Source organism: Oncorhynchus nerka, linkage group LG2 (assembly GCF_034236695.1).
Source record: "Oncorhynchus nerka isolate Pitt River linkage group LG2, Oner_Uvic_2.0, whole genome shotgun sequence".
In the NCBI taxonomy this organism is placed as follows: Eukaryota; Metazoa; Chordata; class Actinopteri; order Salmoniformes; family Salmonidae; genus Oncorhynchus; species Oncorhynchus nerka.
In genome coordinates, this window is record NC_088397.1 from 78,083,169 (window position 1) to 78,203,068 (window position 119,900).

General features: G+C 43.6%; 8 protein-coding genes and 3 long non-coding RNA genes across 15 annotated transcripts in view; 4 read left to right on the forward strand and 7 right to left on the reverse strand.

Moving 5' to 3' along the window:
- The window catches only part of LOC115142935 (msx2-interacting protein-like), a 21,024-nt gene extending 4,783 nt beyond the window's left edge, over positions 1 to 16,241 (forward strand). Inside the window, 15 exon segments of the mRNA XM_029682829.2 lie at positions 82 to 449; positions 452 to 569; positions 839 to 1,002; positions 1,296 to 1,496; positions 1,658 to 1,809; positions 1,926 to 2,051; positions 2,194 to 2,307; positions 2,411 to 2,524; positions 2,608 to 2,708; positions 2,831 to 5,228; positions 5,230 to 10,422; positions 10,547 to 10,630; positions 10,860 to 11,054; positions 13,040 to 13,198; positions 14,956 to 16,241. Of these exon segments, the coding sequence (XP_029538689.2) occupies positions 82 to 449; positions 452 to 569; positions 839 to 1,002; positions 1,296 to 1,496; positions 1,658 to 1,809; positions 1,926 to 2,051; positions 2,194 to 2,307; positions 2,411 to 2,524; positions 2,608 to 2,708; positions 2,831 to 5,228; positions 5,230 to 10,422; positions 10,547 to 10,630; positions 10,860 to 11,054; positions 13,040 to 13,198; positions 14,956 to 15,087 (9,619 nt within the window). The 3' untranslated portion in view covers positions 15,088 to 16,241.
- Positions 16,242 to 16,766: 525 nt separating this feature from the next.
- LOC115142952 (cAMP-dependent protein kinase type II-alpha regulatory subunit-like) lies at positions 16,767 to 29,338 on the reverse strand. Its single transcript, XM_029682851.2, has 10 exons — positions 28,676 to 29,338; positions 28,231 to 28,272; positions 27,946 to 28,085; positions 24,500 to 24,606; positions 24,209 to 24,362; positions 24,029 to 24,130; positions 22,184 to 22,258; positions 22,031 to 22,096; positions 21,726 to 21,864; positions 16,767 to 17,355 (listed from the first exon to the last, which is right to left on the reverse strand). Exons 1-10 carry the CDS (start codon positions 28,914 to 28,916, stop codon positions 17,231 to 17,233), a joined length of 1,191 nt encoding a protein of 396 aa, XP_029538711.1. The 5' UTR covers positions 28,917 to 29,338; the 3' UTR covers positions 16,767 to 17,230.
- Positions 29,339 to 35,915: 6,577 nt separating this feature from the next.
- On the reverse strand, positions 35,916 to 46,419 carry LOC115142955 (NCK-interacting protein with SH3 domain-like). Of its 2 annotated transcripts, none has more exons than XM_029682872.2 (13): positions 46,032 to 46,419; positions 44,761 to 44,873; positions 44,144 to 44,321; positions 43,926 to 44,001; positions 43,229 to 43,776; positions 42,804 to 42,974; positions 42,438 to 42,524; positions 42,091 to 42,229; positions 41,309 to 41,389; positions 41,042 to 41,170; positions 38,535 to 38,624; positions 38,198 to 38,370; positions 35,916 to 38,012 (listed from the first exon to the last, which is right to left on the reverse strand). In XM_029682872.2, exons 1-13 carry the CDS (start codon positions 46,200 to 46,202, stop codon positions 37,794 to 37,796), a joined length of 2,175 nt encoding a protein of 724 aa, XP_029538732.2. In that variant the 5' UTR covers positions 46,203 to 46,419; the 3' UTR covers positions 35,916 to 37,793. The 2 variants fall into 2 exon arrangements, with proteins under 2 accessions (XP_029538732.2, XP_029538725.2); XM_029682865.2 differs by having other exon boundaries at positions 43,229 to 43,779.
- Positions 46,420 to 50,315: 3,896 nt separating this feature from the next.
- On the forward strand, positions 50,316 to 52,491 carry LOC135561419 (uncharacterized). 2 transcript variants are annotated; one of them, XR_010459421.1, is made up of 2 exons: positions 50,316 to 50,646; positions 51,914 to 52,491. It is a non-coding gene; the product is annotated as an uncharacterized LOC135561419 (long non-coding RNA). The 2 variants fall into 2 exon arrangements; XR_010459420.1 differs by having other exon boundaries at positions 50,642 to 50,729.
- Positions 52,492 to 55,939: 3,448 nt separating this feature from the next.
- LOC115146200 (uncharacterized) lies at positions 55,940 to 60,570 on the reverse strand. The gene is made up of 4 exons (XR_003866105.2): positions 60,219 to 60,570; positions 59,938 to 60,069; positions 57,682 to 57,812; positions 55,940 to 57,558 (listed from the first exon to the last, which is right to left on the reverse strand). It is a non-coding gene; the product is annotated as an uncharacterized LOC115146200 (long non-coding RNA).
- A 2,517-nt stretch (positions 60,571 to 63,087) lies between these two features.
- Positions 63,088 to 72,138, reverse strand: LOC115142965 (transforming protein RhoA-like). 2 transcript variants are annotated; one of them, XM_029682895.2, is made up of 6 exons: positions 71,955 to 72,138; positions 66,138 to 66,222; positions 65,641 to 65,798; positions 65,110 to 65,230; positions 63,970 to 64,100; positions 63,088 to 63,874 (listed from the first exon to the last, which is right to left on the reverse strand). In XM_029682895.2, exons 3-6 carry the CDS (start codon positions 65,794 to 65,796, stop codon positions 63,701 to 63,703), a joined length of 582 nt encoding a protein of 193 aa, XP_029538755.1. In that variant the 5' UTR covers positions 65,797 to 65,798; positions 66,138 to 66,222; positions 71,955 to 72,138; the 3' UTR covers positions 63,088 to 63,700. The 2 variants fall into 2 exon arrangements, with proteins under 2 accessions (XP_029538755.1, XP_029538745.1); XM_029682885.2 differs by lacking the exon at positions 66,138 to 66,222 and having other exon boundaries at positions 71,955 to 72,136.
- Positions 72,139 to 76,371: 4,233 nt separating this feature from the next.
- Positions 76,372 to 79,480, reverse strand: LOC115142988 (cytokine-inducible SH2-containing protein-like). The gene is made up of 3 exons (XM_029682925.2): positions 78,887 to 79,480; positions 77,182 to 77,354; positions 76,372 to 76,915 (listed from the first exon to the last, which is right to left on the reverse strand). The coding sequence occupies exons 1-3, from the start codon at positions 78,904 to 78,906 to the stop codon at positions 76,407 to 76,409; spliced, it is 702 nt and encodes a 233-aa protein (XP_029538785.1). The 5' UTR covers positions 78,907 to 79,480; the 3' UTR covers positions 76,372 to 76,406.
- Positions 79,481 to 79,668: 188 nt separating this feature from the next.
- On the reverse strand, positions 79,669 to 87,623 carry LOC115142976 (twinfilin-2-like). 2 transcript variants are annotated; one of them, XM_065003073.1, is made up of 11 exons: positions 87,144 to 87,622; positions 85,810 to 85,887; positions 85,442 to 85,620; positions 84,862 to 84,957; positions 83,951 to 84,055; positions 83,753 to 83,767; positions 83,517 to 83,561; positions 81,342 to 81,467; positions 81,034 to 81,184; positions 80,735 to 80,856; positions 79,669 to 80,427 (listed from the first exon to the last, which is right to left on the reverse strand). In XM_065003073.1, exons 1-11 carry the CDS (start codon positions 87,166 to 87,168, stop codon positions 80,260 to 80,262), a joined length of 1,110 nt encoding a protein of 369 aa, XP_064859145.1. In that variant the 5' UTR covers positions 87,169 to 87,622; the 3' UTR covers positions 79,669 to 80,259. The 2 variants fall into 2 exon arrangements, with proteins under 2 accessions (XP_064859145.1, XP_064859146.1); XM_065003074.1 differs by lacking the exon at positions 83,753 to 83,767 and having other exon boundaries at positions 87,144 to 87,623.
- Positions 87,624 to 96,278: 8,655 nt separating this feature from the next.
- Positions 96,279 to 98,836, forward strand: LOC115143002 (pseudouridylate synthase RPUSD4, mitochondrial-like). The gene is made up of 6 exons (XM_029682952.2): positions 96,279 to 96,842; positions 96,998 to 97,202; positions 97,488 to 97,581; positions 97,794 to 97,944; positions 98,263 to 98,360; positions 98,489 to 98,836. Exons 1-6 carry the CDS (start codon positions 96,380 to 96,382, stop codon positions 98,681 to 98,683), a joined length of 1,206 nt encoding a protein of 401 aa, XP_029538812.1. The 5' UTR covers positions 96,279 to 96,379; the 3' UTR covers positions 98,684 to 98,836.
- A 367-nt stretch (positions 98,837 to 99,203) lies between these two features.
- LOC115142995 (transcriptional regulator QRICH1-like) lies at positions 99,204 to 113,319 on the reverse strand. The gene is made up of 12 exons (XM_029682937.2): positions 113,231 to 113,319; positions 111,632 to 111,910; positions 111,290 to 111,370; positions 110,960 to 111,064; positions 109,883 to 110,845; positions 109,359 to 109,518; positions 108,992 to 109,146; positions 105,859 to 105,973; positions 105,475 to 105,583; positions 100,795 to 100,955; positions 100,501 to 100,591; positions 99,204 to 100,229 (listed from the first exon to the last, which is right to left on the reverse strand). The coding sequence occupies exons 2-12, from the start codon at positions 111,881 to 111,883 to the stop codon at positions 100,040 to 100,042; spliced, it is 2,382 nt and encodes a 793-aa protein (XP_029538797.1). The 5' UTR covers positions 111,884 to 111,910; positions 113,231 to 113,319; the 3' UTR covers positions 99,204 to 100,039.
- A 240-nt stretch (positions 113,320 to 113,559) lies between these two features.
- LOC115143006 (uncharacterized) lies at positions 113,560 to 115,297 on the forward strand. The gene is made up of 2 exons (XR_003865590.2): positions 113,560 to 113,649; positions 113,807 to 115,297. It is a non-coding gene; the product is annotated as an uncharacterized LOC115143006 (long non-coding RNA).
- Positions 115,298 to 119,900: the final 4,603 nt, after the last annotated feature.

Genomic DNA, 119,900 nt, shown 5'->3' on the forward strand with positions numbered 1-119,900 from the left:
GTCACACTAACACTCGCCCTCTCTATATCTACTCTGTCTCTCTCCCCTATCCATCCATCCTTTGCCTGTGTCTTCCACCAGCTCAGAGACCCGGGAGCGTGCATATGATCACAGCCCCTATGGACACCATGAGCGCACTGGCACTTTTGATAGACAGCGCCATTACAACGCAGACTATTACCGTGATCGCACCATGTTTGCAGCTGGAGTTAGCCCTGGGCCAGGAAGTAGCAGTGCAATGGGTGGGAGCTTTGAAACCCCAGAGCCTCATTTTGAGTCCAGGATCCGAGGAGATCCCTTCACCTTGTCTAGTGCTGCACGCCGCGACCCCTATCGAGATGACAGGGGACGTCGTGTTGACAGGACTTACCATCACCGCCGCAGTCGATCATCTCATTCCTCACAGTCTCGACACCCCTCCCCGCAAAGGACCACGGGACAAACACCCAAAGCCCCCATTCCCCCAAAAGAGCCCCCCTCTCCCCAGAAAGAGGTCCGTGCTCTAGGTCCCGCAGTAGGTCCTCTAGCTCTGATTCTGTCAGCAGCACCAGCAGCACTGGCAGTGGCAGGTAGGATGTGCTTTTGTGATGGTGTGGATGTTATTGTTTGTATGGATGGAGCACACATCAGTCAATTAGCCTATGTTGTAGAGAATGTAGCAAGATAAGGGAACATATTCCACTTACCCAGTTGTAAAATATCCTGCTTGACTCTAGGATTATGGAGAGAATATCACTGACTTGAGATGCATACAAATGTACCCTTTTATTTAGTCAAGTTAGCTGAAGACCCTCTGAACATTACCCCCTCTCTTTCCTCACATTTGTCCGTTTGGCAGCAGCGATTCAAACAGCAGTTCAAGTGAAGGGTCTCGTGCACGCTCTGTTCAGTCCTCTGCTACACATGCACCTCCCTCTCAGCCCTGTTCCATGGTGATGGAAGGTGATGAGCCACGCAGAAGCTTTGGCATCAGGGTGCAGAACCTACCAGTGCGTTCCACAGGTGAGTACCAAGTACCGATACCTAGCAGCATACTCATAAACATGCAGTCTGTCTGGACTTTGCTGTGCACCTTGACATTCTGGTTACACTTTGCTGGGCACCATGACATTATGAAGGGGGTCACCAATAAATATCGTAATCCTCTGCCATTTCGTGTCTACATGTTCAGCTGTAGAGGTAGCTAATCAAAGCATCCCCATTCTCCACCTTGACCTAACATTTTATCTTGTCCCTCACGATGCAGCTGCATGACCCATATCAAGCATCAATTAACTGTCCATTTCCCCTGCCAGACACAAGTTTGAAAGATGGACTGTTCCATGAGTTCAAGAAACATGGGAAAGTGACATCTGTGCAGATCCACGGGGCCTCAGAGGACCGATATGGTCTGGTGTTCTTCAGGCAGCAGGAAGACCAAGAGAAAGCCCTCAATGTCTCCAAAGGAAAGCTTTTTTTCGGCATGATGATCGAGGTTTCTGTCTGGAACGGCCCTGGTATGAAACTTTTTAGTGTCGTAATGTAACATCTGTAATTCTTTCATTATTTGAGCTTGGGCCTTAAATCCTAATGGAGTTGTAATGAGCGGTCATTCACATACTGTTGAGTGTACTTCTATTGTCTTGTTTAGTGATTGTAATAGAAGTCTTTCCCTCAGAAACTGAGAGCGAGAATGAATTCAGGCCATTAGATGGACGGATTGATGAATTCCACCCCAAGGCCACAAGGACCCTGTTTATCGGCAACTTGGAGAAGACCACCAGTTACCAACAGCTCCTTGATATCTTCCAGCGCTTTGGAGAGATTGTGGTATGTATGTTACTGCACACTGATGGGTTGTGCAAGTTAAATATATCTTCTAAAAAATGCCAGAGAATTGCCTGTTTTCTTTTAAATATTTATTAATTTTGTCATCCCTCATACAGGATATTGACATTAAAAAAGTCAATGGTATTCCTCAATATGCCTTTGTGCAGTATTCTGATATTGCCAGTGTCTGCAAAGCTATAAAGAAGATGGATGGAGAGTATTTAGGGAGCAACCGGCTCAAGGTATTATTCATAAATCTATATTGCCCTTACCTCTAATTATCCATGTGGGTACAAAAGGAATTGAGTTCAGTGATACAGAACTACCCTCCGCAATTATTATTGTCAATGTTTTTACATCCTGTGTTTTCGGTCTCCTTTGCAGCTGGGTTTTGGAAAGAGTATGCCCACAACATGTGTTTGGCTGGACGGTTTGGCTTCCAACATCACAGAGCAATATCTCACACGCCACTTCTGCCGCTATGGACATGTAGTCAAGGTCTACCCTTTTTTCCCTCCCCAATGTTCTTGGAATCCCTGACATTTTTGATACTATATTAGAGAAGTTGTTCTCAACAAGATTTCTGCTTTTCCTCTTTTAGGTGGTGTTTGACAGGTTGAAGGGGATGGCTCTCATCTTGTATAACAACACAGATTTTGCACAGGCAGCTGTCAGGGAGACCAAAGGCTGGAAGATTGGAGGCAACAAAATAAAAGTATGAATATGTTTCATTAATCAATCAGTGACTGACATTTTAACAGTAAACCAGATGAAGGGAGCTAATTTGTTTATTTGCAGGTGGATTTTGCCAGCCAAGAGAGTCAGATGGCTTTTTATCGCTCTATGCAGGCCTCGGGGCAAGACATTAGAGACTTCTATGAAATTCCAACTGAAAGAAGGTAAGGTTCACATTTGTAATGTGAGATGGAGGGAATACTTTGAATTACTTGTTTTCTGGTGTACTTATTGGTTCTCACTTATAAAATTCTCCCCTCCTATTCCACAACCCCCTGCTTTACAGGGAGGAACGACCAAGACCTCCATACCATGAGTTCTCAGCAGAAAGAGCTTACTTTGAGAATGTACGCACCCCTGGCACCATTTACCCCGAAGACCCTCACAGAGACTACCCCGCCCGCAGCCGTGAGCGGTATTCGGAGTTGGAGCATTACCAGGGAGAACACTTTGACCCACGCTATCATGAGGACCCTCGGGAGTTCAGGGATTATCGAGATCCTTTTGAGCAGGACATTCGGAAATACACATACATCCAGAGGGAGCGAGAAAGGGAGCGGGAGCGCTTTGAGGCAGACCGAGTCAGGTGGAGCCCGTCTCATCCACGGCGCCCGATCACCCCTTCTGCCTCCCCTTCACCATCTGAGCGTGCTCCCAGAGACCCAGAGAGACAGGTCTACAGCCAGTCCTCTGAGCGAAGTGGTAGTTGCAGCTCACTCTCACCACCACGCTTTGACAAGGCTGACAAGGCTCCTCCATTGGAACATGGAGCCAGCTTTAAGAGTGAGAGGTTGGAAAAAGACGCCCACTTGGTTGAACCTGAGCGTGGAGCTGGGGCTGAGAAAAGCAAGCGGGGAAGACGAAAGGAGAAAGGTGACAAAGAAAAAGGGGAGAAGAGTAAATCAAGGAAAGGAAAGGTGCAATCTCCCGGCATCCCACCATCTGAGATCAAGCTAGATCCCAGCCTGGATGGAGGCTCTGGAAGGGGAAAGGTGTCGGACCAAGACAGCCTTGAGAGACAGATATATAAAGGTGACAATGACCCTCCTCCTTCAGATCCGACAGCGACAACCTCTCGCCATGAGCCTGTGAAAAGTGAGCGACTTGAGTCAGGGAAAGGTGAGATCGCAGACAAGGATGTTAAAACACGATCCAAGAAACACCAAAAGTCTGACACTGGAAATGATGGGAAAGATCCATCACTGGATTCTGATCGTCTGGCTGCGAGAAAGAGGCGCTTTGGAGATGCCAGTGGGAGGACCATTCGGCAGAAGAGGAGAAGGCTGGAGGATGGGAGTCAACCCCCAGACTTTGGAGCAAGCACTGCCTTTTCAAAAGAGACGGATGGCGACAATAAGGCTCAACAAAAAGACTCCCAGCGGAGGGATTCAAGATCCAAAACGGAGAGGCTGGTGTTTCCTGGTAGTCAGGATCCTGTAATGAGAGGACAGGAAGTGCTGCCCGAGGGGAGCATGGACCCTATAGACTCAAAACGCCACAGCATGTCTAGAAGGTTCTCCCACGATGGGAACATGGATCAGGATAATGCAAGAGATCAAGATCCACCAAGCCCTTTCAAATATGGTGCACAGGACAATGACAAGGGTGTCAAGGAAGAGCCTCTGGATATTGACCTCTCCCAGAGTTACCGCAAACAGATGGAGCAGAGGAGACTTCACCAACAGCTCCAAGAGCCAGACAAACAAGAAAAACCAGGAAGTCCACAAGACTTAGAAAGGGAGGATCTTGAACACCGCAGTCTGGTACATGAAGTGGGCAAGCCACCTCAAGACGTCACAGATAATTTCCCATCTCATAAACTCAAGAAACTAGAGCAATTTGATGCAGATATTAGTGCCAAAAGGGGGGACCGTGTCTACAGGAGCTTCCGGCAAAAGAGTGAAGATCCTGAGTGGAACAACACTGCATCTCCAGGCTTGCAACACTTCTCTCGTCGTGCTGAAGATCCTGAGTGGAACAACACTGCATCTCCAGGCTTGCAACACTTTTCTCATCATGCTGAAGAGGACTTTGCAGTATCTTCACATCTCAGGGAGGTTAAAACTGAGGATAAAAGCCACCCAGAACTGGAGCTGGCAGTCAAAAGGACACATACAATGCAAATGTCCAAGTCAAACACTCCTTTACAAATTAGTGAGGAAGAGCGGGAAAAACGTTGGGAAAGCAGAGTCAAGCAAGATTTTTTACCCGACTTAAACTTCTCAAGAGGCATTGCAAAAAATCCACACCATCGCAAGCGTTTGGAGTACGGAATTGTGCATGATTTGGAGCCTGGGGAAGTACGATCCGATTCTGAGGAGGATAGAGAGAACAAACCACACTCTCCTATGCCCTCTACTTCGGTACCTTTGTCTGACAGGCAGAGAGTGGACAGATTTTCAGACCCTAAGCTTGCCACCTTGGAAAGGATGAAGTTCTACTCCTTTGCACTTGACCAAACCATCACACCAGATACCAAGGCCCTGCTAGAGCGAGCAAAGTCTCTGTCCTCCTCTAGGGAGGACAACTGGTCTTTCTTGGACTATGATTCACACTTTGCTGGTTTACGCAGTAGGAAAGATACTGAAAAGGTTGAGTCAGCACCTCGACCTACACCCTCTTGGTACATGAAGAAGAAGAAAATTCGCAGTAGTGGGTCTGAAGACAAACTAGATGACCGGAAGGAAAGAGCCCAAGCCAGAGGAACATGAACGCAGGGAACTGTTTGCCTCACGTTTCCTTCACAGCTCGATATTTGAGCAGGACTCAAGACGTCTTCAGCACCTTGAGCGAAAGCATGAGGACCCTGAGCAGAGTCAGGGTCAGCAAACTGGTCAGCAAGGCCCGGCAGACGGGCAGCCTGACACAGAACCAGTTGTCCTCTTCCATAGCCGCTTTTTGGAGTTCACACGGCTTCAACAGCAGAAAGACCAACCGCTACCGGATGTGAAAAAGGCAGATTCCATAGATGACAATAGGGTGGAGAAGTCACCTGAGGCAGAACGGCAACCTCTGCAGTTACCTAAAACCTCAGAACTTGTCATGGATCCAGAGATTAAACCTATTAGCCCAGCTGAGGACATGATTTCCCAGCCCCCACTTATGCCCAAGGAGATGTCTCGACCCAAGCAGATGTCTCCACCCCTTCCACCCAAGCAGATGTCTCCACCCAAGCATATATCTCCACTCCTTCCACCCAAAGAGATGTCTCCACCAGTGGAAACACGTGTCATGTTTACTCCATGCCTAGAGCCAGCTGCTCTAGAACCTTTGACTAAAGAAGAAAACATAAAAAATGAACAGCTCCCTCCCCTCCCGCAAATGTCTCCCCGTTCGATGTCTCCCCCTGCTTCTGTTAATTTAGTAACCCCCGAGCCCATTCGTTTGGTGAGAAAAGTTAAAAGATTCCCTAGTGAAGAGAAATCTAAAGATATAGCTCAGGATATTAAAACATTGACCCCTGAGCAGTCTTCCAACAGTGATTGCCATATTCATAAAACGTTATTGAGTCGTTCTGAGCTTGAGCTGGCACCTCCTGAATTACCACCTGAATTGAAAAGTTCCACACCACCTAACCTTGTTGATGAGATGTCAAAAGAGGATACCAACACTGAAGATACAGACACTCATACAGAGGTGGAAAAGAAACTTGATCTTAATCAGATACAGGTGCTTGTTGATAATGAAACCAGGGATGAGTCAATTTCACCACAGAAGTCCAAGAACAAAAAGAGTAAGTCTCCTACTCAAGTCCCACTGACTCCTTTGGTTTCAGCAAATAGTTCAGAGAAACCGCTTACACGCAAGAGTGAACGCACAAAGCGTGCGTCATCCCCTAGAGCGGAGTCTTTGAAGGGAAGCTTGGATTCCAAATCCACAGGCAAGTCTCCCATACATGGTGCAGACCCCGAGCATGGCACAGAGCAAAGTATATATGTTGGAAGAGCAAGACGTAGAAATGTGAAATCTGTATATGCCACCCCAGTTGAGGAAGATGCCACTAAGGGGGCTGGAAAGGATGTAACTGAGTCACCACGTTCTGCACGAAAGCGAGGTGGAGACAAAGACAAAGAAGCAGCCCCTCAGCAACCATTAGAACAGGATTCACTTGCACCTATCACCTCAAGGCGGGGACGTCCTCCTAAGAATCGCCAAAAAGGAGAGGACATGTTAACAGCTAAAGGGGATAGATCAAAAATGGAGACCAAGGATACGGACTCCAATGAATCAGAGAATAGTGAAAGAATCTCAAAAGTGTCAAAAGGCAGACATTCTCCTCATGGTCATAAAGTATTGGCAAGTCAGTTACCCATGCCCACAGTGACTGGATCCAGTAGGAAGGGGGGGAAAACTGAGCCCCCTGAAGATGTTGCTCAACCGATAGATTTTACAGAGGAGGACCATTTGGCCATGCCAGATTCCACTGTCTCATGTAAAGAAGATTATGTGGTGCCAGTTGTGACAAAAAAAGAGGAGAATGTCAAGCAACAACTAGGAACGGAGAAATCAAGAGATCAAGACGGGCAGAAAATTGACCCTATTGACGAGAAAGCCAGTGGAACTAAATTAGGTGAGAAAGAGACTGAACCTCCAGTCATGGAAGAACAGCCTGTTTTGGAGAAGAGTGGGAGAGGAAAAGCCCCACGCTTGACACGGATTCCAAAATCTCCTGTCCTCAAGAACCTCAAGATCAGACTAAATGTCACTGAGGTGAAAGATTTACTTCAAATGGGGGATGAAGAACCTGGAAATCAGGATGATTCTTCTAAAAAGACTAAACCAGGCGAACCTACTAATGACCCATTATTATTAGAGTCTAGTCCAGGACAAGATGTGAGTTCTAGCAACGAGGATAAAGATGGGGTGACATCAGAGAATAAGCCTCCAATAGATCCTAAAACTTTGCTACAACAGGAACAGGAGCTGGAGCAAGCTGTGGAGAACATTGCTAAACTGACAGACCCAACCCTCCCAGCTGAGCCACCCACTCCACCTGCCCAACCACCTGCAGAATTAAAAATTGAGACTGAGGAAGACAAACCAGCCAATCCTGCTAGTGAGTATGAACTTGCTGCTGCAATTGATTCCATTATGGGTGAGGATATAGCCGTCCCTCTGCCTCAAGAGCCGGTAAATAGTGCTGTTGTGGATTCAGATCTAGAGATTCCAACCTTCATCCAGCCGACCAAGGGAGCTGAACCTGTGACTAACATATCTCCTGTTCAGGGGGAGTCCTTTTTCCCAACCACACCCAGGAAAGGTGCTAAGGGCAGAGCTAAAACACCGAAGCGGTCTAAGAGCCAAAAGTCTAACAAAAAGGATGCTGTAAAAGAAAGTTCATTAGAACTGGAGAACACCTCTGTTATCACATCAGACAGCACACCCTCCAACGAACAGCCTGTTCCAGAAAGTATTCCCTCATCTACAGTTGCTGGTGTCATTACAGCCACCTCTTGGAAGCCTGAAACGGCGCATTTGGCTCCCAAGACTACAGACATGCCTAAAGAATCAAAGTTGCCTCCAGCCCCTGCAGAGCAACCTCCACCTAAACATCTGAAACCTGTCTGCCCCACAACCAAAAGTCCCACTCTCACCAAGCCTCATACACAACCACCACCACCGGAGTGCATCTCACCCTCACTTTCTCCACCCCCAACCCGGCCAAACATCAGAACCACACAGCCAAGCAGGATCGCAGTTTCCCCACCAGATTGGCTCAACCAGTCCAAGGATGCAATTGTCCCTTCCTGTCCTAGAGCATCAGCAGCTCCCGTAGAGAACCCAGGACTTCCCCTTGACTCTGAGCACATGGAGACTGATCACAACATCAGTGACTTGCGTAGGATTCTCATGAAGCACAAAAATGTTTCACTCCCAGTCCCATGCAGTAGTACTGTTCTTTCCAATCTGGGCACCTCATCCCTTAGGGATCCTCCACATCCTTCTGATGGTAATACTCCAATGGTTGTTGTACCTAGTAAGGCCCCTCTAAATGACAACAGGTTGCCATCTCATCCAGCTCAGCCTGTAGTCCGGCCCCCAGCCACACTACCATCCCCTGAGTCGAAGTCTGTGATTTCTGTTATCGCCTCCACTGCCACTTCTGTTATCAGTCGTGTTTGCAATCCACCCGACATGGAGAAAGTTAATATGTCGGTTGACAGAAATCCCTGTGTGGACATGCCACTTTCCAAGCAGGCATACAGGCCGCCCAGCATGGAGGACAGGGACAGTGGTTTGTACCATGGACCATCAGTTGGTGAGGAGGGTGGAAGTGCTGGGAGGTACTTGGTTGAGAGCTCCGGTCTGGGTACGGGCTCTATCCCAGGTCTAAGGGTGAATACCTCAGAGGGAGTGGTGGTGCTGAGTCACTCAGGGCAGATCAAGGAGGGACCACAGAGGATCAGTGCCAAAATCAGCCAGATCCCACCAGCTACTGCAGTTGACATGGAATCTCAGCAGCTTGTGTCCATGCCCCAAATAAAACAGGAGATGTATACCCACTCCCAGTCAAACACTCCAAAGTGTCCTCAAATACAGACAGACCATGGGCATCCTAAGACGCAACAACCTGTGTCTGCTATTAAACAAGAAAACACTGGTATGGAAAAGTTAGAATCTCCCTACCCATCAGGGCCTCAAGGAGTTGTGAAGAGGCTCCAGCAGACGGTTAGTAGTCCACAAGTGATGGGTTACCATCATCCAGAGTTCACAATGTTATTGAAGCATCCAAAAAAAGTGGATGGGGCTGATGCTATGACTGCTGATGGGGGTAAACCATCTTGGAACTCTGCCATAAGTCCTGCAATGAGCCCCCACTTGCCCTCTCCGGCTGGCAACCACGTAGGCTTTGTTTCCGGCTCGGCCACTGACAGAACTCCATCACATCTCAGTGGGGTCAAACAGGAGCCCCGTTCTCCTCGCAAGTCAGGCCACCCACACTCTCCGTTCACTAAAGTGTCCTCTCCCATTGGCGGCTCCTCTCCGAAAGGCCTCCCTGGGATGCTGCCCTCTGGCCTTCCCGCCATGCAGCAGTATGTCACCAGTGTCCACCACCCTGAGCAGTCTGTTATCATGCAACCTCACAGTGCTCACAGTGGCATTGGCAGGATGTCACCCCATCGTGTCTCCCAAGCAATCCCCATGGGGCACCTTGTCCAAGGAGAGGTCAGGGTGAACACACCACCCCTCTCTGTGATGAGTTTCGGGATGCATGGAGACCCTCTTGCCTCTCCCTGGTCTGGTCCTCTCCAGCAACGTCCCACCTCGCCCCAGGCGGTAGGCAGAGACATAGTCCTCAAGGTTAACCCTGGGAATGTAAGGGGCCACGAGGGAGAGCAAGAGGATGCCAGACGCTTCCATCAGGCCACAGGGAGACCATCTGCCACCCAGCTGAAACCAGAGACTATGCAGGTGGATCCCCGCGGAGCTCTACGTAGCGGGCTACAGCTGGACCCGTACATGTCACCCAGGGACATGCGTGTGCTCATGCACCACCCGCAGGGAGAGCGCTCTGCCTCAGAACCGCACCAGGGACACATCCAAGAGACTGTCCCACCCTCTTCGACATCTACCAATATCACCTCGTCCCTGTCCCCCAGGGCACATCTGCTGACTAAAGGTGTTTCTGAGAAGGATGGCACAAAGCCACAGGAGGTCAAGAGCCCACACTCTCCTCTGAAGGATGGGATGATAGGGATTCGGCCATCTATGGCCGCCATGGCGTCCCCACAAAGGGTGCAGTTGCTGCCATCGGGGACCGGAGCTTCCTTCTCAGAGTATCCAGGAATGTACAGCAACACCCGGGCCGTCCATTCCCAGATCCCAGAGACTTCTTTTGGGGTCAACCAGGCACCTATCAACATCACTTCTGCCTTAGTGAGTTAAACACTATTCAGTGTACTGTATCTCTGCACAATTTGATAATGATCATGGGGTAGTGTCTTGAATGATGTTTGGAAAAACAACTTGTTAATACTAAAATCACTCTTCTGGGCCTCAGGGTACAGACCCCAGCCAGTCACAAGCTGATGGCAAGGTGAAACAAGTTGGACACCAACCTGTCAACATGGTGCAGCTGCTCACGGTGAGTCACTTAAGGATTTATGGAAATGGGGAACAGACAGCGAATTAGAGACAGTAAAACCAGAACGACAACTGAACCGGATCAGAGAGGTATGGGCAAGAGCTTTGGGCAAAGTGGACAGGACAAAGTGTAGTGTAGGTAAACTTCACGATTTTATTGTTTTTACATTTTAAATATTTACAAAAATAAATAGCGTTTTGCATCACTGTTTTATTTTCTGTTTGAGCAGAAGTACCCGATAGTGTGGCAAGGGCTGCTAGCACTGAAGAATGACCAAGCTGCTGTCCAGTTGCATTTTGTCTGTGGCAACAAAGCATTGGCTCTACGATCGCTGCCCTTACCAGAGGGAGGAGCGCTGCTTCGGATCGTCCAGAGAATGAGACTTGAGGCATCACAACTGGATGGTGTGGCTAGAAGAATGACGGTAAGTTATTTTCCCTATCATGAGGATGAGTCCATCCTAAATTGTGTTAACTTGGCCCAGTAAGTGGATGCAAACAGCAAGTGAGTGGATGCTACTTGATGAGGAGCACTTATCACTAACCTAGTCACTAAACTAGTCACTCAGCAACTAAAGTAATGGTCCAATCATTAAGGACTGGCGAGATGGCGCCGATAGACATGGTCGCCCTGTTCATGGCTCATAAGCAACTTTAGTGTACATTTTTGTGTGTTATTTCTCACATTATTAGCTCAGAACGTCCTTTGCACTATTACATACAGCCGGAAATAACTTTTGGATATTAGAGCGGCACTAACATTCCTGAATTGGAGCATTTGTTCATACCACTTCCAAGTATATTACTCGCTAATGTTCAGTCCCTGGACAATAAAGTAACACTCGGATTTACGGAATCATGGCTCTCTCCGGATATACTGTCCCTGTCCATATAGCCAGCTGGGTTCTCAGTACATTGCACAGACAGGAATAAAGAACTCTCCTGGGAAAAATAAGGCAGAGATGTATGTTTCATGCTTAAACCCTCTTTGGGCTGAGATCCCGCTAACGGGACAACAGCCAGTGAAAGTGCAGGGCGCCAAATTCAAAACAACAGAAATCCCATAATTAAAATTCCTCAAACATACAAGTATTTTACACCATTTTAAAGATACTCTTCTTGTTAATCCCACCACATTGTCCGATTTCAAAAAGGCTTTAGGACGAAAGCAAACCAAACGATTATGTTAGGTCAGAGCCAAGTCACAGAAAAACAGCCATTTTTCCAGCCAAAGAGAGGAGTCACAAAAAGCAGAAATAGAGAGAAATTAATCACTAACCTTTGATCTTCATCAGATGACACTCATAGGACTTCATGTTACACAATTCATGTATGTTTTGTTCGATAAAGTTCATATTTATATAAAAAAATCTGTTTACATTGGTGCGTTATGTTCAGTAGTTCCAAAACATCCGGTGATTTTGCAGAGTTACAGAAATTTACAGAAATACTCATAAGAAACATTGATAGAAGATACAACTATTATGCACGGAAGTATAGATACACTTCTCCTTAATGCAACCGCTGTGTCAGATTTCAAAAAAGCTTTACCCGGAAAAAGCACACCATGCAATAATCTGAGTACAGTGCTCAGAGACCAACACAACCCAAACAGATATCAGCCATGTTGTGTAGTCAACAGAAGTCAGAAATAGCATTATAAATATTCACTTACCTTTGATCTTCATCAGAGTGCACTCCCAGGAATCCCAGTTCCACAATGTTTGTTTTGTTCGATAATGTCCATCATATATGTCCAAATACTTCCTTTTTGTTTGCGCGTTTAGCCCAGTAATCCAAATTCAAAGGCACTCAAGTCAAAAAGGAGTGCCTTTGGGACAAGTCTCAGGAATGTCCAGAGCCCGGACTTGACCCATCCAACCTGACATACAGTGACATTCTACATGATTCTGTGCTTCTAACTTTGTGGCAACAGTTTGGGGAAGGCTGTTTCCTGGTCAGTTTGACATTGCCCCTGTGCACAAAACGAGGTACATACAGAAATAGTTTGAGATCGATGTGAAAGAACTTGATTGGCATGCACAGAGACCTGACATCAACTCCATCAAACACCTTTTGGGGTGAATTGGAATGCTGACTGCAAGCCAGGCCTAATTGCCCAACACCAGTGCCTGACCTCACTAATGCTCTTGTCTGAATGGAAGCAAGTCCCCGCAGCAATGTTCCAACAGTGGAAAAGCCTTCCCTGAAGAGTGGAGGCTGTTATAGAAGCAAAGGGGGGACCAACTCCACATTAATGCCCATGATTTTGGAATGAGATGTTCGACGAGCAGGTGTCCACTTACTTTTGGTAGTGAATGCGACAAATTCAATTTTAAGGAAGAAATTCTCAAGTTCATGTACATCACATGTGTCTGTTTTAATGTGTTTTTTTTTCTGTTTCCTGCAGGGGGAGAGTGAGTTCTGTCTCCTGCTAGCTCTGCCTTGTGGACGGGACCAGGACGATGTCCTGAATCAGACCCAGGCCCTAAGGACCGCTTTCATAAACTACTTGCAGGCCAAGCTGGCTGCAGGCATCATCAATGTCCCCAACCCAGGCTCCAATCAGGTGAGTCTCGGCTTGTTTGTTACTGTAGATGTCTGTCTGTTTTTGCAAACATTCAGCCACTGCTGTTTTTTGATAACTTCACATTTACATACAGTGGGACAAAAAAGTATTTAGTCAGCCACCAATTGTGCAAGTTCTCCTACTTAAAAAGATGAGAGAGGCCTGTAATTTTCATCATAGGTACACTTCAACTGACAAAATGAGGAAAAAAATCTAGAAAATCACATTGTAGGATTTTTAATTTATTTATTTGCAAATTATGGTGGAAAATAAGTATTTGGTCACCTACAAACAAGCAAGATTTCTGGCTCTCACAGACCTGTAACTTCTTCTTTAAGAGGCTCCTCTGTCCTCCACTCGTTACCTGGATTAATGGCACCTGTTTGAACTTGTTATCAGTATAAAAGACACCTGTCCACAACCTCAAACAGTCACACTCCAAACTCCACTATGGCCAAGACCAAAGAGCTGTCAAAGGACACCAGAATTTTTTTTTTTAAACCTGCACCAGGCTGGGAAGACTGAATTTGCAATAGGTAAGCAGCTTGGTTTGAAGAAATCAACTGTGGGAGCAATTATTAGGAAATGGAAGACATACAAGACCACTGATAATCTCCTTCGATCTGGGGCTCCACGCAAGATCTCACCCCGTGGGGTCAAAATGATCACAAGAAGGTGAGCAAAAATCCCAGAACCACACAGGGGGATCTAGTGAATGACCTGCAGAGAGCTGGGACCAAAGTAACAAAGCCTACCATCAGTAACACACTACGCCGCCAGGGACTCAAATCCTGCAGTGCCAGACGTGTCCCCCTGCTTAAGCCAGTACATGTCCAGGCCCGTCTGAAGTTTGCTAGAGAGCATTTGGATGATCCAGAAGAAGATTGGGAGAATGTCAGATGAAACCAAAATATAACTTTTTGGTAAAAACTCAACTCGTCGTGTTTGGAGGACAAAGAATGCTCAGTTGCATCCAAAGAACACCATACCTACTGTGAAGCATGGGGGTGGAAACATCATGCTTTGGGGCTGTTTTTCTGCTAAGGGACCAGGACGACTGATCCGTGTAAAGGAAAGAATGAATGGGGCCATGTATCGTGAGATTTTGAGTGAAAACCTCCTTCCATCAGCATGGGCTTTGAAGATGAAACGTGGCTGGGTCTTTCAGCATGACAATGATCCCAAACACACCGCCCGGGCAACGAAGGAGTGGCTTCGTAAGAAGCATTTCAAGGTCCTGGAGTGGCCTAGCCAGTCTCCAGATCTCAACCCCATAGAAAATCTTTGGAGGGAGTTAAAAGTCTGTGTTGCCCAGCAACAGCCCCAAAACATCACTGCTCTAGAGGAGATCTGCATGGAGGAATGGGCCAAAATACCAGCAACAGTGTGTGAAAACATTGTGAAGACTTACAGAAAACGTTTGACCTCTGTCATTGCCAACAAAGGGTATATAACAAAGTATTGAGAAACTTTTGTTATTGACCAAATACTTATTTTCCACCATAATTTGCAAATAAATTCATTAGAAATCCTACAATGTGATTTTTTTTTCTCCTAATTTTGTCTGTCATAGTTGAAGTGTACCTATGATGAAAATTACAGGGCTCATCTTTTTAAGTGGGAGAACTTGCACAATTGGTGGCTGACTAAATACTTTTTTGCCCCACTGTACAAATTAAATGTTATGTTTTACATTTTGGAGCGGTCTTTAGATCGCATTGTCTTTCAACTGATCCATTTTTATCTCTCTTCTCCAGCCTGCCTATGTGTTGCAGATATTCCCACCATGCGAGTTTTCAGAGAGCCACTTATCCCGGCTAGCCCCTGACCTCCTCAACCGGATCTCCAATATCTCCCCTCACCTCATGATTGTCATCACCTCTGTGTAACAACCCACCCCCCTCCAGCGGGGAAAAGGAACCACATCTTCTTATTAGTGGATGTACACCAAGTTGAGCCTCAGGAAACAAGAGGAATGGCAGGATCTTTGCTCCTGGAGACACTGGGAACATTTGGGAATAACGTGCTTTCAAACTTTTTCCAGGTCACGTCTTTTCTTTTTTTTCACACCTGTCTGGTATTTTTGTCCTTCTCAAAAGAGCGAGCTCAGGGATGGACTACACCAGAACCCTATATCTCTGCTGTATTTGTATTTATTGGGGAGTTTTATTTTTACGTAGGGAGTTACTTTGAAGAAAAAATGTTGATGTTGATGAATAAGAAGAATGAGTGACTTCGTGGGTGGCCTTTTATTCTTCATAATTTTAATGATTTTTGTTCATTTTTTAAATTCTTCATAAGAAAGGATCATGGAAGCCATTAAACAATGGCAAAAATAGACATTTCAATGTGTGTTTTTAAGTACAGTGATTATGTACAAACAAATGTCATTGTTCAGCCTTTCCCATAGAGGAAGAAGGAACTTTCAAAAACTTTTAGGGCACGTCTCAAATGGCATCCTATTTCTTATATGGTGCACTACTTTGGGACCTGGTCAAAAGTAATGCACCATATGGGGATAGGGTGCCATTTGGGATGTACTGAGATCTTTTAGAGAGGACTGTATCAGCCTAACAAACACCTTTTGATTCCACCAGCTCTGCTGTTCCATTTCTCTACTTAAACAAGACAAGGCTGTTCCCTTCCATCTGTTTCCGCATTATACGACCAACAGTGGGATTTAAGAGTTTTTGGAATACTGGACTCTGTAAATATTTTAAATATTTAAAACTGACAGACTAGAACTTGGGACAACTTGACACCAAGAGACTTCCATCCAACCATGGAAATACAAGGATGAATTAATTGGGGGTGTAAGGAAGGACTGAGGGAAATCCCTTTGTGGTGTAAATACTTGTGACACAGCAGGTTGGAAAACTTGTGTGGAGTTTGCTGAGGGCACTTCACATTTTGTTACTCAAATAAAAAATTAATCCAGAAAACTAAAACAGTCATGAGGTCTTTTATCTGGATGTTTTTTTTCTTGTTTCTCTTTGAGATGCTGTCTGTTTGAAATAAATATTTGAACATTGTGTAAATATAATCTGAGTTTTCTACTAACATTTTTTTATGCTGGGGATGTATATTCTGTTGCAGTTCAGTAGAAGTCTACTTCTGCATTCCTAACAGCTGGGTTAGGTTTATGTAACATATTGATAGGATGCGGTAGTAGATTACGTGATTTTCCCCCCCCCTTCAGTCAGCCAGTTCGTTTTGCATGACCCGGGTGGGTGATTTCAGTTAAGGACCAATGGAATTGTCTAAAATGTGCAAACTCCGCCTATCCAAGGTGAACTCGCCCGTTTGCAAATGCATTCCATTATGGTAACATTCTATAGTTCTATAGGATTTCATCACTGATACTGTCTACCAAAGGGGTGACTGTGTATTGGAATTGTATAGCTAATCACAGAATAGTTACATAACAGTAACACGTTGGTCCAAGTCCTTACCCACCGACACTTGGCTTTCACACCACCTGAAGTTCAATAAACTCCAGTGCCACCCAGCACATCAGTAACACAGCACAGTTTAAACTGCAGAAATCATTGCATAATACCAACTTCCATTTACTTTATTGACAACATTTTGATCAGGGATTACATTTATGAAATCTCCCCATCTGCAGATGAAAAGTAATTCCATATCAAAGCACATATTAATATTTGATTGATGGACCTTTGACCTCAAGGCAATTTCAGTACAAAAACAGCATTGTTTGTGTGGGAGCTATTGGGCTAGAATTATCAATAAATTGGGCTAACATGCATGAACAATTGCCAAGCCAACACGGTAAACGATACAGATACTTCCACAACAATAGTCAAAAAAGGAAAATACTACATATAAACAAAATGATCAAAGTAATTTGAGACAGTTCACATTGTAATGTTGATATCAGTTATTAAATCAGGTCCAGTAGATTCTACAATTAAATGTCAACAAATATATTGTGTAAGTATGTAAAGCTAGTATGCGTTTAGGAAGCACTCTGTGGGATTGTGTTAGTGTACTGTTTCTTACAATTATACTTTAATGTTTCAAATCTACACTAGAACCAAACAGAGCTACCAGCTGGTTCTCGTATTGGGAAATGTTCCTCTTCATAATCTCCTTACAGGAACCCAGCAAACGCTCAAACGCCTGAATGTCTATTACTGGGGGGCGGGAGTGTAGGAGGAAAGAGAAAAAAGGAGGGAGTGCAAGTCAAGTCAAACAATAAAAAGCCGATGAAGCTAAACAGACCCAAACTGATCTGCTGGGCCTTTATTCATTCCAACCTGAGTTAAGCGTGCGTAAATGGAATGGAATTCCCTTTTTATGCACTTTTCTCTCTATGTGTATTCTGACCTTGAATTTCATGAGAATAGCATGCTATTCACCTGCAATTTGTTTTGGGTGGAGATTGAATAAATGAAGGTGTGGCGGAGGCATGTCGACAGATACACCGTATTCTGACCTTGATTTAATTACCTCATTATTCCATCACCTTTACACGAGAGGAACCTATTAAGGTCTCGCCAACCTACCTGTTTCATGTGGAAAAAGCATCTACTTAATTTTTTTCCAATAGAAATAACAGCATTCTCCATGCACTGTAATTTACAATTTGATAAGAGCTAGGTAAATGAGTAATCTGTTTGGATAACAGAATTGCAAATATAAATGACACTTGTTTTAGATAGCCTTTATTTTACCTTAAAATCGCTGGAGACAAATGTGAAACCAGTCATATTGGCAGCATACTGAAGCATATCATATCAACTTTCCCAGAGTCAAGTTTATGAAATGCTGTGCAATTATGTAGAAATTAAATTGTATGGCCTTTTAACTTCCAGAGATGGGCACTTTCGAATGTCTTAATTATAGGCTACCCACATTTTCTGTTTCCTATTTCTATCATGTTAAATATTAGCCACCGTTTTGCTCTACGACCCCATAAGTTTCACAGGACTCGTCTGAAGTTAACCCACACAAATTAATAGAAGTATGGAAATAGTTTTGTGCCATTAAAAATAAAGGGTTAAATATGTGCCAAGCAAACACAAATATTTCCTGAGCTTTCTTGTATATCCTAGATATTGGACAGACACTTCAAAACCTTATTCCTTAAGATTTGCTTTTTGACTAGCTAAATGATCCATGGTATGACTAACTTAAAACACCTCTTCAACCTATGGGGGCGCTATGTCATTATTGGATAAAAAAACGTGCCCGTTTTAAGCGCAATATTTTGTCACGAAAAGATGCTCGACTATGCATATAATTGGCAGCTTTGGAAAGAAAACACTCTTGACGTTTTCAAAACTGCAAAGATATTATCTGTGAGTGCCACAGAACTCATGCTACAGGCGAAACCAAGATGAAACCTCAAACAGGAAATGAGCAGAATTTTTGAGGCTCTGTTTCCCATCGTCTCCTTATATGGATGTGAATGTGCCATGAATGAGCCTAAGCTCTCTGCCGTTCGTCCAAGATGTGTGCAGCATTGTGACGTATTTGTAGGCATATCATTGGAAGATTGGCCATAAGAGACTACATTTGCCAGGGGTCCGCCCGGTGTCCTTTGTTGAAATTGCTGCGTAATCTCCAAGCTGCTCGCATTCATCCATGTGATTGAGACAGAGAGGAGACTTCCAGGAACGATATATCATGGAGAGATATGTGAAAAACACCTTGAGGATTGGTTCTAAACAACGTTTGCCATGTTTTAGTCGATATTATGGAGTTAATTTGGAAAAAAAGTTCGGCGTTTTGATAACTGAATTTTCATTTTTTTTTTGGTAGCCAAACGTGACGCACCAAACGGACCGATTTCTCCTGCACAAATAATCTTTCAGGAAAAACTGAACATTTGCTATCTAACTGAGAGTCTCCTCATTGAAAACATCCGAAGTTCTTCAAAGGTAAATGATTTATTTGAATGTTTTTCTGGTTTTTGTGAAAATGTTGCCTGCTGATGCTAACGCTAAATGCTACGCTAGCTACGCTAGCTATCAATACTGTTACACAAATGCTAGTTTTTCTATGGTTGAGAAGCATATTTTTGAAAATCTGAGATGACAGTGTTGTTAACAAAAGGCTAAGCTTGAGAGCTAGCATATTAATTTCATTTCATTTGCGATTTTCATGAATAGTTAACGTTGCGTTATGGTAATGAGCTTGAGGCTGTATTCACGATCCCGGATCCGGGATGGCTCGTATCAAGAGGTTTTAATTCCATATGTTAGCCCCCCCAACGGCTTACATGTTGATCACACCGCTCGCGTTGCAAAATAAATGTACACATACATGTTATTCAATCATTGTACCCACAATGCTTGCGAGCATCAATGAGTTGGTGGTGGTAATGCACCTTAAGGTTGGTTGCCAAACGCCATATAAAGTCCAAAGAAGAAGCCTGAAGGAGGAGAGATGACTAGAAACGAACTTGGTTTACCTTTTTATCTGATTAATTGTCAGAGTAGAGGAACTTGTACATTTCAGGTAAAATAACAACCCAATGTTTATATCCCAGGACAAATTGGCTAGCAACAGCAAGCAAGCTAGCTAAATTGCCATAAATGTTTAATGCTTTTCGACATGTCCCCAAATTAATATAGTTCGTTCAGAGTTCGTTTTGATATTTCAACCAGCATATCCTGATCGCTTCTGCTGTGGGTGGACAAAATTAACATGCGCGTGATGGTGCACGCGGAAGCACGCGTGTGAGCGGTCTGGTCAGCATGTTAGACATTTACACGGAACCCAAACCGGCTGCGAGCGTGTGCCATCGTGCATATATTTATTTTGTCCCCCCACACCAAACGCGATCACGACATGCAGGTTAAAATATCAAAACTAACTCTGAACCAATTACATTAATTTGGGGACAGGTCGAAAAGCATTAAACATGTATGGCAATTTAGCTAGCTAGCTTGCACATGCTAACTAATTTGTCTTATTTAGCTAGCTTGCTGTTGCTAGCTAATTTGTCCTGGGATATAAACATTGAGTTGTTATTTTACCTCAAATGCACAAGGTCCTCTACTCCGACAATTCATCCACACATAAAACTGTCAACCGAATCATTTCTAGTCATCTCTTCTCCTTCCAGGCTTTTTGATCTTTGAATTTATATGGTGAAGGCAGGACTTGCAGCACGATCTGCGTCAGAAATAGGAATGACTTCTATTTTAGCCCTTGGCAACGCAGACGCTCGTTGGCAATAATTGAATAACATGTGCTCCTAAATTTATTTTGCAATGCAGGCGACGTGTCAGGTCAGCATGTTACAGGCTGACCATACCGCTCGGGTGCGCAAGTGGTAGCAAAATCAATGTAGGAATATATGTTATTCAATTATTGCACCCACACTGCTCGCGCGCGCCAACGAGCGTCCGCGTTGCGACATCATCGGGGGACAAACAATTACAATTCTGAATAATGGCACAGCTATTTATAGCCTACTTCACTGTGGGAAAGGGTCCGCAATACATGTCATGTTGATATGATTTTCAGTTTGCATCCATATGACTGGTTTCACATTCGTCTCCAGGGATCATAAGGAAAAATCATCTAAAACAGTTGCAGAAATAAAGAAAGTAGATGCTTTTTCTACTTGGAACTGGCAGGTTTGCTCAACCGTATTCATGGTTTACTCACGTGTAAAGGGGGTGGAATTATGAGGAGATTAAGTCAAGGTCAGAATATGGCGTATCAGTAAACACACTTCCGTCACAACTTCATTTCTTAGATCACCCCGAACGAATAGCGGGTGAATAGCATGCTATTCTCATGCTTAAATTCAAGGTCAGAATACAGAGTACGCATAAAGAGAGAAGTACATTAAAAGGGAATTGCGTTCCATTTACGTGCACTTAACTCAGGTCAGAATTCCCCCCTGCTTGAATACACTCCCTGATCGATTCATTTCTGACTGCTTTAGAGACAGAGAGACAGTTATTGTAATGGTGAGAGGTTAGCATGTTTTGGGGGTATGATATTTGTGCGTCTGTAACTTTCTAACTCATCATTATTGACGATTCGCTCAGGATTATCCGCAATCATGGTAACATCCACATGAATGTAGCAGTGTTTAGAAACATATTCCATTGTTATTTACAATAAAAGTGACTCTAAAATGACACAATACATTAATTAAACCATTAATTTATATTAGGCACAAAATAATCTGAAACACAACCAAAACTTGCATCCAACAAGTTTGTAGAGTCACGAGCTTCATTGCATGCTAGGAAAATGGGACCAAATACCAAACTTTTGACTACTTTAATACACATATAAGTGAATTTGTCCCAGTACTTTTGGTGCCCTAAAAACTATGTACAAAAAGTTCTCTTATTTATAGACGGTTCTTCTGATATGGATGAAAATACCTTCAAATGAAATCTGACAGTGTGCACTTTAACCCCATAGTCATTGTATCATTTCAAATCCAAAATGCTGGAGTATAGAAACAAAACAACAATGTGTCACTGTACCAATACTTTTGAAGCTCACTGTTGGAGCTCACTGTACAACGTACCCAAGCACTTGGTGTCCCCTACAGCATAGACGGATGCTGCACGTGGTTTGTTGGTGACCAGAGCCAGCTCTCCGAAGTATTGGCCTCTAGAGCAGCGTGCAATCTCCACCTCTGCATTGTCCAGCTGTCCTGCTTTAGTCTAGGTAGGGAGACATACAGCTGAGTCTGTTGTACCACATTCCAATGATGCTAGACGCATACATTCAGTACAGTCAGTTCCTTGCAGCAGGTACCCACAGCAAAGTCTTTATTTATAGAGTAGGTCTAACACACACCCAAGTGAAGAGTAAAACATGTACACCTACTTTGCTTATTATCATGATCTTCACCTGGCCCGACTCCACGATGTAGAAACAATCTGCCGTCTCCCCCTAAAAGTGTAGAAAAGCAGTAGAAGAAGCAGTGGTTCAAAGTAAAGAATAATCTTAGATGAACTGTACAATAAAAAGCCATAATACCTGTGTTATGATGCACTCCTCATCTTTGAACGCTCTCATTCCCACGACATCAACAATCTTCATCCTCTCAGAGAGCTGAGGAAAAGACGAGGACAGAAGATGAAAGTGTGATAAAAGTATACATCGAACTTTACATGCATTCTGAGTGAGGATTGTTTACAATGTGAGCCTCTCATGTACCTTCTCTTATGTTGTACTTTGAATACACGGTACAATTTTGATTGTAAAGGACACAAAAACAATTCTGTGGTCAAATAAAACAGACATACAATGGGGCAAAAAAAGTATTTAGTCAGCCACCAATTGTGCAAGTTCTCCCACTTAAAAAGATGAGAGAGGCCTGTAATTTTCATCATAGGTAGTACACTTCAACTATGACAGACAAAATGAGAAAAGAAAATCCAGAAAATCACATTGTAGGATTTTTAATGAATTTATTTGCAAAATATGGTGGAAAATAAGTATTTGGTCAATAACAAAAGTTTATCTCAATACTTTGTTATATACCCTTTGTTGGCAACGAGGTCAAACGTTTTCTGTAAGTCTTCACAAGGTTTTCACACACAGTTGCTGATATTTTGGCCCATTCCTCCATGCATATCTCCTCTAGAGCAGTGATGTTTTGGGGCTGTTGCTGGGCAACACAGACTTTCAACACCCTCCAAAGATTTTCTATGGGGTTGAGATCTGGAGACTGGCTAGGCCACTCCAGGACCTTGAAATGCTTCTTACGAAGCCACTCCTTTGTTGCCCGGGCGGTGTGTTTGGGATCATTGTCATGCTGAAAGACCCAGCCACGTTTCATCTTCAATGCCCTTGCTGATGGAAGTTTTCACTCAAAATCTCACGATACATGGCCCCATTCATTCTTTTCTTTACACGGATCAGTCGTCCTGGTCCCTTTGCAGAAAAACAGCCCCAAAGCATGATGTTTCCATGCTTCACAGTTTGTATGGTGTTCTTTGGATGCAACTCAGCATTCTTTGTCCTCCAAACACGACAAGTTGAGTTTTTACCAAAAAGTTATATTTTGGTTTCATCTGACCATATGACATTCTCCCAATCTTCTTCTGGATCATCCAAATGCTCTCTAGCAAACTTCAGACGGGCCTGGACATGTACTGGCTTAAGCAGGGGGACACGTCTGGCACTGCAGGATTTGAGTCCCTGGCGGCGTAGTGTGTTACTGATGGTAGGCTTTGTTACTTTGGTCCCAGCTCTCTGCAGGTCATTCACTAGGTCCCCCCCGTGTTGTTCTGGGATTTTTGCTCACCGTTCTTGTGATAATTTTGACCCCATGGGGTGAGATCTTGCGTGGAGCCCCAGATCGAGGGAGATTATCAGTGGTCTTGTATGTCTTCCATTTCCTAATAATTGCTCCCACAGTTGATTTCTTCAAACCAAGCTGCTTACCTATTGCAGATTCAGTCTTCCCAGCCTGGTGAAGGTCTACAATTTTGTTTCTGGTGTCCTTTGACAGCTCTTTGGACTTGGCCATAGTGGCGTTTGGAGTGTGACTGTTTGAGGTTGTGGACAGGTGTCTTTTATACTGATAACAAGTTCAAACAGGTGCCATTAATCCAGGTAACGGGTGGAGGACAGAGGAGCCTCTTAAAGAAGAAGTTACAGGTCTGTGAGAGCCAGAAATCTTGCAATCTTTGCAAATAAATTCATAAAAAATCCTACAATGTGATTTTCTGGATTTTTTTCCCTCATTTTGTTTGTCATAGTTGAAGTGTACCTATGATGACAATTACAGGCCTCTCTCATCTTTTTAAGTGGGAGAACTTGCACAATTGGTGGCTGACTAAATACTTTTTTGCCCCACTGTAAGTATTCACACACCTCGAGAGACTTTAGAAGGGGTACACACTCAATGAAGGCTTCGTACATCTTTCTCTTCTTGGCATTGTTCTTCACTATGAGTCTATGGAATGTGGCCCGATCCTAAAACATTCACATAAAGGTTACAACTCATCTCTCATAGATACACATTAAACACACACACACACTACTGTGACTCACCAATCCCCACAGTGCCCCCTCCTGGGTGGCCATGATAGTGGCAGCGCGCGGGGTGTTGTACATGAGAGCCAGCTCCCCGAAACTGCCCTTATTGTCATACTTCCCCACACACTTTCCAACTCCATCAATCAGCACAACAATGTCGTACACACCCCTACAGCAGACAAAGAGAGGTACACAGGACACCAGAGGAATCAGAGAACATCATATTCACATGATTAGGCCTAATGCTCCTCAAACAGAAAAAAAAGATAGATTCACACACACACACACACACACACACACACACACCGCTCTATGACATAGAAGTTGTCTCCATCCTCCCCCTCGTTTATGATGTGCTCCTGTGGTTTGACCAACACCTCAAACATGCCATCCAGAACCTCTGAGAACTGCTCCTGAAGGAGAGAAACAACAGTCACACATTAGAAGAGGACCATGTGTGTGTGTGTTTGCATACTAAACTGGGACACCCAGCAAGTATCACACAAATGAATCCATACAATCTCTAATGTGTATTGTCTCTATTGAGAGGGGTTTGTTGAGTTCATAACTGAACAAAACATAAAAAGATACAAGAGTAAGTGCTATTACTTTTAACTTACAAGTTACTCTCACTGACTTAGAATGAATTACTCTCAGTGGCTTACAAGGACTTGTCATGCCTTCCGCCGAAGTCGGTTCCTCTCCTTGTTTGGGCGGCTCTCGGCGGTCGGCGTCGCTGGTCTTCTAGCCATCATCGATCCACTTTTCATTTTCCATTTGTTTTGTCTTGTCTTCTCACACACCTGGTCTCAATTTCCCTCATTACATGTTGTGTATTTAACCCTCTGTACCCCCCATGTCTTTGTGCGGAATTGTTTATTATAAGTGCATGTGCACGTTTTCTCTGGTGCGTGACAGGTTTTGTACCCATTTGTTTGTGGTTCTGGTTACCAGTGTTTTTTTTAAATAAAACTGCTCCGTTGATTACCCAGTTTTGCTCTTCTGCGCCTGACTTCCCTGCCACAAGCCACGCACTCCCTTACAGAATTCCGCACCGCTAATGGAGTCAGCAGGAACAGGTGCCCCTGGTATAGGGGTGGAGGAACACGTCCGGGAGCACGCGGCGATGCTCCACCATCTTGGCACCGCCATGGACCGCGTTGTCCAAACAATGGACCGCTGGGAGAGACAGATCCTGGTCCCTGTGGGATTCGTCTCGCCTTTCCCCGGGAATACGACGGGACTGCTGCAGGCTGCCAGGGGTTCCTGTTGCAGCTCGTCCTATACCTGGCAACCGTCCACCCGGCTCCTTCGGGCCGTTAGAGGGTGTCCGCCCTCGTCTCGTGCCTCTTTGGGAAAGCCCTGGAGTGGGCCAACGCTGTGTGGGGAGAGGGAGAAGCGGCGTTGTACCATTTCGAGGAGTTCACCCGCCACTTCCAGGCAGTCTTCGACCACCCGCCCGAGGGTAGAGCGGCGGGTGAGCGCCTCTTCCATCTGAGACAGGGGACGAGGAGCGCCCAAGAGTTCGCCCTGGAGTTTTGGACCCTGGCCGCCGGCGCAGGATGGAATGACAGGGCCCTAATCTAGCATTATTGTTGCAGTTTGCGCGAGGATGTCCGTCGGGAGTTGGCCTGGTGGACCTGTCCATCCGGCTGGATAACCTGCTGGCTACTCGCGGACGTCCAAATCGGGGTCGGTCGTTCGCCCATAGTTTAGGGATCCCCATTGTTCCCGTGGCTGTGCCCTTCCCCGTTCACGCCTTAGATAGTCGACCATTATGGTCAGGTTCGATTAGGGAGGCCACCGCTCCTCTAGGCATGGTGACACAGGGGGGTCACAAGGAGATAATTAGTCTCTTTCTCATTGACTCTCCTGCGTTTCCTGTGGTGCTAGGCCTACTCTGGTTAGCTTGTCACGACCCCACTGTTTCTTGGCAACAGAGGGCTCTCACGGGGTGGTCGCAAGAGTGCTCGGGGAGGTGTTTATATGGTTTTCCGTTTGTGCCACCACGGTGGAAAGTCCAGACCAGGTCTCCACCGTGCGCATTCCTCCCGAATATTCTGACTTGGCTCTCGCCTTCTCCAAAACTCAATTACCACCTCATCGTCCGGGGGATTGTGCGATAAATCTCCAGGTAGACGCCGCAGATAACGCACTTCCCAGTGTATCCCCTGTCACAGGCGGAGACGGTGGCTATGGAAACATATGTCACTGAATCCCTACTTCAGGGGTTCATTCGGTCTTCTACTTCACCCGCCTCCTCGAGTTTCTTTTTTATGAAGAAGAAGGAGGGAGGTCTGCGCCCGTGTATTGACTATTGTGGCCTGAACCAGATCACTGTGAGCTAACGCTCATAGCCACAGCGATTGAGTCAATGCACAGGGTGAGCTTCTTCACCAAACTAGATCTCAGGAGCGCTTACAACCTGGTGCGTATCCGGGAGGGAGACGAGTGGAAGACGGCTTTCAATAGCACCTCAGGGCACTATGAGTACCTCGTCATGCCGTACGGGTTGATGAATGCGCCATCAATCTTCCAAGCGTTTGTAGACGAGATTTTCAGGGACCTGCACGGGCAGGGTGTAGTGGTGTTTTTTGATGACATTCTGATATACTCCGCTACACGCGCCGAACATGTGTCCCTGGTGCGCAGGGTGCTTGGTCGCCTCGAGAGTAATGGGCAGGTGGAGAGAGTAAACCAGGATGTGGGCAGGTTTCTGCGGTCTTATTGCCAGGACCGGCCGGGGGAGTGGGCGGCGTTCGTGCCCTGGGCCGAGATGGCACAGAACTAGCTCCGCCACTCCTCCACTAACCTCTCTCCCTTCCAGTGTGTACTGGGGTACCAGCCGGTTCTGGCGCCTTGGCATCAGAGTCAGACCGAGGCTCCTGCGGTGGTCGACTGGTTCAGGCATGCGGAGGAGACATGGGAAGCTGCCCGTGTTCACACCGGGGCACCGGGTCTGGGTCTCGACCCAAAACCTGCCCTGCCGGAAGCTGGGCCCGCGGTTTGTGGGGCCATTTAAAGTCCTGAGGAGACTGAACGAGGTTTGTTATAGGTTACAGCTCACTCCTGATTACCGTATTAACCCCTCGTTCCATGTGTCTCTCATCAGGCCGGTGGTGGCTGGTCCACTCCAGGAGTCTGAGGTGCGGGAGGTTCCTCCGCCCCCTCTGGACATCGAGGGGGCCCCGGCGTACTCCGTTCGCTCCATACTGGATTCGAGGCCTCGGGCGAGGGGCGTTCAGTACCTCGTGGAGTGGGAGGGGTACGCTCCGGAGGAGAGGTGCTGGGTTCCGGTCGAGGACGTGTTGGACCCTTCAATGCTGCAGGAGTTCCATCTTCTCCGTCCGGATTGCCCTGCGCCTCACCCTCTGGGTCGTCCCCGAGGCTGGTGTCGGCACGCAGCTGGAGACGGTCAAGGTTGGTACCTCTCCTTGTTCGGACGGCGCTCGGCCTCTAGCCCATGGCTTTTGTCTTGTCTTCTCACACACCCGGTCTCAATTTCCCTCATTACATGTTGTGTATTTAACCCTCTGTACCCCCCATGTCTTTGTGCGGAATTGTTTATTGTAAGTGCATGTGCACGTTTTCTCTGGTGCGCGACGGGTTTTGTACCCATTTGTTTGTGGTTCTGGTTACCGGTGGTTTTATGAATAAAACTGATCCGTTGATTATCCAGTTTTGCTCTCCTGCGCCAGACTTCCCTGCCACCAGTTACGCACTCCCTTACAGGACTACATACAATACTCTACCTGGTCGAGAGTTTTGAACAGTAGAATGTCTCGGCAGGCGTCCTGGAGTCTGCGACGCTGCTCGTCTGATTTGGAGTGTACCACCCGCGGCTCAAAGTCCTCATCCTCATCGTCGTCTGGGTTATAGGCCTCTGCACAGACTGGGGGAGCAAAATGACTGTGACACACACTGGGGACAAACAAATACACTCAAAGGGAATGTTGTAACTAACACACAAGTGAGACTGAAATAATATTCTTCATACACAGCATATAATGGATGCAAAACCAAAGGATGACACTCACCAGATGCTCTGCGACTGTATTTATTAGGGTTGGAGGGGGGCACTATCGAGAGAGAGAAATGTTTCAGCACCAGATATTAAGTTGGTCCCACTGAACATCATTAGTTGTTCTTATGGATCCATTGACATACTTTAGCTTCCAGTGCATGACCATCCCCCTACTACCATACCAGATTCTTCCCTCTAATTTTCTCTCATCACTTATTGTCAGGGCACAGAAACCGATTTATCAAGAGGCAGAGATACCCACAAACAAACTTGTATTATTTTGTTTTAAATAGACTTAAAAGTGAGAGTTATAAAGAGTTTAAAAGGTTTGTATAATTTAGAGTAAAAGGGTTATAATAAAAATACAGAGGAGAAAATCTTTTAAAATAGATTTAATAATCAAATCATGAAGAATATTGCAAAAATAGTGGCCAAATAGAGATAAAAATGTCACTCACTATAGGCATCATCAGAGTCTTCATCTTCATTTGATTCAACTGAAATAATATCAAAAGCCACTCCTTCCCGCGTAGAATCGGCAAGCCTTTCTTTGACATGCCTGTCGTGTTTTTGGCTGTCTTGTAGACGCGTGAAATATTGGATTGCAAATTCAACCAAATCTGGCGGTCGGCGCCGTAGTACCTCCACAGTGTATCCTTGCAGCAAATCCATCAAGCCAGCAGGTATCTCGATGCTCATCACAGAACTATGATAGGCCGAGCCTATAAATTATCTTTAACACGTTTAAAAATACAATTTTGAATGAAACTATCTGCCTAATCCATAGCAATAGGCCTAAGAAAATCATAGAACTCTATGCCAATCAAGAGTTTCCAAGACCAGGGATTTGTAAAATTTAAGAATGCTAAATAGCCTAAGTATTAAAAATACAATAGCATTTGAATATAACCTTCAGTGTCTGTCCAATATAAAATGCATCCATCCCCCAATGTTGCCAAGACTTTGTGAGGATAAAGAGAGCCTGATCAATGATCAGCAGCCATGGCAAATCTCAAAGTAGGTTAAATGTCAAACAAATACATTTACTAAAAACTACCAATGACAGCTATCAAACAAATACATTTTTAACCAATCTACCGACCTCCTTGCATTGTAGCCTTTTGAAGAGGAGTTAAGGTCTGACATAATGCATGGCCTACTTTGATAAATGCACACAGCGCGGTTCTGCCCCCCCGGCGATACCCACCATCCTTTACCCCACCCCCGTCCACGTCAACTGGTTCATTGACAGGGCTACCGGTTTCCCCATTTAGACTAGAAGCAGTGTATCGGAAAGTATTGACCGGGTATACTAGGTTGTCAAAACCTTCAGATCAAATGTAGTTCATGCCAGTCTAACCTAGGTGAATTGTGTATCGGACGTTGACGCAAGGTGCTCTATCTGTGGTCTGAAGTAGGCTATTACAGTCATTCATTTCTGGGAAGGGGAGCGTTATCAACTATTTTCTAGTATACAGTATTTCTATGGACCTGTCCGACCGACATGCATATTTGATGTCACTTTCAAAAGACACAACAGCCTAATGTGAGCCACACAGCATGTATACATATGTACATATGCTAGACAATCTGGACCCTCTCTTTCTAAAATTATTTTTTGTTGCAACCCCTATTACCAGCCTCTCTTTCGTATCGTCTGAGATTCCCAAAGATTGGAAAGCTGCCGCGGTCATCCCCCTCTTCAAAGGGGGAGACACTCTAGACCCAAACTGCTACAGACCTATATCTATCCTACCCTGTCTTTCTAAGGTCTTCGAAAGCCAAGTGAACAAACAGACTACCGATCATTTCGAATCCCAGTTTCAGAACTGGTCATGGGTGCACCTCAGCCACTCAAGGTCCTAAACGATATCATAACCGCCATCGAAAAGAGACAGTACTGTGCAGCCATATTCATCGACCTGGCCAAGGCTTTAGACTCTGTCAATCACCACATTCTTATTGGCAGACTCAACAGCCTTGGTTTCTCAAATGACTGCCTCGCCTGGTTCACCATCTACTTGTCTGATAGAGTTCAGTGTGTCAAATCGGAGGGCCTGTTGTCTGGACCTCTGGCAGTCTCTATGGGGGTGCTACAGGATTCAAATCTCGGGCCGACTCTTCTCTGCATACATCAATGATGTCACTCTTGCTGCTGGTGAGTCTTTGATCCACCTCTATGCAGACGACACCATTCTGTAAACTTCCGAACCTTTTTGGACACTGTGTTAACTAACCTCCATACGAGCTTCACTGCCATACAACTCTCCTTCCGTGGGCTCCAACTGCTCTTAAATGCAAGTAAAACTAAATGCATGCTCTTCAACCAATCACTGCCCGCACCTGCCTGCCTATCCAGCATCACTACTCTCGACGGTTCTGGACAGACTTAGAATACGTGGACAACTATAAATACCTAGGTGTCTGGTTAGACTGTAAACTCTCCTTCCAGACTCACATTAAGCATCTCCAAAACAAAGTTAAATCTAGAATTGGCTTCCTATTTCGCAACAAAGCATCCTTCACTCATGCTGCCAAACATACGCTCGTAAAACTGACCATCCTACCGATCCTTGACTTCGGCGATATCATTTACAAAATAGCCTCCAATACCCTACTCAATAAATTGGATGCAGTCTATCACAGTGCCATCTGTTTTGTCACCAAAGCCCCATATACTACCCACCACTGCGACCTGTACGCTCTCGTTGGCTGGCCCTCGTTTCATACTCGTCACCAAACCCGCTGGCTCCAGGTCATCTACAAGACCCTGCTAGGTAAAGTCCCCCCTTATCTCAGCTCGCTGGTCACCATAGCAGCACCCACCTGTAGCACGTGCTCCAGCAGGTATATCTCTCTGGTCACCATAGCATCACCCACCTGTAGCACACGCTCCAGCAGGTATATCTCTCTGGTCACCATAGCAGCACCTACCTGTAGCACACGCTCCAGCAGGTATATCTCTCTGGTCACCATAGCAGCACCTACCTGTAGCACGCGCTCCAGCAGGTATATCTCTCTGGTCACCATAGCATCACCCACCTGTAGCACGCGCTCCAGCAGGTATATCTCTCTGGTCACCATAGCAGCACCTACCTGTAGCACGCGCTCCAGCAGGTTTATCTCTCTGGTCACCCCCAAAATGAATTCTTCCTTTGGCCGCCTCTCCTTCCAGTTCTCTGCTGCCAATGACTGGAACGAACTACGAAAATCTCTGAAACTGGAAACACTTATCTCCCTCACTAGCTTTAAGGACCAGCTCACAGATTACTGCACCTGTACACAACTACCTCTTCCCCTACTGTATTTATTTTGCTCCTTTGCACCCCATTATTTCTATCTCTACTTTGCACATTCTTCCACTGCAAATCTACCATTCCAGTGTTTTACTTGCTATATTGTATTTACTTCACCACCATGGCCTTTTTTTGCCTTTACCTCCCCTATCTCACCTTATTTGCTCACATTGTATATAGACTTATTTTTCTACTGTATTATTGACTGTATGTTTGTTTTACTCCATGTGTAACTCTGTGTCGAACTGCTTTGCTTTATCTTGGCCAGGTCGCAATTGTAAATGAGAACTTGTTCTCAACTTGCCTACCTGGTTAAATAATTTTATTATTTTACCTTTATTTAACTAGGCAAGTCAGTTAAGAACAAATTCTTATTTTCAATGACAGCCTAGTGGGTTAACTGCCTGTTCAGGGGCAGAACGACAGATTTGTACCTTGTCAGCTCGGGGATTTGAACTTGCAACCTTTCGGTTACTAGTCCAACACTCTAACCACTAGGCTACCCTGCCTGAAATAAAATAAAAAACTCGTGTCTGTTAAATTGTCTGTCTGTAATGGAGTGCCCCAGGGCACTGTACTCGGTCCCCTCTTATTCACTATTTTATTTTATTTATTTTATTTTTTTATTTCACCTTTATTTAACCAGGTAGGCTAGTTGAGAACAAGTTCTCATTTGCAACTGCGACCTGGCCAAGATAAAGCATAGCAGTGTGAACAGACAACACAGAGTTAACATGGAGTAAACAATTAACAAGTCAATAACACAGTAGAAAAAAAATGGGCAGTCTATATACAATGTGTGCAAAAGGCATGAGGAGGTAGGCGAATAATACAATTTTGCAGATTAACACTGGGGTGATAAAAGATCAGATGGTCATGTACAGGTAGAGATATTGGTGTGCAAAAGAGCAGAAAAGTAAATAAATAAATAAATAAAATAAAAAAACAGTATAAAAACAGTATGGGGATGAGGTAGGTGAAAATGGGTGGGCTATTTACCAATAGACTATGTACAGCTGCAGCGATCGGTTAGCTGCTCGGATAGCTGATGTTTGAAGTTGGTGAGGGAGATAAAAGTCTCCAACTTCAGCGATTTTGCAGTTCATTCCAGTCACAGGCAGCAGAGTACTGGAACGAAAGGCGGCCAAATGAGGTGTTGGCTTTAGGGATGATCAGTGAGATACACCTGCTGGAGCGTGTGCTACGGATGGGTGTTGCCATCGTGACCAGTGAACTGAGATAAGGCGGAGCTTTACCTAGCATGGACTTGTAGATGACCTGGAGCCAGTGGGTCTGGCGACGAATATGTAGCGAGGGCCAGCCGACTAGAGCATACAAGTCGCAGTGGTGGGTGGTATAAGGTGCTTTGGTGACAAAACGGATGGCACTATGATAGACTGCATCCAGTTTGCTGAGTAGAGTGTTGGAAGCCATTTTGTAGATGACATCGCCGAAATCGAGGATCGGTAGGATAGTCAGTTTTACTAGGGTAAGCTTGGCGGCGTGAGTGAAGGAGGCTTTGTTGCGGAATAGAAAGCCGACTCTTGATTTGATTTTCGATTGGAGATGTTTGATGTGAGTCTGGAAGGAGAGTTTGCAGTCTAGCCAGACACCTAGGTACTTATAGATGTCCACATATTCAAGGTCGGAACCATCCAGGGTGGTGATGCTAGTCGGGCATGCGGGTGCAGGCAGCGATCGGTTGAAAAGCATGCATTTGGTTTTACTTTATTTATATAAATAATTTAGATAAAAATGTGCAAAATGCGCAACTTCACTTTTATGCTGATGATACTGTTATTTTTTGTTGTGCCTCGTCTCTCACAAAAGCTTTCCAAAACTTGCAAACTGCTTTTTATACTGTTCAACGTACCTTGTGTCAATTGAAGCTTATCCTCAATAGTGACAAAACTAAATGTAATGGTGTTTTCTAAAGCAAGAAATAGATCTCTAAACCTTTCACCTATTACTACCTGTCAGGGCAATGAGATTGAGACTGTAACCTCATAAATATCTTGGAATTTTAATTGATGGCGGCCTCTCTTTTAAATTGCATATTCAAACAACTTACAAAAAAATGCAAGCTGAAGTTGGGATTTTATTTGAGGAATAAGGCCTGTTTTTCTTTTGAAGCCAAAAGGTGGCTAGTATCAGCTACATTTATGCCTTTACTAGACTATGGGGATATTTTATATATGAATGCTTCTGCTCAGTGTTTGAGATCAATTGACACCCTTTACCATGGTGCACTGAGATTTATTTTAAACTGCAAAGCCCTTTCTCACCACTGCACTTTATATACAAGGGTTGGCCGGCCTTCTCTAGTCACTCGTAGGCTCAGTCACTGGTATACCTTTATTTACAAAGCCATTTTGGCTTTACCTCCATTTTATTTGGGCATTTTTATTGTTCATAAATGTGGTGGGTACTCTCTTCATTCACAGGACTTTATCCTGCCAACTCTTCCAAATGTCCGAACTGAATTTTGTAAAAGGGCTTTTATGTACTTTGCGCCATCGGCTTGGAACACCTTACAAAATACTTTTAAACTGGAAGAACTTATCCCGATTGGTGTTTTTAAATCACTGATGAAGGATTTTGAGATTGATTCCCTGACCTGTCAATGTTTTTTTATGATTTTGTTATACTCTTGTGAATTCTATGGTTTTTACTAGATTACTTGTCGTTTTTCATGTTGTCTGTCTGTAATTGTGTAGACTTGGTGCTGCCTATCTTGGCAGGGACGCTCTTGAAAAAGAGATTTCAAATCTTAATGAGCCCTTCCTGGTTAAATAAAAATAAAGAAATAAAAATGTACAACATTAACAACGTCTACACTGTATATCTGATCAATTTGATGTTATTTTAATGGTCAACATGCCAATTGCATGCTCCCTGTCCCCAGCACAAGGTGAAGCTGTGTAATGATCATGCTGCATAATCAGATTGTTGACATTCCACACCTGTCAGGTGTATGGATTATCTTGGCAAAGGAGAAATGCCACCAATAGGGATTTAAACAAATTTGTGCACAAAATTTGAGAGAAATTTCTGGGATCTTTTATTCCAGGTCATGAAACATGGGACCAATGTTGCATTTATATGTTTTGTTCAGTATATGATATAACAGACGGTTACTTAAATCAAAAGCGACGCCCGCCCACCAAGTTGTGGGATATAACGCACGCTCTAGCAACCAGAAGGTTGCAGTTCAAATCTTCTCATGGACAACTTTAGCATTTTAGCTCATTAGCAACTTTTCCAGTACTAACAACTATTGTATCTACTTTGTAACAACTTATCATGTTAACTAACCCTTTGACCTAACTCCTAAACGTAACCCTAACCCATAGCCTAGCTAACGCTAGTCAGCTAATATCATGCATTTTGCAAATTCGTAACATATAGTAAATTTTGTACATTTGTAACTGGTAATTCTTAACATACCATACGAAATGGGTGATGCACACCCACAAATTAATACATAACATACGAAATGCTCTGACACCAGGTTGGCCAGCAGGTCAACAGCTCAGTGAAGCGCTCATTGTGTAAACTGACAGTCCCTGTCATGAGTTCTATGAAATTTAAAGAACAAGGACACGAACATCCAGTAACCAATTATACATATCTAAAGATACATTTGTATTGATTACTTTGCTAGGAATACTACATGCAGCAGAGACCACTGAAAGTTAGGTTCGCGAGGCAAGATATTAGCAGCTAACGTTAGCTACTTTGTTATTAACTTATCTAGCGAAGACCAAGCAGACACCACCAAAGCCCCCAGCGAAGAAGTTATTCCCTGGGTTTATCGCCTGCTATTTAGACATGGTTTATGTTCAAGAAAAGACAGTTAGCTAACAAGCGAATAAACACAAAATGTTGCGTCTTTACGACCAGCAGCTATTTGGGGGAAATAACGAGCTAGCTAACCGGTCCGTGTCACCACTATCGGTTCAAATGAGAGGTCGATATATTTTCTTGACATCCACCGTCGTGTTTTGTCCAGTACGGACATAATCAAATTTATTCATAAAGCCCTTCTTACATCAGCTGATGTCACAAAGTGCTGTACAGAAACCCAGCCTAAAACCCCAAACAGCAAGCAATGCAGGTGTAGAAGCATTTCACCCATACATGTGCCCGGACCGAGTAAAGGGTTACACGTTTGCTTTGGTCCCTCTTAAATTTAGTTATACCATAAACTCTCCATATTATTTGTAAACATACACTACAGGAAGAATTTTAATGCAATTCTTCGACATACTTCTACAAATACTATTTCAAATTAAAATACTGGGTATTGCGAAGGATGCCCCTCCATAAAACAAATATTATTTCAATTCAAAACAAGTACAGCACACATATACACACACACACAAAGAAAACTGGACCACCATTAATTGAGATGTTTGTTTATTAGTAGATTATAAACATTAAGAAAATACACTTTCTTACCATCGCCTCTCTCTGAACAACCATTTCAAATATATTTAATTGGGAAAATAGATAAATTGATTTTATTACTATAACACAGTGGGGGCTTTAAGGGACAAAATAAGTCCAAAGGACAATGATTAAACAACAGGAAACCATACACCTTCTCACACACTTACAAAAATATACATAGACATACATAGACACAGACACATGCATAGCTTTATGCATAAACACAGGATAATAAAAACACATATCACAGAGTACACTCTGGTATATCCCATGTTTAAATATGTAAACACTAAGTGTGCTAAAGGGTATCATGATGGTCACTAGAACATTTTGCCACAGAAACGCTTCCACTATTAGCTCTAACAGAGCTGAGTAAAAATAACCTATGATACAAGGGAGAACAAGCTTTGATAGAGTGGGAGACAGTGACTTAGAGAAGTCATTAAGAGAGTGAGACTTGCAATGTGAAAAAAAAACTGGATGTGTGTGTCCTGCAAAATGGGTGGAAACTAAGATGTCCTTTGTGTCTTGTACAGTGATTCTCAGGGGTACTATAGTAAGGGGTTGAATTATATAGTAGGGGGCAGAGTGGAGTGCCATCTTAAGGATGGGATTGATAACAGAGAGATTACGTGCCAAAATGTTCAAGGAAAAGCAATCAATCGCATTTGGTGACAAGTCACTTAGTTAACCCCAGACTGCAGTTAAAGTAATACTGAACAATCGAAACATATCAATCCCTTATTATTTCGTACTAATAAATAACTACCAGTGGAAACACCATTCCCTTTCACAGAGCCATAACCATATAGGAAGTTAGGCAAGGCTTAGTATGTTGAAGCAACGTGTTACAGCTTGTTGTTACGTGGTACAGCCTTATTATTACAGTGCTGTTACGTTCCATCTACAGCACAAGCAGCAGAGCAGAGTAGGAGCGGCCTTGTTGGGAAGAATTTAGGGCATGTCATAGGTTAGCCATGCCTAGAGAGGAGGTTACTATAGATGAAGTGTAGGGCAGAAAGCAAGGTACAAGTAGTGCTCAGTCAGACAATCACAGCCATAGATAAAGTGAGGTTCACCACATAGCAGCATTGCCATTGCAATAAATTGTGAGTTTTAAAAGTAACCTCAAAGCCTAGAATGTCTTGTTGAGAGAGGGCTTGTTTTCCAGACACAGATTAAGCATAGTCAATGGAGATTCTCAACTGAGCATGCTTTTTAGTTTAGAGAACTAGGCTTAATCTGTGTTCAGGAAACCGGCCCAGAATGTTTTGTTATCAGTGTATTAGCTCATTTGTCTTTTCATTTCATTGAACATACTGTGAGGCCATGCCATGTGATGAGGAACAAGAATGAGTGATAAAGAAGTAGTCTACAGCAGTGGTTCTCAATCTTGGTCCTGGGAACCAAAAGAGTGCATATTTTAGTTGCCTTAGTACTACACACCTGATTCAAATCATCAAACCTTGATGATGAGCTGATCATTTGAATCAGCTGTGTAGTACTAAGGCAAAATCTAAAAAGTGCACCCCTTTGGGTCCCCGGACCAAGATTGAGAACCACTGTTCTACAGAATACAGTACACTAGTACCAGGGTTACAAGGCCCTACATAAAACACTGTAGTCTGGCCCCTCAGTACAAGGGATTACATCATAAGGGCTTTAGCCTGGATGGATGGTTCAAGTCAATTGTAACAGTATGTTATCTCAGAAATTAAGTAGCGGTCTACAGTCCTTTCTTAATCCTAGGAAGTTCCTCAGTACCATCCCTCAGTATCAAGGAGCAGACTACTGGATGAGTGCACATCACCAGTCATATTCAGTCCACCTAGCTCTCGCTGATCTGAGGGAATTCCTTGTACATCTCCTGCACTATTAGCTTATCCATCTGTTTAGCTGTGGCCCCGCCCTCGTCCGCTCCTGAGTTATCCTCCTCTCTCAGAATCCTTTGCAGTGCGCCCTGCAGGTCGGAGAGGCGGTGCAGGTGCTCCAGGTAGTCTGTGGAGCGTATGATGGAGTGCATGAGGGAGAGGTACTCCATCCTCAACTGGGGGGAATAAGAGAGAGAGCGAGAATGTGAACCCATTAGCACGCACAATCATTATACAGTTCACATTCACTTTCCTTTTGAGGATGCATTTATCAGGCTAAACATAAGACTCAGCCATGCTTAAGTCCCAGGCTGGCTGGCCAATGGGAAGTGTGGTGTGTGCACGTGCATATCAGTCTCACCTTGTCCCCAGGTGAGAGGTCAGAGATGCATCGAACAGCGATGTCTATCATCACCATCATGTCCGTGCGGTAGAAGATGTCTGAAGAGTCTCGGCTGGCAAAGACATCCTGCAGGAACTTAAGTACTGAGTGTGGGGCAGGGGGAGCATGTTTAAAGACACACACAGGGTCATCTGGAGAGAGGAGAGAAATAACAAGTAAGAGGGTGTAGACAGAGAGAAAAGTGAAAAAAGAAGCATAGAAAGAAGAAACCGACAACAAACGGCAAAGAACTTGGAATGGATTCACACTGTATCGTATTGAATATCGTCGATGTAAACAAAGGTGTGTGTCTCACCTCCTCTGTTTAGTAGAAGCACTATTTTCTCAGAGAAGATCTTCACGTTCTTCTTGACTACAGTCTGCATTATCACGTTGCTGCTGGGCACTGAGACCAAGAAAGAACATACACACCTTGAAACAACAACATTAGCACAAATACCACACCTCACTGGTAAAACACACAAAGAGCAAGTAATTTAAAACACTCAAAGGGGACCCAAGCGTTCTTGGGTCCCCTTTGCCATAATACATAAAGGCAGTCAATAGGGAACATTCCCCTTCACCACTTTTTAACCTCATATTGATTCATTATAGGACACAGAAAACCACTGTTTTCACATTGAACTGATATGGAGCTACAGACTATGAATATGAAGTTAAAGAGTGGTGAAGTACCCCTTTAAAAGTGGTGAAGACAACTGTTAAAATAAAAGGGCTCCTGGCAGCCGAGCGGAAATGGAGGAAAACTCGCCTCCCTGCGGACCTGGCATCCTTTCACTCCCTCCTCTCTACATTTTCCTCCTCTGTCTCTGCTGCTAAAGCCACTTTCTACCACTCTAAATTCCAAGCATCTGCCTCTAACCCTAGGAAGCTCTTTGCCACCTTCTCCTCCCTCCTGAATCCTCCTCCCCCTCCCCCCTCCTCCCTCTCTGCAGATGACTTTGTCAACCATTTTGAAAAGAAGGTCGACGACATCCGATCCTCGTTTGCTAAGTCAAACGACACCGCTGGTTCTGCTCACACTGCCCTACCCTGTGCTCTGACCTCTTTCTCCCCTCTCTCTCCAGATGACATCTCGCGTCTTGTGACGGCCGGCCGCCCAACAACCTGCCCGCTTGACCCTATCCCCTCCTCTCTTCTCCAGACCATTTCCGGTGACCTTCTCCCTTACCTCACCTCGCTCATCAACTCATCCCTGACCGCTGGCTACGTCCCTCCCGTCTTCAAGAGAGCGAGAGTTGCACCCCTTCTGAAAAAACCTACACTCGATCCCTCCGATGTCAACAACTACAGACCAGTATCCCTTCTTTCTTTTCTCTCCAAAACTCTTGAACGTGCCGTCCTTGGCCAGCTCTCCCGCTATCTCTCTCAGAATGACCTTCTTGATCCAAATCAGTCAGGTTTCAAGACTAGTCATTCAACTGAGACTGCTCTTCTCTGTATCACGGAGGCACTCCGCACTGCTAAAGCTAACTCTCTCTCCTCTGCTCTCATCCTTCTAGACCTATCGGCTGCCTTCGATACTGTGAACCATCAGATCCTCCTCTCCACCCTCTCCGAGTTGGGCATCTCCGGCGCGGCCCATGCTTGGATTGCGTCCTACCTGACAGGTCGCTCCTACCAGGTGGCGTGGCGAGAATCTGTCTCCTCACCACGCGCTCTCACCACTGGTGTCCCCCAGGGCTCTGTTCTAGGCCCTCTCCTATTCTCGCTATACACCAAGTCACTTGGCTCTGTCATAACCTCACATGGTCTCTCCTATCATTGCTATGCAGACGACACACAATTAATCTTCTCCTTTCCCCCTCTGATGACCAGGTGGCGAATCGCATCTCTGCATGTCTGGCAGACATATCAGTGTGGATGACGGATCACCACCTCAAGCTGAACCTCGGCAAGACGGAGCTGCTCTTCCTCCCGGGAAGGACTGCCCGTTCCATGATCTCGCCATCACGGTTGACAACTCCATCGTGTCCTCCTCCCAGAGCGCTAAGAACCTTGGCGTGATCCTGGACAACACCCTGTCGTTCTCAACTAACATCAAGGCGGTGGCCCGTTCCTGTAGGTTCATGCTCTACAACATCCGCAGAGTACGACCCTGCCTCACACAGGAAGCGGCGCAGGTACTAATCCAGGCACTTGTCATCTCCCGTCTGGATTACTGCAACTCGCTGTTGGCTGGGCTCCCTGCCTGTGCCATTAAACCCCTACAACTCATCCAGAACGCCGCAGCCCGTCTGGTGTTCAACCTTCCCAAGTTCTCTCTCACGTCACCCCGCTCCTCCGCTCTCTCCACTGGCTTCCAGTTGAAGCTCGCATCCGCTACAAGACCATGGTGCTTGCCTACGGAGCTGTGAGGGGAACGGCACCTCAGTACCTCCAGGCTCTGATCAGGCCCTACACCCAAACAAGGGCACTGCGTTCATCCACCTCTGGCCTGCTCGCCTCCCTACCACTGAGGAAGTACAGTTCCCGCTCAGCCCAGTCAAAACTGTTCGCTGCTCTGGCCCCCCAATGGTGGAACAAACTCCCTCACGACGCCAGGACAGCGGAGTCAATCACCACCTTCCGGAGACACCTGAAACCCCACCTCTTTAAGGAATACCTAGGATAGGATAAAGTAATCCTTCTCACCCCCCCCTTAAAAGACTTAGATGCACTATTGTAAAGTGGCTGTTCCACTGGATGTCATAAGGTGAAAGCACCAATTTGTAAGTCGCTCTGGATAAGAGCGTCTGCTAAATGACTTAAATGTAAATGTAAAAAAGGTGTATGTTCTGTCTAAAGCCTGTGTCCTCTCACCTATGAGGTGCAGGTTAAAGGCCAGGATGAGATTGACACAGAGGTCAGAGAGCTGCTCTGTGGGGTCAGAGGGAAGACAGTCCTCAACCACATCTAGCAGGAACTGAACAAAACTAGCGTTTAAGTGCTCTGTGGAGGGAGAGATAGACAGCGAGAGAGAGACAGATACATTTTCAGCTTTGAGTTTGAACATATTGATCGATAATGTGATGGCAGTTTGTAAGTATTCTAAAGCAACATAGTGGTCCTATTTAATATTGTTCATACCATAGTGGTGATAGGGCACCTGCTCCCCCATAGAGAAGATCATAGTCAGGACCAAGGCTGTGTAGCACATCTTCTGATGTTCTGGGGAGAGATAAAACACAGACACACAAACATTCATGAAAGAGATAGAGGGGCACAGAGATGCTAAATAAAAGAGACTGAAACAGAAAGACATGAGGAAGGAGACAGAGGTCACAAAGAGAGAGAAAAGGAGAGAGATGCTCAAGGGAAGATATTTTGTGTGCAGATAGCCTGAGGTGGAAACTGAGCTGCACTTCCTAACCTCCTGCCAAATGTATAACCATATTAGAGACACATATTTCCCTCAGATTACACAGACCTCCAAAGAATTCAAAAACCAAATCCAATTTTCATAAACTTCCATATGTATTGGGTGAAATACCACAGTGTGCCATCACAGCAGAAAGATTTGTGACCTGTTGCCACAAGAAAAGGGCAACCAGTGAAGAACAAACACCATCGTAAATACAACCTATATTTATGCTTATTTATTTTCCCTTTTGTACTTTAACTATTTGCACATCATTACAACACTGTATATAGACATAATATGACATTTGAAATGTCTTTATTCTTTTGGAAGTTGTGCGTGTACTGTTGATTGTTCATTTTTTATCATTTATTTCACTTTTGTTTATTCTCTATTTAACTTGCTTTGGCAATGTAAACATGTTTCCCATGCCAATGAAGGCCCTTAAATTGAAATTGAATTGAGAGAGAAAGAGAGAGAGAAAAGGAAGTGATAGAGGAGGCCTTCTCACCCTGTGTGTCTGTCTGCAGGTCTCTGGCCAGCTCCATGGGCAGGATGGAGTTGAGGAGGGTGGAGATAAGGGCAGAGTCCAGGCTACACATCGCCCCAAACACCTTGAGCAACAGCAGGCGTAGAGACACTCGGTGTTCCTGCACAGTGACACATGAAGTAACACTTACTATGCAGCTATGCATTTACAACATGCCGGTGAAACATAAGTTGATTCATACCACAAACAACACGTTTAAAAAATAATGCAATGATAAAATATTGTTTACATTGTAGATCTCTTGGGTGGGAAACAGGCTGACAGGGTAACATAGGGTCTGGTAGTGAGTGACATGTAGAATATCTTACCATCTGGTAATAGGTCACTAGTGACAGCACTGGCTCTGAGTGGTTGGCCCTGCACATCTTCTTACACACCTCTGGATCTGCATCCGTCTGGGAACACAAACACCATCTTCCTTAGATTCAACAGTTACCAAAGGTCTCAGTGGTAATACTATCACATCTATCGAGGAATCACTTTGTCCAGGGTCGTATTCATTAGTGCACACCATAGCAAAACATTTTGCAACGGAAAACAAAGACAAGTGTTTCTTATTGGACACATTCAGGCAGTCCCTCCCAATTTCAGTCCGTTGTCTTCCGTTTGGCATCTACTGATTTCAACCCAGGTGTCAGTCCTGAGTCAACTTTCCCTGAGTGCACATATCTCACCAGTATCTTCAGCAGCTCCTCCAGGTAACATGCAATGAGAGAGTGGTCTTCGTGAAGGGCCCAGCTGCGCTGTTGAGAGTCGTCAAAGTGACGGGCAAGGTCGCCTAAGATGACCTCCAGGCGCTGTTCATCGTGACACACTTGTCCCTGTGGCAACGCCGAACTCTGATCCTACAGGGAGAAGTCTGGGTTGATATGTGCACATGGAATCGGTTCGACCTGACGGAGATCCACATCGGATCGAAACATTGTCACTGTTATAATCGGTATAAAGAGCATTTTAATTTGCAGACTTTCCTGTTATGTACAAGTATAATGTGCACGTATAACAGCTTAACTTTCTAAAGGTTGAGGTTATACCATGAAATACTGTGTATTGGAGCAAGTAAGTTGACATTCTGCAACTAGACGATTATGTAACTGACCTTGCTCTCTACCAATGAGAGGAGGACTTTCTCTAAGGCAGATGAGGCTTGAGGTAAGGTAGTTTGCAGGTGACCCACGACCACAACCACCGCTACCCGAGACAGATCGTAACTCAGGCCCGTGTTCCTCCTCACCAGCTCGATAAGCTCCGCCCCGGTTGTCCCGGGCACAGGCTCTGAGTGAGTGGGGCTGCCGGGGGGGCTTTCAGCGACAGAGGGCGGGGCAAGAGGCCAGTCGGTTTCTGATTGGTCCTCAGTGCTGGGCTGTGGTGGGTGAGTGGGCAGAGGTTGAGGTTGGGGTGCGGGGCCCTTCTTTGAGGGATCTGGCTGGGGAGAGGGGTCAGAGGGAGGTAGGTCGTCTGGAGGAGGGGGTGGGGGCTTCACACGGCTTGGCACTGGGGGCGGGGTGCTGGCAACGCTTGGAAGGCTGACATCTGAGGACACCACAGAGTGGGAGGAACCAGAGTCCAGGGAGGCAGAGCTGACAGAGGGGGAAAGGCCAGTCCCTGCAGCAGGGGCGGGGCCAGTAAGAGGAGGAATGGATGACTCTGCTGAGACAGAGAGAATGAGGAAGAATAAGGAGGAGCGAGAGAGAATAGAGTAGAAGTTACAGTAGATGACATGAGTAGTGTGTGTGTGTGTCTGTGTGGAAAGAAGATGAGTAGCTGTGTCTCCATGGTGACGATGAGACAGTCACCTGGGTTTCGGCTGGCTCTTAGTTTCTCAGGAGGAGGCGGAGTTATGGGTGCTGCACGACGGGGCTGAGGAGGCACCTGCAAGACATAACAGTAAATCAGAGTAAGTATCAGGATATCAGTTATATGTCTCAGCCTCCTCAAAAAAATGGACTATCATGAAATGGACTATCATGCATTCTTCTTTTGGTGTGAATGAATGCAAGTCTCTATCCAAGACCTGGTAAAGCCCCTGCACATTGTCGGTACTCTCTGACATTGTGCGGTTGATCCCATTGGGTGGTTGAGGGGTGTGGCTGAGGGACAGTTCGCTGGTAGAGGAGGACAGGCCCTGCATAGGACTGGATGTAGTTGGACTTCGCCTTGACAGGGTCTCCTTCCTGTGATGGATCAACTTCCTGTTCCAGACGCAAAGAGAGAGTCAATGCTCTGTCTGAAATGTAATGTATTCATACTAAAGTATTGTACTAGCCTATGTAATGAATAGGGGGTCATTTCAGATGCAGCCTATGAAGATAACTGATCAGAGAGAAACAATGCAGGTTTATTTGTATTTATTGTCACATACACCGGTTAGGTGCTGTGAAATATGTTGTTTTACAGGGTCAGCCATAGTATTACGGCACCCCTGGAGCAAATTAGGGTTACGTGACTTGCTCAAGGGCACATTGGCACATTTTTCACCTTGTCGGCTCTGGTATTCAAACCAGCAACCTTTCGCTCTAACCTATAGGCTACTTGCCACCCTATGATGATGAGGAATCAGCACCAATCAGGGAACTGTAGCGTGAGGATTCTACACATCAGTGTGTGTCTGTGTGTTAATGTTGCACTCACTGTAGCATGTCTCGCTGCTCCAGGTTGTATTTGCCCCCGTTCTTCATGGCCAAGTTATGGATCCCTTCGATGGCCCGGTCGATAGACTGTAAAACCTCATCCTGCTCTGGAGCCTGGGGCACAGAGAAAAGGAGAGCAGAGAGAGAGAAAGAGGAGCGAGAAGGGCAGAGAGAGAGAGAGAGAGTTAAATATTCAACATCAGCATTAATTATTACGAAACAAGTCAACAAAAAAAAACATTTGTCTAGGGCAAAATGGGACTCCAGTCAGAAAAAACTAGGACAGCACAGTTATCTAACCCAAAATCAAACCCTCTGAACAGTAACACGCCAACCAACGCAGTCCAGATACAGACAAAAACCTAGCCTGACCTCACCTACAAGGCCCAGGCAGGGACACAGTCAGACAGAAAATCCTGCTGTACAGTCAGAGATAGCCTGGAATCCACAATGACTGAATATCCAGAGCGTGGTTTCACTTCACCAAGTCAGCAAAACACACTCATGCAGTTCACACTGTGAACTCATCGACTAAAATAAGAGTGCATTGGAGCATCCAGCTGTGTAGCTGTATGAAATATGGGATGATGGCATTAATCTGAAAGGCCTGAGATGTCACAAACTATGCATAGCTCTTCTAAATGAACTCTCCCCATAGAAAACGTGAAACATTAGATTGCAGTTTTTATTGGTGTTATGTGATTAAAAGCAATGTATCCTATGTGCGTATTGTATTTTCTCTAATCTCATCATCAGTCACGAGATTTTAGACGTGACACAAATAACAGATGCGTCGCCACATTTTTCATGCATTTTGGCTTATGTCCCAACTACCCCTGCGGTACAGACCCAGCTGGCATTGCGAATTTGGCATGACTCTCTGAGCCGCTCTCATTAGACCATTTGGGTTCATTCTGAAAAAATATTTTAGTTTGCATGTAAACGTCCACATATAAGTGTCGTGATGAATATGGAAAATACTTTTAATATGCAGCTAAAAGCCTATAGAAACAAATGAGCAAAAGACAGGCAATGCAGCAGAGCATGTCTCCAGTTCACGTAGGACTGTCACGTGAAAGAAAGTCACAAAAGTAGCTGAAGTCAGGTCTATTGGAATGCAACGCACCAATTGAACCTCTCCCGATCGTTCAATTCTTAGACTGAGTGGTCCACTCTCTTTTATCATGCTAACAAGCTAGCATGGAATACTTGTCAAAATCCACGTTCCACTTTCACTAATCAAGAAAGTTAAGAAACCATGGTTAAACATACCTGAATCCTTTCGATGTAAGACGCGGGAACGTAGCCTGTCTCGCCCGAACTGCAGCGTGAGCCGAGCCACCAGTGTTTGTTGCTGCGTTCCAGGATCAGAAAGCTCTCGCCGGACCCGAAGTGGAGCGAGTTGGGCTCCGCAGATCGGAAGGCATACAGAGACCGATACATAGCTATTTCTTCTGCTTTAAATCCCTTGTAATTCTTCAAAAACACATATATACCTGTTTCAGCAGACACACAATTAGCTAATTATTACATGTACTCAGTCGAAGATCATTTGTAATGTATATTTACGACATGGGCGAATGATTTTCCTGCTTTCTATTTACAATGTACTACAACTTGCGACTCTCGCTTATCCCACAGTAGAGGGCGCACACGCACGCAGAACAACACACTGTCGGGCACGCCCCTTTGGTATTCAGGCAAAATAATCAATGACAGAGCTGACGGAGGAGGCTTGGTGTTGTCCAATCTTTATACTTGCATTTTTGTTTGCAATATGAATCCAATATATATAGACAACTGTTAATGCAAGCTTGCTTCACATGTGTATCAGATATGGGGCCATAATTATGTCCATATTGGAAACTATATTGCCAGATTAATGTAAATATATACTTTTTTAAATGTGTTTATTATGTATTGGGGGTTTGTGATATATGACCAATATACCACAGCTATGAGCCAATGTATGCTTGATCCGAAAATGGTCGGATGGTGTGATGCCCCCAGAGGCATGCAGAGGCCAGAGGTCCTTACCTTGAGCTCCATACCACATTGCTGTGCGCCATTAAATTGTGTAACAATGTTATTATTATTTTTTTCACCTTTATTTAACCAGGTAGGCTAGTTGAGAACAAGTTCTCATTTGCAACTGCGACCTGGCCAAGATAAAGCATAGCAATTTGACACGTACAACAACACAGAATTACACAGGGGAATAAACAAAACATACAGTCAATAATACAGTAGAAAAAAAAGCTCTTACACCTGGTGCTTAAAGCTAGTGAGGGAGATATGAGTCTCCAGCTTCAGTGATTTTTGCAGTTCGTTCCAGTCATTAGCAGCAGAGAACTGGAGGAAAGGCGACCAAAGGAGGAATTGGCTTTGGGGGTGACCAGTGAGATATACCTGCTGGACCGCGTGCTACGAGTGGGTGCTGCTATGGTGACCAGTGAGCTGAGACAAGGCGGGGCTTTAGCTAGCAGAGACTTGTAGATAACCTGTAGCCAGTGGGTTTGGTGACGAGTATGAAGCGAGGGCCAACCAACGAGAGCGTACAGGTCGCAGTGGTGGGTAGTGTATGAGGCTTTGGTGACAAAACGGATGGCACTGTGATAGACTGCATCCAATTTGTTGAGTAGAGTGTTGGAGGCTATTTTATAGATGACATCGCCAAAGTCGAGGATCGGTAGGATGGTCAGTTTTACAAGGGTATGTTTGGCAGCATGAGTGAAGGATGCTTTGTTGCGATATAGGAAGCCGATTCTAAATTTAATTTTGGACTGGAGATGCTTAATGTGAGTCTGGAAGGAGAGATTACAGTCTAACCAGACACCTAGGTATTTGTAGTTGTCCACGTATTCTAAGTCAGAGCCGTCCAGAGTAGTGATGCTGGACGGGCGGGCAGGTGCGGGCAGTGACCGATTGAATAGCATGCATTTAGTTTTACTTGCATTTAAGAGCAGTTGGAGGCCACGGAAGGAGAGTTGTATGGCATTGATGCTCGTCTGGAGGTTAGTTAACACAGTGTCCAAAGAGGGGCCAGAAGTATACAGAATGGTGTCGTCTGCGTAGAGGTGGATCAGAGAATCACCAGCAGCAAGAGCCCGAGAATTGAATCCTGTGGCACCCCCATAGAGACTGCCAGAGGTCCGGACAACAGGCCCTCCGATTTGACACACTGAACTCTATCAGAGAAGTAGTTGGTAAACCAGGCGAGGCAATCATTAGAGAAACCAAGGCTGTCGAGTCTGCCAATAAGAATGTGGTGATTGACAGAGTTGAAAGCCTTGGCCAGGTCGATGATTACAGCTGCACAATGTCTCTTATCGATGGCAGTTAAGATATTGTTTAGGACCTTGAGCGTGGCTGAGGTGCACCCATGACCAGCTCTGAAACCAGATTGCATAGCGGAGAAGGTACGGTGGGATTCAAAATGGTCGATAATCTGTTTGTTAACTTAGCTTTCGAAGACCTTAGAAAGACAGGGTGGGATAGATATAGGTCTGTAATAGTTTGGGTCTAGAGTGTCAACCCCTTTGAAGAGGGGGATGACCGCGGCAGCTTTCCAATCTTTGGGAATCTCAGACAATACGAAAGAGAGGTTGAACAGGCTAGTAATAGGGGTTGCAACAATTTCGGCAGATCATTTTAGAAAGAGAGGGTCCAGATTGTCTAGCCCAGCTGATTTGTAGGGGTCCAGATTTTGCCGCTCTTTCAAAACATCAGCTATCTGGATTTGGGTGAAGGAGAAATGGTGGGGGCTTTGGCGGGTTGCTGTTGAGGGTTCCTGGCAGTTGACCGGGGTAGGGGTAGCCAGGTGGAAAGCATGGCCAGCCGTAGAGAAATGCTTAATGAAATTCTCAATTACAGTGGATTTATCGGTGGTAACAGTGTTTCCTAGCCTCAGAGCAGTGGGCAGCTGGGAGGAGGTGCTCTTATTCTCCATGGACTTTACAGTGTCCCAGAACTTTTTGAGTTTGTACTACAGAATTTTTGTTTGAAAAAGCTAGCATTAGCTTTCCTAACTGCCTGTGGAGGGCTTCATACAGCTCCACATTGACATGATTGGTTGAAAGTAGGTATTTGTATTTATTATTTGTCCCCATTGCCTTGGCAGCAGCTACTCTTCATGGGGTCCAGCAAAATTAAGGCAGTTTTAACTATTTTAAAAACACTACAATACATTCACAGATTTCACAACACACTGTGTACCCTCAGGTCCCTACTCCACCACCACCACATCAATGTGTATGTGTGTATAGTGCGTATGTTATAGTGTGTATGCATGTGTCTGTGCCTATATTTGTGTTGCTTCACAGTCCATGCTGTGAGGTGAGGACAGGATGTCCTGTATAAACAGAAACAGCTCTGTGCTCCTCTGGGAAACGCAAGAAGTATGAATCCCCTGACTTCTCCAGAGGCCATATCACTGTAAATGCTGCATGGCTAATGCAGAAGCCGGGTTGACCATGTAGAGCATTTTAGGGCTGGATGCAGGCACTCCGCGTTGTGTGGTGCTTAAGAACTTCCTTTATTGTATATTAGCAATATGTAATACATGTATCACTAGCCACTTTAACTATGCCACGTTGTTTACATACTCATCTCATATGTATATACTGCACTCGATACCATCTACTGTATCTTGCCTATGCCGCTCTGTACCATCAGTCATTCATATATCTTTATGTACATATTCTTTATCCCCTTACACTTGTGTCTATAAGGTAGTAGTTTTGGAATTGTTAGCTAGATTACTTGTTGGTTATTACTGCATTGTTGGAACTAGAAGCACAAGCATTTCGCTACACTCGCACTAACATCTGCTAACCATGTGTATGTGACAAATAAAATTTGATTTGATTTATACCACACATCCTCCGGCCTAACTGTTTAATTTTACCACTTGTAAATTATCATCCCCCAAAATTCTGCCTTAACCACGTTTCCATCCACAGTTTGATGCCAGTAAAAGTTATACTGTTTTAGAAAATCAGGACAGCTTTGATAAAAACAGAAAGTTTCGGTACAATTGTATAAATGCCAAAAGATAATGAGTTCATCGGACATGGTGAGATATTTTTTTGTCGGTAAAATGTATTATGCGAGAAATGGCGGTGGATATGCCTTTATGCGCAAATATTGATATAATAACCATAATACCGAAGCAAATGTGGGAGTCACGCGATCCGGTGTGGTCCACCCACTATGACTCGGGAAATTTACGCAGTTTATGAGGCACCAGATTAAGTAAATTATGATGAGTTTCACAAGGTCTTGAAAGTGCACCCAATGAGCTTGATACTCCTTTCCAATATATCGAGGGTCTTCTTCTGGTGACATGATGATCGATGCTTTACTGCCGTTTGACAAATACAAATATTATTGTTTTTATCCATAATAAGGTCAACATATAGAGTCGAATATCCTACCCACAATGTATCTGCGAGCTGTTGGCTTGAGCGCAAATCAAGACCAGAGTCAGCGCATTTGCTTCCTCAAGTTGTTGTGACAAAACTATCCGTAGAGTTGAATATGCGATGGAAACACATTCAACTATAGATTGCATTAGGTACATGTACGTTTAGCAGAAAAATTACATTTTGTGTGCACTACCACGCACTGTTTTTTCTCTGCAATAAGTCAGTTTGGTGGAAACAAACCGCTGGAGGGAAAATGCCCATATTTTCTTTATGCGGATTTGAGAACATTTACATGAAAATCTGTCGCCAATTGGATGGAAACCTACTATCTTTTGATATAATTAATCACTGATTGCTACAATGTATTTACATAAGATCGTGTCCGTAATAAAATAACCGGAAGTACTCAAACGGAAGTATCACACTTTGTGCTACACAAAATGAGTTCCCATCGACATTAGGTAAGTAACTGTCAACAATATGTCTGTCGCGATGTATGCGAGACTGTATCTCCAGAGATTTTCACACCCTCTGCGTTCACAAGGTACAGCACTGACTATTCAGAAAATACACTAAAGTTTAGTGGTAACTAACGTTAGCTGCACAACTTGACATCTCTGCCCCCTGGAAGCAAGCTAGTTAGCAAAAATGCTAGTTTCAAACTGTCTTGCTACTTGAGACATTTCAGCCAGACAAGGCTATTGCCAATGCCAGATCTATTGTTATTACGTCTTGCTACATGAGACATTTCAGCCAGACAAGGCTATTGCCAATGCCAGATCTATTGTTATTACGTCTTGCTACATGAGACATTTCAGCCAGACAAGGCTATTGCCAATGCCAGATCTATTGTTATTACGTCTTGCTACATGTGAGATCTCCATTTAATATAATCTGTCCAAAATTCAAAGTCAATCCGAATATCAAAGTTTGCCACGTCTTTTTTAGACATCTTTATTATTATGAAAACTTGTTTTCAATTTGTTCTCAACTGGTCTACCTGGTTAAATAAAGGTTAAATAAAAAAATATATATATTTGAACCTTTATTTTGACAGAGAGTCATGCTGAGACCAACTTTTTACAGTTGAGCCCTGTATACAGGTCTGATGTCCCTATCCCACATCAGCCGATCATCCTAGCCGGAGTAGATTCCAACCCTATGCTTGCTTACAGCTGCACTGGGGACGGACTAGCCCAAGGTGTACTCTTAAGCAGTCTACCATGATTCCTTGAGGTCAAAGGACCTTATATGTTATTTTCAGAAGTAGACTTGCTCTGGCAGCCAAAACAGCCAATTCTCCATCTAAATATGAATCGATTCTGAATTGCGATATGGTTCTAGAAACATAAAGCCCTTTACTTTCATATCACATCAAAATCATTTCACAAATGCAAAATATACACTTATATTTTTTAATTTAAATAATTTAGCAGACGCTCTTATCCAGAGCGACTTACAGTAGTGAGTGGATACATTTCCATACTTTTTCAGTACTGGTCCCCATGTTGTGTTCGACCTTTGCTCTAATCCCCACCAGAAGTCAACCTTTATGACTGTTCTATTTTTAAAAAAAAATCTTTCTTCAGCTTTAGTTTACCTGCTTCCTGTAATACTGTTGAGTGCTGTGTGAGAGAGAGATGAGTAGTGATGAGTTGAATATGAGATTTAACAGTGTATTTATTATGTTGAATGTCCTTTTAGCTTTCCATATGTCGCCCCCTGCAGGTTGGCAGCTATAAAGACATCATTGTCGAGGGCATGGCCCTTCTTCACGTGCTGGAACCTCGAATTGGTGCGACACAGTACTAGTCAAAAGTTTGGACACACCTACTCATTCCAGGGTTTTTGTCTACCACAGCATTTATTTTTCACCAGGACAATGACCCAAAACACACCTCCAGGTTGTGTAAGGGCTATTTGATCAAGAAGGAGAGTGATGGAGTGCTGCATCAGATGACCTGACCTCCACAATCACCTGACCTCAACCCAATTGAGATGGTTTGGAATGAGTTGGACCTCAGAGTGAAGGAAAAGCAGCCAACAAGTGCTCAGCATGTGGGAACTCCTTCAACACTGTTGGAAAAGCATTCCAGGTGAAGCTGGTTGAGAGAATGCCAAGAGTATGCAAAGCTGTCATCAAGGCAAAGGGTGGCTACCTTGAAGAATCTCAAATATATTTTGATTTGTTTAACACATTTTTTGGTTACTACATGATTCCATATGTGTTATTTTATCGTTTTGTTGTCTTCACTATTATTCCACAATGTTGAAAATAGTACAAATAAAGAACAACCCTTGAATGAGTAGGTGTCCAAACTTTTGACTGGTACTGTAATTGAATTATACTTCAGTCAAGATGACACAAATTATGATAGACAAAAGACAAAAAATGTGATACTCAAATGTATAAATACACAACCTCATGCAAGATGCAAAGACAGAAGTACATTTCCCTGGCATATACCGACAAAATAAACACAGTGAATTATAGGTAATTTGTAATAAATAGTTGAAAGTTCATACTTCAAATGTTTTTGTGAATTCCACTTCAGAGTTATGGCTATAGTGTATGTCTGTATGGTCATGATTTGTCTCATGAATGATATGTGTCCACAGAGGTTCTGGTCCTGGATACAGGGGGTCAGAGTTGATTGATCCCAAACTCCTGGCCCTTCTCAGGAGCAAAGGCATCACTGTGGAGGTGCAGGACACAGTAGGGACACCTGACATCTGTCTACAGTATTAGGGATGTGTGGTTGTGCAATATATTTCAGTACATGAGCATTTATAGACAGGTTTACCCAAGCCTGGTTTGGAATATCCTCTTAAGAGATTTCTCTCACAGTAAGTTACTGTGTGCCACCACAGCTCTGGAAAGCTCTCCATCCATACACAGACATGGGCAGCCCCTGCCTATAGAATGTGTAGGGCAGCTATAATTTGCATTTTTCTTCTCTCTGACACTCATCCCTTCTCCTTCCTCAGCCAAACGCTTGTGTAACTTCCTGAGCAGTGAAAGGTGAGTGGTGGCGGCTGGTCTGATTCTTCCTCCAATCAGCACAGAGCTAGAGTAGCCTAGCAACAACAACATCCTGAGGTATTTTTGGAATAGAGGGATTTGATGGAAAACAGGATGTTTGTTCACCACTCTAGGATGCATGATCTGGATCAATCTGTCCTTATTCAGGTGCTGAATTGCTATATGTTTTTTTGCAATTGCACTCTCCTTGCTCGAAGGTTGTATCATGGTTTTATGTGAACAGGGTGAGACATTTCTAGAAGTTTGTGTGTGTGTGTGTATGTGTGTACGGGAAGATGAAAATGAAAAAGAGAAGTGGAATGTGTTGGCAATTATGTATTTCTGAGCATTGGAGGATATGATTTGGGGGGGTGTTTTATAGTGGTTTTTATCTGTATCATTGTAAATACATATGGCATGTTACCATTGAAGCAATAAACAATATCTACAACAAATAGTTTTTTTGTATTTATTTAATTGCATGTGTTGAAGATCATCACGTCATTGAGCACCGTTTGCTGATTATCAGGAGAAATGTACTAAATGGAACAGAAAGACATTGATTCATATCAATAATTCAGTGAGTGAGAGCATATGGGATATACCCAAGGTGATTGTCCTTCATTTGGATTAGTAAACCTCTTTAATGTCAGTCTATCTTCTACCCTTACCTCTCCGAACCACCCATTTCTCTATCTGTCTCATAATACAACGCAATTCCACTGGCTTCGTTCTTCTCAGAGATAATCTGCAGGATACGTGTATCAACTAATCATCAATTTAGTTTTGCTTCACCACAAACACATGGCCATTCATTCACACGCAATCACATACTCTCCTAATACACTGAACTCGGAAGAATATAAATCAAATTTTATTTGTCACAAACACATGTTAAGCAGACGTTATTGCGGGTGTCGCGGAATGCCTGTGTTTCTAGCTCCAACAGTGCAGTAATATCTAACCATTCACAACAATACACACAACCTAAAAGTTAAAGAATGGAATTAAGAAGAGCAATGTTGGAGTGGCTTAGACTAAAATACAGTATATACATATGAGATGAGTAAAGCAAAAACATGTCAACATTAAAGTGAATAGTGTTCCATTATTAAGTGGCCAATGATTTCAAGTCTATGTATATGGAGCAGCAGCCTGTAAGGTGCAGGGTTAAATATCCGGGTGGAAGCCGCCTAGTGAATGCTATTTAACAGTCTGATGGCCTTGAGATAGAAGCTGTTTTTCAGTCTCTCGGTCCCAGCTTTCATGCACTTGTACTGACCTCGCCTTCTGGATGATAGCAGAGTGAACAGGCTGTGGCTCGGGTGGTTGTTGTCCTTGATTATATTTTTGGCCTTCCTGTGACATTGGGTGATGTAGGTGTTGTTGAGGGCAGGTAGTTTGCCTCCAGTGATGAGTTGGGCAGACCGCACCACCCTCTGGAGAGCCCTGCAGTTGCGGGCGGTGCAGTTGCCGTACCAGGCAGTGATACAGCCCAACAGGATGCTCTCAATTGTGCATCTGTAAATGTTTGTGAGGGTTTTAGCTGCCAATCCAAATTTCTTCAGCCTCCTGAGGTTGAAGAGGTTCTGTTGCGCCTTCTTCACCACACTGTCTGTGTGGGTGGACCATTTCAGATCGTCAGTGATGTGTGCGCCGAGGAACTTGAAGCTTTCCACTGCGATCCTGTCGATGATCAGTCCACTATCAGCTCCTTTGTTTTGCCAACATTAAGTGAAAAGTTATTTTCCTGGCACCACACTCCCAGGGCCCTCACCTCCTCTCTGCAGGCTGTCCTGTCATTGTTGATAATCAGGCCTACTACTGTTGTGTCGTCTGCAAACTTGATGATTGAGTTAGAGGCATGCATGGCCATGCAGTCATGAGTGAACATGGAGTACAGGAGGGGGCTGAGCACTCACCCTTGTGGGGCCCCTGTGTTGAGGATCAGCGAAGTGGAAGTCCAGGACCCAGTTGCACAGGGCGGGGTTCAGACCCAGGGCCCCGAGCTTAATGATGAGCTTGGAGGGTACTATAGTGTTGAAGGCTGAGCTATAGTCAATGAACAACATTCTTACATAGGTATTCCTCTTGTCCAGATGGGATAGGGTAGTGTGCAGTGCGATGGCGATTGCATCCTCAGTGGATCTATTGGGGTGGTAAGCAAATTGAAGTGGGTCTAGGGTGACAGGTAAGGTAGAGGTGATATGATCCTTAACTAGCCTCTCAAAGCACTTCATGATGACAGAAGTGAGTGCTACTGGGCGATAGTTATTTAGTTCAGTTACCTTTGCTTTCTTGCGTACAGGAACAATGGTGGACATCTTAAAGCGAGTGGGAACATCAGCCTGGTATAGTGAGAGATTGAATATGTCCGTAAACACTCCAGCCAGCTGCTCTGCGGACGCTCTGAGGACGCAGCTAGGGATGCCGTCTGGTCCGGCAGCCTTGCGAGGGTTAACGCGCTTAAATGTCGGCCACGGTCAGCCAAGGAGAAGGAGAGCCCACAGTCCTTGGTAGCGGGCCGCATTGGTGGTACTGTGTTATCCTCATAGCGAGCGAAGAACGTGTTTAACTTGTCCGGAAGCAAGACGTCGGTGTCCACAAAGTGGCTGGTTTTCCCTTTGTAGTCCATGATTGTCTGTAGACCCTGCCACATTCATCTTGTGTCTGAGCTGTTGAATTACGACTCCACTTTGAATCTATACTCTATAATGATGCACAGGCCACAGTCAAATTAAGTGTGGTGTTTATTAGACAGGGTATTAAATCAACAGGAAATTATTTAGCGTGCCACTCTCCAGTCTCGATACCATCAAAGAGAGTAGAAGAGCATCTACCACATGATAAATGGAACATTTACAATGACATACAGTAGCTGTCAAGCAGGGAATTCTGGGAGATACACAAGGTATCTAAGGGCTGCTTAAAAAACACATGACAGGCAGGGTAGCCTAGTGTTTAGAGCTTTGGACTAGTAACCGGAAGGTTGCAAGTTCAAACCCCCAAGCTGACAAGGTACAAATTTGTCGTTCTGCACCTGAACAGGCAACCCACTGTTCCTAGGCTGTCATTGAAAATAAGAATTAGTTCTTAACTGACTTTCCTAGTTAAATAAAGGTAAAACATGTATATAAGGGCTGCTTAAAAAACACATGACAGGCAGGGTAGCCTAGTGGTTGGAGCTTTGGACTAGTAACCGGAAGGTTGCATGTTCAAACCCCCAAGGTACAAATCTGTCGTTCTGCACCTGAACAGGCAGTCAACCCACTGTTCCTAGGCCGTCATTGAAAATAAGAATTTGTTCTGAACTGACTTGCCTAGTTAAATAAAGGTAAAACATATATATTTTTTAACGCAATATAATATTTTTGTCATATTTGCCATTCAGCAGACGCTTTTGTCCAAGCATGTGCATACATTTTTGTATAGGAGACCCAAGTGGGAATCGAACCAACGTTCAAAATGGGAGGAACGCCCTTTTGTCCTCATCACGTCACCATCATCACAGTTTTTGCACAAGTCACCAAAGATGAATTCTCATCCTGTGTTGCAAATCCCTGATGTCCTCTCAAAGTGTGTCGTGGCGTCATAGGAGCGAGACACAAAGATCTGAACAAGGGAGATGGGATCAAAATAAACAACACCGGAGTCTCCACAATTTGTAATCCTGGTACAACTCAATGGCCTAGAATAATGAAACAATTTTGATATATTATAGTGAATTCGGTGGGTATCCTCGACCGGGGCTTGAACCCAGGTCCAGCGACTGTCAACCCGTTAGCAGTTACACCAAGAGATCCAAACCTCTCAACAAGGTTGATAGGTGTTGGCTTAAGGTCGATACACTACCTCCTTTCTTTCAGGAGAGTGTGTTCCCATGCTTCTCTATTCCAAGTCCTTAACGTGTATCGAATTAAGGGAGTATCCCCGACCAGGACCTGAAACCTGACTCGAACACAAAAAGATCTGAACCTCTTGGCTAGGTCACTAGGTGTGGGGTTAAGGACAATACAATATATTGAAGGTAGCCCCTTACCTGAATTTTCCTTCCATCATCAATAGGGACCATCATGTTGCTGACAGAAACAAATCTGTAAACTAAGGGCAGTAGCCGGATTCAAACGTATGCCAACACTGCAAACATTTGTGCCGGGGGCTGTGGCTAAGACTGCTAGACCACCTTAGGCCATGGTTGTGTAAAACTTACCTCTGATGAATGGGCTCCAGCAGTTCCATCCCAGGCTGCACTTACTTCTCTGGGTTACTGGTCTCTACAGTGGTGCTCACCATGGCGATATACATCCCCGATGACGCCATGTTGTGAGCGTAGTACACCATACATAGATGTCTGAAAAACAAATAGGGTCAAGTTATGATTAATCCGAAGTCTAACATATTGTATTCACATTTAACCTGTTTGATATTTGGGGTATTCCTTTGTCTAACTTCTAGTGTATTTCTTGTGCCATACCTGATTTCCTGTGGACTTTGCTTGAGGGATGATGATTTGGCAGGAGTTGGCATCATGGGTGTATTTGATTGGATGATTCAGTGAACAGATGACCTGTGTAACCTGGCCCACCTTCTTCACCCAGCACGTAGCTGGGGTGAGAGATCAAATGTATTTATATAGCCCTTCTTACATCAGCTGATATCTCAAAGTGCTATACAGAAACCCAGCCTAGATCAGCTGTTTACAGCGAAACAGCTTGATAGAGAGAAATATTAGGTTCTACTTCTACTAATTTACCCTACTGACATTCAGCCCACTTTCCTGTAATTCATGCACTACCATTTCTCACTTCATTCATCCATTAATGCATTAATTCCCTCTTCAACACTCTTTCTCTCTTATCCACTCTCTACCTCACCAACCATTCACTGCTCCTTCAGATTTCACTGCTACCCCTTTGCCCTTGTCCATCACAATCTCTTCCACCTTTCTGTTTAACATGTAGGTCCCTCCATGCACTTAACATGAGACATACAGGAATAGTGAGGTTACTTTGGGGACATACAGTGCCTTGCGAAAGTATTCGGCCCCCTTGAACTTTGCGACCTTTTGCCACATTTCAGGCTTCAAACATAAAGATATAAAACTGTATTATTTTGTGAAGAATCAACAACACGTGGGACACAATCATGAAGTGGAACGACATTTATTGGATATTTCAAACTTTTTCAACAAATCAAAAACTGAAAAATTCGGCGTGCAAAATTATTCAGCCCCTTTACTTTCAGTGCAGCAAACTCTCTCTAGAAGTTCAGTGAGGATCTCTGAATGATCCAACGTTGACCTAAATGACTAATGATGATAAATACAATCCACCTGTGTGTAATCAAGTCTCCGTATAAATGCACCTGCACTGTGATAGTCTCAGAGGTCCGTTAAAAGCGCAGAGAGCATCATGAAGAACAAGGAACACACCAGGCAGGTCTGAGATACTGTTGTGAAGAAGTTTAAAGCCGGATTTGGATACAAAAAGATTTCCCAAGCTTTAAACATCCCAAGGAGCACTGTGCAAGCGATAATATTGAAATGGAAGGAGTATCAGACCACTGCAAATCTACCAAGACCTGGCCGTCCCTCTAAACTTTCAGCTCATACAAGGAGAAGACTGATCAGAGATGCAGCCAAGAGGCCCATGATCACTCTGGATGAACTGCAGAGATCTACAGCTGAGGTGGGAGACTCTGTCCATAGGACAACAATCAGTCGTATATTGCACAAATCTGGCCTTTATGGAAGAGTGGCAAGAAGAAAGCCATTTCTTAAAGATATCCATAAAAAGTGTTGTTTAAAGTTTGCCACAAGCCACCTGGGAGACACACCAAACATGTGGAAGAAGGTGCTCTGGTCAGATGAAACCAAAATTGAACTTTTTGGCAACAATGCAAAACGTTATGTTTGGCGTAAAAGCAACACAGCCCCCCACCCTGAACACACCATCCCCACTGTCAAACATGGTGGTGGCAGCATCATGGTTTGGGCCTGCTTTTCTTCAGCAGGGACAGGGAAGATGGTTCAAATTGATGGGAAGATGGATGGAGCCAAATACAGGACCATTCTGGAAGAAAACCTGATGGAGTCTGCAAAAGACCTGAGACTGGGACGGAGATTTGTCTTCCAACAAGACAATGATCCAAAACATAAAGCAAAATCTACAATGGAATGGTTCAAAAATAAACATATCCAGGTGTTAGAATGGCCAAGTCAAAGTCCAGACCTGAATCCAATCGAGAATCTGTGGAAAGAACTGAAAACTGCTGTTCACAAATGCTCTCCATCCAACCTCACTGAGCTCGAGCTGTTTTGCAAGGAGGAATGGGAAAAAATGTCAGTCTCTCGATGTGCAAAACTGATAGAGACATACCCCAAGCGACTTACAGCTGTAATCGCAGCAAAAGGTGGCGCTACAAAGTATTAACTTAAGGGGGCTGAATAATTTTGCACCCCCAATTTTTCAGTTTTTGATTTGTTAAAAAAGTTTGAAATATCCAATAAATGTCGTTCCACTTCATGATTGTGTCCCACTTGTTGTTGATTCTTCACAAAAAAATACAGTTTTATATCTTTGTTTGAAGCCTGAAATGTGGCAAAAGGTCGCAAAGTTCAAGGGGGCCGAATACTTTCGCAAGGCACTGTATACAACACCATCATAAAAACACTTGATGTTAATGTATTAATGCATTATTGAGCGCCTGCATGTGTGTGTGTGTGTATTACCTGGCAAAGCCCTTGGGTAGTTACCCTAGCCCACACAATGGAAAGAGGTAGGGACTGCAGTTTTAGTGAGCCATAAACTCAGAATACAGCTTGAGCCGTCTTATGGTCTGGATGCACGGCTGGTCCAAGTAGCTGTGAAGGCAGGCACACGACCATGGAGATTCGAAAAGTTTGTATCTTGGCTTCAATTTATATTCTGTTGAGGCATATACTTTAGAGAATGTGTGTGTGTGTGTGTGCGTTCCTGTCTGTTTTTCTGTCTGTTTAACATTTGTACTGACTCGCCACTGCGGTACAGGGCCAAGACATGGCCAGGGAATTCCATGTCTGGTCCCAGGTCGAACCGGCGGAACAACACCTCTCATGCTGGTCCTGTTGGGGTCCATGTCCTGGTGGGTACGCAGGTCGCCCTCCTCAAAGTTCAGGATGAACAGGAGCAGCTTCCTGAACCTGTGCTTGTCAAACAGCCCCATCAGATCTGTAACACACACCATGTTACATCTACGGCATGAGACTTTGAATGACATTATGTATTTAAAATCAAGATAATCCATTTGAGTTTACTTTAACTGCTATGTGGGAATCCGTTGATGAATCTGAAACAGAATAACCCTGACTCACAGTTAAGTTTGTTCTGAGGTGTCTGTCCTATATCTGAGTGTTATAAGAAAGATCAGGAAACCTTTTTTGTGTTTTTGGTATTTAACCCCTTATTTTAGGCGCTAAACTGTCTCCATACTTCCATTCATTTTTTAAATTGGTACAGATTAGTTTTGTGATTCTTGTGCTCATAGAGCAAAACAACTGACATGTACATTACAGGCTCACCTTTCCATAGAGGGATCATATTAGTGTGTAGCCCAAACTGTTTGGATGCTACAGACAGAAGTTGGCAGATCGGCTGTACTGTCCCGTGATGCTTGTGGGGGTCCTAGAACAAAACGTGAGTCTTCATCTTTCCATAATAGTTTGTAGGCTGTTCGGATGCTACAGACGTTTTCATGAGAAGACCGATTTTAGGGGATGTCTCATTGTCTGACAAACACCACTCTAGCTGTGCCACCTTTCCCTGCAGATACGGAAGGGCGACATAGGAGGATGCAGTGGATTGAGACGTAGCCCACGCAAAAAAATACATCTCTATTATAAATTGCTGTATTTCGATGGGGATTTTGTATTATGATAATTAGAAGTGAAACACTAGGTCAGTGAATTTAGTGGAAACCTGCTCATTTGTAACAAGCATTCATTGTTACACTGCTGTAATTGTGGGGCTTGCAAAGCAAGAGCCCCATCTTAGATTTTCTTAAGCACTCTATTCCTCCTACACCATTTAAGTTAGATGGAATATCCATCTACTTCTCTGCTATTCATATCTGGTCGCGGAATCAAAATATTCACTAGGGATCTTACGCTACAGCTGTTTTAGTAACTGCATTACCACATCTTCTTCCAAGTTTTCACCACTAACGCAACAAGTTAGAGAAAAATGTTACAAGGTATGAAATCTGTTTGTCAAATCCGAAATCGGATAAGAAATCGTGTGTACCAATCTATAACTACGATCCGTTTTAGCAACCAATCACCTTCTCTCTCTCTGGCTGCTGTAAATCATGTCAGAAGCCAGCAGATAAATTATTTTCCATACAACAGCCATTTGGACCACTAACCCAACAAGTTAGAAAAAAATATTGCTAGGATATTCAGACACAGAGAGCAAACATTATGAGTGAAGAGAATAACCACAATTACAGACCCCAACAACACAAATATTGACCATTCAACAACTGAACCATAACTACAGACTAGATCCACACAACTACGGACCAAAACAACTGACCACAACCACACAACTGACCGCAAAAACAAAACTGCTTACCATATCTAGTGACCACAACCACTGATCACTCATCTACTGACCACAACCACACAACTGCTGACCATAAGCACACAACTACTGACCACAACCACACAAATTCTGACCACTCATCTGACCCCAACTACACATCTAGTGACCACAAGCACTCAACTTTTGACCACACAATTTCTAACCACAACCACACAACTAGTGACCACAACCAAACAGCTACTGACCACAACCACACTACTGCTAACCACATCTAGTGAGCACAAAAACACAACTACAGACCACAACCACATAACTACTGACCAAATCTACTGACTATCGATGGGAATGAAAAATGATTTCATTATTTTAATATAATCAAAGTACATTTTTAACTTTTGAAGAGCAAACCCCACAACTTTACTTGTAAAATTACCATGTAGTTATATATCACAATTACAAGCAGTTACATATTATTACAATGTAACTATGAGGTTGTCACAGTTAACTACAACACTGTAATAAGGACCCCTTACAATGAAGAGTTACAATCATGTCTTTTGTTAATTTATCCACAGTGGATTGGGTCCCTATTCTGACAGCCGGTCAGCTCTTCGTCCTGTGCGTCTTCCTGCTCACCATCACCTCTGGCTGGATCTTCTATCGCTCCCTGGTGACTGTGGGGCTGATTGTAATGGCTGTGATAGTAGATCAGCACACCTACTCAGAGATACTTCATAAATACAGCCCCAGTTCTCCAGTTCTTGCATGATAATCATGTGAGAGCAATTGTCTTGTCACCTCATTTTACCAAACACTCCTAGTAGACTGTGCCATAGCCTAATGACAAACCCCTCAGGAATGTAAATATAGTGAAAATGGGCATAATGTGAGGAGAGGTACGATCCAACGATGTAAAAAGTAAAGCACACAGTACGTTACAAAAAGCTAGATTTGCACGTTGAAACAGTAGTGTTTACCAAGTCCGGCAATCACACCAAAGACCTAGAATCTAAGACCTATTTGTCTTGAGTGCTGGGAACTCAGTATGGACAGATTATGGAAGCAGAACTCGTTTTTGTTCTTTGCAATAGCAAATGATCTTTTACAAATAATTTAAAACAAACATTTACCATATGTATTTTGCTTGTATCTGTATTAACATCTGCCATCATCCAGTTCCCATTAACTGTCTCAAGAATCTTAAAGTTAGTTATTACACACATATACAACATTTCCATACATGTTAAACTAAGTGTTCAAAAATTGTCCATGTGGGTTTTTATGAATAGATGCACATGGGGTTTTATATGAAGCACATTTATTTCAACAATTTTATGCCTGTGCATAAATCAAAAATTACAAAAGAATCATAAAGACTATGGGTCACAGTGTATAGGTACCCCTCCCTGATTGGCTGTGGAAATGATCCTCAGTTCAGTGGGCAGGGCTCAAGCACTTAATTGGCAGGTATGACACAACAATAGATCCCCTGGGGTGTATTCACTAGGAACCAAACAGATCAAAAACGGGGAGGGACCGACCTGAATTTGTCCATTAGAAATTAAGTTTCCATTGCAGAACGTTTTGGACTAATGACACACACCTCTGGCTGACTACATCAGTTACATGGCCGTACAGGTTCACAAGGGAAATGTTGATATGGCAGATTCACTCATGTACAAGTACAAAAAAGCATTTCCATAACCCCCATCATCAACATTGAATACTGACAAAACCATGACTATTTAACTTGTTTTGCTTTAAGACAGAAAATTAAAAGCATTACACCTTTAGTAAAAACTGGTGAGCACAGTCTTTTTTTTGGAGCGAAGGGGGGAATAGACCTAATTTCTTATCTTCCATCGTTCCCCTTGTACCCAGTGGGAGGCCGTGTCCCTCACGCCTTCCCTCCTTTTACAGTAGGAGGCATTTATGTCTCTGCTTCCCCCGCCGGGCCTGTAGCGCCGCCCTCGTGGCCATCTCAAACACTTCCCTCACCCCATCCTTGCTCTTTGCGGAGCACTCCATGTAGCCGAAGGCACTGATCCGGTTCGCCATGTCACGCCCCTCCTCTGGCTTCACAGGCTCCTGAGAGGGGTGGGGGGTCAGAATGTGGAGTCAGGAAAGCCACATATTGATCTTCTGAAAATTGTGTGTGTGTGAGAGAGAGAGACTGACTGTACCTGCTTCATCTTGGCTAGCTCTCTGCGGGTGTGCTCGTCGTTACGCAGGTCCTTTTTGTTGCCCACTAGGATAATGGGAACGTTAGGGCAGAAGTGTTTGACTTCTGGAGTCCACTTCTCCGGGATGTTTTCTAAACAAGGGGGAAGGGCAGGAGTCAGGGCCAGTAGGAGTTAGCGAGAGCAAACTTCTTCAGCATACTAATCAAGGCTGTCCAGTAGGGCTGGGCGATATATATCGTGTGACGATAGAGCATAATATGAAACGGTAGACGTTTTTCTATCGTTTATTTCATTGTGTCGCAAATCACACTGTGAACGTGGCACAGAGCACAGAGACACGGAGCTCGTACCTAAAAGAGGGGCAACTTAGGTCGCATGGACGTGGTTTGGGTATGAAAAGTCTGACAGACCAGAAAACCGTCCTCTGCAAAATATGGCGCAGGTCGGTCTCGACAACAGGCTCAAATAATCATGTGAAACAGTACGGAGAAAGTCTATGGATGAGACCCAAAACAGTACAGTCGAGTGCTCAAAACAAACCCCGACTCAGACGTTACAAGAGGCTTTTTCCCGCGGCACACCATATAGCAAAGAATCACGAAGATGGAAGGAGATAACAGCTGCCTTTCCAACTTACATCTGACCCAAGGTACCAAATGCAAATTGAGATGTGACACATCTTAATGCCAAAATAACATGCAAAACAGGCAAGCCCCCAAAAATATATATATATATATATTCTTTTAGGCCTATATTTATTTTGTTTGCAACTATAGTTTAATTGTTTTCTATTTACACATTCATTTTTTATTACATGCTTAATTTAAAATTTGCCCAGGTTCTAAATAAAATAATCAAATATGAGTAAGTACCTTTTTATTTGTTGAGTATAATAAAAAATTTAATAAGAAATAGGCCTCTCATATCCCGTTATTTTGGCCATATCACCCAGCCCTACTGTCCAGGTAAAAGTCCTCTGATTGTGGGTGTATTTGTGCTTTGCGATTCTGTCAAAGCTCTGTCACAAAAACAAGACCCGGTGTCACAAAAGGGAATGTGTATAAGTCTGCACAGTTGTATTGATGTCTGACAGAATTGGTATGTGTGGGTGTCTGTACGCGTAGCGACATAAATACTCACCCAAACTGTCGGGGCTATCAATGGAGAAGCACATGAGGATGACATCAGTATCTGGGTAAGAGAGGGGACGGAGCCTATCATAGTCCTCCTGGCCTGCTGTATCCCATAGTGCCAACTCAACCTGACAAAGGATTTCAAGAGACATCAACCAACTGTGTCCAACTTCCCAGATAAATACTGTGTATCTGACCTATTATGAAACAATGAAGAGGCATGATGCAGAATGGCCAATCCACATTTAATCATAGGAAAAGTCAGCAATACCACAGAATTACACACAGCTGGGCAACTTACTGCTCAGAAAAATCAGCCATTGAATAAAAATGTGATATCTGCCAACATTGTCTGCCACTATTGGCGCTTACCAACTTGGGCAAGCCTCGAGTGAGGTTGCAAATTGGGAGGAGCCAGTGTTGACTGTTGGCAGATTTGAATTCTGTTCATTCTCATTGATCGTCCTGCTTTGTATGATAAATGTAATTTACAGCAAGAGAAATACAGGTTGAAAAAAAGAAAGGGAGAAGACATTACCTGTTTGCTGTCGACCTCAATGTCAGCGACATAGTTCTCGAAGACAGTGGGCACGTAGACCTCTGGGAACTGGTCTTTACTGAATACGATGAGCAGACAGGTCTTCCCGCACGCTCCGTCTCCCACTATGACCAGTTTCTTTCGGATTGCTGCCATGACTGAACAAACGAGAGAGAATGTTGAGACAGACATAAATACATTACAGATCAAAGAGTTGGAGCATGGATGGTACTGGCAACAGATGTTTTCAAGTCCTGCATGGGCCTCATATTACATAGTTAATAGTTACAGTATGTTAGCTGTAGCCCATTCATAGGCACCAACACCCTTAGAGTGCATATAGATGAAGGTATCTTCTTCCTGGGGGACTTGTTAAGAGCCTGGACACTTGCTCAAAATGTTAACACGCATCGCTTGCGGTACGGTTTTGGAAACATAATGAACGTATCTTTTATATCAGGACGAAAAATAAATAAAAAGGTTAAATTATTACACACCTTCATAGGGTTAGTGTTCCCACGTGATCATATCTCCATGTTACATAACTTGTTTCCTGAAAACAGACAGAAGAGACCAGACCACCTGTGCTCCTGTGTGTAAGCATGAGGAAGTGTAGTCCTTCAACTGGAAGCACACACAGTGTATGGATCTGTTCCAATCTGCTAACATTATAGTAAGTGCATCTTTTTTTACTTGAAATATTCCCCCCTCGCTGACATGAAAGATAAGGGCCAAATGCAGGGCTCTGAAGTGTGCCCAATTTGGTCTCATATGCGACTAAATATGTTGCTGTGCAACCAAGAGTTTTATTTTGGGAGCACTGTGCAACTATGAAAAAAATCTCCCAGATAGTTCTAATAATGATAAGGCTTCCCTGTGCCGTTGTTTCTGAGTTCCCTAGAGAAACAAGCGAGTGCAGATCCATTGTTGCACCACTACTAAAGCGGAAACGGTTTGCTTCTAGCTCTACCAGGTCAAAAGATTGACCCATATTACTGGCGCACCATTTTCATCTTCCGAAAGCTGATCGCCAGAACCGCATTTTACATTCAGAAACCATGTCGTGGACCATTCTAAAACCACTCGAGTTTCGACGTCGTTAACCATTTGTTGAGACTTTGTTCAGTCATGTTACCTCGTTGTCTAGCTAGCTAAGAACCTGGTAACTTTATCAGTTTATCCAAACATTTGGGGGCATATAAACAAAGGAAATGGGATAGCTTCTTCAGGAGATCAATGGTAAAAGCAATGAATGAATGACAGATCTCTTTCATTTAATCATCCCAAACCTGACGTTTATAAAGAGACAGTGTACATTTTTCAATGTAATGCATAGGGGGCTCCCGAGTGGCGCAGCAGTCTAAAGCACTGCATCTCAGTGCTTGAGGCATCACTACAGTCCCTGGTTCGAATCCAGGCTGTATCAAAACCGTCCGTGATTGAGAGTCCGATAGGGTGGCGCACAATTGGCCCAGCGTCATGTCCGGGTTTGGCTGGTGTAGGCAGTCATTGTAAATAACAATTTGTTCTTAATCGACTTGCCTAGTTAAACAATCAATTTTAAAAATAGGACAAGAGCTTTTACACAATATAGAAACCTAATATTCCACAACTGACTTACTTACAGTATATTAGTTTCTAGGGCACAACATGTGCTTCAAAAGTAGCAAGAATTCCTTTAGCCTGCATCTCAATCAAAAAAAGTATTTTCTGGTGCGCCTAAATTTTATGTGGTACTTTTTTAAAATTGGGAAAATGTTTTCAGAACTGTTTTCCAAGCGATGGTTATTGACTAGAGGTCGACCGATTCAGCATGGCCGATTAATTAGGGACGATTTCATGTTTTCAACAATCGGTAATCTGCATTTTTGGACACCGAATTTGGCCGATTACATGTCAATCCACGAGGAGACTGCGTTGCAGGCTGACCACCTGTTATGAGAGTGCAGCATCAAAAGGGCCTTGTGGCTGCAAGGAGCCACGGTAAGTTGCTAGCTAGCATTAAAAATTTAGCTTATGAAAAAAAAACAATCAATCTTAACATAATCACTAGTTAACCTAGTAATATCATCAACCATAACTAGCTTGTCCTGCGTTGCATATAATCAAAGCGGTGCCTGTTAATTTACCATCTAATCACAGCCTGCTTCAACTTCGCCAAACAGGTGATGATTTAACAAAAGCACATTTGCGAAAATAGCACAATCATGGCACCAATGTACCTAACCATGAACATCAATGTCTTTCTTAAAATCAATACACAAGTATATTTTTTTAAACCTGCATATTTTGTTAAAATAAATTAATGTTAGCAGGCAATATTAACTAGGGAAATTGTGTCACTTCTCTTGCATTCTGTGCAAGCAGAGTCAGGGAATATGCAGCAGTTTGGGCCGCCTGGCTCGTTAAGAACTGTGTGAAGACCATTTCTTCCTAACAATGACCGTAATTAATTTGCCAGAATTTTACCCAATTATGGCATAACATTGAAGGTTGTGCAATGTAACAGCACTATTTAGACTTAGGGATGCCACCCGTTCGATAAAATATGGAACTGTTCCGTATTTCACTGAAAGAATAAACGTTTTGTTTTCGAAATGATAGTTTCCGGATTTGACCATATTACTGACCTAAGGCTCGTACTTCTGTGTGTTTATTATATTATAATTAAGTCTATGATTTGATATTTGATAGAACAGATTGACTGAGCGGTGGTAGGTAGCAGCAGGCTCGTAGACATTCATTCAAACAGCACTTTCCTGCGTTTGCCAGCAGCTCTTTGCAATGCTTGATGCACTGTTTATGACAAGCCTATCAACTCCCGAGATTAGGCAGGCAATACTATAGTGCCTATAAGAACATCCAATAGTCAAAGGTATATGAAATACAAATAGTAGCGAGAGAAATTAGTCAAATAATAACTACAACCTAAAACTTCTTAACTGGGAATATTGAAGACTCGTGTTAAAAGGAACCACCACCTTTCATATGTTCTCATGTTCTGAGCAAGGAACTTAAGCTTTTTTAACATGGTACATATTGCACTTTTACTTTCTTCTCCAACAGTGTTTTTGCATTATTTATGTTTCATTATTTATTTGAGACTAAATTGATTTAGTTATTATATTAAGTTAAAATAAGTGTTCATTGTTCATTCAGTATTGTTGTAATTGTCATTATTACAAATATATATATAAACAACTGCCGATTAATCGGTATCTGCTTTTTTTGGGGTCTTCCAATAATCTGTATCGGTGTTGAAAAATCATAAATCGGTCTACCTCCATTATTGACATTGCTAACAGTGTTGAAATTATAGCTAACCGCTGAAAACCCAATGGAGAGAAGGGTTTGAGAGCTATGTTAGTGGGTAGCCCAATGTTGGATGAATGTTACTCCTTTGTCCAAGGACCTTACATGTTTTGTTAAAAGGGAGAATTGACTCCAGTAGCCAAAACAGCCAAATCCTCCATACTGAAACAATTCTCAATTGCAGCACAGTTCTAGAAACATAAACCCCTCTACTTTCATATCATATCAAAATAATTTCACAAATGCAAAAAAAAAAAAAAAGTTGCAGCAGACAGTATTTTTCAGTGAGAACAAGTTTGTCTTTGTTTACACACAAGTGTTCGGGGACGCATATAGCTAATTAGCACAGGTAGTCCACTGTCTTCCATCTGTTTTCCATAAAACAAGCGCTATAACATGGAGATATGGCCATGTGGGAACCCTAACACTATAAAAAGGTGTGGATCAATTTATTTTCGCCAATATGAAAGGATCTTATACTTCCAAAACCATCCCGCAAGCGGTGTGTTGATGTTCAGTCTGAACAGTATTGCTCTTAACAAAACTCCCCCTACAGATGACACCTTCTTCCAATGACTCTTAGCTACACTATATATATACACAAAAGTATGTGTACACCCATTAAAATGAGTGGATTTGGCCATTTCAGCCACACCCGTTGCTGACAGGTGTATAAAATCAAGCATGCAATATCCATAGACAAACATTGGCAGTAGAATGGCCTTACTGAAGAACTGCAACTTTCAACGTGGCACTGTCATAGGATGCCACCTTTCCAACAAGTCAGTTCTAAAAATGTCTGCCCTGCTAGAGCTGCCCTTGTAAGTGCTGTTATTGTGAAGTGGAAACTTCTAGGAGCAACAACGGCTTAGACGCAAAGTGGTAGGCCACACAAGCTCACAGAACAGGACCGCCGAGTGCAGAATCACATAAAAATCGTCTGTCCTCTGTTGTAACACTCACTACCGACTTCCAAACGGCCTCTGGAAGCAACGTCAGCACAAGACCTGTTTGTCGGGAACTTCATGAAATGGGTTTCCATGGCCGAGCAGCCACACACAACTAAGATCACCATGCGCAATGCCAAGCGTCGGCTGGAGTGGTGTAAAGCTCGCCGCCATTGGACTCCGGAGCAGTGGGAATGTGTTCTCTGGAGTGACGAATCAAGCTTCAACATCTGGCAGTCCAACGGACGAATCTGGGTTTGGCGAATGCCAGGAGAGCACTACCTGCCCCAATGCATAGGAGGAATAATGGTCTGGGGCTGTTTTTCCTGGTTTGGGCTAGGCCCCTTAGATCCAGTGAAGGGAAATCTAAACACCACAGCATACATTCTAGACAATTCTGTGCTTCCACATGTGGTAACAGTTTGGGGAAGTCCCTTTCCTGTTTCAGCATTAATGCCCCTGTGCACAAAGTGAGGTAAATATAGAAATGGTTTGTCGAGATCAGTGTGGAAGACCTTGACTGGCCTGCACAGAGCACTGACCTCAACCCCATCCAACACCTTTGGGATAAACTGGAACACTGACTGCGAGCCAGACCTAATCGCCCCAACATCAGTGCCCAACCCCACTGATGATCTTGTGACTGAATGGAAGCAAGTCTCTCCAGCAATGTTCCAACAACTAGTGGAAAGCCTTCCAAAAAAAGTGGAAGCGGGGGACCAACGTCATATTAATGCCCAAGATTTTGGAATGAGATGTTAGATGAGCAGGTGTCCACGTACTTTTGGTCATGTAATGTAATGAGTTATGATCAGGGTCTATGTTAGCCGTAGCTATCTTTGTAGCAGTGGTGGAACTGTATTTTGAAATTAAATAACGGGATGAAATAAAGGGACAGCTCTCGCTTCAAAATATGAATTTGTCAAAATCATTGATTAATTCATATGATCGAATAGGCCTCCCGTAGGATTTGTGATCTGGAACAACACAGCTAGACTGTGTCTAATGTTATGAATACACTAAGGATACTTTTCAGATAAGGATTATTTTAATTCATTAGGGAACATAAGTCTCCGATCAAAATGTATCGATTGTGCATATTTGAATGTCAATCAGAATAACAGTAGTTGACGCAGCTAAGGTAGCTAGCTAACTGAGTGGGATATCAAAACACGATAACGAGCAAGCTAATATATTGTAACGACCCTGGGTTTATAGGCGCGGAAATCGACTCTGCCGTTCGAACATGCTTTTGCGGCACAGTCGATGGCGCGCCGGACCTCAGGTCGAGACCTGCTCCCTGCTGTTTCATTACAGTTTTATCTATCCCCCTCCTCACAACAGTAGGCTATTTTTGCTCGCTAACGGTGCAGCAAACGTAGCTAATTTACTGGCTTACCTACTTGATTAGCCACAAGATAAATAAAAAGTTAATTAATTAAACCACTCAAGTCAGTTAAGAACCAAATTCTTATTTACAATTACGGTCTACCAAAAGGCCTCCTGCGGGGACGGGGATTCAAAGTACAAATATAGGAGAAAAAAAACAACACTAAATAAAGAAAAACCTAAGACCACAACATAGCATGGCAGCAACCCATGACAACACTGCATGGTAGCAACTAGCTAGGCAACTAACAGAAGGGTTGTTACCCAGCTAACTAACTTTACTAACAAATAACGTTAGATAGCTAGTTCTAGTTAGCTAGCTCAACACGAAATAAAAGTTGCTAGCTCGTAGCTAATCAACACGTGTTATTAATTGATCCGGCAATGTCTGATATTGCAGGGCACGAATACCACATAAACAGCCCTACCTAACTAACTAGTTAACGTTATCTTTGTGAAAATAACTAATTTTCCAACGATAGCTTGCTATCAGATGCGGAAGTGATGGGTGGCTAGCTTTCTAACTGGCAATGTTGAAGAGGAAAATACATTTAGACCTGGTTAGCTTTTAATGCGCGTAAAATAACTATGTTAGTTAGCTATACTACTGCATTATTTGGTTTCTGAGTTATATTGGCAACATTCCTGTAATCCAATTAGGCTTACCTGGCCAATAGGTAGCTAGCTAGTTTGATGTTTTCTTGATAATGTCTCGGTCTCACGCTTGACTAGTTAGCTTGTGTTAGGCTAGTAGCTCCCAGCCGTGTTTGAGGGGGCGCTCTGAAACAGACCGCGAGGAGGAGGTGCTTGACTCGGACTGCGTAGGATGGGTGGTAACTGAAAAATCTTTGATGACCCGGACAGCAAAGTCTGTGTACAGTCAGGGTTTCCTCCCTCTTTATGGACACTGACTGAAGCCACACAGTTCCGAACATGGCTTCAACAGAGCTGCCCTATTTCACCCCATCGTTCAGACTGCAACGGTGTGTTTATTTGTCACAAGAAAGATATATCTCCAGATGGACCTTGGCAAAAACACCAACAAATGAATTGATTCTCAAATAATCAATTTCCATTATGATAATTATAATTATTAATAATAATGATCATAGTTCATTGATCATTATGATGAATGATAATTGCACTGATCGAGTATAAATGCTCCTGCTAAAAGTCCCTGCTAAGAAATGAGTGAAGGTAGCCCGAGTGGCGCAGCGGTCTAAGGCACTGCATCTCACTCATCTCATACAGACCCTGGTTCGAATCCAGGCTCTATCACATCTGGCCGTGATTGGGAGTACCATAGGGCGGGGCACAATTGTCCCAGCGTCGTCCAGGTTTGGCTGGGGTTAGCCGTCATTGTAAATAAGAATTTGTTCTTAACTGACTTGCCTAGTTAAATAACATAAAAAAGCCCTTGATCATGACTCTCAGTTCCATTACATTACACCTCAATCAGTGGACCAAGGCTTCTTCTTCTTTGAGATTGGGTTGGCGGATCGCATCCAACGTTTAAGGTGGGTACACCGCCACCTACTGTACGAGAGGTTTTTATTGTATTAGTCCTGTGAAGCCCTAGACCCATCCCCCCCACACTACACCCCACCCAAACGCCAATACCGTCCAGTCTCTATGAAGGGGTATTCGGATGTTTTGGCTTCCAGAGCCAATTCTGCCTTTAAACAGAACATGTACGTTCCTTGGACTAAAGCTTAATGTTAGGCTCCTTTACTCCAATATTTGGCTAGAGTAAAAGACCTTCTATCAATCACCTTTTTTTATAAAGCCCTTTTTACATCAGCAGATGTCACAAAGTTCTAATACAGAAACCCAGCCTAAAACCCCAAACAGCAAGGTGGCTAGGAAAAAATACTTAGGAAGGCAGGCTCTGAGGAGTGTCAAGCCCTCTTCTGGCTGTGTTGGGTGGAGATTATAAGAGTACATGTGTTACAGTATAGCTTCCGTCCCTCTCCTCACCCCTACCTGGGCTTGAACCAGGGACCCTCTGCACACATCGACAACAGCCACCCTCAAAGCATGGTTACCCATCGCTCCACAAAAGCCACTGCCCTTGCAGAACAACTACTTCAGGTCTCCGAGCAAGTGACGTCACCTGATTGAACCGCTATTAGCACGCACCACTGCTAACAAGCTAGCCATTTCACATCGGTTACACATAACTAACAATACAGTTTTAAGAAAATACATAAACAAAAGTAAGAGATAAGAATAACAAATAATTAAAGAGCAGCAGTAAAAAACAATAGCAGGGCTATATACAGAGGGTACAAGTACAGAGTCAATTTTTATTTGACCTTTATTACACTAGGCAAGTCAGTTAAGAACACATTCTTATTTACAATGACAGCCTAGGAATAGTGGGTTAACTGCCTTGTTCAGGAGCAGAATTACAGATTTTTACCTTGTCAGATCAGGGATTCGATCTAGTAACCTTTTGGTTACTGACCCAATGCTCTAACCACTCGGCTACCTGCCACCCCACGTGGGCATCGAGGTACTTGAAGTAATATGCACAGGTAGGTAGAGTTATTAATGACTTTGAATAGATAATAACAGAGAGTAGCAGCAGTGTAGAAGAAGAGGGCAATGCAAATAGTCTGGCCATTTGATTAGCTGTTCAGGAATCTTATGGCTTGGGGGAAGAAGCTGTTTAGAAGCCTCTTGGACCTAGCCTCTTGGACCTAGACTTGGCACTCCGGTACCGCTTGTTGTGCAGTAGCAGAGAGAACAGTCTATGACTAGGGTGGCTGGAGTCTTTGACCATTTTTAGGACCTGACACTGCCTGGTATAGAGGTCCTGAATGGCAGGAAGTTTGGCTCCGGTGATGTGCTGGGCCGTTCACGCACTACCCTCTGTAGTGCCTTGCGGTCAGGCAGTGATGCAACCCATCAGGATGCTCGCAATGGTGCAGCTGAGAAAACCTTTTGAGGATCTGAGGACCCATGCCAAATATTTTCAGTCTCCTGAGGGAGAATAATCTTTGCCATGCCCTCTTCACAACTGTCTTAGTGTGCTTCGACCATCTTAGTTGGTTGGTGATGAGGACGGCAAGGAACTTGAAGCTCTCAACCTGCTTCACTACAGCCCCATGATGAGAATGGGGGAGTGCTCGGTCCTCTTTTTCCTGTAGTCCACAATCATCTCCTTTGTCTTGATGACATTGAGGGAGAGGTTGTTGTCCTTGAACCACTGCCAGGTCTCTGAACTCTTCCTTATAGGCTGTCGCATTGTTGTCGGTGATCAGACCTTCCACTGTTGTGTCATCGGCAAACTTAATGAAATTATGGTGTTGGAGTCGTGCCTGGCCGTGCAGTCATGAGTGAACAGAGAGTACAGGAGGGGACTGAGCACACACCGCTGAGGGGCCCCCGTGTTGAGGATCAGCGTGGCGGATGTGTTGTTACCTACCCTTACCACCTGGGGGCGGCCAATCAGGAAGTCCAGGATCCAGTTGCAGAGGGAGGTGTTTAGTCCCAGCTTATTGATGAGCTTTGAGGGCACCATGGTACGCTGAGCTGTAGTCAATGAATAGCATTCTCACATAGGTGTTCCTTTTGTCCAGGTGTGAAATGGCAGTGTGGAGTGCAAGGAAGATTGCATCATCTGTGGATCTGTTGGGTCGGTTTGCAAATTGGAATGGGTGCTTTAATGTGTTTGGACCCCAGGAAGAGTTGCTGCTGCCTTGGCAACAGCAAATGGGGATCCATAATGAATACAAATACACCTACACATTTCGAGTCTCATAGCAAGGAGTTTGAATACCTATGTAAATAAGGTATTTCTGTTTTTATTATTTATACATTTGCAAACATTTCTAAAAACCTGTTTTCACTTTGTCATTATGGGGTATTGTGTGAAGATTGATGAGAAAAAAATATATTTTATACATTTTAGAATACTTTCCGAATGTACCGTACATCATTGGTACCATAGCATACATACAAAAGATGTGAATTATTGGAAACCGCTCGCTAAACAATGGTTGACAATATGTTCAGCCTGTCTGTAATGCTTCACAATGCTATGTGTGTGTGTACATGTGTATGTTATGCACATATGTGTCTGTGTTTGTATGTGTGTCTGTTTGTATGTGTGTGTGTGTTTGTATGTGTGTGTGTGTTTGTATGTGTGTGTGTGTTTGTATGCCCCTCTCTGTGTGTGTGTGTTTGTTTGTATGCCCCTTTTTGTGTGTGTGTGTGTGTGTGTGTGTGTGTGTGTGTGTGTGTGTGTGTGTGTGTGTGTGTGTGTGTGTGTGTGTGTGTGTGTGTTTGTATGCCCCTCTCCCTGTGTGGGTGTGTGTGTGTGTACACTGTCCTCTGTTCGTGTATTAATGACCATTGCTCTGGCTCTAATCCTGATAAGAGGCTTTCATAGCACCATTCAAATTCCCCTCTTGGAAACCAACTCAGGCATAATGTTCCATGGAAATGCTCCCAGCAATAGCCTTAATGCTAATCATTTTCCCATGTGACTGTTTACGAAACCTGTTTACACAAAACACAGATTTTTGATAAATAATTAAAATCGTACAATATCAAGATCACTCCGTTTTTTTTCACCAGCATCCTTTCATCTGTGAAAGATGACAGGGAGTACAGCAGCAAAGTGTAAGAACGGTTTTATTATTATACCTAAAATTCCTGTTCATTCCTGCTGAAGAAATTTATCTTTTTTCCTGGCTACTGCTACTCTGTAATATTCTGTTAGTGATGGTTTACAATAGATTATGGGTCAGACAAAAGACGTAGAAGAGACATTATTTGTTTTACTATAAAAGAGATTTATTTGCAACAATAGACACAAAATCCATTTATGTAATTATATTAATATTAAAGTAAACAGTATAAATGGTGTCCGGTTCAGGTGTCCGGTTCATGGATGTCTGTACGAGCAGCCCAAGTCCCAGTGAGACTTTAAAGTCCTACTCTTCCAAAGGCAACACTGCACTTTGTTTCCACGCTCTACTGTCCAGCTGAGCTGAGTCAGAAGCTATCTCTGACCCTATAAGCATAACGTCCTAACCTTTAACCCTCACTGGGAGGTCCCTGGGCCTGCTGTGTGCCCTTCTTTGGGTAGGGATGGCTGCCAGAGGACCCTCATACCTGGAAAGGGTAGTCCTGCAGGTAGTGCACCAGTGGGCGTGGCAGGGGCAGCTGGTCAATGCAGTCGATTTGGCAGTTGATGGTGAGGCGTGTGAGGTGCTGGAGAGAGGGGAAGGCCTGTGGCAGAGGACGCATCAGCTTGAGCAGTACTGCATTGTCCTTCGCTGAGGGCTGGGAAGGGCTGGGTTTGGCATTAGGTTTTGAAGGGCCCTCTGACTCCACTCTCTTGCCCTGTTGTGTCTGGCCTGAGCCAACGTAGTGTTGCACCAGGCTGCAGACATCAGGGAAGGACAGCAAGTGAGGGGGGCCTGGGGAGCTGGAATCCAGCCGGAAGCGACCCCCACTGTACTCTATGCGTACGTTGGTGGGGCCACAGACCGTCTTCACTGACAGGGTCAGCATGTAGAGAGGGTGGCTGCTGTCGCGTACCAGGAAGGTTCCCACTGACACCTTCAGGAGAGCGTCTCGAGCCTCTCTGGCTGAAATGGACCCCCAGTACCAACCTGGAGCCAGAAACAGACCCACATGTTACTATTGTGTCCCATATTATCTCCATTACATGCTGACTTTAACGCTGAAACACACACACATGCTTACACATATAAACATACGCACATACACACATATAAACATACACACATATAAACACACACACATGCTTACACATATAAACATACACACATACACACATATAAACACACACACATGCTTACACATATAAACATACACACATACACATACACATAAGGGGGGGTGCTAGTAGGCATACCTGAGTTCTGTAGGTTCTGGAAGGTGGTGGTGATGCAGCAGAGGTCCTCTGTAGGGTCACAGAGAGGGGCAGTTGGGTTCTGACAACACGAATCTCCTCTCTCACCATCATTCTGCTGCATGCTGCTCATCATCCTGGCAATCATATCTGAAGGTGGCCCTCGCAACAGAGCCCTGAGGTAGGAGGAAAGAATCTATAATTTGGTGCCTGGATTGGATAGGCTATAGCACAGTAGTTGCTATGGAGACAGAAACATATATCACATCCAGGGGTGGCAAAAGGATTGTGATTTCCACCCCACAATGTTGTCATATAAGGTAAAGGAGAGGGCGGAAAAAGTGCTCATGCTTTGTGTTTAATGTTTAGGGAAAATCGTGATTGGTGAAAATCTGTGAATATCATACTACATAAATAGTCTTCAATAACTTGGCAAATGGTGGTATATGAACCCTTAGGAGGCAATTTGTTAAGGCCTGAAGGCACTGATACTGCTATAACATAAGTAACATATGTGGGGAATGTGTAAAAAAGATGATTTTCCTCCTTTCTTTATCAACTTTGACTTAACCATGTGCCTTTATGTTAACAATGTGTAGTGAAAAAGAAAAGGAAAGCACCACACTCTAGGCACTCAGATGCAATCATTTAATAACCAAAGTAATAACCAATGACAGCCTTGATGTCTTCATCAGGGTGTAATGACAAACACTGCAGGTCACTAGTGGATAGAGTTTGAAAGGGTCTGTAATCATGGTCGGCTGTGGCTTAATTTCATTGGTTGATTTATACATATAAATAGAACATAAAAAAGCATGAATGGATAACATATGATCATAGATACAATTTGGTTACATAGGCCTACAAACATGATTTACAATGGATAGCAAAAACATAAGAATCCCAAGAATGGCTTCAGATCAAACTCTACGTTGAGACCGAATGGGTCTTTAAATTAAAGATCCAAGGTCACCCCCTCTCCTAGGGTTACCGATATAGCGAAGGCACAAAATAGAGAGTGGTTTGCTTCCAAAAAATGGCCCGCAACTGGATACGTCGAGTTTTTGCACCTAATAGGTGCTACAATGCTCAGAGATTCTTACTTTTAGTTCGCGCTTCGTTTTACCCATATACTTTTTACAACAAGGACAAGTTGTAAGATAAATTACTGCCTTAGTGAAGCACGTGACAACACCTAATACAATAAATCATAAGTATAGCGTCTCCAAAGGGGCTACACAACTAAAATAACATAAAAATAACGTTTAACAAAACGTTTAGGATCCAGGATTATTGCTAACCTATTATTATTACCTATATATTATACAAACAATATATAATGTAGGTAACAAGGTCAAATCCCATGATGAATTCTTTACAAGAAATACCTTCCATTTTGCATGGAGAAAAAGTCCATCCACATTCAAACTTTCAGCCTAGGCTACAACTGTCACAGGCAGACATTTTTCGACTATAGGCCTAAATTATAATCTTCGAATATGAACTCATATAAATCCTAAACACTTCATTCTCCTGGCTTTGTTCGACACTGTCTGGTACACAACGAATAAACTCTGTGCTGAATGTTCCTTAATTTCCAACATGTGATGTCAAAACGTGGCTACATTTGATTTTCTCAGCACAGCCAAATTGTGAAATTAAAATGAGTGCATGTAGCCTAATTGTGCCAACAACAAATTCAACTTACCTTTGAACACAATAAATCATAATGAATATGAATCCAGTTTAAACATTTTGGCATGTATGCTTATACAATTATCCAATAAAGCCAGTGATTATTATATATTGTAGGAACAGTCACTGAGTTGACGTTGTCATGGCGCCAATAATCCGAAAAACAAAAGTTTTTCTCAATAACTAAATAGACTTTTCAGATTTTTTTCAAAATTTAAAATAATCCTAATTTATTTTGGTCATAACTATAAAATCTCAAACGTGTCAGTTTCAACCTCCGAAAAAATAGAGGGTGAAGTCCAGCGGAGTAATCCGCTCACCAGACACTGTTCTTATTCGATTCTAAGGAAAGACGGTGAGAAAACCACTCTCTTGTAAATTCAGTGTTGCGGGTTGACGGAAGTTCTAGGAATCTAATTCCAAGAATGGCTTTGTACTTCAGCGCAGCATGCGGCAGGGGCCGCGTCTGCCCAGTGCGCACCCTGTTTCGCGGAACTGCGCTGCGTTTCGATTTGCTCCGGCGCGTGCTCGAGTTTCCTTTTCAGCCTCGCGCCAGGGGTATGGAAGAGGCTCAGCTGGCATCACCAGCGCCGCCTAATGCGCAGCGGATGACTTCTTAGTAGAACACTTTCCAGGAAAGCTGACTGAAATTGACCTTAGCTGACTGAGCCTCCCCCTTATAATGCTCCGCCTTCCCTCATAATGTTTCATAGGCTACTGTTGATTCTTTAACCTTGTGATTACCGTTTGTAAACATATTACATTTTTAAATGAGGGTTTACAAACAAATACATCTCAAATTTTACTTCTTTAATTTATATGTTATGTTTTACAGGACAAACAATCAACGATATTCAAGCATATATTTTCCAGGTAGAGGCCGGGTGCCATTCAAAAAAATATTTCTCAGACATAATTTGACCTCATTCAGATTATCACTGTGGTATGTACAAACACACATTCACACACATTATTTTATGATCGTCCCTTCTATCCCCTATTACCCAAACATTTAGTAAAAACAGAAGACAAATTAAATATACATCATTTTTTATTTATTGGAAGATGATGTAAAATAATGAGCATCCTGACATGATTCAACCTGTATCTGATTGAACCTTCATCTGACTGTGATCAGTCCTTTCGGGGAAGGGCAAGGTGATGTGTCTTTTAGTATGGGCACCAGGGCACTGATGGTGAAACGATGGACAGAGTGGAAAAAGGGAACATACAAGTAATGTTGCATAACATAAAAAATAGACCTTGAGAGGTTGCTTTATCTTAAAATAAGCACTATCAGATCCACAAGGTAAGAAACAGACAGTTGAGGAGAAAGAGGCCAGGTTATACGTGGAGGTTTGGGTGTGAGTCTGTTCCTGTCACTCTCTAGCTCTCTTCCCCGTTCTCTCCGGCCCCCTTGACGAGGCGCTTGTTACCCCTCTTCCCCCCTGGCCCACGTGGCTTGGCGAACACCTGCTTCAGAGTGTGTTCAATGGGATGGACCTCCTCATACAGAAACTCCTCCGTCAGCCCATCCCCACCGTCAATCTCAATCTGTACACACCCACACCCACACACCCACACACACACCCACACACATCAACACAAATACACACACACACACACACACACACACACACACACACACACACGCACGCACGCACACACACACACATCAACACAAATACACACACCCACACACACACATCAACACAAATACACACACCCACACCACATGCGAGAGAAAAAGGGAAGAGGGAGAAAGAAGGAACATGGTTGGAAAAGATCAAACTCAGTATACAAGCACACTGTGATATGTACATTAAAGATGGGTAACTTGGAGGTTGTGTAATTGTTGAACCTTTTTGGCGATATCTAGACGGTAGTCTCTCTCCACCTCATCCAGTAGGGGGTTCTTACAGCTAGAGTACAACATCCGCTCCTTAATGCTACAGCTATACCCTGGCATGGAGTAGATGAACAGAGAGAGAGAGAGAGAGAGAGAGAGAGAGAGAGAGAGAGAGAGAGAGAGAGAGAGAGAGAAGGATTATGAGAGATTCTATAACCTTTAATTGAGTATAATGTGTGTGTGTGTGTGTGTGTGTGCACATGAGTGCCTGTGCATGTGTGTATATGTGTGTTCGTGTGTGTGATACTGACCCAGAGCCTCCTGTTGCTGTCCTTGGTGGGAGTGTTTGAAGATGAAGAAGTGGTATCTGGGTGTGTCAGTAGGGATTCTGTAGGGAAGTTCACGAGTCTCTGTGGGGTTGGTGTGGACCAGCTCGACTGTCTCTTTCTCTGTGTCCAACTTCTGAGACACACACAAAAAATCACAATACTGAGTGTGTGTATACTGAGTGTGTGTGTGTGTGCTTGTGCGTACCTGTGTGTGAGCAAGAGATAGAGAATGTTTGTTGCATGTTTTGTTTGACTTTGTTTTGTATGCTTGTTACGTGAGGCCTGCTCACCAGCTGTATGTAGTTGATACGTTTCTGCTTGAGTTGCTGCAGAGCGCGTTTGGCCTCCTCCTGTAGAGGGAACACCAGGCCTGTAAGAGCCTGGTGCCTTTTGTCCAAACCAAACTCCATTGTCACCTGTAGGGGCCGACATATAGCCATAAAACCACAGTCTCTGCATAACACACATCAATAATGTATTGGTACTGGTAGAACAAGGTACTGCAGATGGAAAAGTTGTTATCAACTACACAAATCAATAAAGTGATGCAGGTGAAAACAGTAGAGGCTGACCAATTATGTCCGATTCCAAGTTTTCATAACAATCAGTAATCTGCATTTTTGGACGCTGATTATGGCCGATTACATGTCAATCCACGAGGAGACTGCGTTGCAGGCTGACCACCTGTTACGCGAGTGCAGCATCAAAAGGACCTTGTGGCTGCAAGGAGCCACGGTAAGTTGCTAGCTAGCATTAAACAATCAATCTTAACATAATCACTAGTTAACCTAGTAATATCATCAACCATAACTAGCTTGTCCTGCGTTGCATATAACCAAAGCGGTGCCTGTTAATTTACCATCTAATCACAGCCTGCTTCAACCTCGCCAAACAGGTGATGAATTAACAAAAGCACATTCATGAAAAAAGCACAATCTTTGCACAAATGTACATAACCATGAACATCAATGCCTTTCTTAAAATCAATAAACAGAAGTATATGTTTTTAAACCTGCATATCTAGTTAAAATAAATGCGTGTTAGCAGGCAATATTAACTTGGGAAATTGTGACACTTCTCTTGCGTTCTGTGCAAGCAGAGTCAGGGTATATGCAGCAGTTTGGGCCGCCTGGCTCGTTGCGAACTGTGTGAAGACCATTTCTTCCTAACAACGACCGTAATTAATTTGCCAGAATTTTACTTAATTATTTCATAACATTGAAGGTTCTGCAACGTAACAGCACTATTTAGACTTAGGGATGCCACCCGTTCGATAAAATACGGAACGGTTCCGTATTTCACTGAAAGAATAAACGTTTTGTTTTCAAAATTATTGTTTCCGGATTTGACCATATTAATGACCTAAGGCTCGTATTTCTGTGTGTTTATTATATTATAATTAAGTCTATGATTTGATATTTGATAGAGCATTCTGACTGAGTGGTGGTAGGCAGCAGCAGGCTCATAAGCATTCATTCAAACAGCACTTTCCTGCGTTTGCCAGCAGCTCTTCGCAATGCTTGAAGCACTGCGCTGTTTATGACTTCAAGCCTATCAACTCCCGAGAATAGGCTGGCAATACTATAGTGCCTATATAAGAACATCCAATAGTCAAGGTATATGAAATACAAATGGTATAGGGAAATAGTCCTATAATTCCTATAATAACTACAACCTAAAACTTCTTAACTGGGAATATTGAAGACTCATGTTAAAAGGAACCACCAGCTTTCATATGTTCACATGTTCTGAGCAAGGAACTTAAACGTTAGCTTTTTTACATGGCACATATTGCACTTTTACTTTCTTCTCCAACACTATGTTTTGGTATTATTTAAACCAAACTGAACATATTTCATGATTTATTTGAGACATTTATTTAAAATAAAAGTGTTCATTGTTCATTCAGTATTGTTGTAATTGTCATTATTACAAATATATATATATATAAATCAGACGATTAATCGGGATCGGCTTTTTTTGGTCCTCCAATAATCTGTATCGGTATTGGCGTTGAAAAATCAGAATTGGTAGACCTTTAGAAAACATAGTTATAAAATGTAGCTTAAAGATGAGGAGCAAGAGTCTTTTTAAAGACATCCTCCAGAGGATTTTGTACTTTTACTGTTGAAAATACAATAAAGTAAGCACACTAAAGGATAGAAAAATATGTTTTGAGTTAAATAGTGTTTTTTCGACATAACTGCAATGTTCAAGGAGTAGGGCATTCAAGGAGCTGGTCTGATGGGAAGTCGTGATGTCATCGGCCTCCCCCTTGCTTCAGGAACAATAGAGGAGCAATAGAGAACAAAAAAGGAAAGGCCCACCCCCCACATGTGCAATGTCATGACTTACCTGGACCACCTATTGAGATGTGCCTTTTGTTAAATGAGTTGAAAAGGAGACTGGAGTGCCACTTTTAAAGGTCTTTAGTACAGAGTTGAAGATGAGAGGGCGGGACAAACCTTTGCTCGTCCTCTAGGAGTGTTGCTTAACCTTCTACGTTCATCCTGTGGGCATATAATGGACAAACAATATTTGATCTATTTTTTCTCTCACACACATGCACACACAGTTTGCACGCATACTTGCACTCATTGCCTACATACACCTGAACCAGATGCTCACACACACACACACACATACACACACAGATACAAAATACACACGTGAGAATACTGAGAGAAGAACCCTAGCTTACCCATACAACCTTGTCCTTGATGGCACATTACAGAGACACAAACACATATGGATGACAATATGTAGTACACATCATACAAAGGTATAACAAGACACATTATCTCACAGTAGTAGCCTTCCTCATATATGTTTGTAATATACACTGAAAATAATATACTAATTGGTGGATATATAGCACAGTCACTCCCCTTTGCTTTACCTCTGTGATTTTTATTCGCTGCAGCTCCTGCTCCGCTACTGTGAGAGGTGCAGGGGAGGAGCAGGAAGACATGTGACGCAGGTACCCCTGGAAACACAGGTCTTCCTGTGGACATAGGAACCAGGAAGTGATTCGCTGAACAAGCCCAACATACTTTATTCACAAAAAGAGGGCTCCTATCCAATTTATCATACATCATCTTAACTCTTAATTTGAGCCAGTTTCCGACAGCATGAAAATAATCTCACAGCAACAGAAAATGTGAATTATTATGTGGATTATAATAATGGAGATTTTTGTAGGGGTTGATAAATGTTTCGTAGGGGGAATTTCAAAGTGGAAATGATAAACTTCAGAAGCCTTTTAAAATGCAAATACACAATAAGTTTTACATTTCCTGCATTGCCGGAACGTTGTCCTGCAACAGATTAAGATCCTACATATGTAAGGAGGTAGATGAGACCACTGAGGAAGGGTTGTGATCAGTGATTCGACTGATTGGAGGCTGATATATAGACAGAAAAGGCAACTGGGTGACATCAGTCACTGACTGTAGTGTCTTCACATGATAATCTTCTGACCTAATGAGGTCAAGACCTCATTTAACCCCTCCTTCATCAACTGCCCTCTTGTGTCTAGTCTACCCAAATAGAATGTGGAACTTTGCTCTACTTTGTGGACTCTGGAGTGGGTGTTGTCTAGTAAGCATCTTAACCCCTGGCCCTGGACCTCCTGAACAGAGTAGAAACATTTGTATGCTGTGGAGTGAGTCAAATGTTCCAATATGCAGAAAATAAAGGGGGGAGAAGGGAGTTATTTCAAAGGCCAGGGATTGATAGGGTTAACCCACAAGTCAGGTAAACCAAAGTCAAATAAAAGTGTTTTGGATTTGATGATTCCAGACCACAGACCTCAACTGTGCCAAACATCTCATCCTTGATGTGGCCTCCGCCAAACTCCTTCTTTAATGTGGCACGGGTGGCAGCGTAGACCATCTTCTCCCTCACCTACAGGGGGCATAGCGGATGAGGAAAGAACACTGAACACTGGGTAGTGCATTGCATGTGTATGTTTTACAGAAAATGTGTATAAACTGTATGCATGATCGAGGCAGGTAGCCTAGCGGTTAGAGCGTTGCAGGTAGCCTAGCGGTTAGAGCGTTGCAGGTAGCCTAGCGGTTAGAGCATTGTAGGTAGCCTAGCGGCTAGAGCGTTGGGCCAGTAAATGAAAGGTTGCTGTTGAATACTTGAGCAGACGAGATGAAAAATCTGTCGATTTTGAGCAAGGCACTTAACACTAATTTGTTCCATGGGAGCTGTAATACGATGGCTGACCTTGTAAAACAACACATTTCACTGCACCTCTCCGGTGTATGTGACAATAAAACACAACTGTCATTTTGTTCTGGTGATTTGTATAGTATTGCAAGCTTGCATAATGTTATTCAATGTTGACTGCAAATAGAGATGTTTGGTCTTAGTATTTATGTACTGGTGATTGATCAGGTGACCAAGCGATGAAGATCCATTCATAGCCCTGTGCATTCTGGGTGTCGAGGCGGTACAGGATGTAGCATGGCTCCTGAGCCACCAGCAGAGGAAGGAGGAAGTGATCATAGTCCTTGTCCCAGCTCTTTGCAGGTTCTCTGTATGCGCCTAGCACCAGTTCCTCTGGAAGACGGACAGAGAAATACTCATATCAAACTCTCATCTTTGAGCACAGTCCTCACATTTCAATAGTTGCCAGTCCCCAGTGGATCAGGTTTAGAAGATCAGCCAATTGGTAGATAAAACAGGTACTCTTTACTCAGTTTTGGTTCTAGACTTCACATACTGTGTACATACATCACCCATACTTACCATCTCTGATGACAATCTTTGCTATTCTGATGGTCCCTCCCCTCACCCTGGCCAGGAAGTCCTTCAGTTCATCCGATGCTTCAATGGTTTGGTAGACAAGAGAGAGATACAGGAGGGGGGGGCAGAGAGAGAGGGAGACAGAGAGAGGTATAGGGAGACAGAGAGAAAGAGACAGGGAGGTGGAGAGAGATATAGAGAAAGGGAGAAAGAGAGGGAGAGAGAGGGGTGGAGAGGGAGACAGAGAAAGGGAGGTGTAGAAACAGAGATAGATCAAGAGAAAGGAAGCGAAAGAGAGAGAGGGAGACGGGGAGAGAGAGGAGAGGAAGATGGAGAGAGAGAGAAAGAAAGAGAGCGAGAGAGAGATGGGGCAGTAAGAACTTGAGACACCGGGGAGAAAATCTGATCCCTTGCCAGGCACTCACGGTATCGCCTTAAGAGACATAGACAGGGGTCACAGAGATACTGTACAGCTGACACGGAGTGAATAGAGTCTATACACAACAAGCTGATCCCAGAACAATTGATACCGGTTGGGGAAAGTCGTTCTCTTTCGAATGGACTGAGCCCATAATTTGGTTTATTACACGAAGTGAGTTTCCCTCTCTTTAATAAGATTTTCTGTACGCCTCACCTCTCTCACCATGGTTACCAAACACAGCAGCAGTCTCATAAATGATGTAGGATCAGGTGAGATAAGTGAGAGAGAGAGGAGATGTATATGCTTCCGCCCCTAGCTCCAGTTACTCACATGCTGAAACATACGCACATAGCCATAAACTAAACACACATTCCCATAGATACAGTACATCTCATAGGGTTTGAAATATCCCAACTGCTTTTAGGAAAGTGACAAATAATGTTTCACATTATATCCCACATATGGGAGAAAAATTTATGGTTCTATATGGGACTAAATGTTTACACGTGTGGTATTATATAGACTCCAATGAAGATGATTATGTGAGTAAGGTTAGAGGCTCCATACGCGTATTCACACAGACTGCGCCCCGAGGTGTCACTCACCATCTGAATACCACGAGCTGGCATAACATTCCCGTTAAAGTAAGAATGAATTACCATCACATTACATCACATCAAATTACAGTGTTGTGTCGCAGAATGTCCCGAATTTTGTTGCAACACCAAATTCTTAAAACTCAGAACGGATCGGTATGCCTACACGATTGGAGAGCTTTTACGCACAATGGCACAGGGCAAAGAGAGAGCACTGGTAATTGATAAGAATCACTTTCCCCCTCTATACAATACAACACTAGCTATCGTTCGTTCCAATGATATCATGCGCGTATAGGCCTACCCAAGAGGACATTTACCATGGATTCCAGTCTGGTGCGACATCCTTTGGCAGTAAGATTTCTGCTTCAAAATCCTCTCCTCCAAGGTAGCCTTCTAGTGTGAGTCTCTACGTGTCCTCTATCTCTCTCTGTTGCTGCTCAGTTAGATCCTCCGTACTGGCAGCAGGCAGTTCGGCCTAAACCAACTTCAGCGTAAGTGACATAAAAGCCCCAAGGTTGACTTGGGGGATTCCTAACGCGTGAAACCTGACCTGTTGCAGGTGAGTAATAACGCGGCTGTCAGTGGATATGCCACCTTAACGACTGCTCTAAAATTATTCGTGTATCAATGACAACCACTTTACAGCGCTTGACGGGAGTGGGACCTCTCCAACGACGCGCTTCTATACACCGCGTCAAGTGGCAACGCAGGCGCAGTAGACACGTTATCTTTCAGAACTCCGCAGGTGAAATATATTGTCCTTGGGTCTCTATCTTTTGTTGGATGTCTGTCCCTGTGTCATCAGCAATGACATATTATCTATCACTCATGCACATCGTGAACCGGATCGGTTCAACACACACGGACGCAGCAGAGATCTCAAATTCCAGCCACCTGGTCACAGAAATGCGACACCCCGCATGAAGTTAATCCCGAAGTTTCGACACTGCACCTTTGGTAGGCTACAGACTGTAATGTAATTAGACCCCGTTTAATATGTGAGAGATAAGCATTGTTCCCCTTGACTGATAAATCTCAGATACCTTTTGATGTAAAAGCTATCTATTTCCATATCCCAGCCTAATTATTAACTAAACATTAAATGATAAAGTAGGCTATAGGTAGACTATAGGCTTATGATATTACACACAGGCTTAGGTCTACAAAGCATTATGTCATAGGGGCAGGAATGGTGGGTTTTTTGGTCAGTACTTAAGGACCGAAACAATGGCCAGGTACAAAAACTACAGCAAAGCTCTTTCATTAGCAATATGTCTGATTGTGACTGTGTGTATGAGAGAAAGATAGAGACAGAAAGACACACACACACACACACACACACACACATAGGTGGTGAGAGAAAGATGAGTGTGTACCTGTGAGGTTACCTGTGATGGGATCATCCATAATTCAGTAAGCTCCAAGGTTCTATACATTATTCAACAGAGGCCCCCTCTCTACTATACACACAGATACACTTTATGTGCACGCACACACGAATGCACACACCAATGAAAAACACCAGAGTTTAAGGACATAAATAGTAGACATTAAAACATTTGAATACTTTCAGAATAAACCGTACAAAAAACACTAACATTGAATTCCCAATAAAACATGTATCAGCAGGTCAAATTAACACTTAATTTGAAGTTTGTCATTGTATCAAAAAGTTACAAGTTCATACATAACTCTCTACTTATTAACATTATGTGGCAGTTTCCTCAGAATCACAGTAAAAAAAAAGAAGATATCTAAACAAGTTTTTGGCAGTAGTATACCTCAGGTCTTCTCTACTCTTATAAAAATGTATCTCAACTTATCTGCAGGCCACAGGTGGACAATAACTACTGTAATAACTAACCACAGCTCTAGTGCTCCCCTTATGTAACCTTCCCTATTTGGCAAATCAATCAGTGTATAGAGTGACAGCTCTCCTCAGGGATAATCGACATTGGAATCCCTTTCACCAATGCCTTGGTGTGCATACAATTTGATCTAGAGCCATTAAGAGTTCACAGTGTTAAGCATTTGCATACTCAGAGCAACATGAAAGGAGAAAGGCATGCTGGGTAATGATGATGACAGTTTCTCTGTGGCCCCACTCCTTTATCAGTCTCCTACACTGGGAAGCCAAGACGCCTGCAAAGAGAGAAACAGAGAGCGTGGGGGTAGAGGTTGGCAGGGGCCAGTGAAAGACAATGTATGCGTGTCTGAATGAGTGAGTGTTTGGCTGATGAAAGTGTTTGTGTGTGTGTCTCACCATATTGGAGCAGGCGCTGGCAAACATCATGTATTTAAATTAAACTGCAGTGTGTTGATTAGTAAAGAATGCTTCCCATCCAGAACAGCTATTTTCATCGCACTCTCTGAGGGTTAGTTAGGTGGTTATTGATGATGGATTGGGGGAAAATAGTTATACAAACCTCTGGACTAATTGGAGTTCAGATAGTAATAATATCAGCTAATTGGGTCAAATGGCAAATTGATTTGGGTGACCCTAGAATTGTCTTGAGCGTCAGACTTGAAATTGTGTTGAGTTGTTCTGATATTAGATTTCCGTGGATCAGGGAGGGCTGGGTAAGACAGCCTAGTTTGCCAAGTTCTAATGTTGGGACTTGGAGGTGCTGGGCTCACCAATCATGACAAACCTTGAGTCTGGGGTGAAGCAGCAGGCCTCGAGTGAAATGTTGTTGTAGCCCTACATAACACACAGGAGAGACACATGTCAAGATGCAGCCAGTCAGAAAATAACTATGTATTTACTAGAGATAATACATGGTGTGAGCTATTTGCATATTAGTAGATCTGTGTGTGAATATGTACATTAGGTCCATCAGTGCAGTGTGATAACAGTTCTCTCACTTAGAAAATGTGCAGCAAAGCTCCATTGAATGCATCTTGGATGTGAACAGCGCCCCCATTGGTAGAGCACCATAGTCCCTGTGCCCAAGAAAGCAAAGGTATCCTGCCTAAATGACTACCGCTCTGTAGTACTCACGTCGGTAGCCATGAAGTCCTTTGAAAGGCTGGTCATGGCTCACATCAACACCATCATCCCGAAAACCCTACACCCAATCCAATTCGCATACCGCCCCAACAGATCCACAGATGACCCAATATCAATCGCACTCCACACTTTCCCACATGGACAAAAGGAACACCTATGTGAGAATGCTGTTCATTGACTACATCAACACCATAGTGCCCTCAAAGCTCATCACTAAGCTAAGGACCCTGGGACTAAACACCTCCCTCTGCAACTGGATCCTGGACTTCCTGACGGGCCCCCAGGTGGTAAGGGTAGGCAACAACACATCTGCCACACTGATCCTCAGTACAGGGGCCCCTCAGGGGTGCGTGCTCAGTCTCCTCCTGTACTCCCTGTTCACTCATGACTGCACGGCCAGGCACGACTCCAACACCATCATTAAGTTTGTTGACGACACAACATTGGTAGGTAGGCCTGATCACTGATAACATTGAGACAGCCTATAGGGAGGAGATCAGAGACCTGGCAGTGTGGTGCCAGGACAAACACCTCTCCCTCAACGTGAGCAAGACAAAGGAGCTGATTGTGTACTACAGGAAAAGGAGGGTCGAATAGGCCCCCATTCACATCGACGGGGCAGTAGTGGAGCGGGTGGAGAGTTTCAAGTTACCTGGTGTCCACATCACCAACAAACTATCATGGTCCAAACACACTAAGACAGTCGTGAAGAGGGCACGGCACGACAACATGTTTCCCAGATCCTCAAAAAGTTATACAGCTGCACCATCGAGAGCATCCTGACCGGTTACATCACCACCTGATATGGCATCTGCTTGGCATTCGACCATAAGGCGCTACAGAGGGTAGCGCGTACGGCCCAGTACATCACTGGGGCCAAGCTTCCTGTCATCCAGGACCTATATACTATGAGGTGTCAGAGGAAGGCCCAAAAATTATCAAAGACTCCAGTCACTGAAGTCATAGACTGTTCTCTCTGGTACCACACGGCAAGCGGTACCAGAGTGTCAAGTCTAGGTCCAAAGGGCTCCTTAACAGGTTATGTCTCCAAGCCATAAGACTGCTGAACAATTAATCAAATGGCCACCTGGACTATTTACATTGACAACCCCCCCATTGTTTTTACACTGCTGCTACTTGCTGTTTATTATCTATGCATAGTCACTTTACCCCTACCTACATGTACAAATGACCTCGAATAACCTGTACCCCCGGACATTGAACGGTACCGGTACCCCCTGTATATAGCCTGATTACTTTTTATTTTATTTGTTATTTTATTTGGTCAATATTTTATTAACTCTTATTTTTTTACCGCATTGTTGGTTAAGGGCTTGTAAGTAAGCATTTCACGGTAATGTCTTCACCTCTTATATTTGGCGCATGTGACAAATAAAAATGTATTTGATTTGATTTGTCTTTTTTCCTATGCTCATCTGAAGAGCAAAATGACAGGACTGTGGCTTCTAAAGCTTCTCTTACTCACCTGACAGTTGGGAGAGTGCAGGTCCCAGAGTCGTATGGTCATATCCAATGATCCCGAGATAAACGTGTCATCCATGGAGAGAGCAACAACACTGACAACATCCATCCACACAGTGCAAAATCAACGTTAGTATCCAAACACCCATTAACTGTATATACTGTAGAAATAGTCTACTTTGCCTGCTTGCAAATGTGTGCTAAAAGTGGGGATATTTCCTGGTATTTCTGATTATCTTAACTTACCACCGCCACCAATTAACCATTACATTTTTTTTTTACAGAAAATCGTAGAACCACCACTTCAATATATGCCTACACTCTTACAAAAAAAGGTGCTATCTAGAACCTAAAAGGATTATTCCGCTATCCCCATATGATAACCCTTTGAAGAACACTTTTTGGTTCCAGGTAGAACCCCTTTGGTGTCTAGGTAGAACCCTTTTGGGTTCCATTCCACAGAGGGTTGGTTCTACATGCAACTCAAAAGGGTTCTTGATGGAACCAAAGACTTCTACCTGGAACCAAAAAGGGCTCTCCTTTGGTGACAGCCAAAAACCTCTGTTGGAACCCCTTTTTCGAAGAGTGTACTCAACAAGTTCAACCTGTTCAGTTTACACCATTTCATTCTGTACTCAGACATCTGCCTGGTATTCAAGATAACCCACAACATAGCACCACCACCTTTGAAGGTTTTTGCCAACCTTTGCTCACACACACACACACACACACACAGTATTGTAGCATCTTGATGACATTTTTCACATTTTAGGCATCCAGCTGGGTGGGGCCTTGGATGGATGCTGAATTGAGATGGGCACAAGGGTATGTAAATACAGTCCTTTTCAGTGTGGTGGCAAATTAGTTGAACAGGAGAAGAGGATGTGGTTACTTGTGGAGGGAGAGCAGTGGGAGGGTGGTGGGTTGAACAGCTGCATTGAAGCTGAGTGGTTGATCTGGCTCATCACATCTTGACTAGAAGAAAGAGATTTAGAAATTAGTTTGACATTGCCATAGTTCAACAGCTGAAAAGCTGTCATTGACATACTCCCAGAGATAGCAAGACATTCAGTATTCACTGAATGAAGTAGCCAACCCATCTCCACTTACAATTTCATTCATCAATTAAATAAATCATATTATAAACTGGGTGGTTCGAGCCCTGAATGCTGACTGGCTGACAGACCGTATACCACAGGCATAATAAAACATGTATTTTTAATGCCCTAATTATGTTGGTAACCAGTTTATAATAGCAATAAGGCACCTGGGGCGTTTGTGATATATGGCCAATATACCACTGCTAAGTGCTGTATCCAGGCACTCTGCGATGCGTCGTGCATAAGAACAGCCCTTAGCCATGGTATATTGGCCTTATACCACACTCCCTCGTGCCTTATTGTTTAACTATAGCACATTCAATTATGTTATTATTGTTGACTATTGGCTACTCCTGTATCTACCTTGTACAATACCATAATCATTGAATGAAGTAGCATACCCATTCACAATTTAATTGATAAATTAAATAAATAATACTAGCACATAGTTACAATATTGTAGAATAGGCTACCCCTGTAGCCACACTATAATAGGATACCGTTATGATTTAATTGGTTGTCAGGCATTATTTTAGGTCTTCAATCAAAGTTGTATGTTGTACCTTGTTTCCTTCCCTCAGGGAATAGTAGTTCATTTTGTACACTAGCCTACTACACTATCAACACAGTACATAATATTGCCTACTTGCCTTTGACAATACGTTATCAACTCAGCAAAAAGTAAATGTTTTCAAATAATCCACATGTTCCTTAACACAATAGGCCTAAATATTTCATCCCAAGGATTCCGAATAGCACGCACCCTCTGGGAAATCCTATGAACTCGTCTCTACGACTGAAAGTAACGGACACAACTCATATGGATTTTCTGGTGTACTGGGAACTGGAAACAACAGTCTGTGATTGGCTAACGTTTAGATCTGCATACAGCGAGATAAGATAACATACCATCCCATGAGGTGTTGAGGATGTGTTTTAAAAGTGATACAAATGTGACATATTGCAATAGTGGTGGGAATGCCCAACAAGGGTGTTTGAGAATAAGGTGGCCAAAGTCAGGGCTGTCCAGAGAATTTCATATGCAGCGACTGTTAAAAGGGTTGAGGGTTCGAATGGTGCTTTTGAAGAGTCCATGGTGGTGGATAGGCCTTCACTGAAGGCTGCAGGGGTTGCAATTCAACAGCAGGACACAGATACGTGGGGGCGGCAGGTCGCCTAGTGGTTAGAGCGTTGGACTAGTAACCGTAAGGTTACAAGATTGAATCCCCGAGCTGACAAGGTGAAAATCTGTCGTTCTGCCCCTGAACAAGGCAGTTAACCCACTGTTCCTAGGCAGTTAACCCGCTGTCATTGAAAATAAGAATTTGTTCTTAAATGACTTGCCTAGTTAAATAAAGGTTAAGAATGTGGCCTTTATAGCTATGGTGATTGATGGCACTGCCAAGGTGGAGAGGAAGTCCTGGAAAATAGATATCATCGTGGATGCGGCGGAATGGTTCCTGGGACTGAAAGACTTCTCAGCGGAGAAGTTGCATGGAGTATTGTCACAAGCTGTACCATCTTCTCAGGTCATAGAACCTGAGAAGGGAGATAGTGAGATTTGAAGGAAGAAGTGGGAGTTTTGGTGTTTAGGTTTTGTCAATGTGTTTTTTTATTGTTTTATTTTGGGTGGATTAAGTTAGTTTTCCCTATCACGTATGGGTTTTACTTTTACCTTGTTTTTTTCCAACCCCATCCAGTTGGTAGCAGTAATACATATTTTTGGGTGTAGTCTGCCATAAAACCCACAGAAGAAGAAGAAGAAGAAAATGAGGCATTGAGGGAAGCCACATTACCTATTGGGTATTATATTTTCTAGACTGTGATAACAGGAAATACACAAGCCATAGGCTACACACTATAGCTCAATGTGGTCTACATCGGAATATCGGCTTGCACGTGAAAAACTGTAAATGATAACATTTATGGTTGAGATTTAATTAATATAAATATAAATTATGCACCTCTAATTAATATAAATATATTCCATCTAGACACCGTTGCCCTAGAGCACACAAAAAACTATACATACCTTGGCCTAAACATCAGCGCCACAGGTAACTTCCACAAAGCTGTGAACGATCTGAGAGACAAGGCAAGAAGGGCATTCTATGCCATCAAAAGGAACATAAAATTCAACATACCAATTAGGATCTGGCTAAAAAATACTTGAATCAGTCATAGAACCCATTGCCATTTATGGTTGTGAGGTCTGGGGTCCAATCACCAACCATGAATTCACAAAATGGGACAAACACCAAATTGAGACTCTGCATGCAGAATTCTGCAAAAGTTTTCTCCATGTACAACGTAGAACACCAAATAATGCATGCAGAGCAGAATTAGGCCGATACCCGCGAATGATCAAAATCCAGAAAAGAGACGTTAAGAGACGTTAAATTCTACAACCATGTAAAAGCAATTCCCAAACCTTCCATAACAAAGCCATCACATACAGAGAGATGAACCTGGAGAAGTGTTCCCTAAGCAAGCTGGTCCTGGGGCTCTGTTCACAAACACACCCCACAGAGCCCCAGGACAGCAACACAACTAGACCCAACCAAATCATGAGAAAACAAAAAGATAATTACTTGACACATTGGAAAGAATTAACCAAAAAACAGAGCAAACTAGAATGCTATTTGGCCCTAAACAGAGAGTACATAGTGGCAGAATACCTGACCACTGTGACTAACCCAAATTTAAGGAAAGCTTTGACTATGTACAGACTCAGTGAGCATAGCCTTGCTATTGAGAAAGGCCGCCGTAGGCAGACCTGGCTCTCAAGAGAAGAGAAGACACTGCCCACAAAATTAGGGAGAAACTGAGCTGCACTTCCTAACCCCCTGCACAATGTATGACTATATTAGAGGCACATATTTCCCTCAGATTTCACAGATCCACAAAGAATTAGAAAACAAACCCAATTTAGATATATCACATATCTACTGAATGAAATAACAGTGTGCCATCACAGCAGCAAGATTTGTGACCTGTTGCCACAAGAAAAGGTCAACCAGTGAAGAACAAACACCATTGTAAATATAACCCATATTTGTGCTTATTTATTTTCCCTTTTGTACTTTAACCATTTGTACATCGTTACAACACTGTATATATACATAATATGACATTTGTAATGTCTTTATTATTTTGGAACTTATGTGAGTGTAATGTTTACTGTAAATTTTTACTGTTTATTTCACTTTTGTATATTATCTACCTCACTTGCTTTGGCAATGTTAACATATGTTTCCCATGCCAATAAAGCCCCTTGAATTGAATATAAACTATGACTTTCATTACAGTAACACGCAGACGTTAGTACGGCGTTGGTAACACGTTCAATGGTAGTTGACAGCCACACGGTGGTACTGTTGCCTAAACTGAATTCAAGCCTGAATCACTCCCCATCCCATTGTATGTACACCGTGTCGCTAACTAGCTAGTTCGCTTGCAAACGGTGTCATCCTAACCTCCAGTCTGCTGTCCCAGGGGGAGGCAGTGACAACCGGTAGACAGTGTCCTTTGCACCCACATGTGTCGGGCAAGGTTTTCTCCGTATACAGGAGGCGTGGACAACACTTGTGTTTGCTTTCTATTGGAGAAAGCTATAAATCCCCCCCTGTCACTTTCACGAGGTTAGAGTAATAACATGTTTAAATACTCAAGACCTTGGCTCGAATCTAGGTTATACCTTTAGATTTCGAGAAAATGAACAACTAATGAATAATTGTTCACTTCTTGCTGACTTCTCAAACCGCGGACTGGTCTGCTTCACAAGCATTCCCGGAAGTCTTGAGATGTTGGGTCTCTGGTTTAGAAACTCTGTGGTAGCGAATCTGAAAAAAAGGAAGTCAATTTACATCATTTCCGGTGACGGTAACCCTAATGGTGCACTCCAGTGTTTTCAGCTTCAGAACGACATGAGATTTAACAATCTTCAAAGTAGCTAGTTATCATGAACAGCTATAGGACGGTTACATTGGCTTGTAATAATGATGTTATAAGGACATGTAGTAAAGCGGCAATTCGCTCAGGGAAAACAGACAGTATTTGTCACATATCAAGGGGAGTAGCATCCTTGCTCACGCGAGCACATGCTTCTGTCCCGAGACGAGAGGAACCACCACCAGTGTCTGACTCTGACAAGAGACCGAATCTGAGAGCCATCGACCTTGCACGCAAAATTCGCCAGGAGAAACAGAAAGGAAATGCAACTGGTGGTGGGTCAGACGCGGCTGTCCTTAATCCGTCGGTGCCAGTGTCCCAACTGCAAAAGAGGGTCATCGAGCTGCGACAGTTCACTCAGCAGCTACAGAATGTTCACCCCAACGTTCTTGCAAAGCACCTTCACAGAGGTCTGATCCTCCCACATCCAGAGCTCGCAGTCGTTAATAAACCCTATGGAGTTTCTGTTCAAGGTAAGTTGTATGAAGTGCTGTATTGAGTCAAACACACAATTAAAGATAACGTGAGGAATAAGTCTGTTCTTTTTAATGTCCCTTCAAGAACACACATCTGTGCTAGAGCAGTCGTCAAATCCACAGTGATTTAAATCCCATATTCTTCCTCTTAGATGGGTCAAGCAACAAAAACAACATCTCAGACGTGCTTCCAATCCTTGCCAAGATGGTGGATGGAATAAGGGCTGGGTCTCGGCTGCACGTCTGCCTTGGATTAGACAAGGAGACGACAGGGACCCTTCTGCTGGCAAGGACTGAGGAAGCACTGGACTATGTACAAAATCTTCACAAAAACCACCAAGTGGAGAGGAAATATTGGTGTGGATTTAGTTTCAAATAAGGATCAAGGCAGCACATCATTCACATTTCAAAACCATCAATTGAGGGCAGCAAATTAACATAGAATATGCCATAAAGCTATTGCAATGACCCTGCCATTAATAAGACATGACTGCTCCCCCAATGGAACTTCCCCTTGGAGCAGCGGTAATGTCTTAACCTGGACGCAAGGGTTATTGAGCTTGATTCACGCCTTGCAACATCATGCTACATTCTTGTTTCGTTACTTTCAATCATCTTCCATTCTCCCTATTCCCCATGCAGGGTTGTTGCTGTGGGCGTGCCTGTTCCCTCTGAGGGAGTGATTGACATTCCCGTCATAGAGAGAGAGGTCACAGGGGCTCAGCCTCACTTCAAGGTAACGTAATATTTTGTAATAATATCTCTCAAACTTCTTAACCAGTGCTGCCAATAGTTCTGTTAAATTCTAGTCATTATGACCAGTATTGTCGACCAGTCAGTCTTTACTCTCATTTGTATTGGTGGCTTTCAGTATACTGTGCTGTCCTTGAGGTTTTTAGCTTGACAGTCTTATATACACCTAACCTAACTACCCATAACCCTTCTCAGATGGGCCTGAGTCCTGTGTACAGGGTGAGTGACGGGGGTGAGGGAGTGACCAAAGTGCGGGCCAATCGGCAGGCCCAGGGTGCCGTGACTCAGTACCGTGTCCTGGACAGCAGCAACGGCTGCAGCCTGGTCGAGCTCCAGCCTATCACAGGTAGAGACACTACTGAAGCTGACTCTGGGGTCGTTCCAAGTTGTTGGTTTTTGCAGTCACCCTGCACATCCCAAAAGATTGCTATATAACATGACTGCAAAATGTTATGCTGTTTTCAAATTAAACACAATATCTTACTCAAGCTTTTAGAATTGATTTCAGTCATGTTGTTGAGGGGGTCTACCACATGCTAATAACACAGATTAACCTAGGTCCTAGAGGATACTATGCACCATGTTATAGTAGCACCAATAACTTTGAACCTTCATAGAAAGCTGTTCCCTCTCTCTTGCCCCGTCCACCCTCTTGTGCTTCTAGGGGTGAAGCACCAGTTGAGGGTCCATATGGCATACGCTCTGGGATCTCCTATCCTCGGAGACCACAAATACTCCCACTGGACCAAACTGGCACCTCAGGTAAGGCAAACGAACATCTCCAGACTTCACAATGTAGAAGCTTTACAAGGTAGCCTAGCATTTAGACCTCTTTGATGCCAGTGATTGATGGGCATTATTTTTTAAAAACACTTTTTTTTTTACTTTAGAAACTGCCAGATGGAGTGTTGCGGAGGCTGGGACTTGAACAGAGCAAGGCGCGTTATCTGCCTCTCCACCTGCATGCCCGTCAGCTGACACTGCCAGAGTTCAAAGGTCAGAGTGACATTACGGTGTCTTGCCCCCTGCCAAAGTATTTCACCAGCACTTTGCGACGACTGCAGATCCCGATTCCAGATGAATGATGCTTCAGCGCAGTGCAGACAGAAGACTTGCTTATGAAATATGGAGCAGCATCACTTCAAGGGACCCTTGGCCTAATGGTTTAAGCTTGTACCTGAACTGGGAATTAACTGTGTGTGTGGCAAATAAAATAAAATAAACCATTTTTTTCCTAATTTCACATGCTAGGACCATTTCTTCATAACGTGCCCCCCCTTGGGACAGCAGACTGGAGGTTAGGATGACCTAACAGAGCATCTATGCAGATTTGTTTAAACAGTAAATTAATTTACTGTCATACAGACCTGTAAAATGGTGAATAGTGGTATTCATTGAAATATCAGTGCAAACTCTACCCACCTGAGAGATATTGCGTAGTACCAATTCTGATAAACAAATAGTTCTGGCAAGGCAAGTGACATCACTTCACGGTGTACATTGACAAAACCAGATCCTACATTTGTCCCTTCTGTTATTCTGTGGACTTTTTTTCTACCAGAGGCTCTAGTATGAGAGAAAATAGGGTTTAGATCTCACTACTACTTCAAATCACTAATTAGTAGCCCGGTTTATTACCATTACATCCCAGTCATGTGTGAAGACGGCAACATATAACCTACTGTATTGTGAACTGTTCAACATCAGAGCCAAGGCTTGACATACATAATGCATCTCAAATCACAGTACAAAAGGCATATTTGAAAACACGGGCTTTCTTTCGCCTCCAACACCACCATAATATCAATACATACAGGAGATCATAAATGCCAATATATATATATATATAAAAGAAAGTGAGCAGATGTCCTATTAAATGTCTGTAGGTTATCCTGTCATGTCTGGGACCTGAGAGCTTGGAGGAAAGAGGTCCGTGTGGTAAAAGAGTTACATGTGTATAATGTATTTAAGACTGAATTAGTCCCAATATTTCACCATCCATTTCTGCCTACTTCAGTTTTATTAGGGGGCTGCAGTGGCCTACAAGAGTAGACGAGGAGCTCTGATTTGCTGAGTTGGTCAAAATCCATTGGTCTCGTCAGTCCAGGAAAAAACATTATGGTGAAGTGAGGGGTTTATGTGAAGTGGTGGGTGACACGTGTGAAAAACAACAGTCATTCTGGACTGGTTATTGAGGGTGACATAATTGTCATTGGATGAATAAACACATGGTACTGTACTTAAAAAAGGCCCATAAATCCACTCTGTAAACACTGTCACTCCCCCACTCATGTGGTTGAAAGGTGTGATGGGTAGAGACTGAGGCCACTGGAGGTCCTTAGAGTTAGACACTGAGTGAAGGAGGTACAACAAAGAGGAACGCTAGAGAAGGGCTGATTTCGGAGTGAAGAGTGTGCTTCGGTTCCTCCTCCCCTCCTGGCTCAGTGCATGTTGACCGACGACATAGCGATGGTCTCCTGGATCTCTCGCACCATGATGATGCGTGTGAGCATGTGCTCCACCTGCTCACTTGTGATTGGCTGAGTGGAGTACCATATGGGACTGTTTGGCGCCACGACAGGCTCTGGCGTCAGGTAGTACACGTCGTTACGCCCCTTAGCACTCTGGGGACTGAGAGAGACAGGTGATTAGTTGTTGCAGGGCTATATGCTAACATTTTTTTCAAGTAGTAGATGTGCTCCTAAGTTGAAAAATGTAGGAGTACAAAAATAAACAGTTGATTTGATCATTAGAAATGCATAGAAAAGGGCATTCCAGTAGAAGATAAATGTGTCGTTGTGTATTTTTTAAATCCTTTTAACACCAAGGAAAACATCACCCTGTGCAATTACATCCTCTTAGCTACTAGAAATGTACTGAGAATGGGGGGGGCATTACTCACCATTTGAAGAGGTAAAAGTCATACAGTTTAATGGGGCATCGCAGCGGGTTCTCAGGATCCTCAGCCTGCTCCTCATACATGTCATCAGTCACTGCAAATCAAGTAACAAAGAGGTTAGAACCAGCCAGAAGTGATGTGGCATATGGAATTCATAATGTTACCAAACTCGGGGGAATGTATGAAACACAAAGCTGACTAATACAAGTCACTCAGTGACTGGGTATATGGAAATCAGGTCTGACTACAATATAAGAAGATTCATTTTCCTTGACATGAAGTAAGAGAAGATCTCACCTTTCTGCCCAGCATGGTGTGTCCCCAAAGGGCCATGGCCCTTCAGATAGCGGATACTGGTGCTCTTGTCCTTGGGGTTGGACGGGTTCTTCTTGGTGTGTCTCAGCACCTTGGAGAAGGCCACCTTCAAGTGCTGCTCTACCGTCGTCAGATGGAAATACCTAACGCAGATAGGTTTGTTTAATACCAAAACACAAACACTAGGCTTGAGCAATATATTGTATATAACAAGGTTTTTTCAAATACCGAATAGTATGACTTTCAAACCCCCCCCGAAGCTATGTCCCCGACACAGCCTTGTGTGGATGTGTGCTACGCCACTGCTATTAACTATAAATAAATAAATTCTCTCAAGCTCAGGGCTCCAGCTATGCATTTTGCTAACTTGCTAGCTGTGGCTCGATGGCAAGATCAAGCTTCTTGGTCACAGCAGAGAATCAAGTCATCACGGATCAAGATCCCTACTGTCTAATGTTTGTGTGTGTGCAGCAAACTGTTCGTAGCCTTTAAAGATCATTGTATATGAGCTGGGTTGTCTGTCCTTGCAATTAGTTTATGTTCACTTGCACTTGCTAGCTTTTAGCTAGAGTCCGCTATGGGATTTCGCTAGTAATTATTAGCATTTGTTGGGCCCCCAATGTTTGGAAAGAAATAGTACCCCTTGTGAACACCGATGGTAATACCATATACCCTGTATGGTACAGGAATGGTATGAACATCTGGAAACATCCCAACCCCCCTTTCTCACACACACAATCACCTCAATTAACCTGCAGAAATAAAAACAGCCACTAACCTATATACATTTCAATTACCTTGTGGCTAAGAAAGTACAATGACAGCACCAGAGAGAAAAAAATATGTGAGCATATGTTGGGGTAGTGAGCAACCAGGAATATTGGTTTCAAAATCATGTGTCCAGATGATTGTGTGCATGTGCTTCATTCTATAGCTAGAGGACTCCTGATATCTCCAGGATACATCTCCAGGAGTGATAAGTATCATTCGTCTTAATTGGTTGTTGTTTACTACTGTCTTTTTGCTAGCTAGGGCCATCTACTTTAAGTGCTGCCTGTCTTCCCAGTAGCCTACTTGGTCTGTGAACTGCTGACTGATCATAACTTGCAGATGATTGTTGACACATCAACAAGGATTAAGGGGCAGGGCAATTCATGACTGTTTTCATTTTTGTAATCAGTGGTTGTATTGGAGGGGGGAGTGCTTTCAGTCAGAAATTAGTATCAGGAGTTGTGCTCGTCACCTTTGAAAGGCAATTAGTACTTCAGTCTCCCTTGTTTTCTCAGCAGTGGTCTCGTCACAAGAAGGCTTTGGTAATTGAACTAAATGTCTATCGCCCCGTAGCAATGACTTCTGTCATCATGAAGTGCTTTGAGAGACTAGTCAAGGATCATATCACCTCCACCTTACACCCTAGACCCACTCCAATTTACGTACTGCCCCAATAAGTCCACAGACGATGCAATCGCCATCATAATGCACACTGCCCTAGCCCATCTAGACAAGAATACTGTTTAGACTACAGCTCAGCATTCAACACCCTAGTCCCCTCCAAGCTCACCATTAAGCTTGAGGCCCTGGGTCTCAACTCCACCCTGTGCAATTGGGTCCTGGACTTCCTGACGGGCCATCCCCAGGTGGTAAAGGTAGGAAACAACATTTCCACTTCGATGATCCTCAACACTGGGGCCCCACAAGGGTGCGTGCTCAGCCCCCTCCTGTTCACCCATGACCGCCTGGCCATGCATGCCTCCAACTCAATCATCAAGTTTGCTTGATCACCAACAACGATGAGACTACAGGGAGGAGGTGAGGGCACTCGTAGTGTGGTGTCAGGAAAACAACAGACTCCAGGATGCTGGCCTTCAAGGAAGAGTTGCAAAGAAAAATACATCTCAGACTGGCCAATAAAAATAAAAGTTTAAGACGTCCAAAAGAACTGCCCTGAAGGCCAGCATCCCGGAGTCGCCTCTTCACTGTTGAGACTGGTGTTTTGCAGGTACTATTTAATGAAGCTGCCAGTTGAGGACTGGTGAGGCATCTGCAATCCAATATTATTTGTTGCTTAGACTTTACTGCAAACGACACTCAAGTCTTGAGGGAAAAAAACAATACACTAATATTGCAGTTAGCCATGACAGCCTTTATAATAGAACGCTTGTGACCACACACACATTTAAAAATTGCACTTGGGGAAAAAAACATCTTTAAGTAGAAACAGAATGAAACAAACAGGCATTCTATTTTTGCTCTATTATAGTGTCGACTATAGTAGACGTCGATCAAGTGCACAAGGCTACATGTGTGCAAAAATAATGTTCAACGAGTAAAACATTTAATTATCCCCCCTCACTCACACACAAATTGTACTGTCAAGTTCAACACAAAAGCAATATCTTTGGGCTACAGTGCAGGTTATTACATTGTACACTTCCTGCCTGTTGACATCTGTTCTACAATGTGCCAGCAGCAGAGCATGAGACCCTTTGCTGGCATAATTGATCTCTCAGGCAGAGTACACCTGGCAAACCCCTTTTATCCACTGCTTTGAACAAGTGAGAAAGAGGGAAAGTGTGTGGTGTTCCTTTCACCTCTGTCACCCAGCTTAAGCCTGGCCTAGCTACACTTTACATGGGTTTTTTTAACCTTTAACTTGGCAAGTCAGTTAAGAACAAATTCTTATTTACAATGACGGTCTAGCCCGGCCAAACCCAGACGACATTGGGCCAATTGTGCACCAACCTATGGGACTCCCAATCACATCCACATGTGAAACAGCCTGGATTCGAACCAGAGTGTCTGTAGTGACGCCTCTTGCACTGAGATGCCGTGCCTTAGACCGCTGCGTCCATGTGTTACCTATTTAAATGTACTAGAATGCTAAAAGTCCGCTAAAATGTTAAATATTGGTTATCGGTATCGTTTTTTTTCAAGGGAAATATTGGTATCGGCCAAAAATGTCATATCGGTGCAACACTAGCTGTAACGTTAGCTAGCTAACGTTAGCTGTCTGACTTTATTAGCCAACAAATTGTCACACCATAAACTCAATTACTTGACCAATGTTGCTCAACATTTCGCTGGTTAGATAATGGAGAATTCGATCCAGCTAGAAAGATAGCATTGTTAAGTAACGTTAACAATACTAGTACTTGTTCCACCACACTTTCTCCCTTACCTCAAACTTTCCAAATGACAGTTGTTTTTCAATTACAGCTCATAAAGTACGCTTCATCACCTTCTCACCCGTCATGCTTTTAATTTTGGTTTCAAAATGGCAAATTTCACCTTAAGGTGACTAGTTTGCAACCTTGCGGCATCCCTTCTTTCTTTCCAAAACGCGTGTTGCCTCTGACCAACCTCTCTCAGAATGATCTTATTGACCCTAACCAGGCTTCAAGACGGGTCTATCAACCGAGATTACTCTTCTGTGTCACAGAGGCTTTCTGCCCTGCCAAAGCTGACTCTCTCTCCTCTGTCAGCATCCTCCTAGATCTTTTCTGCTGCCTTTGACACAGTGAACCATCAGATCCTCCTCTCCACCCTCTCAGGGCTGGGTGTCTCAGGCTCTGCACACACTTGGATTGCATCCTACCTGGCACGCCGCTCCTACCAGGTGACATGGAAAGGAACTGTGTCTGCACCACATACTCTCACTACTGGTGTCCCCCAGGGCTTGGTTCTACACCCTCTCTATACACCAAGTCACTCGGCTCTGTCATATCCTCAAATGGTCTCTCCTATCATTGTTATGCGGATAACATTACTTTTCTCCTTCCCCCCTTCTGACACCCAGGTGGCGACACGCATTTCTGCGTGCCTGAGATATCTCAGCTTGGATGTCGGCCCACCACCTCAAGGTCAACCTCGATAAGACGGAGATGCTCTTTCTCACAGGGAAGGCCAATACCTCTCCATCACAGTTGACAACGCCACGTGTCCCCCTTCCAGAGTGCAAAGAACCTTGGCATGACCCTAAACACTCTGCCATTCTCTGCAAACATCAAAGCATTGACCCACTCCTGCATATTCTACAACATGTATAGAGTAAAACCCTACCTCACACAGGAAGTGGCGCAGGTCCTAATCAAGGCACTTGTCATCTCCCGTCTGGTCTACTGCAACTTGTTGATGGCTGACCTCCCCGCTTGTGCCATCAAACCCATGCAACTTATCCAGAATGCTGCATTCCGCCTGGTGTTCAACCTTCCCAAGTTCTCCCATCTTACCCCGCTCCTCCGCACACTCCACTGGCTTCCAGTCGAAGCTCACATCCACTACAAGTCCATGGTACTTGCCTATAGAGCAGCAAGAGGAACTGCCCCTCCCTACCTCAAGGCTATGCTAAAACCCTACATCCCCAACCAAAGTACTCCGTTCTGCCACCTCTGGTCTCCTGGCTCTCCAAGCTCGTCTCTGTCCTGACACTCTAATGGTGGAACCAACCCTCGCACCCCCTCTTGACCTTTCTTGAACTAACACTTGCACTTTACTTTCTTACCCCTACTACCTCTGACTTTGCTGATAGCTTCTGAGGTCAAATGTACTTACTATGACTGTGATATGTAGTTGTCCGACCTAGCAATCTTAAGATGAATGCACTGACTGTATATCGCCCAGAGCTTCTGGTTGATGACTAAAATGTAAGTGTGTGAGACTCACTTAGTGTTGAAGAACATGAGTGTGGTAAGCAGCGTGGCTGGTGAATGGGCTCCTAGTTGTTTACACTCCCACAGCATCTCCTCTGTCACATGACTGGGAATGATGTACCCTGGGAGGAGAGAGCAGCCAATCACAATACACTCTCCTCTAATGAGACCACTGCATTCTGCACAGAAATGTACTCAGGTATGGAAGTAGCGAAAATACACAACAGAATTGTGAGTTTCTCTTGCACTTAACAAAAATATATCAGACTGTGCACAGAACAATCAATGTTCCAAAGTGCTTTTACAGTTCCACCCTCAGGCCCTCAGCAGGCTTTTACCTGTACTCTCTCTTGCACTTACACACAGAAACACAAAAGACAAACACTGTGGCTCTTACCTAGTGGATGGATGCTGGGCCTCCACTCATCCAGGGCTTTGTGTAACCACTGGGAGAAGCGTGTGTAGTACTGGTCAGAGAAGATATCATCCACCCGTCCGTTTTCAAAGAGGTACTGCAAGCAGAAAAAAAAAATATATATTTCACCTTTATTTAACCAGATAGGCTAGTTGAGAACAAGTTCTCATTTGCAACTGCGACCTGGCCAAGATAAAGCATAGCAGTGTGAACAGACAACAACACAGAGTTACACATGGAGTAAACAATTAACAAGTCAATAACACAATAGAGAGAAAAAAAAAGAGTCTATATACATTGTGTGCAAAAGGCATGAGGAGGTAGGCGAATAATTACAATTTTGCAGATTAACACTGGAGTGATAAATGATCAGATGGTCATGTACAGGTAGAGATACTGGTGTGCAAAAGAGCAGAAAAGTAAATAAATATAAACAGTATGGGGAAGAGGTAGGTAAAATTGGGTGGGCTATTTACCGATAGACTATGTACAGCTGCAGCGATCGGTTAGCTGCTCAGATAGCTGATGTTTAAAGTTGGTGAGGGAGATAAAAGTCTCCAACTTCAGCGATTTTTGCAGTTCGTTCCAGTCACAGGCTGCAGGGAACTGGAACGAAAGGCGGCCAAATGAGGTGTTGGCTTTAGGGATGATCAGTGAGATACACCTGCTGGAGCGCGTGCTACGGGTGGGTGTTTCCATCGTGACAACCTCTATCAACTGTAATACATTTCAGTCAGTATCTTGTACCATGTGTGTTTGTGGTATGATGCCATGTCAGTGACAGGGCAGGTGGGGCAAAGACCCACTGTTATTTTGTCATTAATACGTGTCACATATCAGTTTACAAACAATGTAAAAAATTCTAATAATCATGGAGTTAATAAAGCCGCATACAAACACTGTCTATTTTTTTGCGGAAGGCAGCTCCAAAATGCAGGCGTTTCAGCCTAGCTCAGGGCTTTCACTGGTGGTGGGGCAGCCAGTGGAAAATATGGAGTGTTCTGTCACTCATGGGGACACTACGTCACCGCAAAATCTACGGGAGAGCTCAAAAATTCAAACCCCTTGGGTGCTGCCATAGAGTTACATTAGAAGTGCCCATCCAAGAAGGCTCAAGGTCAATGGCTACAGATAAAATGACGTCAAATCACGTTATATGTACCATAGCTTTAATTTGACGGATCACGTCATACTTTCAGAATCTTAGCTAGAAAGCATCATCATTAATCAAGTCTACTGGCAAATCCTGTTCAATCCTTGTCATCTGAAGAGAAATTATAGACAAAACATATTGGTGCTCACCAGCCATTAGACAAACATTACATGTCACAAATTCAACAATGAGTGGTTTGGAAGGAATCAATGGCCTACTGTAAGCATTGCAAAGCAATCACTAGCCTGTTATTCAGTAGAGTGGGTGTGTGGTCCAAGTCTGGGTTTAAGGGTTTGTTTTCCAAGCTTAAAAAAGATAAACATTAAACATTGGCTATGCGGTCAATCCAGCATGACTTCTACCTCATTCGAAACAACTGGAAACTCGGAAATCTCAGACTTCAGGGAGTTCAAGACAACTGGGGACTCTGAAATCTCAGACTTCAGGGAGTTCAAGACAACTGGGGACTCTGAAATCTCAGACTTCAGGGAGTTCAAGACAACTGGGGACTCTGAAAGAAACAAGCTCTGACTGGGAAAATAAGTTTTGAACGTTTGTCAAACTTGGGAACTCAAGCCTCTTTCTAGAACAGACCTGAAGATCACGGACGTCATGATACAACCTTGCCCCCCCCATCAGCTATGTTTTTTTTTAAAGGCAGTAAATGAGGCTGAATTACCGTAATTTCCGGACTATAAGCCGCTACTTTATTCCCACATTTTGAACCTCGCGGTTTATACAATGACGCGGCTAATTTATGGATTTTTCCCGCTTTCGCAAGATTCATGCCGCCGCCAAAAAACTGAGCACCGTCACATAATGTGACGTAAATCGATTGCGCTCAAACTTCCCATCATTCTGATTACGGTAGTAATTTTGTCACCCTCATCATGGCAAAGACACGGAGAAATGCATATGATGCAGCTTTCAAGTTGAAGGCGACTGATCTGGCTGTTGGAAAAGGAAATAGAGCTGCTGCATGGGAGCTTGGCCTTAATGAGTCGATTATAAGACTTTGTAAACAGCAGCGTGAGGAACTGACTCAGTGCAAAAAGACAACAAACCTTTCAGAGGGAAGAAAAGCAGATGGCCCAAAGTATTTGCAGCCACTCGACATCAGTGTAAATCGTGCATTTAAGGTGGCGCTCCGTGTTCAGTGGGAGGCTTGGATGACAAGTGGGGAGAAATCCTTCACTAAAACGGGCCGCATGCGAAGAGCAACTTATGGTCAAGTCTGCCAGTGGGTCCTGACAGCGTGGAGCATTGTCAAAAAATCCACTATCATCAACAGGTTTCGAAAGGCTGGACTGCTGCGTGTTGAAGGGGCAGCATGAGCTCAGCGGGGTATTTGCCTCCGGATGAAAGTGACGAGAGCGACAATGAAAACGATCCAACATCGGATGAAGCAATTCTGAGGCTATTCAACTCCGACACCGAAGGAGATGACTTCAGTGGTTTCAGTGCACAGGAGGAGGAAGATAGTGACCAATGACTTTCTTGGTAGGCTACTGTTTTAATTTTTGTTACAAGCCGTGTTTCGTTAAAGCCTATTTATTTTTGTTACAAGCCGTGTTTCGTTAAAGCCTATTTATTTTTGTTACAAGCAGTGTTTCGTTTAAAGGCTGTGTAAAGTTCATTTGTTTCAATGTACCGGTAGGCACCTGCGGCTTATAGACATGTGCGGCTTATTTATGTACAAAAGACATATTTTTTAATAATTCAGTGGGTGCGGTTTATATTCAGGTGCGCTTAATAGTCCAGCAATTACGGTAACTGTTTTTTTGGGACTGCTGTTAGGACTGCTGTTGGGACAGCAGGCCCTAACAGTTTGTGCGCAGCGTTTGTCACTGTTATAGTGCAATTAATGTATTGTCTAGTGACTTTGTTGGCATTCATCAACAACAACAAAAAATTGTTTGCCCCACCAAGATTTACACGCCACTGGTCATGTGGTATGCATACCTTCTGTATACACAGGAAGATGTAGTAGAGGGCATCAGGCTCAAAACGTTCTCCCTCCAGCCCCTGGGCCTCCCGGGTCATGAGAGCCAGAGCCACGTTGAGCTCAGCCACCGCACTCGACACCAGGTCCTCCTGGAAGCGCAGGGCCTGCCGACCTGCACAAAGAGAGAGAAAATAAATATGGTCATTTAGAAAACACTTTTATCCAAACTCTGACTAATAGAACATTCATTGACATATTCAGAATTAAAACCTACAAAAGAGAAAGACAGAGATGCAGGAGAGAGAGAGACAGGAAGGGAGGAGAGAGTGGACGAGAAGTTCACATACTTGGCGAAGGCAATTTAATGAGTTTGTTGACACTCACGTCCAATGGGTGCCAGCTTGTTCTGCTCGTCCTTGTCCAGCTCTGCGTTCTTGCGCTGGACCCAGAGGCGCCACACATCCAGGCCCTCCTCAGGCTTCAGGGAGATGGGCATCAGTAGCTCCTGGGGGGCTTCCACCTGGGACTCTGACTCCACGTGACTCTGCAGGGGGACACATTAGAAGTGAAACGTTAGAAGAGAAACATGCACACTACATGCTTTGCTCATTTGTGGTGCAGGGAATTAAATATTTCCTAAAATGCCTTCAAGTGGAGAAAGACAGCACAGGGGACATAAAACTGGAGACAGGGAATAGGTGTTCATTAATTGAAATAATCATATCCTGCTTAACTGGGGGAGAGTACTGACTTAATCTACAACATAATCTAACAGTCCAACATGTTAATTATTGATTAATCCAACATATGTCATAAAGCACAAATCTACATTAATGTTGTGGAAAACCTTGAAATTGGAGGCAAGGACAAAGTCAGGGTCACCCAAGAGGTGAAGGTCCTGTTCTGACCTGTAGGTGGAGCTGGTGCTCCTGGTGTTCCTGCTGCTGCTGGGTGTCCCAGATGTGAAGCTGCTGCGTGCTATTGTAAGCCCCGCCCACCGTCTGCACCACCACTGGGCAGTGAATGTTCCCGTTCATGAACTGCGTTGGGAACAGCGTCTGCACAACTTCCTCATTCGTCGTCCCGGACACCGACACGGTGCCACCCGACTGGACGGACAAGGCACCCGACGATGAGGAGTGGGCCACTCCATTGTCCTTGTTGTCGTGGTGATTGGAGGACACCTGCATCGTGCTGTATGCCTCCTGGGGAATGGCAATATGATGCACGCCCCCTTGCTGCCCCCCAGAGTACACAGGGATGGTCCAGGTCTCCCCGGCAGGGCCTGTGATGGTACCCGTGGTGCTGTACAGGTGGGTGCTGTCCACAGTGAGCAGGTCTGGCCGGATGGACAAGTACTGCTGCTGCCCCTGCCCTTGGGGGAGGGCCAGAACCACCTGCTGGCCCTGCTGGCTCTGAGGGAGGGCATAGGACACCTGGATGGGGACATCCATCTTGCGCTTCTTGGCAGGTTGGAGGACGCCAGCTCTCCTCTCTGGCTCTCGGGGAGAGCCCTGCTGCTGCTGAGGAGACATGGCCTCCACCGTCTGGATCTGGATCTGCTGGCCTCCCTGTAGTTGAATTTGTTGACCGCCTGGTAGTTGAATGTGCTGGATTTGTTGCCCACCTTGCAGTTGGATTTGTTGACCGCCCGGCAGTTGGATTTGTTGACCGCAAGGTAGCTGGATTTGTTGACCGCCCGGCAGCTGGATTTGTTGACCGCCCGGCAGCTGGATTTGTTGACCACCCTGTAAGTCCCCTTGAAGCTGGATGTGTTGACCTCCTTGGAGCTGAATTTGCTGACCCCCTTGTAGTTGAATATGCTGGATTTGTTGACCGCCTGACACTGCTGCCACCAACTGGGCCTGGATCTGAATGAGACAGAACAAACACCTGAGCATGGTGTATACACTTACTGGGTGAGGAGAGTACATGGATGGGGTGGGTGTGTATTTAATAATGCAGCATGGTGTGTGTGTGTGCACCTGTTGGTGCTGCTCCTCTGTGAGCTCTCCTTGCTGGACCAGCTGCGCTGCTGTGGGAATGCCCTGGAGGTCCACCGTCTGGTCCTGCTGCCCCTGGATCTGCACCTGATCACAGAGAATGAGAATGCACAGTGCACCACCATCTATCACATGCCACATGTCTGAGGGTGGTGGGGTTCTGTGTTTCCCTGACCACTGTATTTTCATTTTAACATTTTGGTTACAGGCCCTGGATGTCAATAAAGAGGCCTATCGGTCCAGTCTGGAGAATAATTGAGTGTAAACACTGCTTATAGTGTAATAGGTAGGGTGAGTGAGGGAAGGTCTCACCTGTACTTGTATCAGCTGTTCAGACCCCTGGTGCACACCAGAAGCCATCTGGGGTGAGATCTGTGCAGAGGTCACCTGCACCTGTTGAACCACAAGAGAATGAATCAATCGCAGAGTAAAAGTAGCAATGATAGTGACAATAAGATAGGTGCTGCCAGTGTTGAAGGATGAGTTGGGCTTTACTCTCAATTTGGTCAATTGGATCAGTTTTTTTTATTTTTTATTTTATTTTTTACATATATAGACTAGACTAGATAAGGGCAAAGGGCACTCGGCAGCCTGAGGTTTATTCAAAAGAACGGAACTACTGAAGGAACCACGTAAGGAGGTCTCTCCTCTTACCGGACAGGCCAGCTCCAGCAGTGAGCCAGCTACCTCTGTGCTGTCTGTGTATACACAGTTGCCCCCCTGCTGATAAACCATGGTGGTGGTAGTGGCGGCGTCGCCCTGCTGTCTGAAGTCCTGCAGCGTCTCAGGGCCTTTGTTGGCCAGGGACTCCAGGAACTCCTTCATACGGTGCTGGGGCACACTGCGGGCCTTCTGACGCACGTATTCGTCAAATGAGACCACACCGCTCTCTAAGGGCTCGTTCATGACAATTCACTCTGCCCTCCACAGCACCTGGTGGGGAAAGAAAATACATAGTTAACACACATGTCCAGCATCACAGGTCAAGAACTGGGCAGCAATATCACATCATTTAACTCTGGTGTCAATAGACTGCAGCCACGGTCACCAATACAACCTCACACACTTCAGTGCCACGTTCAGTAGCCTCGAACATTGCAGACAAATGTCATGGCTGAATGAGCCCCAGTGTCTATTAGACATTTAAAGGCCCAGGTACACAACAGTTTGCATAGAGAGAAATAGTAATAGTATATTTTTGTAGGCACTAACTCCACCATGGTTCATAGCCTATGGAGATAAATGCTGAAAATAAGTTCTGGTAAATAGAGGCGTTTTATTCTATGAGATCATCTTAAATCAGCTAACGCCACTTTGTGGATTCTGATGCATTTATGTAATACATTTTATTTTATTTTTAAAGCTCATTACTGACTGATTATCTTATAGAACAAAGCGTATAAAATCCCCTAAGCCTGCGTTAACCTCAGACCTTATTTTGAGGGTTTATTCCAAAACTCTATTAATTCCAAATTCATTTTCCCCATAGGGATTGATAAACGAACCAGAGGTGACTAATTTCCGGGTTTTGGCGAGCTGTATTAGAGGGGAAAGTAAAGCCAATTAGGGCAAAGTGCACTGGCAAACCCCTTTCTATGATGAACTTTGAACCAATTATTCCGCCATCTGAACACTTGGCACTATGTTCTGTATACTGCATTAGACCGTTGTGGTATTCATTATTTGTCTTTGAAAAAATATGATAGTATTATTATCATGATGCTAAGATTTGCTTGCTAACTACATTTACTACAGGGGCAGTGTAAAGAGCCACCAGGCTCTGTGCATCCTTAGCCATTTATCACATGATGGCTTTTTCTTATATTAATTATATTCATGCTGCCTAGTTTAACTACTAAAATCCCACAATCTGAATGAAGTTAACATTTGAAAAATAATAGTGTACTTGAGTGATAAACATACGTGCAACTTCTGCAAAGCATTCTACATCAATACCTAGCTAACTTGCTAACGTTGTCTGGCTAGCTAACTAGCTAGCAGTACATCTTCCCATGCTACCTTAAATAAAAACCAAAACCCCTCGGTTCAGCCAAGGCACGGCGTTCAAAAGTAATTCGATAAACCCCAAGTCATTTGCTTTCCACATGCCATTTCTTAGTATTCATTGTATAGCGTGCAATGAATTACAATAATTTAAATTTAACAGTTAGCTAGCCAACTAAACAATATCACAATTAGCTAACTAGCTTGCTAGCCAGCTACGTGACGTGTGCTTATTTCTGATATATTTACCCTCGTTTCGAATAGAACAATGTGGGAAATACACACGAAGAATTTGGCTCGCGTACAAGTTTATCCAATACAATTCCGAGCGTTTGTGGAAAATATGTGTCTAACTGTAAAATGTTACTATTAAGATAACATTATTTAATCGATACATAGAAAACTACGGAAGTAAGCCCGGTGGAACAACGTGAATCCCGGACTGCTGACAAGCAACGGCCGCATCAGACATGGCGAGGAGTCGGAGATCCTTTACCGCAAATTCCACTTGTAAAGGCGAGTCAACAACCATATACAGTCATTGGCAACAACACATTTAATTTTTACGGGAACGAGCATGGCGTGCACCCGAGAGACCAGGGGACCCTAAATTGGTGCCAGTCCAGCGAACTGTTTTCTTATTGCAAGAAATACATTTGACTGTAAAGGTTCGTATTTCAATTAAATAAATATGTCAACAGACACTGATAAGATTAAACTGTTTGTGTCTGTACAGTCAATGAGTGTGTTGTGATAATGCATTGTAAATATGTTTGGACATGCCTTGTAATTATTCAAACTATGAATTATCTGCATTTTCTGTAGATTTGGATGGTGATACCCCCGCAGCACCTGATTTCGAGGCCAGCTCGCCCCCGCGTCCACATGTATCTTGCGCATGTACGCGAACAGGACTCCAAGGTGCATTGCACGGGCGCTGAGATATAATAAGAACTCCCACCCCATATCCCTTGTATTCTGATCTAACGGTCTCATCTGTTACTATTTAAATTATGATGTGTCTTGAAGGTCCTCTTAGGCCCAGCTTTTGTATATTATATTAATAATTAGCACTTTTCTTTCAATACTTCCTACACAGTTGTTGGAAGGCGCCATTTTACATTCAGTTCAAATGGGCACGTATTCTCGCGAGTACTCGCTTGGAAAGTGTCACGATTAAGGCATGCATGCTAGTAGCAGAAAGGATGCTTGTCTTTGAGGTTCAATACAATTATTAAATTATAGGACTATTATATTTTATTCTATTCAAAGAATCAGGAAGTTGTGGAATGGCAATGAAATATTTGATATGAATCACATCTATCTTTGTTTTTTTCACTGTACATTCTGAAACTTACCAAATACCTTTCAAGGATGGAATACAACCCTGGTTCCTAAAGCACTGTTTGAAATGGAAAAACAAAAAAAAGTTATAATTAAAAAACAAACACAGGCTACAATAACATTTTCTCAGTTGGCCTATTGTTGGGCAAAAAAACATCCATATATTAATTCCTAATGTTTTAATGTAAAAGTGAGTGTTAAATTGACTGTTACGTTTAAGGAAACCTAATTTTGACCCTTGCACCCTGTTTTCTAAGTAAAGGTTAATTTTGTTCAGAAGTTAATATTCAAGGTCCGTCTGAATGTATACACTTTTGTGTGTGTATGTGCCTTTAAACAGGAATACAACTGCCCCAGTCTGCCTTAAAGAGCCAGGCATGTGCTGGTGAGGCTCTCCCCACAACAGGCTGCCTCTCTGCTCTCTTAAGGTGGACCAGAAGAGATGTGTTGTGTGTGTCTAGTACCTTGCAGTAACAATGGACGGGAAAGAGTTAATTCTCCTCTAGCCTCTTTGTGATCTCATGGAAGGCTGTCCAGTGGATATGAGGATCACTCTCTTCCCCAGAACACTTCTTATACACCGCATCTCATCTAATAATAGGGTACACACACAATACCCCTCATACAAAGGTAAATAATATGAGGTGTGTATGATGAGAGGTGGGACTGATCCCAAGCTGTACAATACATGACAACCTGTTATGACTTGTTGACAGCATACACAACACATGGCACTATGTTACAATTGTGGAATGAATGAGAGGCCCTCACATAGACTATTGCTGCTTTAAGTGCTTTATTCTTGCACCCAAATACACTACGTTTCGACTTCACAGAAGACTTTGTCCGGTGTATATTACGATTGACCTAAACCTATTTACATATTATAGTAATCCTCATCACTTACTGTATCATGTTAGCTACATGAATGTGTTTTGTGTATGTCACTGTATAAAAATGTATCTTAAGTTCTTTGTAGGCTAGTCTGTGTTTGTCGGTTGACAGTACCACCTGTCCTCCTTAGCTCAGTGTCTGCCTGAGGTTAGTCCCAGCATACTGGCAATAATCCATGAACTTGGCGTCAAAACAATAGGTATGTTGTACACACCTACACAATACACACACTTACACAATACACACATCTACCAGAATACACACATCCACCTATTCCTATTCTAACTAATTTCCTTTATGCATTTGTAAAGCTTTGTGTCTGTGAGGTGTGTCTGTGTGTGTGTTCTTTCTCTACTGTCCTCGTGCACTGCTGGTATCTTTGCGCCACTCTAATGATCTTAAAGTAATCCTTGACTGATGAGATTACAGAACACAGTGTGATAAGGTATGTAGAGGAGAGACTGAGCATCACTATAACAGATCCACTCAGTGCAAACAGGACAACTACAAAATGGCTACACTTGACCCACGAGACCAACGGGAGAAAAGGGAAAGCCAGTGTGTTACCCAACAACACGACAAATGTGAAGCAGAAGTCTAAAGGATCAGAGGTATATATTGAAAGAGCAGCCTTTTTATTGCTTTTGATGAAATTTAATTGGTTTATTGAAGCATCTGTTACTTTGCCTTCAAGTTACTGAAAGAGGAATTATGTCTAAATGTTCTCAGAGAACAGAACAGGCATACCATGCATTGAGGTAGAGATGCTGCAAGTGCAGAGGAAAAGAGTGTGTGAAGTATCTTAATAAAACGGTGTACGTTTTGCTATTTTTTGCCAATTTAAAAGGTAATGTTTTCAACTTTTAATTTGATAACAGATAGACCATAGTAAATTATATGAAGATACATAAGACAGGAGAATATTTGCTTGGAAATATAATTATAATGTGCTGTAGTGTGTGTGTATACACACACTCTGCATATGCCTGATACCAATCACAATGAAATTAGGTATCATATTGTATGATGGTGTCTGATTGTATCAAGGAAACACTAATCTTGTGCACCAGACACTTCCTACGCAAGCTGTGTGCAATAGCTTGGGGACAAAGTTAAGGAAACAGACAGGCATGTGACAAAAAGGGCACACCTCCAAACTCTCAGAGATAAGACTGCTTGCAGCTGTAGGATGTTGTATTTTTGCCTAGTTCACCCACAGGTGTAAGCATGCTTGCATGTCACATGTCTCTCACTCACACACACAGACACACTTGAAAATGCAGAAAATGCAGATTAATGATCAGCAGGGAAGCTGTTTGACACATTACCCCCAGCTCACATCTTTACAAGCTGATACTTAATCAACAGCAGCTGTTCACCCTGACAAAGTAGTGTTATTAAACTCTGGAAACCACATTACCTACAGTGCCTTCAGAAAGTATTCACTCATACTTTTTCCACATTTGGTTATGTTACAGCCTGAATTTATTGTCACTGGCCTATACACAATATCTCAATGTCAAAGTGGAATTAAGTTTTTCAAAATGTTTACAAATTAATGTTTTGAGCCAATAAGTATTCAAACCCTTTGCTATGGCAAGCCTAAATAAGTTCAGGAGTAAAGATATGCAAGATATGCAACAAGTCAAAGTAAGTTGCATGTACTCACTGTGTGAAATAAGTGTTTATTAACATGATTTTTGAATGACTGCCTCATCTCTGTACCCCAAACATACAATTAAAGGTCCCTCAGTTGAGCAGTGAATTTCAGACAGAGATTCAACCAAAGACCAGGGAGGTTTTCCAATGCCTCGCAAAGAAAGGCACCTATTGGTAGATGGGTAAAAAAAAGCAGACATTGAATATCCCTTTGCATGGTGAAGTTATTAATTACACCCAGTCACTACAAAGATACAGGCGTCATTCCTAACCCAGTTGCCGGAGAGGAAGGAAACCGCTCAGAGATTTCACCATGAGGCCAATAGTACTTTAAAACAGTTAGTTTAATGGCTGTGATAGGAGACAACTGAGGGTGGATCAACATTGTAGTTACTCCATAATACTGACCTAATTGACAGAGTGAAAAGGAGGAAGCCTGTGCAGAATAAAATGATTACAAAATATGCATTCTGTTTGCAAGGCACTAAAGTAATACTATACAAAAATGTGTCAAAGCAATTCCCTTTTTGTCCTGAATACAAAGTGTTATGTTTGTGTAACAGTAGAACTTTAGACCGTCCCCTCGCCCATACCCGGGCGTGAACCGCTAACTAGCTAGCCATTTCACATCCGTTACAATTGTGGAAAATACAATACATCATATTAAAGAGTACCACTCTCCATATTTTCAAGCATAATGGTGGATGCGTCGTGTTATGGGTATGCTTGCAATTGTTAAGGACTGGAGTTTTTCCCAGATAAAAAGAAACAGAATAGAGCTACGCACAGGCAAAATCTTAGAGGAAAACCTGGTTCAGTCTGCTTTCCACCAGAAACTGGGAGATGACTTCACCTTTCAGCAGGACAATAACCTAAAACACAAGGCCAAATCTACACTGAAGTTGCTTACCAAGAAAACAGTGAATGTTCCGGAGTGGCTGAGTTACAGTTTTGACTAAAATCTGCTTGAAAATCTATGGCAAGACCTGAAAATGGTTGTCTAGCAATGGTCAACATATCAGGTTTCAGGTATGACCCAGATGCAGACAGTGCCGATGAAACAAATGTCACGATCGTCGTTGGAATGAGGTGAGGACCAAAGTGCAGCGTGGTAAGTGTTCATCATATACTGTATTTATTAATCCAAGAACACTAAACAAAATAACAATGGAGAAACTAAACGAAACAGTTCTGAAAGGTGACATACACAGAACAGAATATAATCACCCACGAAACACAGGTGGGAAAAGCCTACCTAAGTATGATTCTCAATCAGACACAACGAACACCTGCCTCTGATTGAGAACCATACCAGGCCAAACACAGAAATACCAAATCATAGAAAACGCACCTAGACTGCCCACCCCAATTCACACCCTGACCATACTAAAACAAAGACAAAACAAAGGAACTAAGATCAGAACGTGAAAACAAATGTTTATTTCTAGTACAGGGCAGGCAAACTACAGAGCAAAGGCAGGCAGAGGTCAGTAATCCAGAGAGGGTGCAAAAGGTCCAGAACAGCAGGCAGGGTCAGGGCAGGCAGGGGTCAATAATCCAGTGAGGTGGGGCAGAGGTATAGAACGGCAGGCAGAACGGTAAAAAAAAAGAAAAGAGAAGTACTAGAAAACAGGCGCAAGACCAGACAGACCCAGGGGAACAAACGTTGCGAAACTGGCAACAGACAAACAGAAAACACAGGAATATGCCCAGTATATTTATACTGGGCATAATTGGGAAGATGGGCAACACCTGGAGGGGGTGTAGACAATCACAAAGACAGGTGAAACAGATCAGTGTGTGACACAACCACCAATTTGACAGAGCTTGAAGAATTTTTAAAAGAATAATAGGCAAATGTTGCACAATCCAGGCGAGATTTTTCCAGAAAGACTCAAAGCTGTAATTGCTGCCAATGGTGCTTCTACAAAGTATTGATTCAGGGGTGTGAATACTTATGTAACTGAGATATTTCTGTATTTATTTTTTAATAAATGAGTAAAAATGTCTAAGAAGTTGTCTTCACTTTATCATTATGGGGTACTGTGTGTAGATGGTAATTTTTAAAAATCAAGAAGAACTGATCTTTATAATACAGTGCCTTGTGAAAGTATTCGGCCCCCTTGAACTTTGCGACCTTTTGCCACATTTCAGGCTTGAAACATAAAGATATAAAACTGTATTTTTTTGTGAAGAATCAACAACAAGTGGGACACAATCATGAAGTGGAACGACATTTATTGGATATTTCAAACTTTTTTAACAAATCAAAAACTGAAAAATTGGGCGTGCAAAATTATTCAGCCCCTTTACTTTCAGTGCAGAAAACTCTCTCCAGAAGTTCAGTGAGGATCTCTGAATGATCCAATGTTGACCTAAATGACTAATGATGATAAATACAATCCACCTGTGTGTAATCAAGTCTCCGTATAAATGCACCTGCACTGTGATAGTCTCAGAGGTCCGTTAAAAGCGCAGAGAGCATCATGAAGAACAAGGAACACACCAGGCAGGTCCGAGATACTGCTGTGAAGAAGTTTAAAGCCGGATTTGGATACAAAAAGATATCCCAAGCTTTAAACATCCCAAGGAGCACTGTGCAAGCGTTAATATTGAAATGGAAGGAGTATCAGACCACTGCAAATCTACCAAGACCTGGCCGTCCCTCTAAACTTTCAGCTCATACAAGGAGAAGACTGATCAGAGATGCAGCCAAGAGGCCCATGATCACTCTGGATGAACTGCAGAGATCTACAGCTGAGGTGGGAGACTCTGTCCATAGGACAACAATCAGTCGTATATTGCACAAATCTGGCCTTTATGGAAGAGTGGCAAGAAAGCCATTTCTTAAAGATATCCATAGAAAGTGTCGTTTAAAGTTTGCCACAAGCCACCTGGGAGACACACCAAACATGTGGAAGAAGGTGCTCTGGTCAGATGAAACCAAAATTGAACTTTTTGGCAACAATGCAAAACGTTATGTTTGGCGTAAAAGCAACACAGCTCATCACCCTGAACACAC

Excerpts from the sequence above, each read along its gene's own strand:
- LOC115142952 (XM_029682851.2), bottom strand. The coding sequence starts at position 28,916 with ATGAGCATCGAGATACCTGCTGGCTTGATGGATTTGCTGCAAGGATAC. Across the intron at positions 28,086-28,230 it reads ATACAGTCGCAGAGCATCTG|TCTGTGCAGAGGCCTATAAC; the intron begins GTGAGTGTCATC and ends TTGCTCCCCCAG. Across the intron at positions 22,259-24,028 it reads CCCTTCTAAAGTCTCTCGAG|CTCTCTGAGAGGATGAAGAT; the intron begins GTGTGTGAATAC and ends TCTTTTCCTCAG.
- LOC115142955 (XM_029682865.2), bottom strand. The coding sequence starts at position 46,202 with ATGTATCGGTCTCTGTATGCCTTCCGATCTGCGGAGCCCAACTCGCTC. Across the intron at positions 42,525-42,803 it reads AGGAGCTGCTGAAGATACTG|ACGGATGCAGATCCAGAGGT; the intron begins GTGAGATATGTG and ends TTGTGTTCCCAG. Across the intron at positions 41,390-42,090 it reads CCTGCAGACAGACACACAGG|AACATCAGAAGATGTGCTAC; the intron begins GTGAGAAGGCCT and ends ATCTCTCCCCAG.
- LOC115142965 (XM_029682895.2), bottom strand. The coding sequence starts at position 65,796 with ATGGCAGCAATCCGAAAGAAACTGGTCATAGTGGGAGACGGAGCGTGC. Across the intron at positions 65,231-65,640 it reads TTGAGGTCGACAGCAAACAG|GTTGAGTTGGCACTATGGGA; the intron begins GTAATGTCTTCT and ends ATCCTTTGTCAG. Across the intron at positions 64,101-65,109 it reads TGATAGCCCCGACAGTTTGG|AAAACATCCCGGAGAAGTGG; the intron begins GTGAGTATTTAT and ends CCCCTTGTTTAG.
- LOC115142988 (XM_029682925.2), bottom strand. The coding sequence starts at position 78,906 with ATGATTTATTGTGTTCAAAG. Across the intron at positions 77,355-78,886 it reads ATGATTTATTGTGTTCAAAG|GGCTCTGTTGCGAGGGCCAC; the intron begins GTAAGTTGAATT and ends CTCCTACCTCAG. Across the intron at positions 76,916-77,181 it reads CCAGAACCTACAGAACTCAG|GTTGGTACTGGGGGTCCATT; the intron begins GTATGCCTACTA and ends TTCTGGCTCCAG.
- LOC115142976 (XM_065003073.1), bottom strand. The coding sequence starts at position 87,168 with ATGTCGCACCAGACTGGAATCCATG. Across the intron at positions 85,888-87,143 it reads GCACCAGACTGGAATCCATG|CATCGGATGAACTGAAGGAC; the intron begins GTAAATGTCCTC and ends AAACCATTGAAG. Across the intron at positions 84,958-85,441 it reads GGTCACCTGATCAATCACCA|GTGAGGGAGAAGATGGTCTA; the intron begins GTACATAAATAC and ends TGCCCCCTGTAG.
- LOC115143002 (XM_029682952.2), top strand. The coding sequence starts at position 96,380 with ATGAACAGCTATAGGACGGTTACATTGGCTTGTAATAATGATGTTATA. Across the intron at positions 97,582-97,793 it reads GGGCTCAGCCTCACTTCAAG|ATGGGCCTGAGTCCTGTGTA; the intron begins GTAACGTAATAT and ends AACCCTTCTCAG. Across the intron at positions 98,361-98,488 it reads GGACCAAACTGGCACCTCAG|AAACTGCCAGATGGAGTGTT; the intron begins GTAAGGCAAACG and ends TTTTTACTTTAG.
- LOC115142995 (XM_029682937.2), bottom strand. The coding sequence starts at position 111,883 with ATGAACGAGCCCTTAGAGAGCGGTGTGGTCTCATTTGACGAATACGTG. Across the intron at positions 111,371-111,631 it reads TGCTGGAGCTGGCCTGTCCG|GTGCAGGTGACCTCTGCACA; the intron begins GTAAGAGGAGAG and ends GTGGTTCAACAG. Across the intron at positions 100,230-100,500 it reads GACTTTTACCTCTTCAAATG|TCCCCAGAGTGCTAAGGGGC; the intron begins GTGAGTAATGCC and ends TGTCTCTCTCAG.